At 50.0% G+C, this 108,202-nt stretch overlaps 3 protein-coding genes and 1 long non-coding RNA gene across 5 annotated transcripts; 1 reads left to right on the top strand and 3 right to left on the bottom strand.

The window, feature by feature from the left end:
* The first annotated feature begins 32,164 nt into the window (after positions 1 to 32,164).
* Positions 32,165 to 88,542, top strand: GPSM1 (G protein signaling modulator 1). The gene is made up of 14 exons (XM_086625109.1): positions 32,165 to 32,187; positions 36,013 to 36,234; positions 36,771 to 36,906; positions 37,198 to 37,340; positions 38,861 to 38,984; positions 40,176 to 40,291; positions 40,569 to 40,724; positions 42,477 to 42,585; positions 45,515 to 45,641; positions 59,288 to 59,358; positions 62,934 to 63,113; positions 84,472 to 84,631; positions 87,723 to 87,931; positions 88,354 to 88,542. The coding sequence occupies exons 1-14, from the start codon at positions 32,165 to 32,167 to the stop codon at positions 88,540 to 88,542; spliced, it is 1,965 nt and encodes a 654-aa protein (XP_086481235.1).
* A 361-nt stretch (positions 88,543 to 88,903) lies between these two features.
* On the bottom strand, positions 88,904 to 91,368 carry LOC147527231 (uncharacterized). The gene is made up of 3 exons (XR_015222795.1): positions 91,299 to 91,368; positions 90,944 to 91,051; positions 88,904 to 89,056 (listed from the first exon to the last, which is right to left on the bottom strand). It is a non-coding gene; the product is annotated as an uncharacterized LOC147527231 (long non-coding RNA).
* Positions 91,369 to 95,599: 4,231 nt separating this feature from the next.
* Positions 95,600 to 97,385, bottom strand: DNLZ (DNL-type zinc finger). The gene is made up of 3 exons (XM_009981227.2): positions 97,218 to 97,385; positions 96,532 to 96,671; positions 95,600 to 95,876 (listed from the first exon to the last, which is right to left on the bottom strand). The coding sequence occupies exons 1-3, from the start codon at positions 97,383 to 97,385 to the stop codon at positions 95,705 to 95,707; spliced, it is 480 nt and encodes a 159-aa protein (XP_009979529.2). The 3' UTR covers positions 95,600 to 95,704.
* A 366-nt stretch (positions 97,386 to 97,751) lies between these two features.
* Positions 97,752 to 107,723, bottom strand: CARD9 (caspase recruitment domain family member 9). 2 transcript variants are annotated; one of them, XM_086625052.1, is made up of 13 exons: positions 107,685 to 107,723; positions 105,613 to 105,836; positions 104,365 to 104,502; positions 103,597 to 103,922; positions 102,995 to 103,174; positions 102,606 to 102,797; positions 102,036 to 102,161; positions 101,723 to 101,914; positions 101,130 to 101,171; positions 100,461 to 100,506; positions 98,959 to 99,029; positions 98,382 to 98,464; positions 97,752 to 97,848 (listed from the first exon to the last, which is right to left on the bottom strand). In XM_086625052.1, the coding sequence occupies exons 2-13, from the start codon at positions 105,794 to 105,796 to the stop codon at positions 97,752 to 97,754; spliced, it is 1,677 nt and encodes a 558-aa protein (XP_086481178.1). In that variant the 5' UTR covers positions 105,797 to 105,836; positions 107,685 to 107,723. The 2 variants fall into 2 exon arrangements, with proteins under 2 accessions (XP_086481178.1, XP_086481180.1); XM_086625054.1 differs by lacking the exons at positions 97,752 to 97,848; positions 100,461 to 100,506 and having other exon boundaries at positions 98,959 to 99,026; positions 102,645 to 102,794.
* Positions 107,724 to 108,202: the final 479 nt, after the last annotated feature.

The raw sequence follows: 108,202 nt of genomic DNA, 5'->3' as shown, positions 1-108,202 counted from the left end.
TAAGTGTCACCTAAGATTGTCACACCTTAAAATCCACTTAAGCAAGTTAAATCAATTGACGTGCTAATTTTGCATCACTCCTGTAGCTGATATTTACGTTCTTTGCTACACATTGCTTTGTGATCCCACACTTGTGTTAACTCCCAGTACCCTGACAGCCTTTTCACAGCCCCTTCATTTCAGCCTGTGCATTTTAATCTTGTTCTTGTCACCAGAACTGGAAATGCAGTCATGGTTGGCTGTGCTGGAATGTATGCTCCAAAGTGTCCCACCCTACCAAACAAAGCAATCCCACCTCTCCCATTAACTGTTCCTGTTCTTCTGAATTTAATTTTTTACCCAAACTTTGCCAGTAATGGCAGATCATTGATAAAAATGTTGAATAATATTGTACCAAGAGTAAATCCTTTTGGACACACTAGAAATTCTTCCATCAGATAATTACTTTTAGATGCATGTTACTAAATTTTCCATGCATTTAATATAAGCTACATTGATTTTGCTGAGTACTGTTTTTAACAGAATGTCATGCAAGATTAAGTCAACTGCTTTGCAGAAGTTTAAGTCTATCATGTCAGCAGAATTACCTTTATTAACCGGATTTATAATCTCCTCAAAAGAAAGATTGCTTGTTTGATAAGCAGTTTTCTGGAGCAATGGATTGACATTCCACAGCCTTTTTGATTGTGTCCCATATTAGCACGGCATCAGTATTGGAATAATGAGAATAAAATTACTTGGACCATCCCAGTTACTTTTGTAAGAGTAGTCTATTAGCCTCTTTTCAGGCCTTTGAAACTTTCCTTGTTATTTGCTCAAAAATCAGCATTAATGGTGCAGAGAGTGTGCTGTGTGCCAGTTATCAGTCCCCAAATAAGAATTACTACTTCTAGAAAATACTGCTTAATGTTGCTATAATATTGTCCTGGTATTCTATTAGAATGGTAAGAACAGACTTATCTTCAAGTGGAAGAAATGTAGAAAAAAAAAAAAACACTGAGCAGAGCTGAGCTGTAAATGGTGATATTTTTGCACTGGCCTCCGCTGCTGATTAGGAAATTGGTGGGTTTAGCCCTGAGCCTGTGCGGTTCGACTGCAGCTTTGGTTGTCACCAGAATGTGTTTCCTGTCCCAAAGAGGTGGTTTGGGGACTGCGAGGGGCGACGCAGCTGATGCTGCTGCAGGAGCCTCTCGGACCTCGTGGTGTGGTTGGTGACACAGAGTCACTGGCCAGCTCCTTCTGCTCCTTCTGTCCCCAAGTCTCTGAGTTGTTGGTTAGTTAAATAGAAATAAAGCCTGTCTGTTACTTGGGGAGTGTTTGGAAAGCACTTGCAGAAGCTTGACTAAACAACACAATTAAAATGTAAATATTGGCAATCTGTTTTAAAAACAAATCCAAACAGGCTTGCTTGTAATTAATGTCATTACCAACAGTTACAATATAAAAAGGAAATAAAGCCCCCTTCAAAGGTGAAAATGTGTATTTTCCCCCTGGGCTTTCAAGTATAACGAAAGATTTCTTCTTATTTCAGTTAGTGCTAACAGGAGGTTTTCGCAGACTTCCAGCAGGAGAAATTGTTTTTTTGTCTGTTCACTATTGGAAGCTGAAGTTGGTTAAACAAACTCATTGCCATCAGTGTAAGTATGAGCTGATCATGGCTAGGAGCTCTGGGTTGTTTGTCTGAGCAATAAAGCTTTGATAAAGGGCCTCCAAGAAAAGCTCCCTGTTCCTGCCATTCAAGTCTTCCAAGCCAGCATGTTTCTGAGGAACCACGAGGGAGGCTCCCATCACCCTCTTGGGGTTTTGGTTGAAGTCCTAAGAAGACCTCTGGAAGTAGGCACCTTGCAGGCTGTTAAATTCTCCTGCAGGAACGGCGAGAGCACGTGCCCCCAAGCAGTGAGAGGTGATGGGAATTATACCAAAAGGTATAGACCAAGAGATGGAAAAGAAGCAGACATCCATGTGCTGCTCGAGCATGTCCAGCTTGCTGCAAACATGCCTGAGATGCGTGGGTCACGTGTGAGAGGCAATTAATAATGCCAAGACTGTTCACATCCCCCCCAGGTGGTTATCAGGTATCACCCATCTTGGATATTGCAGTCAGCTCCACCTTTCCCTGCAGGCCCGTTAGTCAGACTGGTTCTCAGGGAACTCGTGGCCATGGCAAAGCCAAGCTGAAACACAGACCACATCAGGAGCCAGTTTTGATTCCAGGCAAGGAGGAAGATGAGTGTGTCTGCAGAGACCCTGAGCACCCTGCGCTAGTGTCAGAGCAGCACTGGGGCTGCGATGCCAGGGCAGGCTGGGCCAGTCTGCCCCCAGCAAGCTGCATCCAGCGCAAGCAATGCCAGGGCAGAGGAGGAGGCTGGCATGAGAGAGAACGCTGTTACAACTTGCATCCATCGCCTGTGCTTGAATCCTGCTGAGTCCAAAAGGCTTCCCAGGCACTCTGTACAAAGAGTCACTCTGCTCTGAGGTAAAGACTTCAGCTGAAGAGAAGGTGCTGGCTCTTCAGATACTAGCCATTCATGGCATTAGCACAAAGAAGCTAAGATAGTCCTCTCTGGTCTTGCCTAAAAAATCCACCACGCAGGCAATGCCAGGCCACAGGGTTTCATTGCATCAAACAAGCTAGAAGGTTGAGGGCAAGGGAATTTCAATTTTTTATTTTTTAATGAAGCATTTTCAGTCCACCTTGAAAGCCAAAGGAAGTGGATGAGTTCTGCCTCTTTGTCTCTTCCCAGGCTGAGAGGAGCGTTACCGAGGAGGAAATTCAGGGCCATCAGAGACACAGGATCTATAAATACACACAAAGCTGGAAAGGTCAAATCCTCAATTGCTGCACGAACCCAAATATAAAGGAATGTAACTTGTGAAAACTATTAAGGTCTTGATGTGTGTTTTCATGCTGTACCAGGAGAAGAGAGGGGTGGACATGAGAGCCTTACCTCATGGTGGGGGAAGAAAATTAAGAGCACACTTGCTGTGTTACTACCCAGGTTCTGGGAAGGGGGCTGCATCTGGCTTTGCTTCCCAACAGGCATCTTAGCCACCACAGCACTGGCTCATCTGGGCAGCGTCACTCTGGATGGGAATGGGAGTCCCAGAGAGGGTCTCTTTGCTCAGCTGTTGTGGCTGTTTCATGCATGGAGGCACACAGCTAAATTATTCAGAGATGCTCGTTTTTCAGATATTTTCCTGGGTCTCTGTGCTTGAAGAGGATTTAAAAGAGACAAACACAGTCAGCAAAGCAGCTCTTCACTCTCATCTGATCCTCCTCATTTCAGGTATGGATAATATTCCTGGCTGTGAGTCTCATTGCAGGTTACCTGCCGATTGTAATAAGCTTTTGTTCTACCTTGGAGAGGAAATAGCGGTTCCTCCCTGAGTCCCACTCTCTCAACAGAGAGAGGAGTTTTGTTGCCTTAGGATCAGATTCAGTGGAAAGAAGGATTGCAAAAGCCCTTGAAAACTGTAATTCCTTTGCAGGTCCTGAAAAAAAGCTGTGCAGCACAACAGTTTTATTTCGACCTGTTAAATCTTCCAGATGCATGCAGAGTTCTGCTCCCCAAAGGAAGGTTTTGAACCTCGTTCTTAATATGGTTTTAAATAACAGGAATGGCTACGTGCTCCTGCTGAAACCCATCCCTGTCCCCTCACCAGTTTCCTGCATGGCTCGGGGCCGTTCTGAGGAGACTGCTGTTGCAACTCAGGTAATTATGTTTAATGAAAATCCCAAAGCCAAAGCAAACGTTCCTGGTTTAGATAGGCTGTGTGTGGCCACGATTTGCACACCAGCCTTCACACCCTCCAGGCGTATTTGTATTATTCTCTTTTTCTTTAACGAGGCTAACTCCTCTCTTGCCCATCTTCACATGGGTTTCAGGCTTATCCAAACTACTTTGCTTGCAGCTCAGTAACACATTTGAGATCTTCAGACATTAATTCTTACTCCTTCCCCAGGAGGAATAGGTAGAAGTTATTTTGTTATCTCCACTTTACAAACTAGCATATGGCAGCACCAGCAGTGATGTTTCAGAAGAAAGCAGTCCTGGCCAAGGCTATGCTGTCCATCATCCCTTCCCTTCCAGTCCTGAGTTCTTCATCTGGTGTCTGCATCTGTGCAGATACTTGCTGAACAAACTGGGGAAAAAACAGATCTAGCTGGAAAGTATGCACTGTGTATGCGTGTGCAGAGCATTTGCTGCGTTACTTTTCACTTGGATTAGTTCTCTGATTCAGCTCAGTGGACCAGTGCTCAGGAACCACGAGGACAGGTTATGAGAAACGGAGGAAGTTTTACTGGCTTAGCTGTTTACTGATCTAAACCAAGCTTGAAAAGTTACTGCCTAGTGGCACAGCCTTGCTCAGTGACCAAGAAGAGCAGAGGTGATGTAGATATAAATCTGCATTTGGAATAAGAAAACTCGCTTGTTTGTTATGTCAAGATCTGTTGACATCTATGGATTTTTTACTCTATAATAAAAGTTAAAATAAACACCACCACAACATATACATATTAGAGTTTGTCTGGAAAGAAAGAGCACATGCACCAGCCTGATTTATCCTGTCTGTACAGGTTTTTGTGTCTTCAGTTTTTGCCTTTACCATAGAACTGCTTTTGACAGCCATTGTTGCTTGCTTGTTTATTTACCTCTACTCACTGTAAACTACTATTGTTGGTTTTAAAGGAATTCTGCTAATTATAAATTTGCATCTCTCACCCCTCTCTCCACTTCCTGCAACTGGAGCTAGCATTTAGAAGCCTGCACGCAAAAGGAAGTTACATCCACCGGGGTACTTGGATGATAAAAAGGTGCAAACTTCCTCAAAGATATGTTTATCTCCATCCAAATTCACAGCTGTAAAACCATCAGATACAAGCCAAGACAAAGTTTCCCCAGTTTCGCTGTGTGGTTCTTTTTAGGCTGGTTTAAACTCATACTATTCTGTCTCCAGACTAAGATCATTGAGCTGCCTAAAACGTGAAGGAAGAAGGTAGGGAAATTATTGCCACCCCCACACTGTTCTGGTTTGTGTTCTTTGTCTGACTGATAGTGGATCATTTATCACCTTTCTATCCTTCTCTAGCCTGACAGTGGCCAACTTTCAGCCTTGTTAATAGTTTCATGATCTTTTTCCGAGTGCTGCTATTGAAAGCTTGTTTTCCTGTGGGTTTGTCTTGTCATGGGACTCTTAGTTGAGTACGAACTCTAAAACAAGCCCTGTTCTGCTACCTGCCTGCTAACATAACACCTTCAGCCACATAACAATATTGGAGTTATCATCACCCTGTTCTCTTGGCAGGGACAATAATAGGCCTCATTATCTTCATATTTTCAAGAACCTCATAGGAATTCTCCACCTTCAAAACCATTCTCTTTCTGCCAAACTTGTTGAAAGAGAGGAGATAAATGACCGTGAGCGGGGAAGAGGCAGAAATTGGATGCACCTGCCCATAGACTAGGGTCACCAGTGCCTTCTTTCCCATCACAGTCACATCAAAAAGTGCACAAGAAAAAATAGTCCTACATCCACAGAAACAGAGACCACAGCCTGCTTTTCCTTGCAGGCTACCTTTAAAGGAATTTAGAAAATGGAAAACATTTTCCAGTATGCTGGACAATAGCAAGGTGCTTTCAGAACCTGCCAGTTCGAAAAGCAAAAACAATGCAAGGTGATGGTGTTTAATTACAGCTGTTGCCAGTAAGAGCTGACAATTACAGCACCAGTTCAGCAGTGATTTCAGCTGGGGTCTGTCAGCTTCAGGAATCTGAAATGCTCTTTTTACACATAAACCCCAGCAGAGGCCACCAGCAACCCATTTCATGCAGGAAAGCTTCTATGCTAATTAAGAGTGAGATCTTTGTGCTTTGGAGGGAGTGCCTGACTCTTTTGTGTGTCTGGATGATGAGGACATTGAGGCAGTGGGGAACGTTCCTATGTCCTAGTGACCCTTAAATGATTGGCAAAAGTTGCTGCTTGACTACTATATCATAGTTTTATGTTACTGTTCTTGCTGACTTCCCTTTGGCTTTCTATGCCTTGTTGCTTTCCTGGTTGTCTCTTCCATGTGGTGGGAAATGTGACAATAGTTAGAGCTCTTTCATACTGTGTTGTGGTGGCTTTGGATATCAAATTTTAAAGGAAATGTTAAAAACTGCTCAAGAAGCGTTAAGGATCCTGCAATCCTTATGCTTAGCATTGTGATTCTGCCTGTGTTTGTAAGTGAAGATGTAGAAGCATTCGGTGACTGGGTGGAACAAGATCATGTGCCTTAAGATTGCAGAAACAAAAAGCTGTTGGGGGTGCAGAGGTGCGTAGTGTCTGACTAAACTGAACCCTGCATCTCCTGTGATGGACTCTGGCTGGTTTGTATCCCCCTGTCTTTTTCATGTTCCATTCCTCCTTTTTGTTGCTCTTTGCAGCAGCCCTCTTCATGCTTAAAGATTACTACTCCACTTCCTCTTGATCTTATCTGAACAAATAAATTTCTTGTACCTTTTTCTCAGAGGTCACACCTGTCACATTCATCTGGAGTCTTTCTAATCACCCTGTGTCCTTCCCAGTACAGGACACAACATGGACGCAATTCTCCAGATGAATTAGTGGCATTTTTAATGTATTGAGGTTTCTTTCTCTCTGTGCTCTTGTAATTTGCCTGCTTTGTTGCAGCTGAGCAATGGATCTGAGTTGTGGCTTAGGTCCAAGTACTCGCAGGGAGCTTCTTGGCATGAATCTGTAGGGTTAACCAAACCCAACCCACAGCAGAGTAATTGAATTGTTTCATCTAATGAATTCAAATCTATTGTGACCTGTTTGCCACTTCTACAAGAAGAAAAAGAAGCTGAGTTTGTCAGATGATAAATTATCCATTGCAAATGCATGAATTTTAAGGCCAAAGGGGACCATTATGCTCATCTTAGTCTGACCTCCTGCACAACCCAGGCTGTGGAATTTGACCCAGCGATTCCTGTGTCATTAACATGTGGGTGACCCGTTTGCCCAGAGCTCTGTGGAATATCATGTATCTGGCTGGAGCCCAGACTGGAAGCTGGCCGCCACCCTCCTTTCTTTTGCTCCCCTTTCCAGCATTGTTTCTCTAAAGGGCAATTACTCTATCTGCCCATGTTCATTAAATGCCAACCCAGTGCTGTGGGCCTAGTGCAGCAAAGGACCCTCTGTCTCCTGTGGTTGAGGAAGGGCTGTAGCCAGCAGCAACAGCAGCTGGTTTTCATCTTTTGCACTAGTATTCTTGACTTGAAGAGGGGTTGAGGGGAAGGGGAAGGCACCAGCAAACACATCCCCTAGAAACACCAAAGTCTCTTAGGGCTGAAAAGTTACTTGTTTCCATGTGCTTGTGAACAGCTGCTTGTGCCAGGACATTTGCTGCTCCCAGGGAAACCACAAACCTGGGTAAAACCTGGCTGGTGTGAGGCACAGTGTTCCAGCCCAGCCACTGGGTTTGCCCACAGCCCCTCCAGCAGGGCTTCTGCAGCTGGTTGCTCAGGGGTACAGAGGGGTTCCTTTTTTGGGGGATGGTATGGCATGGCATGTAGCCAGGACACCAGTGCACCCCCTTGAGTGGAGAGGCAGCTCTTGGCAAGATGGCTTCTCCTTTCTCTGTTGCAGTTTATCTACAGAATTGAGACTGTTCCTAAGCTAAGACATGATATAGGTTTGTTCATGGGTTTTTGTTTCGGATTTAAATGCCAATTAATTAGCTCTGGGGAAAGAGGCTTTTGTGGTTTGCTAGTAGGGTATTATTGATGATGTTTTTTGCTGAGCAGGATCTCTGCTTGCTCTTGAGAGGGGCTTTTCTGCAGGTCCTCAGGGTGAAACAGTGCAGTAAGTAGGTCATGGCTCTGGATTCCCTCTGACCACAGGGCTCTTGCATCTGCAGAGTGAGCTGCTAGAACCCACCAAAAGTCACAATTTATACCGGTGCTTCTTTGGGGTGTCTATGATGATAACAATGTTTAAATTGGTGTTGCTAAGTAAGTGGCACTTATTTAGACAGGCTTCTGCTGATTGACCAGCTCATTTTTAAAGGAGCATCTCAAGCCTTGGAAAACAGAGGAGGCTGGATGCAGGGTTTGAAGATGACCCGGATCCATCTCTAGATGTCTGGTTGACAATAAATAGCAAAGACCTCAAGGTTCAGTGTGACACAGTTAACAGAAAACAAGCTGCTGTGGGCTGGAGGGGAACATCCCTTTTCTTGATGAATTCGTCACTACCAAAGAGAGCAGCCAGGCTGCTTTTTGGCTAAGTCTGCTTGTGCAGACTTACCAGGAGGGCATGGGTACTGTGGCACACCCCTCCTGACTCACAAAAGGTAGATACAGCTGTGCCAGGTCCCGTTTTCTGCTGATCCTTCTAACTGCCTCCAGGTGTAGGCATTTGCTTTCGAGGACAAAAGGGCTTAGGCCAAGCAAAACCAGAGACTTCTTGTTATGGAATTAAGTGGCTACATATGGTGTGGGTCAGAAATCAGCACACCTGTGCCACCCTCCTTTGTGCAACACGCAGCTGTGATGTCTACACCTCGCTGTGTGCGTATGGGACGGGTGCGGCTCTGTCTTCCCCTGCCGTGGTAGGTCTGAAGGTAGACGTGGAGACACCGCAACGTGATGTTAAATATTGGACAAGCGCGATCCACCCTGCTGCGAGGTCTCCTGCGATGCTCTCCTGCACTGTGCCTCGGTTGGGGAGGGGGGGGATGGCGAGGGCAGCCCCGGGCAGCGGAACGCCCTGCCCGGCTGCTCAGCTCCCCTTTCTCCCCCGTCCCACCGCCGGCTGCCCGGGGCGGGCGGCAGCGCCGAGCACGGCGGGCCGGGCGGAGGAGGAAGGGCCGCTGGCCGCCGCGGGGCTGACATCAGCCGGAGGAGGGGCCTCCCCGCGAGTTTCTTTGCTCGGTGCATCACTTCCCGCCGCTGCCATACTCCGCTGCCCGGTGCCGGGCTGCAGCCGCGGCGGGGCCGGCGCTCATGGCGTGCCTGCCCGGCGCGGGCAGCCCGGGCTCCGCCGCCCGCCGGCTCTACTCGAGGTGAGCGGGGCCGGGGCGGGCGCTCGGCCGCGGGGGAGCCCGGCCCGACCGGTCCGGACCCTCCCGGAGCCCCCGCGGTCCCGGGCCGGCCGGGGGGGGAGCTGGCGGGGCGGGTTTGCCGGGGAGGAGAGCGGGAGCGCTCATCCGTGGGAAGCGAGAAGCTGTTGAACGCCTGGGGACCCAGTCGGAGTAGGGAGAGAGAAGGCGGAGGGGAAGGACGTGGTGTTTCCTCTGTGGGGCAGCTCTTGCTTCGTGTGTAGGGTGCTGGGTGCTGAGGTTGCTGACGGGGACACTGTGGTTTTCCATGGCACTAGCCCGGAGTCATCATCTCCCTCTGCTAAGGAGGCTGAAACCCAGTCTGCGCTGGGCGTTTGCATGGGAGGCTCTTGATCGCACTGCAGAGACTTTAAGTCTCAGCTTTAAAATTGGACGCTCCAGAAATTCACACAAGGCTGGAAAAAAATAGCTTCAGGCTGTCTGGCGTTCGTGAAAATACCCTTTGGCCGTTCTTTGCGTTTAGATCTCAAATAAAAGAAGTCTAAACTGGAGTCAATTGGAGGCCTTTCAGCATTGTTTGGAGCGTTGTTGTTTATGCTGTTCATCCTTGTTTGTTTTTTTTTTTCTCCTCTAGCAGCCAGAAGTGGAGGTAATGCAGTGTCTGGACTGGGGGGGGGGGGGGGGGAGGGGGGAAGAGTTCTTGAAGTATGTACAATATAGTAGCTTTTCATCAATTCTCTTTACATGCTTTGCAATAATTAGCACGGCATCTAGTGGGTTGTCTAGTTTAGTGAGTACTGGTTCATTAGGACAGCAGGTGTTTCTTGGTTTTGTTGGATTGTATACCAATTCCTGGGAAAATGAAAAGAGAATGTGGAGTTAAAACCATTGGTCTGTCGGCCCTGATGGAGCTGAAGCTGCAGAGAAATACACTGGTTTTTAATCAGACTGGGTCTTTTTCTTTCTTTCTCTTTTCTTTTTCTTGAAAACTTTTTGAGGAATATTTGGTCACTTTTGTGAAGAAAAACCTGGTGGGGGGCTGTGTATGACAAATATTTGCCTGTCCAGCACAGTGCTGCTACCAGCTGTTTAGTGATGAGAGAATAGAAGAGAAATGGGAAGCACCTCTCCTGTGGCTGTGGCAGGGCATGAGGTGTTAAAATTCCCTTCAGTGTCCTGCTGTACATGTCGATGGGGCCTCCCAGTCTCTCTTGCACTGTTAACTGGAGTTGTAATGTCGAGTTTCTTCCTTAACTTCTCTTGTTTTGCAGTGTAGAAACTTCTGGCTTGAAGCGAATGACTCTCAACTCCATCCAGTAGGCAAATCTAGAGTGATAGGTGATAGTCATCTCAGGTGACTGTTCAGGTGCTAAAGCCGTAATGACGGGTATCAAAGTCTTCCTCAGTGTGTCTTTTATAGCCTGGGAGCAGGAACTCAGGTGTAAGAATGCAGAAGGTGCCTGTGCACGAAGGGAGTGGCCCCTTATCTGGGGTTGCTGGGGGAGGTAAATTCCTTCTAGGAAGAGGGATGGGGTGGAAGGAAGTGTGCCACAAGGAAATGAAAGTGTGTTCATGTTACTACATCCCTTGGTATTTCCCTAAATTCAGCCCATCCTAAACAAAGGCATCTGTTCTGTCCTTGTGCTCGCAGCAGACAATCTGTGTGCTGACTGGGCCAAACCCCTCTGTTCAGAGAGACCAAAGTCGGGAGTATCTGCTACAGCAATAATACCCCGTATGCATTTTAGGAAAGAGGTCCTGTGCAGTGCGTTACGTCAGCTCTTGCCAACCTTTCTGATGCTGTTTATTCCGTGCTCTTGCTGCAGCAGAACTGTTAGTCCCGAGGGAGACTTGTTGGAAGTACAGGGCTTTGGAAGCAGTTGAGCAGTCGTGGCTCTCTGCAGGGCTGGTGCATCCGTGGTGGCCAGCTCCTGGTATTGGACATATGATCTCTGGTGGGGCTTGTTGGAAATGTTGAACTCCATGGTAATGTTCTGCAGACTTGAGTTCAGCAGGTATTACATGAGCCTGAGCTAGTGCTTTACCTTCCACGGGGTTTTGATCTGGTACTAATTTAAGTGCATCCAATTCAGCTGTGTGTAACCTCTGAGGACTTTTGTTGGACAGAATCTGGGCTGTGGGAGCTGTGAAATACCTGCTTGCAGCAGGCTCTCTTCTCTTCTCTGCTGCTGCAGTTGCAGTCTCACTTACCTGGCTGGCCGACCTTGAACATGTAGGAAGCACCAAGCCCACCAAATGATTCCCCTGAACTGTGGTTCCTGAGAGTGTCTGTGTCAAGCTCATGCTGGGGACAAGTTCACCGGTGTCCAGAGACCTCTACTGGATTTGACCCTTTGCTTTTAAAAAGCCACTCTGGAGATTTCCGACCCTGGGAGTGAGGCATGGGCATGATCTGGGGAAACCATCACTGTTCTGCATTGACATCGCAGAGACATTGTTGATCCCCCACAGAAAGAACATTAGATAATGCTGCAATCAGACCAGATATGTGTAAATCTGACATGAAAACTCAGGCAAAGCCATGTCTTGTTCCTCCTCCTGGACCTCCCTTTACCTGCCCTTACTCCGTGTCTCTTGCAGTTCTACATATTTTCAGCAGAGCTGTTGGCTTTTGTGATGTTTACTAACTTCTCTTGATTGTGTCATAAACAGGCTCCATCTCGCTCATTAGTGTCACTACAGTGGGTACCTGACCTGAATGCGTGTTGGGCAATTAGAGCGCTCTCTTGGAGCACCATGGATCTTTCTGGAGAAGGCAACCTTCACCTATTCTGATGGGAAAACTGAGATGGAAGAATTGTTGGCCTTCTGCCATGGAAGGCAGTGAGAGGGGGCATAACTCAGCATGGGGGTTTAAGGCAGAATAAACTGGTGTTTGCAAAGCAGATTGGGAAGAAAGTCCATCATTGGGGTGAACCTCCTTCTGGAATGGTTTCTGTGCGTTTTGCACGTATCCAGGGGATCACGGCACCATGAAACATTCCTATAATTTCCAACTGCTAGTACTTGTAAAGTAAGCTTTCAAAACTTAGTAAGTCTGGACTTTATATAATGCGAAAAGCAGTGTTACCTTTTGTTCATTCAAAAGGAAAGGGAAAAAAGTTCCATATTGCTTTCTCTTAAGATACATTTATCTTCTTTCTGAGAGATGGTATTTAATTGTATCTGCCCGAGAGGTGAAAATTAGCACTGCCAACAGTGCTTGTTTTGGTGTTCCTTAGGAATTTTGCTGAATACTCAAGTGAATAAGCCTTCTGGTGCTAACTACTGCCTCTGTATGAACTTGGGCTGGATTCGAGCAGCAGTGTGGTGACAGAGAGCTTTGTGCCTTGCTGCAAATCCTCTGAGCCTGAGGGTTGGAGAGATGTTGGCTCGCAGGAGAATGGCAGAGGCAGAATGTGATTAGCTTGTTCTGCGAGACTGGGAAGGGGTTCAGGGGAAGGGATCCCTTTGAACTTGCTAAAGACGTCTCTGAACTGTTGCAGTAGGAGCTATTGCAGATCCTGGAAATAGCTGAGTTGGTGGCAGAGTTCAGGAGAGGGAGCACACCTTACCTGAGCAGCTGGCTGAGTGCCTGGCCGTGCTGCGAGTGGCCTGGAGGCTACTCGACCGTTGGGCCAGCTGTGTGTGCATCCGAGCGAGCAGCACTTCTCCATAAGCACAGGCTGAGCAGGTGGCTGTGCGAGCAAGGAGCTTGCAGGACTGCCTTGGGTGCTGGTGCCTAGGGTAGCTCTGGAGGGATGGATGGGAACTAGCTCCTTGTATGTCTTTGCCTTATGAAAATGCTTGGAGTTGGTGCAGGTGAAATCTGTTATGTAAGCAGGACCCACACAGAAAATACAATGTTTATGTGACTTTTACCTGTTGGAGCTTGCAGGCTATTTTACTTGCTGTTTGTGTCTGGCAGATTTCCCCTGTCTTTCTATTCTGATGTTCCAAATGGCCACAGCTGTCCTTTTCTTGTCTCCAGGTAAGGATTTTCCTGCTGAAAACAACAGTGTTCTGAGTGCTGTGCCTGCAGTCTCTGTCCTGGATGGGCAGGTTTGAAAAGTGGGACTAGTTGGCATCACAGTGAAATTGTGGTGCTTTGCACCACTAGAAAGCTGGGAATAACTCTTTTTTTGTCTCTTTACTCCATAGATCAAACTTGAAATTGCTGTTTTAGAGGTTTCTAAAAGATTACAGTTTTTCTTTTGTAGGCCTGCGCAGTCAGTCTCTGTTAGGCAGAAGGATGTGGAAAAAAAGACAAAGGCCTCTAAAATAGCTGTGCTGCATAATAGGTGGCCTGAGCAAAAACTATGATAGCTTAGCATGCAGTAATGGTTTTGTTGACATCTGTTTTGGGGCATTTTGAACAACAGTCTCATAGTTTCAGCATTTGCGAGGAATGTGGTCATCCCAACACAGAGAGAGCGTTGAGTCTCCACCACAGCAGAGAGAAGGACCCTCACTGGCTGGGCCTTGGACTGAGAATCAACTTCTGGCTTTGTTGCAGGTTTCCTCAGGACCTTGGGAATCCTTTTTGATTCTTCTGTGTTTCACCTTGTGGGACGTAGGGAGAGAAGCTCTCTCTTCCTTCTCCCTTTGGTCTCTGATGTTAAATGGGTCGAGGACGTGCCTTGTACCTGTACAGTGCCTGGCACAGTGCAGTCTTCATCTTACTTCTGACCTCTAGGTGCTGCTGCAATACAAACAATTGTTGTCTTCAGGGTGTTAATTTGACTTGTATGTGCAGGTGTAAATCAAGTTGAGGTGATACACTGTTTTTTTCCATGTGCTGACTTGCACTTCACTGACTCAAGTTATGCCAGACCTCCTGCTTGTTGTGCCTCATGCTTCTGGGGTGAGAGCTGTCCCTCTGGATTCTTTATCCAGAAATACTTTGCATTGCATGAGGCACTTGTGCCAAGCAGTCTAGGAAGAGAACTTTGTGCATTGGCCACGTGTTCATGGGCCATACAGTGTTTGCTACTGTGTCAGCTGAAGTCAAATAAGCTTATGTGACTTGTGTGTGGTCTGAGAGCACTCCTTGAAGCCAGTTCCTTGTGAGATGGACAGTAACACTCAGTTAGGCCCTGGGTGACCAAACTGAGTGGAGAGCTGGGTCTGGAAGCGAGGCAGCCTTTGACCCTTCTGACTGGGATGTTGTCTGTGAAGCACAAGTGAGCAGTGCTACCTGGTGCTCCATGACTAGCTACTGAGATGCCTCTTGCCAGCTGTTGCGTTAGCCATCAGATGCATCCCTCCTGGGAAAGTGTCTGGAAAAGCTCATGGCAACAAGGGATGCACTGTCTGGGAAAGGGTTCCTATAACCAGGAGGTTGGTGGGGGCCTGGCTAGGTGGTCTTAAGGACAGAGAAAGTCCTTGGGGTTTGTGGTGGTAATAAGGACCTCTTACTACTGAATTGTGGTTGGATTGTGGTGATCAGGTGTTGCAATTTAGTTCCCTCCATGGGTGGTGGGTCCCATTCTGGCTCTTGCTGGATCCAGATCTTGTCAGAGCTTTGGCTGGTGTCTGCAGCATGGCTTGCTTATGCTCCATGAAAATCTTGTGTGTAATTAATTTCTGTTTTCCTGGGGAATGTAACTAGGGATCTGCTGCCTCTTATTGTCAAAGTTAGGGGAGCAGTACCTATTACACCGAAGGATGAAAACTATGAAGGCTAAGAAATTGATTTGTTATAGAAGAATGGTTTTAAAATTCCTTTGTGGCCATTCCTCTCCTCAGCTGAATGCAGCATAGAGACTTCAGAGGTGATGGGATACTAGAAATACCTGGATGAAGGAGACAGGAGCAGGCTGCATAGCTCAGTTGGCTTTCCCCTACTTCAGTTCAGTGATGAGATCGTCCCAGATGTTGGGTTTATTCCTGATACATTACATAAACCACAGGGGAAAGCCTTTCCTTGGTGTGTGCCTTGAGGATGAGCAAAATCGCAACCAGCAGCAGGAAGGCTTAAAATTGGATATGTTGGTAAAATGCTGGAGAATGAGTTTCTTTGCCCACTAATGGAGATCTGCAGGCTTGGGAGCAAACATCTGTAGTATGCTGTGCAGATAGGAAGGGACTTTTTATGGACTGAGGCTAATAGGGTGGCTTTGTTTTTTAAATGAAGCTCATGAGGATGCAAGATCCTGCCTGGATACAAACCAGTAGAGTGTGTGTACGTGTTCCCATTAGAGCAAGAAGTCTCCAGCCCTGCAGGGTGGACTACCCTGAGGGGTGACGTGTCCACTTCTGGTTCCCTGTGCTTGGGACATTGCTGGTGTGTTTGAAACTTGAGCCAGGAGAGAGGAAAGGCAGTGGGCAGACAGCAGTCCTGGGACAGGGCAGACCTTCCCTTACTGCTCTGCCGGGCCACCCTGCTGCCACCTGCCCAGCCCTCTCATCCTGCCCCGAGGTTAATCTGGGGTGACCCTGGTTTGTGTCCTGGGTCTCCTGCACAACCAGTGACTTCCTGGCTTGTTCTGTGGCTTCCTGCATCAGTGCTGTTTTGATGTGTCTCCAGGGCACAACTTTGTTCCTGCACCATAACCACATGCAGTTTGTGCTTTCCCTAGAGAGAATACTGGTGTGTCTCGAGCCTCATCTCCCCATGTGTTCCAGCCATGCTTCCTACTCTGTGCTGTCTTGCCTCCTCTCCAACAGATCAGACCTTCTGTCACCAGAGAAATATAAACTGTATGTTTTGTGCTAATGTGGTTGCTTTTTTGCTATCTTGTGGTTTTGTACTTTAGGTGGTGTCCAAACTTGCATTCAGCCTTGCTTGAAGAACAGGTTTAAACTCTGTCAGGCCTATGCTGCAAGGAGCCATCAGTAGCAAGTTTCTTGAAGTGGAGGGATGCATCTTATTTAACTCTTGATGCTGTTCCTCTGCTTTAAGAGCAATTATATCTCCAAATTGCTGCTCAAGTATACCTAGTTTCACCCTCACCCATCCCCAGTCCTGCTTTGTGTATCACTTTGATCAGCCAGCCCAGCTTCCAGAATTCAGAGCCACTTCCCTGTTATAAAAAAAACATTCCAACCAAAGCCATGAAACAAAAATTCCTCCTGTGAATGGGCATGCAGGCTGTGTAGCCTGACCACAAAGTGGGGCTCTCAAATTCTCAGCCTGGGCTATTTATGTTGTCAGTGGGAAAGCTTTCCATTGACTGAGCTGCTGCTCCCTCCCTAAAGATACTTTTAATTAAATGTGATTTGACAGATGTGACTTTCTAATTGACTTAGATTTAACTGATACAAATGGGATATTTTTTTCCCCATTGAAAGATGAAGAAAATAGGAGTAATTTTGTTGGAAGGCTACTTGCATTCAGAGTCACAACTGTCTGTTGTTTAATACAGTAAGCCGATAGGGTGTTGTGTTTTTTTTTTTAAAAAAAAAGGCAAACAAAACCCCAACCCACAACCAGAAAGGTAGCAGTCCTGCCAGCACTTGGTTAGGAGAAGGGGAAAGGGGCACTGGCTGCCTCCGGCTTGGAGTGCTGCAGCTCTCTAAACAATGCCCAGCAATGTTATGCAACTGCCTAGGGAAGGAAGTGAAAATTTATCATTACAGTGCAGTTTCAAGGGCAATATCAAATGAGCAATTTGCAGCACAACCCTGCACTTAACTGACTTAACTAATATCTCCCAGGATGAAATGACAGGGCTGGTAAGGGCAGTAGCCCTGGCCTCTGCTCCCACCAGGAGTGGAGCAAATACTGGCTCTTTAGAACTGAATGTGAGGCACTGGACTGAGAGCCCTCAAAGTGGGCAGCCAAGCCCCAAACCAGTATAACAGCCTGATCCTGCAAGTGCCTGGCTGATCCCTGGCCCACAGAAGCCTGGGAAAGGGAAAGCAAGCATGTGTTGAAGTGTCTCACTGATACCCGATTGCTCTTCCTTATTTCAGTGGAAGCAATAAAAAGACTCCTCTGCAAGGCCCTAGACAGTGGAGCAGCAGCACGAACCCTGAAAGAATTACTTGGAAGGCAGTGCTACTACCTGATCACTACCTTCAGGGTAGAAATAAATAGCTTAAAAGTTGTCTCCTATTCCCAGTTTTCTTTTAGCAAGAGGATTTTGCCCAAGGATGTCAGGCATGGGAATCACAGGCCTTTCCTTTCTGGCTCTGAGATTAGAAATGATATATCTTAAGAAGCTTCATCTTCTGCTGTGAGTCAGTAGCTCTGTGCAGCTGCTAAACCTGAAGGAATTTTGAATGAAGAATATTGGATTGTCTTGTTTCCCCTCATGCTTTTCTGTTGCTCTTTGCATTTGTACCCTCTGGAGCAGCCAGAGGGGCTTTTCTCTGGGAGTTAGGGGCTAATGCATTTTTCTTCTGGATGCTGCAGGAGAAAGAGTAAGAAAATGGATTTAAAATAGGGAAAACGCCTATGTTATACTGATAACATAACTCAGTGTAGAAGCTGTTTCGTGTTAAGCCCTGGCTCCACCTGAGAGCAGATGTTTTGTCTTGGAAGCTGCTTTTAAAAATGCACAGATAAAACTTAGTGCTGGCAGTTTGCTCTCTGAGTGCAGAAAATGACGACAGCATGATGCTCCCGGGAAGCAGCTTTGAACACACACCACACGACAGGGCTCCTTTCCTGCCCTGGGGATCCAGCTCCGTTTCCCTCCCACGCTCTGGCTGCCAGGGAGCAGACCGAGATGGCTGGTGCCAAGGCACAGCATCACCCCCCCTGAGCCCCTTGAGCTGGGGCAGGTTATTGGATTTGCAGCCTTGCTTGTGCTTGCCTGCTGCGTGGCAGGGGTGTGGAGGGACGACTTCTGCTGTGGGATTGCAGCAGACTCAGCACAGCGAGTCTGGCTTGGCCATGGGGCTTGCAAGTGTTGCGATTCCTAGTTGTGTTCCGGAGGGGAAGCTCCAGTGTGCTGCTGGGACAAGCAAGTGGTCCATGTGTGTGCAGTGGAATTTCTCTTTTGTCTTGATTTATAAAAGCTGTGCATATTTACAGGTAGAATGGAGGCTTTGCCAAGTTACGTGTTTCCATGACTTTCTTGATGCCCCTGCGATTTTGCAGACCACTGAGCTGTGTTTGCTCTTTGGTGAGGATCCCAGCAGGAGCCTCTTGTGAACTTTCACCCCATACAGCACGCAGGGGCTTGGCTGGTGATACCTCCCTGGGCACTTTTGTGTAAATTGCTACGATTTCCTGTGCTCTGGTTTGGAGCTGCTTGAGAGCAAATTAGCTGCGGGGCAGGTTTCTTCTGTGATCCACATGCAGAGCTGAGGTGGTTCTTTGTGTGCTCCATCTGTGGAATATCCATTCCTGCCTGAGGAGAGCTGGAAAGTGCCAATTAATATTCATCTCTCTGGGGCTATTTGTTAATCACTGTTACTCGTGTCCCATGCTGCTGTGCCAGACTGAGTGGATCCTGGAAGGGTTATATCCATTCCAGAGTTTCAGAGTGCTTGGTAAACATCAGTATTTTATTGCAGCCTTTCTGGGAAATATTGTTCCTGTTTTCAAGGGTGAGAAATTGTATAGTGTTCAGGGTGAAAGAATATAGATGGCAATGCTGGGAGCTGAATGTTCTGACTCCCACTCCTTCCCTTCAGCGCTTCCTTACTCATGTCATAGTGAGGTCAATTGAGGAGGAGACCTTGGCTTCATCTTTTCCTGAACTAGCAGGGCAGCTGCAGCACTTGCATTGCACAATATTACAATGGTTCTGCTTAACATGGGAGGGAGCAAAAGGTTGTTCAGAAGGAAGTTACCAGCTGATGAATTAAATACCAGGCTCTGCTATTTGCAAGGTGTGCACTGCAAATGTGGTGGGAGCACTGCAAACCACAGACCTTGGAGAGGAAAAGGAGCAGCCTGCGTGTCCATGGGGTCTGGGCACCATGAAGGTATTGGCTTGAAGAAAGCAGGAGAACAGCTCTGAGTTGTTAGAGTGCTCAGACACTTGTGATTCCGAATAGTAATCGGTCTCTCAGGCTTTGAGAGAAGAGCAGTTAATTTGAAGACAGACTGAGAAAAATGTTTCTTGTCAGAAAATTGCCTGCAAGTGAAGTCATGTAAGAACTGAGTGGAGTTCCTGAGCGCCCTGCCTTTGAGGGGTGGTTGTCTTTGGGTTATGGTGAAAGATGGAGAGAGAAAAACACGCATCCCAATTCTTACAGTCAGACAGGAAACTTTTGGGATGGACAGTGGATGCCAGTGCTTTGGGGAGGGCCCAGTTGTTACTGTACTCCAGCTGTGCTCCTGTAAAGTTTTCATATCACTGCTGATACTGCATCAGAAAACAACCCCTCTTTAGCAACTGTCTTCAGAGATTCATACTGAGAAAATGGCGTTGGGGATTGTGTCTTGCTGCACAACACAGGCCATCGGATCTGACTTGTTTACTGGTCAAGCTTTCTGCAGCATGAAGGCAGGATATAAACCACCAGTGACTGAACAAACTAAACCATCTAGCAACATAAGCAATACGTGTTTCCTTTCTGACAAATAAGCCCTCTGATTTCAGTGAGTAGTAGCTTGCTTGGGAAACCCATGGGCTGACATCTCATGGTGAGTGAACAGGGACTTATATGCATAAATGCAGATGAAGGGCCTGGAATCAGGAGACTCCACGTGTGCCTCAGCATTTCCTGACCTCTGAGTTCAAGCTGAGTGTCTGAGATCCTGCACTGGTCTAAATAATAAAACATGAGTTTACTGTGACGCACCCAGAATTGTAAGGCTGTGGCCCTTGGCCAGCTCTTGTATCAATTGCTTCCATCAGGGCTGTAATCCAGGGAACTGCAAGCATGAAGTAGTTGGTTGAAGTCTGTGGTTTGGCACTTTCTGGGGTGAAGGCACTGGAGAAAGGGAGGCTGTCATATTATCCGCATTCATCCCTTTCATGTGGACTGCTGGGAGCACAAACAACAGAAGTGTGACAGCGAGCATCACAGGCTCAGTTGTGCTTGAAAGGGAGCTTTGACATCATGTTCAGGTGTCTAAGGAGTTAACGATGAAATGGTTGAAAATACCCACTTTTCCTCTGCTATTATGGAAGAAAATGAAAACTCGCTCTGCAAAACGTATGTTTCCTTCAATAAAGCCATTCTTTGGCATCAGTGATTTTGGCAGAAAGTTGTCATCAGTCATTCCATTGAGTGAGCATTTTGCAGAGAGTTGTGTGAGATCAGCAACAGAAAAAGCCTGTGCAACCTGCATGGGTGTCTGAGACACTGACCTTGGATGGAGGTGTCCTGTCGTGCCGTACGGCCGCAGGAAGGAGCGTCGGGGCCACATGCTGTGACTCTGTCCACAGCGTGGCTGATGAGTGGGTCTGTGACTTTACGGGGTCTGTGATCTCTGTGACTGGATGGATCCAGGATTCTCCCTGTCCCTTTTTTAAAGCCAAACACGCAGTGACACAAGGATGAGTGAGCAGAGAAAACTGTTGTGTGACCTGCCCTTGGCTCCTCCTCACGGCACAAAATGGCATTCTGTGGTGGAAATCTCTGTTTCTGTAGGAGCCTGGGCGAGGGTCTGATCGATGCACTTTCAGGGGCTCCTTCCAGGTTTGCTGAAGCAGGGTCAGACTCCAGCTGTGCTCGGTGAAGCTCCAAGTCCGTGTGCAGAGGGTGGAACTCACCTGCCCAGAGCCAGGGTGGCTGTGCTAACAGCAGCCTTGGGAAGGGAAGGAAGGAGATGCTGCACAGACCTGGCTCCAAATGAGAACTGAGTCATTTGTCAAGGCTGACGACTCTCTTCCAGAGCTGGTTGCCTGAGGCTAACATGGCACACAGACAGCAGACGTAAAAATATGTCTGTCTATATACACACAGAGGAGAGAAAAGTAACAGCTCAAAATGTGTGACTGGAATTAAAATTAAAAAAAAAAAAGAATTCCCAATTAAAGCTGTGTGTGTTGGAGGATGTAAGTGCTCCTGAAAGGCTCGCAGAGGCTGTTTGTACAGCACAAATGCAGCCACTGCATAATGCCCTGGATTAAACCAGGCTGGCTTCTCCAGCACATGAAATCTGCGTGGAAGCAGTGCTGTTCCTGCACGGCAGCAGCTTCCACCGCCCGGACGGGCTAAGGTAAGGAGCTGTCTTGTCACCTGTCTCGTCCTCCCTGTCGGCTCCTGAAGTGCATTTCTCCATGGAGCCCGCTGTTGTGCCATGTCTTGCTTCCACTGCTGGATGACAGTGTCTCTGTGCAGGAACAGAGATTTTTCTCTGAAGACATGCATTATTCAGTAGTCAGGATAAATGAACTGCCTTGATTTGGGCATGTGTGTAACCCTGATGCTGTATCATCTCTTCTTCCACCAGTGTAAGGGAGGAGGGGAGCAGTGAATTCTTTCAGTGCTACAGAGCAGCCTGTGTTCTGTAGGAAGCTGTTGCAATACCTCTGAGCTAACAGAAACCTAAACCAGGTCTGTGGAGAGGTCTCCATTATCCAGTCCAGCTCATTCTGTCTCCTTAACTGTGTTTCTGTCAGGCAGGTAATACGTAATATACCATTAAACTTTTGGTTTCATCCTTTCTACGCGCACAGTCATAAATACTTGTCTTGCCAAAAGGGACTGTGCAGCAGCAGGGAAGGTGACAAAGAAATAGGAAGGATGTGGAGGGGAAAAAAAAAAAAAGAAATTGGAAGTTAAAGCCATGAAGGACTTGGCCTTAGGAAGCTTGATTTCGGAAGGATGTCTCCTTCCCAAAGGATATTGGATTGTGCTTCTCATCCAGCAGGTGTGGCTCTAGGTGCGGTACAGCTGCGTGGTTGGCTGCTGCTGTGTGCAGTGAAGGCAGAACATCCTGGAGAGCTGAGGGTCTGCTCCTGCTCTCAGCTGGACTGGAATCCTCAGCTGGGCTGGAATCCTCAGCTGGTGTCCTAGGGATGGGAGTGTGTCTGCTGTGGCATAACAGTAGCTGTTGTGTTGGATTGGAGAGAGAAGTGCTGAGGTTTGGAGAGAGTCTAGGATGTTTTGCTGGAGTTGGATGTGCTGCAGGCCTTTATCCTGCTTTGTGAGAAAAACGGAGGAGGCTTTTTGGCATAGAAGAGCTTAAAAATCTGAAGCTTCATCCTTTTATTTCCCTTACCAAAGGCTCAATTCCAAAAAACATATGAAAGAACGTAATTTTCTTTTTTTTTCCATAGTAAGTTTTGCAATTTGTTTAAAAAGCAAATTATTATGTGGACTAACTCGTGATTTTGTGATAGCAATGAGAAAATTATTAGGGAGAGCATTAGCGTTCTTGGTGTATCCAGGAAGACTTTCCAAGAAACATGATGTTTATACAGATTCTTCCTGTGGAAGAACAGGACCAGAGTCCATTCTGCAGATGCAAAGATGTACCGTGCTTTGATCCATGTGGCAAACTCCTACAGAGATACGTGCTGGCCTGCTGCTTACACACGTGATTGAACTGCACTAATACCCCGGTGTTGGTGCAAAATCTGATGTGGTGCTGGGCCGGGCAGGAGCGGGGACTTGTCTCTGTGCACTGGATTCGTACAGACGCTCAGTGCAGCGGTGCCAAGCGTTTCCAGGGTAGATGTTTATCCATGGAGCTATACTAGGACAGAAGTGCTAAAAATTTGGGAGAATGCGGTGGAGGACTAAGCCACGTGATCCTCTGGAAGAAGTGAAACCAGCTTGCAGGATGCTGGAGCTCCAGGCTTCCCCGCAGAGGCAGCAGACACCCGCCACAGACTGTGCCATGCAGTGCTAGACGGTGGGTCTGTTCTCGGATTAGCAAAGCAGAGCGTAATTCTCACCTTGCACGCGAGCTGCGTGTCTGTGAGGTGATGGCCTGGCCTTCTGGGAGTCCTGCCACGCTCCGATTTATAGGCTTGCAGGTTAATCTGATGGCACATGCAGATTTTTCCATAATGCAATGAAGAACTGAAAAGCACTTCTGCTGCTGTTCTGAGTCTGGCTTTGCACAGAGGAGCTGCAGAAACTGTGTCTAGAGATGCTGCGAGGGCTGCAGAGGACCCCTGGCTGATATCTGAGCTCTTGGGGAGCCTCTCTTTCCTGTTTTTTCAGACAGATGTGGAATATTATCTTTACAAAATCCAGAGGGATTGCCCTATGGCTGTGCAACAGTCAGGGAGAACAGCAGTGTCCTACACCTGAGCTCTCGCGCTGTTTGCCAAGGCAGCCTTTTAAACACACGAGTGTGTCCGGGCCGATTTCCGATATTTAGCACCCCTGATATTTTCAGGGAGAGCACGACAATGCTTTTAACAGCCCTCGGAGCATAAGACAGCTGCAGAAAAACAATGTAGAGTTGGTGCAATCTGCTGTGCCAGAGCTTTGCCAACGATAATCTGTCCTAGTGTCTGGCATCACTTCCAGCCTGGATGCGAGCTCTGCCCACCTGCTCTTTGCAACCTTGGAGAACCACCATGTCTGTTCTCCTTCGTGGCTTTCTCTGGTTTGAGCACAGAGGATTGTAATCACTGAGGGAGGAACTATAATGGGCACTTGCTGGTGTGCTCTGGCTTGATGTCGCCTTCTTTACTGGCTTCACCAAGTGGAAGTTTGAAAAAGGAGTTGCTGCTCGTTTGGATTTGCTGGATGTGATCACTTGGTTCCTGCTAATTGCTTTTCAATGAGTTCTGCAGAAAGTAACGGAGAGCCGGATTCATGCTGTTTCTGTTACTAAGATCACATCCAAATCTGTTTCCAGTGTGAGTGCTGGTGCAGAGCATCCCCAGCAGACTCTTGGTGAGCTGCAATTGCTCAGCATCTCCCTGGCTCAAAGCCTGGATGGCCCCAGGAACATGAGATCTGGGGTGTGTGTTTTCAGATAGATCCCAAAGGTCTCTCTCTTGGCTTTAAATACTTGGCCTGAGGCTGAAGGGAAGAAGATGAGACAGGAAGGGAACAGAACCAAATTGGCTGTTGGTTGCTGAGGAGTCAGTGGAAAAACTGCGGTGCGAATTTTGTCATCGTTGCCTTTTACCCCTCATCCCGATGACAGTCCGTTTGCCGTGCCCTGAGCGCGGGTCAGGGGTTTGCGTGGGAATGTGGGTAGGAAAGAGGGCAGGGTGCAGGGGCTGCGTGCAGCCTTTGTGACTGCTGGCTGTGGCCAGATGCAGGGGAGGTTTGGGATGAGGCTGTGCAGGTGGAGGGGGCACGGGCAAGGGGCTGGGGGGCTGTGGCAGGCAGAGGTGGCTTCCTTTGTCCGACCGAACCTAACTGTAACACAGTCCCTGGCACTACTGGGACTTGGCAGCATCTTTTCAATAAGCAGTTGTTTTCCTGCTGCAAGTCCATGCTCCAAGGCAGGAGCAATTGGCAGATTAAGAGAGGAAGGAGAAGGGGGGCTGCAGCTGGAGGGGTTTCCAGGCAGCTTGAACTGAGAAAAGACTCAGGCCTGTGGCCTCTGTCTTTCTGGGAAGACAAGACTTGCTTTCACTTGGCTTCAGTGAAGTAGTCTGGGTGTGCAGGGAAGGAAATCTCATAAGGCCCATCAGCCCCTGCAGTTACTGGAACAGTTGTGCTGGGTGGCATTTGTGGAGCTGAGCTTGACCCTGCCAGCAGCTGGGAGGTGGCAGGATCCTGGGGCAGGAGCCTAGGGACTGGCTGTGATGCCTTGCAGTCAAACCTGGCTCACAGCTTGAGCCCTAGGCTGCACGCTCGCTTCAGCTAACCCGAGCTGGCACTGCCGTATCGTGGCTCTGCTGTGGTCCGTGGGGACACGTCCCCAGCTCTGCTGAAGAGGACAGGAGGGGCCAGGCAGGCCCCTCTTGTTCTGGGAGAGCAGGTGGGCTGGGGTCCAGGCTGGCCCCGTGGGAGCTGGCTGCTGAGCCCCCGCTGCGTGTCTGTGGGAGGCAGGAGTGGGGCAGTGGTAGAGAAGAGGTGTCTGAGTCTGGACATCTCTCGTCTCATGTACGGTACTTCTGAACTTGGAAAGATAATCCCCTAAACCAGAATCCAGCCATTTTCCAGAACAAGTTTGGTATGAATGAATCCCTGTATTTTGGTGGGTAATAAAAGTTGAATGGCATAAATAAAATGGGTAATAAACGAATCGGCTGTTTTCGTTGTATAGCTGTTGACAAGCTGACTATTTGTTCTTCTAATGTATATCCTAATTGTAACCCAGTGTCTTTTGTAGTGGGAGCAGTATGTTGATTTATATCACAGCATACGTTTTGGTGAGAGGATGTGTTGACCTAATTGCCAAAGTAATGTTGTAATGAAAAGCCATTCAGACTGCACGTCCTCTCTTGCCCTCTGGTTTCTGGAAGTGACTGAGGGAAATAGCACTTCACTGCTGGTGAAATCATCCCAAGAGTGTTGTTTCATTGCAGTCTGATGGATTAGTTTCACTGAAGGCACTAGCATTGTATGAGAAAGGAAAATGTTCTTGGAAAACTCAGGAAGTTACCCTCATTGTGCTGAAATCACCCAGTTCATTTCAAGTATCCTCAGTGACAAAATCTGAGCGCCTAAAAATTCATCCTGCCGCAGGGCCTTGCTTGCTGCTCTGCGTGGCAGGTTTCGGATGCCAGGGCTGTTACCTTTGACTGTGGACCGCAGTTCCAGCGGTGAGACAGTCTCCTGACAGCACAGATTGAGCGTCCTCCTTTGTGCCTCCTGGAAAATAAAGAGCATCATTAGTCCACTAGCGGTTGGCAAGCTGATGCTGCTGGCCTCTATGCTTGTTTTTCCTTTAGCTCAGTTGGCAGGTGGTGGTTGGGTTTATAGCCTGCTGATGAGCCATGCAAGCAGATTATGATCCAGGCTTTTCAGAAAGTTTCACTCTCCTTCTTCTTGCAAGTGAGTTCTGAACAGTCCCTCTTCTGAGCTATCTTGATCAGCTCCTATGATTGGTGGATGTTTTTTTTTCATTCAGGAGTCAGAACATGGTTTTATGAATTAATTTGCAAATTGATATCTCCTTAATCATAATTTCCTTAGACCTGGAAACTGTTTGTGTCTTATAGTTTAAGTGCTTTGAAACTGGACTTCAAGTGAAACTGTTAACCAGGATGAGATAAAATTCATATTTGCACCTTAATCCCATCTGAGCTTTCTCAAATGCTGCAAGTTAATTACATCCCATCATGATCCTTTGATATTTGAGTAATTTTGGAGCACAAAGGCTTAAATTTGTGCTCATTGCCTTTTAGAGGTTTCAGTCCTCAGATGACACAGAAAAATTTCATTGTGTTCTCTGTTCTTGCTATGGATTAAGCTGTGTTTGTAGGAAGGATTTGGTAAATAGATTCAAGATAATTATTACCAGTGTACAATTTATTGAGAGCCAAATCGTTCCAGGTGTCGGGTGACTTTCTAGAGGTCATGAGTATCTTAAGCTCCTGGAGTTGAGGGCTTCTCTTTGGGCAGGGTTAGATCTTCAGTGGTTGTTTGGCATTGTGTTGAGCTGGTGGCACGAGCATCCTTGCCTGGGTGGAAAATGCTGCACCTCATCTCCCACAGAGGAGCTCCAGTTTGAGTAGTTCACTTGGGGCTTGCAAGGGAGGACCTGGCAGAGGTGCTGAGAGCCAGGGCTCCTTAGTTCCATTCTCTACAGCTGACTCGCTGTGGGCGAGTTATGTCTTGCTGTATCTTAGCTTCCTTTTTGCAAAATGGGATAATAGCTACCCTTGCACCTTTGCAAAATGTTTTGCGGTCCTTAGGTTGAAAAGTTTCCACACATACCAGTTCAGCGTCGTAAGTTGCTTCACAAAATGCTACTAAAGCAGCAAAGAACTCCTGCCTGCCCTCCGTTCTCACTGTCCCCGTGGCTCAAAGCCGCAGAGGTAGTTGTTCTGCGTGGCCCTTGGTCAAACGGAGACTTGAATGCAGCCACAGGGGAGTTGTGTAAGCAAGGGACTGCTGGGTGACTTTTGCTTTCAAGCAGGCGATGGGGAGTTTGGATCTGAATTTCTGACAATGATGCAGCTTGTTGGAGCCGTTATGAATTGAAATGGGGTCTTATTCAGCTCTGTTAATAAGAGGGTAAATGCAACTAAATACAGCTGTCTTCCTCGCTGTCATTTGGTATTTATTAGCAAATATGCAGTGGAATTGAATCCCTCGTAAGTGCTTTGCAGCTAATGGTAGATAGCAATTAACTGAAATGACTACTGTTGAGCGCTGATGCTACCATCAGTGAGTGGAAGAGGAAATCTGGAGCCAGCACACAGACCCAGTGGCTTCCAGAACTCCCTGTAGTTTTCCCCTCTTGATTCTCTGTTTCATGCCCTTATCAAAAGACTGCATTGAAAACTGCTTCATCTTGGTACCCCCTGGAGCTGCAGCTTGAACAAGCACTTCTTAGGCAGCAGTAAGTGTGTGTGTGTATATGTATAAAAAATATTATTATTTTCAGTTTGGGGGTCACTGAAAGGACTCATGGCAACACTACTACCAGTGAAAGTGTGTGGAGTGGAAACCTCCTCTCCTCCAGATTTACTGGTGGCACAGAGCTGCCTCTGCAACACCTCACATGCCTCAGGAGATGTGAAGGAAACTGGCTCAGACCCTTGGAACTGATTCAGGAGCTGGGAAGAATTGGGTGCAGCATTAATTGTTTCATCTTTGACCTTTCCTCTCCAAACAAAACAGGAAGTTTTGTTTTCTTCCCCTCACTAGTAAGGTGACATAGGTGAAACTACTATGGTGACTACTATGGTCACTACTACTAGGTGACTAGTAGGTCAAAGTGCTGCAGAGGTTCTGCTCTCCATGGACTGGAGGGAAAGCAACTCCTGCGTGCTGGTTTCAAACTACCAGGAGTAGTCTGAGTCAGGCTAATTTCACATATATCTTGATTTGTTTGTCGCTCTTCCTTGTCAGCCTGTGGTTGATATGGTGCCTTGTGGGGAAACTGCTTGTCAGGAGGGGATCAGTGCTTGGGTTGTGACGTGGGTGGGAAGCGAGGAGCCGTGCTGCAAGGAGAGCTGTTGGGAGGGTGGAGAGGCATCGCTGGCCGTGTTGCACAGGAACTGGCCTTGGGAGCGAGCTAATTGAGTATTTTCATTAGTGCCCTTCCTGCAAAACAGAGCAGGTCGCTAATAGGTGTGTTGATAATATGGGGGTACGAGCAGTGCAGGGGAGGATGAGTATTGAATAGGAGGAACTGAATGATTGATAGGTCTGGTGTCATGGCAATGTGGTGATATTTAATGGTATGAAGTTGCAAGCACGTGTACTTAGGAGCTCGTAATAAGATTTTCTTCTTGGAGATGGGAGATTATCATTTGGGAGCAAGCGAGAGAGAGAGGCAGCTGTGTATGTGCTGGTGATACAATGGTGAGCGTTACTTGATGAGGAGCGAGGACCCTGCCTGGGGCAGAGGAGGCAGAGAAAAACTGCCTGAAACACCTTTTAAGAGAGCCCCAGACAGAGGAGAGCTGTCTAGTCCAGCTTGCAGGGCTGGTCCAAGGCTAAACGGGTATAAACTCACCAAGAACAAATTCGAGCTGTGCATCAGGAGCATCTGGGATAGCTTTCCTCGTGCAGGGAAGCCATGAAAATGGTCAGACCCTTTGTCAAGCACAGCGTGGGCTGTGGCACAGGAGAAGCATGAGCTGGTTCAAGTGGGGTGTGAGCTCCCTCAAACCATCCCTGGGGAGCTGGAGCAGCTCCCGCTTGCCTGTGTTATCTGGTGGTTCAGAGTCATCGGCTGCTTTTCATGCACAGGAGCTGTGCAAAGGCTGGGGAAGGAAAACACTAAAAAGGAGTAATTCTCAGCTTACTTTCTTTAACAGTGTGCTGCCAGTTCGTTACTTAAATGCACGTTTAGATAAGCCAGTGAATATATGTTTATGCTAAGCACCTGATAAACTTGATCCCTTTTTGATTAGAAAAAAATGTTTAATTGCACCTATCTTCAGTGCTTTGAAATCTTATTTTTTTTTGCATAAAATTCAGATTGCAAAGAGGGTGCTAAATTCTGTTGCGTCATTAATTCATATCATACTAAGGGGTTTTTTCACTACTGTTGGTTGCTTTGGTGTTTTTTTTTTTCCTTGCCTCCTGTCTAAAAGCTTGGGTTTTATTTCTGATTTTTGAACTACAGCAGCTCTGATTTGAGAATGAGTTTTGCAGTCGGCCCCACTAATATGAATCAAACACCTATAAATATATTTTTTATTTTTGTTTTAGAGGCAGTTTCACCTTGCAGGCAAGAAGTGGTTCTCTTGCCCTGTGAGATTTACAATATTTAAGGCAGCAGATAACTGTCTCCTAGCTCTGTCTTGTAACATGATTATTTTCTGCATAGCTTGATGGATTCGTTGTCGGCAGGGTAAGTGCTGTGCGCAAGACAGTCCGGACACGGCAGCCCTGAGTGTGTGAAAGGAAGGGTAGGAGTAAGACGAGTTTAATGGCTGTGTGGCTCCTCTTTTCCTGCCTGCCTGGAGCTGGTGCAAGGCTGAGGTGCAGATCTGAGAGGTGGGATATCTCTGTGTCCTCTCTGGCTTCTGTGGCTGCGTGTCCTGGGCTGCAGGAGCGGCAGCAGCCCTGAGCACCGGGTCAGTGCATGGCCCCTGGTCCCGTGCCATAGCTCTCGGCTAAGGCAGTCTGCACTGCTGTTTTCCAGCCTAGCAGGCGGAGGACAAGTGTGATGTTGTCTGTGCAGTGTTTTCTTGGAGTGCTTGGCAAGGGAGGCACAAAGGTTTGGGGGAAAGTGGGCTGTTGGGAGGTCTGACTGTGGCTCCAAGCTTCTGAACGCAGGTTATAGAGTAGTGGTCCCTTTTTGGGGACCTGTATCAGTATCATCACCCAAGTCCTGATTACAGTGCAGTTTTGACAGCAGTCATGGCGATCGTTGTTAATGGCACTGAAAACACCTGGTGCTGTTTGATTCGTTTCTCACTTGGCAGTGGTCTTGGCATCCCACTGTTCCTGGGACCCTCACTGCCTTCTCCGTGTCGCTGTGTGGTTTGCAGATATTTGATGCGTTTGAGTCCCTGCGTTTTGCCTGTACACCTTTTGTAGAGGAACGTTTTGGCTCTTGAGGCAAGGCAGGCAAAAGGCAGTCTGTGACATGCATCACATGAGCTGCTCTGTGATAGCGATGGGTGACCCTGGGAAATCTTGTTGTTAAAGGCAGTATCTGCTCTTCCTCTTCTTGGCTCTTTCTGCCTTCAGATCAGTTAAAGGAGAAGTTAAGGAGGAGGGAGGGTAGCCCTGCCTTGTGTTGGATTAGGAAGAGAATTCCTCATCCCTGTAACTGCATGGTAGAAGGTCATCCTTTTCTGCCTCATACAAGTGTCAGAAGCAACATCCGTTTCTGGGTTTGAAATTCACAGCTGTCACCTTGATGGGGGCTGAGTGATCTGCCAGCATTATGCCACTCACTCGTTCCTCTGGCAGAATGCTGTGCAGATTGCCGAACTCATTTGTGGCCCAACACTGGGTTTATACTCATACTGCTTTTAAAAAATTTGTTCCTTTTGTTGTTGTTTCTGAAACACATATTTTGCCCTTTTTGAAATACCTTTTGCAAAAGGATCTCCAAGTGCTCTGGGAGACGCCTTCATGGCTGTTTTACAGATGTACACATAACCCAAGGTGCAGAGGAGCTGTGGGACTTGCTTAGCGCTCCAGTTGGGAACTGGTGCTGGGTCTCTTTGCTGTTTACATCAGCACTGTTCTGATTTCTAGAGTACAACTGGTGTCTTCAAAACTTTATTCTTACCTGGCCAGACTTGACACGGTCTGTCATCTCCATGCATTCAGAAGAAAACATTTTGCTATATGTAGTGTAGTCTCGGTTTGGTCTGGGACTTGATCATCTGGGAAGGTTGTCAAACCTTCCTGGTTGTTTGTGGTGGGCCTGGAATCTGGGATGCGACTTCTGCCAACACTTGGAAATTCTGCCTATGTGGAGGAACACACAAATCTGTATGAGTGGTTTGCACTGATTTAGGGCAAGGCTTATGAACAGGGGCTGCTCCAAGTGAGCTTCTCCCCCTCCCCGTGTCTTTGTTCAAACCCACAGGCAGGGACACACCATGCTGGTAGCTAAACAGTGGAGTGGTGGGGGAATTGCATTAACAAGCTTCAGCATCTTAGCTGCAGAAGTGAGAAAAGCAGCTCGTGTTCTGCAGCGTCTCTCTTCTGAACCACACCATATGGCCAAGCCCAGCACCTTCAGCTTGTCAGCAGTAATTCGCTGGCTCAGGAGGGCCTGAATCTTCTTTGCTGGTATTAAGACATGAATAGCAGGTGCTTGCTGAGGTGGTACAGACCCAGGCGTGTTGCCTGTGTGTCAGCAGAGGAGAAGCTTAATACCTGGGGGGTGGGGGCTAGAAGGCTGTGCCTTCTCAGATGGGGATGCTTTGGAGCCTATTTAGATGGGCAGGGATGTGCTCCATGGGATCCGACTTCTCCTGCTCTTCCCTGGTCTGAGAACTGCTCAGATCATTTCTGGAACTTGCAAAGCTTCCTGGGTGGTGGGTGGATGAGGCCTCTTTGGAGCCTGTCAAAGTGATGTGTGCTTCTGCCCAATGATGACCCTGTTTTGGAGGAACCCTGAGCTCCTCACCTGACAAGGAGAGGTTTGTAGCTGCAGAAGTCCTTCTGCTCTTGGAGCAAAGAGGCACCAATAGGAATAGCTGATGTGACCACAGAGGGAAAGTGCTTTGGGAAGAGACCAATTCAGAAAGGAGGGAGCTGCTTGCCTTTGACCATCTCATGGACTTTTCTAGAGCCCCTTTGGACAGCACTGAAAATATGTGAGTGAACCAAGATGCTCTCTTGTTCTGAGATTTAACCTGTGAACTCACCTATCGGCTACCTGAAACCAACAGCAGACAAAAGATGTTGTATTTCTTAGAGGAAAGAAGACATTACTTTCTCTAGATCTCTGGAAGCAAAAGCAATGCTCCTTTTCCCTTCCCTTTCATGGTCAGCATACGAAGAGAAAAAGAAGTGTCCCAGATTAACACAATTCAATGTTCTGGCAACTTAATGGTAACGTTGCCCATGCAGATGAAGTGAAAACTGGAGAGCAGTGCATGTTGTACAGACATGAAGATGCCATCACCATCTTCAAAACCCTGGATCCTGCCTATGAACTTGAGAGCTGTCTGCAAAATTGTTCCAAGTAGACCTCAGCCCTGCTGCTTCCTTCTGCCAGCGGGCTTGGAGCTCTGGCTTTATGTTCAGAAAATGCATAACCTGCAGAAGAAGAGGTAGGTGAGGGATCAGGCACATCCTGTGGGAGGAACTGGGGCTGCAACTTGAGTCTGTTTTTATTTGCTGTTTTCCCTTTCCTTTACCAGAGGCTGTCAAGGTGGTTCAGGTTGACTCACTTGAACAATAGATTCCTCCTTCTGCCTAAACCACCCTCCTAGTCTTTCCTTATGGACAGTTGAGCTATGGCCTTTGGAAGCTGTTGTATGCAGAGTGTTTTAGTGTGCTTGGATTCGTTCATTGATCTTCAGTTGGTTCTGCTGCCCTTGGCATTGTGTTTCTGAGTGGCTTTAGGCCTGCAGTGACTGAACTGCATGCAGAATTGCTTCCCAGAACTAGCTCTGGGACCCTGAGCATGTGGGAAGGGCAAGTGGGTTTTACAAGTGGATTGTGTTTCTGTTAATAATTGCCATCCTTGACTCTTTTCCCTCCGCATGGCAGCAAATGTTTGGCAGAGTGCTGCGATACAGAGAAAAAGCCTCTTCTCCCTTCCCCCTGTTTGCTTTGGCCCCAAACTGAGCAGTGATGTTAATTAGATAAGTCAGATACTCTGCAAAGCAGCCTGTTCAAGGACAAACAGATTTTAATTAAAGGCTGTGTGCATTGGAGGGTCATGTCACTGCATTGTGCCTGAGCAGTTACTATGGGAACACTGGGAAGGCACCCAGACAGTGTGAGTGTGTGCAAGTGTGTGAGTGTATCGGAATGCGGGCCCCGAGGCACAAATTTCACTTCTGGTTGTGTTTCCACCGGCAAATGTGTCCTGAGTGAGATGCCACAATTTGGAGCATGTAGTTGAGTGTTGTTGTTGTAGGGTTTTCTGAGTTGTGGGGATGGGAGCCCTTGCTTCAAGCTATTCAAATCACACAAGTTTGGTCTGAGCTAGACTGCAATGCCATGAATTAGGGAAATTGGTCTCCAGCTCAGTTTTTAGGCCGTTTACAGTTGGTGAACTCTGTTTCTTAAAGAGAAGCTGGATGTTCGGAAGAGTTTTGTTTGTGTTGAAACTTGAACTGAAAGTCTTCTAAAATTTGCTTTTCTCTCTACTGTCTTCTGACCGAAACCCAACACAAATTCATGTGATAGTGGCTCATTCCTGCATTTCAAGGCCTCTCAAGATTCATCTCTGCTAAGATGCCTGAAGTTAATCTTGCTGATTTGAGTGTAAGGTGTTCCTTGCCTGTCTTCAGTCCCAAGCCTTCTTTCAGCTGTTCAGGATGTATTGGCAGAGATCTGTCAACACCTTATGATGACACCAGATAACCACTCTAGTGATCCACAAACGATGAATGTGCCTTGGGACTGATGGAAGTTTGGTATGATGAAGAATAGCCTAGAGTATTTCAGTTGGAAGGGACCTACAACCATCAGCTAGTCCAAGTGCCTGACCAATCCAGGGCTGACCAAGTTAAAGCATGTTATTAAGGGCGTTGTCCAAATGCCTCTTAACACTGACAGGCTTGGGGCATCGACCACCTCACTAGGAAGCACTAGGGTGCCAGCCAGCACCCCTAAATCCCTTTCTGCAGGGCTGGTCTCCAGTCACTGCTCTCCCAATTTATACTTGTGCCTGGCATTACTCTGTCCTAGATGCAGAATCCCAAAGGGTCCCTCTAAGTCAACATGCTGTAGCAGAAGCTCGTTCTTACTAATTTTCTTCTGGTCTAGCAGGGGGATCAGTAGAGAGAAGTTAAAAATATTAAAACTATTAATACTAAAAATGTTTGTTTCGTCCATCAAACAGAAGTTGAGGCAGGGACTGATGCTGCACTGGCACCACAAGCAGCCTTCTTGCGCAAGGAAAATAACCACTCAAATACGGGCTTTGCAGTGAGCTTGAATTCAAATATTTGTGTAGGAGTTTGAGGTGGGAGCTCAAATAAGCTGCTCCACAATCCCTTTCTCCTTGTTACTCAGTGGTTTTGGGGACAAATGAACAGTGAGACAGGAGACGTCACAAGTGTGTTTGGAGGGAGAATCTGAAACTAGCTCTTTTGCCTGTTTTTGTGTTTGGACAGTCCTTGTGGGTCGTCCTGCTTTGAAAGATGCTGTTGGGCTGCCAAGCGTTGGGTGCTTGGAGCCATACAGGGCCGACTCAGCAGAGAGCTTGCCAGGCTCTAGAGTTGGATTTTAGACAGTTTATGCACTGCTCATAGAGGAACTGGCTTTGTTTCCTGGCAGCTGAGAAAACGCCGTTCTGCCTGTTTGTAGGAAAAACCATACCAGGATTGGTATTTTGTACGTGCATCTCCCTGCACCCCTTCCCGGGAGAAGGAGACAAGCACTGGGTGCAGACTGGAGCAGAACATACTGGAGCGCAGACCCTGGCGAAGGAGGAACTCTGCCCTGAAGTCAGTGTGCATGGGGGGTGTGGGTGCAAGGTGGCAGGTGATGTCCTTAGGGAGTGAAGCCAGAGCAGCGCAGAGCACCCTGGCTTGGCCAGCAGACCTCAGCCTGGGTCGGCAGAGACACCCCGGTTGCAGGGGCTGGGTCTTGGCTCATCACAAGGGTGGCTTTGGGGAAGCATCTTCTAGGGCTCAGCAAGAAACTGCTGCAGGAGACGTCAGCTGGGCTGCTGCTCTTGCAGTGATGATGAGCAAGTTGTTCTCTTGGTCAGGGTACCACAGTCGAACTTCCTGCAAGTGCTCTTTGAGAACAGAATAGAAACCCCCTTTGGGCATTTATTATCTTTTGTCTGACCCTTGCTTTTCTGACTCTGGACAAATGGGCTATGTTTTTTTTCTGAGCAGATGTCCACCTTTGACCTAGATAGTTTTGACTTTTAAAAATACATTGACTAGAAATGAAAAAGCTGAAAAGAGCCAAGAGAAGCGTCTGAATAGAGGAGCAGGAACATGCTGTGTCCACTCACCTCGCGAAGGGGCTGGCTGCAGCAGGCACCACTCTTCCAAATGTAACTTCAAACACGTGCTCCGTCCCTCCTGAGAACTGGAGGATGCACATGGTCTAACAGGGACAGCTGTAACTCAGGACTTGATGGAGCACTCGAAGGAGCACATTTCCTTTCTCTTGAAGCAGTATCACTGGTCTTGCTCCTCTCCACTGACTTGCAGAGCGCTCGCTGGCAGCACAGCATGCACCGCTGCCAAAGGCGTCGAGAAATGCAAGGGAGGAAAGGCAGCCTGGAGGCTGATGTGCAGAGTGCCTGTGGAAAAAGTGACAGCAGGGGAGTTAATGAAAAACAGACACTGAGCACTGGAAGCTGCTCAGCCAAGAAATTCTGCACAGTCCAGGGTTTTCTCTGGTATCCAATAAAAATTTGTTACAATTTGGCTACCCTCTCTGTTACCCTGAGGAAAGTGGCGCAGGCATGAATAGCCTGGGTGCGTGGCTTCTGCGCTGAGCACCACCTGGAAGAAAAACAGATGCCATGTTACTCTTGTGGTGCAAACGCACGTCTTGAGAGCTAGAAGCCCTGAGTTTCTTGTCTGGATTTCTACCAGGAGCCTTCAGCCACTTTCAGATGCAGTCTGTAAATCTGGATGCTCCTGTGTCCCCTGCCTGGGAGGCTGGTTTCTCAGAGGGGCTGACTGCCCACCGTGTCCACTGGAAGCTGATGCCCACACTGCTGAGGTGTGCCAGCTGCAGGCTCTGAGTTGTTATCACCCAAACAGTGCTTGACCTGGGGCTGAATGCAGAGAGGCAGCTGCTGCCTAGGGAGTGGCTCCCTCCAGATGTTTTTTTCCTGTAGGTTTTTTTTTGGTGCAGTAAGTAATTAAAGGTGTATGCTGAAGTAATGTGCATAGTGGCATGGTGGCACTGCAGTCTAACTCTTCTAGAAATGACGGTCTTGCTTTTGGCAGAATGGAGGCATCCTGCCTGGAACTGGCCCTGGAAGGAGAACGCTTATGCAAGGCTGGGGACTTCAAAGCTGGGGCAGCCTTCTTCGAAGCAGCGGTGCAGGTCGGGACAGAGGACCTGAAGACTCTCAGTGCCATCTACAGTCAGCTGGGCAATGCCTATTTCTACCTAAAGGAGTACTCCAAGGCCCTGGAGTACCATAAACATGACCTTACCCTGGCCAGGTAAGCATGCCAGTCAGCACTTTGTCCTAATTAGACACAACCTGTCAGGGCTTGAGTGAGGGCAAGTTCTGTGAGGTCTGAACCCAGCAGTCTTGAGGGAATCTGTCCCAGAAATAAGCATCCAAAACTAGCCCTGAGGCATGGGATGGCTATTCTCTGAACTCAGGAGGCAACAAGAATGGGCCAGCCATCTTCAGAGCAAGGAGGTGGAGAAAGGGATATGAATGTGAGGAGGGAGCTTGGAGCAAGAGCAGGGCAGTGTCCAGTTCTCCTATCTCCAGGTACTTGTAAGTACACCTGAAGTCATTAGAACAGCTCACCAGAGACAGCAAAGAACAAGAATCTGTCTTCAAAATAGAGCTTGTGTGAAGTGTTCCAGTCAGGCCTGTGTGCTGGGAACTGCTGGATGTGGTGTACGTACCATGCAGTCCTTGCTGCAGCTTGGCTCACTGCAGCTTGAATTCTCCCTTCAACAGTTGGTGAATAAAAGTCTGAGCTCTTTAGCATCTCTCTTCTTTCCTCTGGTCATCTTGTAGAACCATCGGGGACCGCATTGGAGAAGCCAAGGCAAGTGGCAACCTTGGGAATACATTGAAAATACTTGGGCAGTTTGAGGAAGCTGTCGTTTGTTGCCAGAGACACTTGGACATTTCTCAGGAGCAGGGAGACAAGGTAATTGGTTTGTGGCATCCAACAGGAAATATTTCCTAGCTTTAAAAATAATCTGTTTACAAGTGAGTGATATGGTGAAGGTGGGCTTTGGAAGGAGGTGGAGTGTAAAGCTCTCCCTTCTGACTCCATCCCAGGTCTCATACTGCTGACAGCAACAGCTGCTATGACAGTGAAGATGAGAAAGGAAAAAGCGGGCCTCCTGGCTTTGACCATCTCTGCCCAGCAATGGAAAAGGCCATGCTGGGATGTGAAGTGTAATACCTTGCTGCTCTCTGTTCTGCCTCCCTTTAGGTAGGTGAAGCCAGAGCACTCTATAATATAGGAAATGTTTACCATGCAAAGGGAAAGCACTTATCTTGGAATATGGCCCAAGACCCAGGCTACCTGCCTCAAGAAGTCAAGGAAACGCTACAGAAAGCTTCGGAATATTATGAGTAAGTATTCAAGCTTGACCAGCCTTTCCTCCTGCAGGTAACAGGGCTGGTCAGGCATCAGTGATGGCTAAAACACACAGGTATGTCTTCGCTGAGCTCATCCTGCTCAGATCCTAATCTCTGTTTGTGGTGTTTGTGTTCTGCCGACAGCTTTCAGGGTCTGCAGGTTGGCTGAGCTCTGATAACCATGAGGCTGATCATAGCTGCATGGGGTGCAAGACGACAATTTTTACTGAGTCCTGTTGGAAGCGTTTCTTATAGGGGGAGGATTTGTTTCCTGGGCTGTTGAGGATGTGGGAGCTCTGGAAGATGTTTGTTGCAAAGAATGAGACTGTAGGCTCAGCACTGTTGAAAATCAGGCCACTGAATGAGATTTTGCATATTTAATGAATTAGGAATATTCCCCTGAGATGCCAAGTTATGACGGCAAATTAATCTCCAGGAAGGTGAGAAGCTTTTATAAAATTGGAGCTAAAACTCATCCTGATATTGCCTTGGTAAAACTCAGTGTAGTTTGACGCGTGATCATGCAATTAGGCTCAGTAGTCTGCTCCTTCTCCGAGCTGTATTTGGAAGCTGAACTATGAGCTCTTGTAGCCCCTGCTGCTCTCTGCTGGCCTCCATGAGAATGGATCCCTGTGTGTCCATTGCTGAGACACAAACTCTCCTTCACCCAAGGGAAGAGGCTTTCACTTGAAGTCCTGGTTGTCCTTCTCATGGATCTGTAGTTTAACTTGGCTTGTAACACCCTTCCCTTTCCCAAATAACTTCAGAGATCACTCTGATGTCCCACACAGGAAGGTTGTCACCAGACTTTTGGGCTAATGTTTTTCTCCTTGTGCTTCAGAGTTTTGCTTCAATAACGCGAGGGGTTTTAAGTAGCCTTTTTAATGGGAAAGTGAAAAGATCTTATATCTGACTTCTCGTATCTGAGGATGTGATAGTGCCTATATCTAGTTCACCATCCTTTTTCCAAAGAATGGTGCATGTTGCATAGCCAGTGGGTAAATTTGTGCCAGCTGAGAGCTCTACAATTCCTTATCTATGCTGCATGTGTAAAGGGGGGAAAAAAACAAGGTAAAGAAATGCTGGGAAGCTCCATGAGCAGAAGAGCCCTGGCATGGGACTGTGGATCTTGCCCCTCTCCCCAGGTTTGTCCCTGTCCTGGTCTAGGTAATCTCCTTTCTCCCATGCTGCTGGTTGTCCCCTGTACAGTGAGGTGGCCATTTCTTACCTAACATGGGATCCTACCAGACTATCGGTGTGTGAGCTGCAGATTGCCTGAGGTTGAGAGCAGCAGGGACTTACACCACTGGGTCTGCACGAGCTCCCAGAGCTGCAGGTAGCATGGATCACCAGACTTTCACCTGCCAAGAGATGCACAGGACAGGCAGCTGGGGAGGGGAAGTGCCTTCTCCAGGGTTAGCTCTCCTTTCTTTACGGTGCAAGCTTCTTCACTGTGTTTCCTGCAGAGAGTGTTGGCTCTGTCTCACCAGACATATTGCTCTGGCTTCTTTCAGGAGAAACCTGTCCCTGGTGAAGGAGCTGGGGGACAGAGCTGCACAGGGCCGTGCTTATGGCAACCTTGGCAACACCCAGTACTTACTTGGCAACTTCAGTGAAGCTATAGCCTTCCACAAAGAGGTAAGAAACTTGCACCTTCTTCCTGGGGTCAGGGGCTGAGACTGACTGCTGGGGAGAAGCTTTTCTTCTCACCACAGCCCAGAAAGTACAGGGAGATGTTTGCTCTCAGCTATTTTTCTCCCTTCTGTGTGTACCTCAGGGTCTGGCCCTGCCGTACTAACTCATACTGAGCAATATCTTACTCCAATCCCCATCAGCACCTGATGAGCAGCTTGAGGGAAGGGTGCTGCCAGCTTGGAAAACAAAGGAGATGTCTAGAGGGCGAATTGCAGCCGAGCCTAGCAAGGCTTTTCTGCTCGTAATTGGTGTCAGTCTAGATTTTAATAAATGCAAGCCACGAATTTAATTAAGCTACTGAGAGAGCTGTTGATCAGGAATAAATGTTGTTTGTAGAATACGATGTCTTTTTGTAAAAGTTTACAGAGGGGTGAGGTGACACAGTCCCTGCCCCAATTCAAATGCAATTCAGCTTCTAGTTCAGAGTATTACCCACTGGTTTCCTTGCGGTGGAAGGTGCTCAGCACTGTGGAAAGTCAGCCCTCTCACAGCTCTTCTGATTTTTGAATGCTGGAGGACAGCAACCAGTAGTGCTTTGGGAGAAAGGGGCTTGAAAGGGGCAGGAAAAACTCTGTGCAGTGTTTGGGACCAGGAGCAGGGTGGTGCAAAGCAGAGGGTGAGAGGTGGGGAAGCGTGAGGGGCTGGGGGGCGAGAGAGGGGAGGCAGGACTGAGGTGCAGGCAGAGGTCTGGGCAGCAGCTGCAGTGCAGACAGTGAGATGGAGTGTGCACACACGTGCATGTTTGTTCTGTGCCACAGCACCACGCAAGGTGACAGCCTTGTTCCTGTGTGTTACTCTGCTGATCAGCCCTTCACAGCCTCACCTACCACTCGCCCTTCACCTCTTTATACGGCTGTCACAGTATGTGCAAAGCTCCTTTTGTGCTTTAGCTGCAGAGATGTGTACTGACCAGGCTGGAGTAGGAGTCAGAGGAGGATGCAACATTACTCCCACTTTTCCAAAGGCCCTTCCTGATCCTGAATTGCAAAATAGGGAGAGATTTCCTGCCCTGATAGGCACTGCACCACTACCTTACTGGGTGGGAGCTTTGCAAACCAAGAAGTTAATGTCCCAGAAAAGTTGCTATGAAACCTGGCAATGGCCAGGCTGTGCTCACTGCTCTGTCTGCTGCAGCGCCTCGCTATTGCGAAGGAGTTCGGGGACAAGGCAGCCGAGCGGAGAGCCTACAGCAACCTGGGCAACGCACACATCTTCCTTGGGAGGTTTGACATCTCTGCTGAGTACTACAAGTAAGTGCCAGGGGCTAAGGCAGCCTCAGGGCAGATTTTCCCTGGAAACCTTGACCTATTGCAGTGATTTCATAGGCTCGGGGTGGGGGGGGGGGGATGTGACAAGGGACCTGGAGGCCAGTTGCCTCTGTGGTGCTGAGCAGTGGCAAGTAACAGCCACCCGACAGTCAGCCTGCAGTGTGTAACAGGCATCCACTTCAAAGCAGTGACTTTCCTGTTGCTTTGCAGAGGTGCCCTGCGGTAAACAGGTCTCTTCATTTCCACCTGTTCCATGCAGGAAAACACTCCAGCTCTCCAGACAACTCAAAGACCAAGCAGTAGAAGCCCAGGCTTGCTACAGTCTTGGAAACACATACACACTGCTTCAAGACTATGAAAGGGCAATTGAGTACCATCTAAAACACCTGGTGATAGCACAGGAGCTGGGAGACAGGTAAGAGATTGCCTCAGGAGATGGTGCTTCTGCTTTGGTGGGCTGAGAGCACTGACCCTTCCCTCTGGATTTATTGTTCTCTACTGCTGGGGCTAAACAGCAGTGACATGTATTCTTGAAAGCCTTGAGAAATGTCTCAGAACCCCCAGGCCTTAGTCCAGTCATCTGTCAAAAATGTAACATGATTGACACCTTTATCACGGCATTCAAACCTGGAGATTGTGCCCTCAAAGCTATGTCTGCGTGGGCTGAGATTTCTAATAAGAGGTACTTAAGGAAAATGCTTTGCATTCAGCACTTTGCAATGTGGCTACTGCTGGTTTATCCCAGAGGGCCTCTCTAAAGCTTCCTCAAGTTCACAAAAATTGTATCTTCCTTAGAAACTGTGTGGATAGGACAGACAGACATACTATGTGCCACTTTGTTCTGTTGCTCTGAGATGATGCTGCAGACTTCCATGTAGAAACAAATGATGTTCCATAGAGCATGTGGAGATGATATATTTTGCTTCTTGGCCTCATTCCTTCTTTAAGAGGCTTGGCCTAATTGTTTTTATTGTTGTTATTATTTTGAGAGGTTGGTTCCTCTCTCCTGGGTACACTCTGTGATCCTCGAGCCTTCTTGCAGCTGAAGTGACTTTGCAGTCACCTTGTTCGATGTTACTGCTGATGGCTCTTGGGAAGCTGGGCGTCCTCCACTAGATGGAGCAGAGGCATTAAAATGGGAGTTCTGTGGCACTCTCCAGGCAGTATCTGCTCAGAGAAGGTATAATCCCACCCAAGGGTGAATCATGCTGTGGGGGTGCAGGCCTGTGGGCTCCTGCGTTTCTGGGAAACACACCCTATAAGCAGAAGGTATTGAACAGGGTGACAAGAAAAACGTTTAAATGCTGATCAACCCGCCCAAACCTCTGAAAAGGGAGTTGCAGTCACGCTGAACCTCCCCCTGCGCCCCCAGGAGCTTTTTTTATCCCATCACCCCCCACATCTGCTCGTTTGCAGAGCTGAGCAGGCTCTGATGAGCGGTAGGTCTCTGCCTGCTTGTGCAAACAGATGCTGCAACTGCTCCAGAGACACCTGGGTGTCTGGTGGGCACTGGCTGCACTTGGGGGGCTGGGGGCGAGGGCTTCCGGGGGCAGGTTTCATGTTCACCTGCTTTCTCTGGCTTCTGAAAGCAAGCAGCAGTGCCCTGGAGGCCTTGTGGAAATAGGTCAATACTTGCTGGGCTGTTGCAGGCAGTTTCAGTTTGTGCATGTGTCCTGGATGACACAGGGCTGGTATTTAGCAGGAGAACGTTGCATGCCTGCAATGTTGTCTCCTGCCGTGTTCTTGCTCATTTAGCTCTGGGCTGTTGTTGAACTAAAGGGCTGGATGTTATGTATCCTCTTGATGCATTGTGCATCTCTGGAGAGGGGTCCATGCTGTGCGAGGTGGAAGCTGGACAGGAGCTCTGGCTTCTGCTCTCAGGCTGGTGCTCACAAATGAAGCTGAACCATTCTGGGCCCTTGCTGTACTGCTGAGCTTTTTGCCACTGTGGGTGCAGGCCCACTTCTGAGGCTGTTGCTCATGCCCTCATCTAACTGACCTTAACAGAAGAAGAGTTTAACATGTACAGTGCATTTAATTTTCCTTAGGTGAACACACAGCTAGGAGGCCTGGCTGTCAGTGCTCTAGAGAAGGAGGCTCTGAAAGGGCTGCTGTGCTGCTGGGTTTTGCCCAGCATTTCTGTGGTTGACAGTTTCCTGTTTTGCAGGGTGGGAGAAGGAAGAGCCTGCTGGAGTCTCGGAAATGCCTACGTCTCCCTGGGGAGCCATGAACAAGCCTTGCACTTTGCAAGGAAACATCTTGAAATCTCCCAAGAGGTAAGAGAAGCTGATTTAGATCAGAGGGAATCAGCTGTCCCTGTTGAGAGGAAGACTTTATTTAATGCCAATAAGTTATATTAATTTAGTTCTTCTCTTGCTATGACTGCTCTGGAAAGCCCTTGTCTGGGTGCTGTGTCAATGGGCTCTTTAGGAACTGCAGGGCTTGACTCGAAAATATACTTTTTAGGGGAGGCTCCCAGTCTCCCCCTTAATTACAGCTGATACATTTGCTGTGTGTTGCTCTTAACCAATATTCCTGAGTATTCAAGGACCTGGGGACTATTTATCTGGTCTGCTGGCCCAGATGTTGTGCATCCAGCTGTTGCGAAGTAAGTCTGTTAGTATGACCCCCTCCTTTCCTGAGCACGAGGCTGTGAGATCCTGCCTGAGATGGACCTTGTGATTCTAACTGTAGTCTGACACAATTTGCTGGCAAGTTAAGTACCTAGAGAAAACAAGGCCAGTTTCTACCCAGTGACTGGGTGCTCCAAACCTGCTGTGTCTTGCACTGCAGCAGGGTGTACGTGTGACAAGTTATTTCCTCTCCGTGGAGCTGGCGGGGGGGTCCCAGCTGTGGGGTGGCAAACACTAGCACTGCCCTAACGCCATCGATCGCTGACGCCGGACGAGCACAGCCTGCAGCTAGCCCTGTACTGCTGCCACCCCGTTTGGGTTTCAGGCATGCAGCGACTCTGGTTTTCACAGATGTGCTCACCCAGCTGGCTGCAGCTCTCCTGGCGCAAGAACATGCGGCGTTGTTAGGTGGCTCATAAGTACAGAGAGCAAGAACGCTGTGGTTTGCTCCTTCCAGTGTGTTATGAAGAAATGGGCTGTGGCCTCTTTAGTCTTCCCCAGATGAAGAAATTGCCCTAGTGAAGTGTTAATTGAGTAGGGCTGACACACCAGCCTAATTATGTATTTAATTATGCTTATCAGACACGCAGAAGAAATACTGTTCTTTTGGCCCTGTACATTTTAGGACAATTTAAATTTCCAGCTTTAGTCTGCGAGGACTGTTGCAGCGCAGGGCTGATTACTTGGAGCCAGATGGCAGCTTGGCAATGTGCAGTGAGGATGAGGGGTGATGGGAGGACAGGAGCAGCAGTGGTCCTGGTGACTTCTAGGGGTGGAGGAGAAACCCGACAGGGTGGGGGTTCACAGTGATGTTTTCATTCTGGGGTGATGGCTGTGATTACAGGGCATGTCAGGAGTAGGTTACTCATGGCAGGTGGCTAATAAACTCCCCCACATTGTTAATTATGGAGCAGAGACTGTCCACTAGTGAGGAGGGCCTGCGTTAGCTTCTAGCAGCTAGTGATTCTGTCCTAAAGCTGGTGTTTTGGTTTAGCCTTGGGAACCAGGTGAGCTGTTTATGCTGTTATGACAAGAACCAGCATTTTGCCCAAGAAAAAACTAGTGAAGTTAAACCTCTGCACACTCATGTGTTTATCTCACTTTTCATCACCCCTGTCCCTAAATCTGATGGTGATGTTTGAATCCAAATGAAATCTGCTCAGAGTGAGCTCATTGGAAGCTGCTGCACGGTGATCAGAGGTTACTGAAAAATTTCTTCTGAAACAGCTGGAGTGAAGGATGTGTACCTAAAAAACCTTGGAAGCTGTCCCAGCTCTCAGACACTGCTCTGGAGTACCTTTCCCATCTCTGTGCGTGGCAGGGTGCTGCTGGAAAACTGAGACATCTGAGCTGGGGACAGAAAACAGAGCTCTGCGATGGTGTGTGTGTGTTAGGTCCTGCCTAGCATCCTCGTCCTGCCAGTGTGCTCCTCTGATGTTAATAGGGCTTTGGAGAGGATCTGGAGTGAGTGGAAGTCAGGAAAGCATTGAAGTGAGCATCAAGGACTGCAAGACCTGACCAGGACATAGTAATTTCTCTGGAGATTATGTCAACAGCAAATCTCTTGTAATTGGCAGAGGATTTATGCCTGATGATAAGCTGTTTGATCTGCCTCCCTTTACTAGTGCTTGGGGCTTTGTCATAAATAATGTGGGGATTTATGATTTTGTTCTAGGACGGCTCACACTGCAGTCTATCTCGAAGGACCACAAAAGAGCTGTTGCAAGGCATTTAATAGGGAGTCAGACCTCTCCAAGGTCTTCCTCTGTAACAGAGGCTGCTGTTCCTCTGAAGATGAGGGACTGTTTCTCAGTGACCTCTCTGTGTTCGCTGGTGATACGCAGCACAGTAATTTTCTTGTTTTGTTAAACTTTGAGGAGGACCCAGCAGCATGTCCTACAACTCCCCATTTTAAGTAGCAGGAGACATTGGAAAAAATCTCTCCCTGAACAGTATAACATTAGCTTCCTCAGGCCAGTGAGAGATGGGAATTTGGAAAAATTTGGACTCGGAGTCTTGTGTGGGTAGATCACTAGAAACTACTCAAAGCTGTATGGACCTGAGCCAAGAGAGAAGGGCTTTCAGAGCATCCAAGCCCTGAGTGTGGCACTGCCCACGTGGCTGATAGTAGTGTGGCTGTCTGGTGCTCAGTAACTATGGAAATACTTAAGGAAGGGGACTGAGAGTTTCAGGGCTCTCTGCCAAGCCATATGCAGCTACAGGATGGACCAGACGTGCCTATTACCTCTGTCTCCGTTCTCTAGCAGCAGGTGAGCTCTGCCCCCTCGGTTCATTGCACTGAACTCCGCAGAAATGCGTTTTGAGGTGCAACCAGTGCACAGCACGGCATGTGCAAATTACTGCTCTCCCAGATTACTACCGAGGAATAGTTTTGGAGAGTTGTTTTGGTGTTGAAAACTGGGGCCCTGTGGTCTCTCAGGGTGTCTCCAAGCTTTCTTCTGGCTGGCTGTGTGTTTGCTTTGATATGGGACTGGCAAACCCTTTGCTAGGGTCTGTTTGCTTAGAGCGTGTTGCCTTTTAACCAGCTGCCCTGTTGGTTTTCACCCTGTAGATCGGGGACCGGAATGGTGAGCTGACAGCACAGGTGAACATAGCCCAGCTCAAGTCAGCCCTTGGCTTGGGCCCCGGGGATGAGGACATGGGCATCGCTCACCACTACTCTGGCTATGAAGCACAAGGTGAGTTTCTGGGCCTTTTGCTGGCACCAAAGGGCCTCATGAAAGATATGGTGTGGTGTGTGGGGAGGGGGAGGTGTTTGCAAGTGGGCAATGTGGGAGGAAATGTGAATGCTGGAGCAAGATGAGGCTATCGAGTGCCTTTACCAGAAGGGAGACTGCAGGATGTTTGTTCTGTGCTTTCCATAAGCTGTGAGGGCATGAAAGGATCTGCCCCAAAAAGGGCACCGAATGAGTTAATGGAATTAATCTGCATTGGGAATGAAATTCCTAGTGCCAAGCTGCAAACCAGCTTTTGTCTCTTAAAGCTCTTTGGGGCACTTTTGACTGATTCGACTGATAAAGCAAGCTTTCAAAAGGTGACTGTCAGGGATTTTTGGCTGCTCTCACTCTGATTAGCACCTGAGGAATGAGTTTACAGCATGGACTGAAGGCAGGTTGTGAGCATCAGCATGCTGGGTGCTGTCTCACCCCTGGAACACCTGTAGTGATGCCCAACTTGGAAACAAAGATGTGGCAAGACTTGGTCACAGCAGACAAATGGCTTTATTCACCACACTTGACCCAGGGTCCTTCTGCCACCGCTCCCCAGGGCACAGGAGAGCACAGCTGAGTCCTCGCCACAGTGTGCTGCCAGCCTGATGTGTTGCCAGCTCCAGGACCGTCTGCCTGTCCTGGAACTGCCCACTGCAGACACTCGTGGGTGCCTGGCATGGGGCACTTCCAGCTGGCTGATCTGTCACTGTAGACAGACTTATTAATTCACACAGATGAAACTGCATCCCAGGAGGTGCTGGCTGATTAAATATGACCTTGTTAGCACAGACACTTTTCTCAGGTGGTGTGTTCTCTTTCCTGTTGGTAGAACTGGCATAGGGAAGATGACGCTTGGGTTGAGGCACGATGTTCTGGGAGGGAGAAAGGCTGGCTGCACGTGTTTGCTCTCTGTATTGATCTTGAAGGTGTAGCCTGCTACATCAGTGCTCAAACTTTTCCTGAGAAGTCGAGCTGTGGGCGAGGGAGCCAGCGTGCCCGGCCATGCCTCATCAGGAGCTGAGCTGTTTTCTCAAAGGCCATGTGGGCCCCGATGACTGCCCCAGCCTGCTTTTGCACATCAGCTCCAGCTTTATAACTGCTGGGAAACTTATTAGCTGGGGCCTTCTGTTCGTTCCTGGCACCTCGTTTGGGTCTTCCTTCTGGCAAATTATCTTCCTCTGAAAGGGGGACAGGGAATTAATCCTGATGTAGCTGCCGCTCCTGGGACAGAGTGAAGTGGGGAGGAGATGAGATGATGGGGTAGCAGGTCCTTCGAGCTGGGGAGTGGAGGGGTGCAGGAGGGCAGCACCAAGGACCGCATGGGCATGAGACCATTGCATGCCGAGATGCATGTTTGACTGGATGCATGAGCATATTGTGTGGAAGAGCTGTGGCAGGAAGGACATGTGCCAGATTTATGTGGGAGAGGGGCTTTGCAGCTCTGACTCTATCGTATAACCAGGAGTGCACAGAATATTTTAACTGGAAATAAGAGAAAAAAATAGAGCAAGGGGGTCTTTGCTCTCATAATATGCTCCCCATTGAAGCTGGGCTTGAATGCAACTTGCTGTGGTGTCAGGCAGCAGATCCAGTGTTCTGCAGCCAGTGTGCTGTGGGGGTCAGGGAGGGGCTGGGTCTAAGCAGAGCCCCTCTTGAGGAGAGCTGAGCCTGGTGTGTGGTCGTGTCCCCTATGTGGGTGGTGACACAGCCCCACTGTCCCCCTGACACCACCCTACCAACCACATCTTGCAGCATGAGACACGGAGAGCATGCGGCACTGAGGGCTGCTCACTGCCTGCCAGTGATCCAGATGTGCCCATGCCGTATTAACATCTGGTGCCAGTAGTGATTTTCCTCTCATCTGACAGAGCCAGAGCCGTGCTGGTCTGTGCGTGATTGCCGGAGGGTGGGAGAGAGGCTGAGCTGCTGTAGTCAGGGACAGTGTTTGCTGGAGGTTGCAGTGACCTCGTTAGTCTGTGCTGCTGTTGCTCACATTCCCAAGGCTGAGGCTGTTGTCTACAGAAGGACAAAATGTTCTCTGAAGGAAAAACAGCAAATGACTGGGGCTTACAGTGTGGGGAGGGAGGGACCGCAGTGCCCGGGGCAGGTTCCCTTGCAGAGTAGGACTTCACCAGTCGATGGGATGTGGTGGGTGCTGCCCCTCGCTGGGTCCTGGGAACCTGCTGGGGAGGTAAACCAGCTGCCGCTCTGTCTTATGGGCTGCGGCTGCGCAGCAGCATCTTGCTGGAGGAAAGGAGTGGGAGTGTTGCAGTGCTCAGCCACGTGCATGCTTTTGCACAGGCATCTCAGGTGAGAAAGGTGCTGTCCCTGTTGCATAGACATTTGGAGGGAGGATGGGCCTGCAGGACAGCCCGTGGAGAGGAGCTTGGCTCTCTTGATTTCTCCTTAGCTTTTATTCTGGCTTCAGCCCTCTTATTCCAAACTTCAGTGGAGGATAAGTGAGGCCACCGATGTGTCGCTGAGCCCTTGAGAAGATGGGAGATGTATTTAATGGCTGCTGGGAACTTTGGTACCCTCCTGTGCACCTATTAAATGATTAGAAAAGCATAATTATTTATATTATTAATAGCAGCAATTTACAGCAAGAGGAACATCTGTTTCTGTAATAGGAAGCAGGTGAGAGAGTTGAGATTCAAGTTGACTTCTGAATCAGCCCTGCCTTTTGATGTCAACAAATCTCACAGTGAGGAGAGCTTTCACATTTTTTTCCTTTCAGATTATTTTCCCCGCTTAAGGTTATAAAACATCTGCATATTCATAAGGATGCTAAAATCATCTGATAGGGCAGGCATGTTATAAAACACATTAATTTCATCAAGCAGGTAGAATAAATTTTCATAGCAAACTTGAGTTCTAGGAAAATCTGTGCTGTTGACTGAGAAACCCTGAGCCAGACCAGCAGACTGTGGTGTCCTTCACAGGTCACTTTTGCTTCGAAGCCTTGGGCATTGCCCTCCACTGGGGGCCTGAGGGAGGAAGGAGTGTCTGATGTTTTCCTCTGCTGTTTTGGCTCCTCTTCCTGAATTTTTTGTGATTTGAATTAATATTCTGAGAGGAATTGGACGTCAGAAGACAAAGCTGGAGGCCAGGGAAGTGGGGCAGTGCTGCAAAAGTCTTGTGAAAGCAACGACCTTGTCAAGAAACGCAAACACAGAGATCTTAAAGCAACAAACTGAAGGAAGCTAGAGAGTAACTAAAACATGAAGCAAATAAACAGAGGTTGAGTCTGTTTCTTCAAACACCCAAAAATGTGGCTCTGAAAACTGGTCTTTCCCTCTTTCACACACTGGAAGCTAAACTTGGAGCACTGGTAGGCTTTTGCCGTTGGAGAGAAGTAAGGGAACTTGCTGTGCCTGTCAGGGAGTTGTTTGGTAGGGGTGAAGGCAATCATGAGCATCGAGAAGTGCTGCCTGGTGCTGGGAGATGTCCCACGGCACAAACAGCCAGCTCTGCCCTCAGCATTACTGCGGGACGTGGGGTGGGAGCGCTGCCTGCCCCTGCCACCCTCGCTGGCTGCCTTTTTCTAGATTAGTTGATTTGGGCTGAGGTTTCAACATCTGCTCAGCGAGGAGTTGGCTGTGCCTGGTGGGTCCCAGTGAATCTGGAACACAGAGCTGAGCCCTTCCCAGACAGAGCCTGGGGGCAATGCCTGCCCGGGCTGTCCCTGGGTGGGTAACTTGGGTCTCTGGTGTACTCTAAACAGAGCGCTGCCCTTGCAGCATTCCCCTCTTCAAGTCCTCCTTGTCAGCTCTCCCCTCTGGAGGCTGGCACTGGCTGGGGCAACCTGCCAACTGGGAGGAGAGCACAGAGAAGGGGCTCACCTACCACCAAAGGGGCGGAGGTGCTGGACAGAAGGTAGAGAGCAGCCCTGGCCAGCCTCAGTGCCACTTCAAAGTGAAAACTGACTCTGGACTGCTTTTCTTCTGCTGTCAGCCTCAGTTGTCATCTCTGATGGCAGTGGTAGTGTTAGACACTGAGCAACACCTCTCCTGGCAGCTGGGTGTAGGTGGGAAGGGATGCAGGTGTTCCAGAAGGCGTTGGCATGTAGATGCTTTCCAAGCATTGCAAGCTGGTTTCTGACGTGGTTTCTGTGCTGTTTGCAGTATGTGGATGCTGCTGCCCAGCTGTGCTCAACGGGCACTGAGGGCAGGAAAGGACTTGGCCATGACTCTGGCTTCCCCTGCTCTCTGCACATCTGCTGAAAAAGGGTAGGCACAAGGCAAGTCTGCTGCTTTGGTGTTCGGGAGCTGGAGCACTGCTCATCCCTGGGTGAGAGGCAGCCATGCTTCAGGTTGTTATTCTCAAGTGGTGAAGTGGGCAGCTGAGTTGGGTGGGCATAAAACCCCTCTCCTTCCTGAGCAGTAATCAGCTCCATGTGGCTTTGAATGTGGGTCTTTGCATCCTCAACGCAGTTCTGAGCTTGCCTTCTTCAGAGGAATCTTTGAACCCTTGGATCAATTAGACAGGGATAGAAGAAATCTGCTTTTATGTTTCCCAGCCTGTTTGTTTTTGCTTGTTTGCTTACTTTAAATATCTTTGAAGTATCTAAGAAGTGTTTAGGGCTGCTGAAATATGTTGGGTTGACCAGCCCTCTATTCACACAAAGCAGGAAGGAGGCAGTGCTGCTAACCCATGCCAGCCTGCACCTTGGGCAGGGATGCTGCCCAGTGACAGGGACGTTCCTTCTCTGTGACTTGCTCAACCTTTCTGCGAAGGACCGTCCTCTGTGACAGCCAAGAGATGTGGCCCTCAGAGACCAGCCCCTGTTCACTGAGGCTGTGATTTCGGTGTCTGGGTGGTGTTTGCCTTGGGCTCAGCAGAGGAGTACAGGGGTCACGTTGCTCATGGCTTCAGCACAGAACCTGCCCTGTTCCTACTGGTCAGACCTGAGTAAACATAGCAATGGAAATTGCTTAATATTAAGTATCCTAAACTATATTTGATTTTTCCCAAGAGCTAATGGGCTGCAGCTCAGCCTTTTTTCATTCTGAAAATTAAAGCCTGAGGCCATGCTGGTTAATTGTACCTGCTTGTGCAGGGTTTTGATGGATGAGGTCGTTGACTGAAGCAGAGTAGCTTTTGGCCAAGTGGAAGGCAGAAGGCAAGGTGGTCTGGTTGCTTGATTGTGCTCTAACAGACGCTCAGTGAAGTCTTAGCTTCTGAGCTCAGAGGAGTGCTAGCACAACGGTTCCCATGAGCCTCCCAGTGAGGCATCTGCAGGAAAGAGTCCAGAAAGACCTGAGTCTGTGGTGGTCTTTGCTGTGATGCTTAAGGGAGGAGGACAGGAAGGACAGGAGTGCTGCTTGCATGGGAGGCTTCTTGGGTGAAGATTTAGGGCTTCTAAAGGATGCTTCTTCATTATCTTTTTAATGAGTCTTTTCCGAATCTGAGTAACCTCTCCTGTTATAGCTATTAAATCATTCCAGCAGCACTGACATGGGGATGAACCTCTGAGTCATTTGGATTTAAACTGAGTAATTTAGCACTCAGTTCAGATTGCCCCAGTATTGGCTTTATGAAGGTTTAAAACGTTCTTCTCAAAGCGTTAAGAAGTATTTAGTGTTCTTCTCTCACCTTGCTCCATATGTGAGCCTCCTTCCCAGCACCAATGGGAAGGATTCCCATACATCAAGGATTCCCGGCTCACAGCAGAGAAAATGCTCCAGGACTGACTAGAGGAGAGGATATTGTGCTAATGAAGCTCAGGTGCTTGTTTTGTCTTGATGCCAGGGGAGACTGCAAGTGCTGGGGAAAGGAGGATGAGGAAGAGGCCAGTTCTTGAAGTCTGTGGCAGAGAAAGTACAACGTGGCTTTTGGCAAAGCCATCCATTAAATCAAGGGACCTCTTGTTGTGGGGAGAGCTAACTTTTTGGAAATTGTTAGTTTCTTACACAAACTCCTGCTCCAAGCTGGGAAGCCTGAAGTTCCCTTTGGCTGCTGTTCCAGGCTCCTGCAGCCATCCTAGCTCTGGTGTCAGTTCCCAAATACACTTTCCTCAGAGAGTTTCCTTTGGTAGCCAACGTGTAGGAAATGCCTGCGATTACGGTGATCTTCTGTCTAACAGTACAGTTCCTTTCTCATCCAGCTGGAATTACTTTTTATCTCAAAGGTTTTTGTATGGAGAACCATGATCTGCTTTGGCACTTCACTGAGCAAGGCAAGGTCAGACCTATCACTGCTGTCTCTTGACTGACCTCAGGAGCCATATCCCCTCACTCAGCAGCAAGGCTGGCCCCTGGCCTGGCAGGGACAAGCACTCAAACAACAGACCTTTGCTTGGCAAACAGACCTGGCAGCTTGTAGAGGCAGAGCTCAGGAATTGGAAGTCCAGCATGGCCAGCCATATTCCAGTAGCTGGAAAGTGCCTGGCTGCTGCAACCGGTGACTGATTCACAGCAGCATCCAGGAAGAGGGATCGAGTACATTGCCCCTCTTCTTAGAGGATTTTACTGTGAGTGTTTGATCACTGCAAAGCCCTGACGTGTATTGCTCATCTCTTTTGCCCTCCCTGAGTCAGTCTGTAGGACACAGCTGCCATAGTTGGGCTTGTCTCGCTGCTGGAGACCTTGCCTGTGTTAATTACTGTGTGTCACTTTCCAGCTGAAACTCAGTTTCTTTCTGATCTCTGCGTGTTCAACACAAGCTGGTAATGGAAGATTGGAGGTCACAAGGCTCTGCTATACAGTGGCAGAGAAAATCCTGCTCTTAGAAGAAAGCCTGCCAAAAGTGCCTGCCAAGCCTTTCATGGTGGTTCTTGAATTAGCCCCGAGGTTATGTGTCTCCTCCCAGCCTGCTCCACCCGCTTCAGTTTATCTCCTAGAAAATCCTCCTGTCCCCAGAACTGTTAATCTATTAAGCAGACCGTTGCCTGGGGGAGCTTATGATTACAGGAGACTGCCTGTAACATGGCTCCAACCTTCCCACAAGCTCCAAGGCTTGTATTTGGTTATCAGATAGGTGTTGCATGATTTGGGTGCTCTGCATTTTGTAGATCCTGCAAATACACGCCAAAATACTTCGTTTTTTACAAGGGCATGTAGTGATAAGACAAGGAGCAAAGGCTTTAAACTGAAAGAGGGGAGATTTCGATTAGTTATAAGGAAGAAATTCTTCACTCTGAGGGTGGTGAGGCACTGGAACAGGTTGCCCAGAGAAGCTGTGGCTGCCCCATCCCTGGAAGTGTTCAAGGCCAGGTTGGATGAGGCTTTGAGCAACCTGGTGTAGTGGAGGGTGTCCCTGCCCATGGCAGGGGGGTTGGAACTAGGCGGTCTTTGAGGTCCCTTCCAACCCAAACCATTCTATGATTCTTTGGCCCCAATTGCCAACACTTCATTTGCAAATAAGCCTTATTCCAGCCTCGCTCAGTTGCAGAAAAGCTAATGCCCATCGCACATGTGGGGGAAATCTGGAACCAAAGATGTGCCCAACATCACGGCAATTAGTAACGGTTTGCAAGGCTGCAAGATATAAGACCGCCTTGTACTCAAAGATTGCAGCTTTCCAGAGCTGTGCTGGTTTTGCTCCCACTGGGGGAAAGTAGCTCCCTCGTGCCCTCTCTATCTCAAGGAGGACTTTTACTCCAAGTTTTACCTCTTCCGTGTGAATGTGAAGGCTCTCTGGCATGTGGTCCAGAGAGTCTCCTTGTTCCCTCACCGCATCCGAGAAGCCTCTGTGCTAGCTGCTCACCCTGAACGCAGCCAGCCAAATGTCAAGGGGCTCCCGAGCACCGTGTGGATGTGCAATGTTGCTGTTATTTTCAGCCAGTTGTTCAGCTGTCAGACTGGATTCTGGAGGATGCGAAACTCGGGTGACACATACGCAAAGCGTCTTCTGCCAAATCAGGCAGACGAGCAGCTTGATTCAAAAGTCACGTCTCTCTATTACTGCATATTGTATCTACTTTTTTTAAAGGAACAGTTTTGCCATGGAGAAAAAAACCTGCAAAATTGTTATTCTGGAGAAGGTTTTTGTAGTGCTGAGGATCTGTCTGGAAGGTTGATATTTGCTCAGCTGTGTGCTCTCTGTGTGCCAATGAATACAGCATGTCAGAGCAAACACGCTGGAGCCTGAATCTTCCCAGCAGAAGAGCTTTCATTCCTTTTGGCTCCCAGTTCTGACAATGGAGAGCTGAGGATGGAGAGCCTGGTGTGGAACCAAAGCGTTCCTGAGGAGGTCTGATATGACAACACAGTGGAAACAACATCCCTTCAGCTTCACCTGACCCTTAGCTATGGGTTGACTTTATTATTTTCATATGTACTGCCCTTTCTGTTGTAAGCAATACCTGCTTGTGCCTTTTGTCTGGACCGTGCAGCCAGAAAAGTCCTCAAATAACTGCTAGGGAAAAGAACTCTCATTCGCTCATCTAGCTGTATTCTCAGGCACAGAAGGGGCCAGAGCTGTCAGGATTCCCCTGGTCCTTTCCTGTCTTAAGGTTTGGGAGGTAAGCAGATGGTCCTTCCCAGGGATCAACACACAACAGCTTGGTGCCAGCGTTTTATGGCACAGTCATCATAAATAACTGATATTATTTGCTTTCTCTATTTAGAGAAAAGTATTGTTCTATCCCAGTAACAACTGGGAAAACACATGCCAGCATTTATCATGCAAGTGCTGGCAGTAATAGAGGTCAAGTGGATTTATAGTGCCAGAATCCATTATGCATTTGAAGACTAATTAAAGCCTTAAATGAGATGCTTGTCCTACTGGAGGCTGCTTTTTTTTTTCCTTTCCTCTCTTGCTGCTGTGCTTTTCCTTTCTCCTTTTGTCTTTGAAGAGCTTGCTGTAATAATGGAGCATGAGCTTGACAGAGCTTTCCTGATTAGATGTCAGCAGTGTATGATTTGAGATGCTCAGAGTGCATTCGAATTGCTGGACCGTATCTCTACTGTCACTTCTGAGCTTGGTAGGGTTTACAGACCAGTCTTCCACCCCAAACAACTGGTTGACTGATCTAATTTAATCATATTGAACAATATTGAGAGTTGTCTGCCAAAATCAATGTTCTGAAATGCTGGGGGTCTGTACAAACATGGGGAGCCACTGTCCTGGGCTGGAAGAACTCGCCCAAAAGACAAGTCAGTATCTTGGTTAATACAGGTACAAACAGAAATGACCTTTTCATGAAAATACAGCGAGTCCTTACACCAAGACTTGTTGTTTTCTCTTTGTCTGTGGTGCAAAGCTTGTGCTCCGTGGGGTAACTGCTGCCACTGAGCTGTGCGTGCTGCTCAGCCAGGAGGGCTGGGGACAGAGGGGTATGATATTGGCCATACAACCTTTCCTTGTTGGCCTTCTGTGAGGTCCACTGTCAGGTTTAATTCTGCTTCCTCTGGTACAGCCACCCCAGAGGGATACAGCGTGTTCCCGGCCTGCAAATAGAACTGTCGCTTGATCTGCGTTGGGGTGGTTTGCTTCGTCTCAAACAGCGATGGAACGGGCAGCTCTCCAAGCTCCTGGAGATGAGGGGAGAGCCTAGTAGTTATCAAAGCACATGTCAACTTGATGAGAGCTCCTGGCAGGGCTCCCTGAGTCACTGCTACACATGTTCTGCTCGATCTTGTCAACTCTGATATCTCAGGAGCACCAGCTGGATATGGAGACTGTCCATAGAGGAACAAAACTCTGCCCACACTGTCTACCCAGCTCTGCCCTACTGCAAATTTACATGGGATGATCCCATTGCTGTCCTACAATAAAACACTTCCTTGTGTTTTCTGTGGCTGTAGCTCACTTTGTAGCAAGGTACTGCTAGAGAATTCTTGCTATGTGAGCATTTCTCCTCTAATTGCACGCTGAAAAACAAGGACTTGCCTGTTGGAGGGCCTGCTTGTGGCACAGGAACAGAGAGCCCTTCCCTCTGGAGACCATACTGATCCTGCCCTTCCAGGCATTATGGAGCTGGTGGCAGATACCAAGGGGACAGGAGAAGAATGGGTGGGAAGATGCTGTGCTTGCTGCATGTGCCATGTCAGCACTCTGCTTTGGCTTCTCCATCAGAGATGCAGGGTCCAGTGTAGGTTTATGCTGATCAGCTTAAAAGCCCAAGGAAAGGGGGGGGAGCATGCACTACCAAGCTGCTGACTGTGAAAAAGAGATTGTAGATAAAGGTTCCTGTCTCCATGTCATCACAGGTAGTACAAGGACATACAGAGGGGCTGTCGTTTTCTCTGCAGGGTGGGGAGGTGAGACAGAGGAAAAAAGATGGGTCTAGATAGGTGTCTGACGTGGATATATTGAGTTAGTGTCCCAAAGACAGTAGAATAGGGAGTATTTGTGAGATGAGAGGATGTAAGGGAGCTGAGAGAAGCAGGATGTCTTGTATGTATGCAAGCAAGCACATGAGCATCTCCCACTATACTGTTGCAATAAACTTCCTCCTCCCTGGAATTCATTGCTCCCTTCCAGGTAGGGACAAGAATGCTTCATCAAGTTTTAAAATACAGGAATGTGAAAACGGTTAAACTCACCTCAGGAACCAACCTGCAAAAGGCAAAAAAAAAGAGCAACAACCAAAACCAAACCAAAGCACAATGTTGGTTCATGGTGGTGTTGAGATCATGGGTGGGGGAGGGGAAGAGATTTTGAAAAAAAATATTTTAAAAAGAAGCAACAAGCCTGAGCACTGAAAAGAACAACATCTGAGTGAGTTGCTCCGGGAAAACAAGGCATGAATACAGCCAGTCAGTAGCGTTGCTCAGCTGATGTTCACAAGAAGGTTTCAACTTGCTCTGTTAGAGACCTCAGTAAACCTTAAAGACAGAGCAAGCATTTAGAAATGCCCCTGAGGTTTTCCGTTACTCTGCAGCAGGCTTGGTAAACATGCCAATAAATACTGGAGAGAGAGGAAAAAACCTTCCAGAGGAACAGACCCTGGTTTTCAGCTGCTCACTCTATTGCATCCACGGCTGCTGCTGCCGTTGATCGGCACGGGGGAGAAAGAGGCAGAGTTGAACTTCGGACTGAGTTATTAGATGGTGCTGCAGGTATTTCTGGGAAAAATAACTTGGAGGAGGCTGGAAGTTACGTCTGGAGCAATCTGAGAGAACGTCCTGGTCGGAGACAATTAATGGGACTCATTCTGTCGTGGGATGCCTGTGAGTATGGAAATCTTTCTACTCTCCTGGAAGGCGAGTGTGCCCAGGCTACTGAGCCGGTCTGCTGCGGAGTGGACGGGAGAAGCTCCTGCAAGGGTGGTGGGAATTGCTGCCTGCGTGGATCCGGTTTCCAATAGCCCTGACTGATCCCTTTCCGATAGCCACTTAAGGTGGCTGCTTGTTTCACTGGCGCTGCCTCGCTGTGGGGCTGGCAACGCCATGGGCTTTTGCAAGACCAACGTTTGGCCCTGGTGCTGGTTGTGTTTTCTTCTAAAAGAAGCTAGCTGAGCCTAAAGGCTCTGAAGTTGAGTTTGTAACTCCTAACTTCTTCCTCTCTTAGCTCAACTGAACGTGAGATCCGCAGGGTACCAGACTAACACTAGCATCAAAACAACTGGAAAAGACAAATTGTTCTGCGTGCCCTGATCACTGGGGTGGCCTCAGCTGACCGATATTAAATTAACACAGGGGAAGGCAGGTTTTCTCAGATCAGAGATTAATGGTTTCTGGCCAGCAGTTTAATGCTATTGCGAATGTACAAAAGCACCTGAGGACGGAGGTGTATAATTAACGACTCTTTAGGCTGTTGGAAATGATGTGTGTTTATCTAATCAGACACACTTCGCTTCTTTCTTGCTTTCCTGGAAGTGGCTGTTAAAAGCCGCTGTGACGCACGCTCACTTCCAGATGCTGGCCTTGCCTCTTGGGCATCGCTTTGAAACCCAAACGTACCATCTGATTGAGTGTTTGTAGACGGCTTTTCTTCCAGACCCACCTTGCTGCTCCACGTGTAAAACTACAGGTTATTCTGAGGGAAGGTGGGAGCCATGAGCAGCTATAGCGATGTCCTGAATGTCACCGCTGCCGTCCCCTCGCTGAGCTCCTGCCTGACCGACGTGGCAGCAGCCAAAAGCCCTTTGCTCATTTGGCAGCGTGGGAGGAGACCGGGGGCCACCCTGCCATGGCACGGCCCCCTCCTCCATGCTGATGCCCACAGGTTGCTGGTGGGAGCTGGGTATGGGGTGTCTTGTGTCTCCCACTGAGTTGGTACAGGACATCAGCTTCGTTTAAGAGCTCTGGGTCCTCCCAGCTAAAAACTGGTATCGCTGATGCCCTGTGTAAGCTTGGGTGGTGTTTAGCACGTGGAAGGAGAATCCTGTATGGAGTGAATGGGTCTCTGGCAGGGCTGTGTAGTGCAGGAATCCCTACTGCCTGGTGGCTTTTTCCACTTAATCACCACGTTCTGCTTACAGCCAGTCTTGAATGGTTTTAGGAATTTTGTGCCTCCTCTCTTGTTAAGTTTGTCCAGTGAGCAGCTCAGTGGCACCCTGGGTTTGAACAGAGTCCACGGGTGCTGCCTTAAAATACGCAGTGGTGCTGTTAGGTGATGGTGGGAAACTGGGGAATCTTTAGGGCTGGTGAGTTTGCTGTTGCAGGAACCACACAAAGCTCAGTGGTTTCCGTTCTCAGGGCTCAGCATGGAGATGGGTTTCAATTCACATGCATGCATTCAGACACCTTCTCCCAGGATTTCCCCTGAAGCTTGGAAGTTGTCATGAGACCTGAGTCCAAAGCTTTCATTTCTGCGCTGTTTGGTGTTGCTGGTGTGGGATGTCATGTGGTGCTCAGCTAAACTGAACCTTCAGGAAAGATCAGGGAAGGGGAGCAGGAGGGTGAAGGTGCAGAATTTTTCCCAGATGTGGTGAAGGTATCCCAGGGCCGTTTGGTAAGTCCTGGCTGTGTTAGTGAGCAGGGCAATAGAAGCTGGAAGCAGGCTGGAGGGAAGCATGGAGGTAAAGAGAGTTTGGAAAGGAGCCAGAGTTGAACTTTGTTTCGCCCACTCTGTTGTTGCTAGAATACTACCTTAAAATGAATTTTCTAAAATCGCAAATAAATATAATGAATGCTGCTAAATTTTTCAATTTCTCTGTCAGCCTCAGGGCAAGTTTTTTTTCCCCTTAAGGCTGGGCCTGTGATAGTTAGAAAATATGTGCTCCTTCCCTTAGTTTTCCAGCCCTTGTGACTGTAGATAAAAGCTCAAAGCTTCATCCCAGATACATTCTTTAAATTAAAAACATGAAGATAAAGCAACAAATCCCCGCATTTATTATACTATGGTTTTGTTATGATTTTTCTCAATGTCAGTCCCCTGACTTTGGTTGTTTAGAGTGGGGTTTGTAACTTCTGAATTCCAGAGGCCTCAGTGAAGATCATGGTCATAGTGTGACCCGGCTGGGCTGCTGGTTTGATAGCAAAAGCTTCAGGCAGCCCTAGCTGTTGCTGACTGTACTGTGATAGTATTTGGAAAAAGACCCAAAACAATAGAAGAAAAAAGCCAAATTTGAATCTCAAGGACAGCACAGCTGCAGCATCTCCTCCTTTTGACTTTGTACTTAAGAGGAGCGGAAGGTCTGCCCTGGTTTGAATTTTATCTGTGTGACATTAGTGCTGTGGGTGAGTGACACCCTCCTGATTTGAGAGTGCGTTGTTTTGCAGGAGCCAGGCCAAAGAGATTCCAAAGGAACAGCATGGACAGCTTAGACCTCCTGAAGTTCCCTTCTGAAAAGGTAAGCAAAGATGTCTGGCCTCAAAGATTAAATATCAGTAGGAATCTGTAATGGCTTGTTGACTGGCTTCATTTGCAGGGAAGTATGTAATTAGCAGATATCACTGGAGTCAATGGGATTAACCGAAGAGGGTTTCTAGAGAGCTTGGAGGAGAGGAACAGCTGGTCCAACTAAAAAGGCACTTAACAACTGAAAGCTGAAAAAGCCACTTCGATGCTTTTTTGAAAAAACAGCCCTTTATTGAGAGGCTAATCGTTAGCATTTTAGCCCCTTTGGTGGCTGGTGGCAGATCTCAGCACCTTCTTAGCCCAGCGGAGCGTGGCATTCAGCACGAGGAGGGAAGGAGAAGTCAGCAGCGGGAGACGGTGCGTTGCAGGAGGCAGAGGGGTTTGTTCCAAGGGGCTCTGAGGATTTCACTGCTGGAAACGTCGGATCCAAGTGGGTCAGCCTTTTCCCAGTCTCCCCAGGGTGAAGGCTGTTTCGACAGTCAGCTGGGAGGCACTGAGCCATTCCACCTACAGGGATCATTTAAGTTTCTCAGAAAATCCTGCGCACGATCGCTGGGTCTGCCGTGCGGCAGGTACTGGTGCTGCCATGGGGCTGTCATGCCCGTTCCCGGAGGAGATGGCCAGGCGGGCAGCCGTGCTCTGCCTTTTTGGAATGTCACTGGCATGAATAATTTACATCCCTCCAGTGCTTTCCAGGCACAGCTCTCCCGAGTGTCCCAGGGAGCATTTCCCCTTTTACAGAAGTGTCACAAGAGAAAAAACTCACTCAAGTTGCAGGTAGGTCCAGATGGTCAATGGGAAATAACCTCAGGCTTGCAAAACCATCCGGGTGCCTAAACATCCCAGTAAGCACTGGGAGGGCCTGACAAAAGCTCCTCCCTGAATTAACTCTCTTTTGGAGTTAAACACCAAGCACTCTTAGTATTTTTATTAATTTTCCCAACTGCCCACTGGCTGTTTTGGCTCCTACCTGTTTTGACCAGTGTGACTCCAGGTCTCGGGTGTCGATAGCGGTGACAGCGATGCCCGATGCCAGGGAGATGTTCCATTGTGTATCCTCATCGGAGCAGCATGGCCCAGGGGTCTGGCAGGGAGAGTTTTGCTGATGTGTGATTTGCTGCTAATGCTGTTAATGCTGTTGGTTTCCTACTCTTTGCTGTAAAAGCTGAGCTTCGTTCAATAGTTCAGGCAGGGTTATAGGATTTCAGGGTTTTTATGGGGAGGGTGGAGTAGACAGGAGCTCTGGGTAGTCCATAACTGTGGAGTCAGACATGAGCTGTCCCAGTCCCCCTGCAGTGGTTCTGTGGGGTGTGTGCGAGTTCAGCTCTCCTTGTGAGAGTGTTTTGGGTGCAGTTCCCCTTCCTCTCTCCTGCTGCAGCTCCTAGGGAGAGGTGATTACTGTCACGGGAGGCAGGTATTTGCTTCAAGCTCGCAATGATGAGAGTGATAAGATTGTAAAGAATAAGTCAGTGGAGTGAACTGAATTCTCCAGCACCCTCTTGTTATCATCTCACCCTCTCTGCCCTTCATTTCTGCCAGAGGTAGCCTTCAAAGTCAGCAGGGACTCCTTTTACTGCACAGGCCAGGAGCTCTTGTCTAACGCCTCTGCATGGAGTTGTGTGTCTGGGCAGAGCTTATCTGCTGGGATGCACACTCATCGGCTCTGAACGCCCCAGCAGATAGCGGGAATGCCACTTCTCTGTCATCCTGATCTCTCCAGCCTGTGTCTTATTCCTTGTTTTGAACATCTCTGGTTTTAGCTCCCAGCCATTGGTTCTCGTTTATTTCTCTCTCCACCAGACTAAAAATCTCTTTATCACATGCTGGTTTTTACCCTGAAGGTGCTACGTGCCGTAATTGAGTCATCTATTCTTTTTATCATGAACTAAACAGTTTGAGGCCTCTTACTAAGGCAGTAAAGCATTGTATGGCAGTTTCTTTCCAGTTCTGAAATCCACTTTTGTGTCTGCTCTTCAAAATTTGGACACCAGCCTAGCTGCAGTTGGTCCCATCGATAGCGTTTAGGGAGACGAATCTCTCCTCACTTGTTCTCACTATTCCTGTTTGTACTGCAAGGAATGGAAAAGTCATTTTGGCTGCAGCATCCTGCTGTTCTGTTGGTGTGCTGTGACTTCAGGTCCTGTTCGCTGACCTTGGCTTTTTGGTGTGTGTGCCCTAAAATCCCAACTTTGTGGGTCCTTGGGTCATCTCCTGAGCTGTGCCTGAGCTTCTTTCACCTGATTGCTGCAATGAGGACACCCTGGGGAGTCCTCTCAGTGCCTTATATATGATACAGAGCTGGTTTGCAGCCTGGAAACCCCAATGCCCAAAGCATGGAGCAGGTTTAGGCACTCAGTTCCCACCGGTCACATGTAAAGTGCCTGATGCCTTTATTAAGTGTCTTTGGAGCTGAATGCTGAATACTCCTGCTGGTGCTTCTGCACAGGGCCTCATCTGTGTGCCAGCAGTGATGGGGCTGTTGTGATAACACAGGCAGGCTGCTAAGCCGAGTCTTTGGACAGACAAGGGATCAAGTTGTGTGGATCTTATGGGAAGGGGGTGAGAATGGAGGAGCTAGGCATGGGGCAGGGCCTGGAAAAGCAGAGTGAGCAGCTGCAGTGAGAAGGGGCAGAAACTGGAATTCAGGAGATGTGTAATCTCTGTCGCCTCAGTTTCCCCATGTGTTACACAGGGGTGATAATCCTGTATTTTATATGGCCATGGGAGCACTGAGCACAGGCAGTAAAGAGAACAAAGGAGGGCAGCAGTGCGAGAACAGGCATCTGCTGCAGTTAGTTGTGTTACCCTGTGGTCCCCACGTGCTTCTGGCAGCATGAAGGCTGGCAAAGAGCTGAATGGGACTCCAGCCACTCGCGTTAATCTGCCTTTTAGGAAACTGTTGGGTGAGGGCTGCTCTTCTTGATGAAGCCAGTGGGAGACACTGAGGCAGACAATGCTCCGTGTGTGCTGGTAGCCAAATCCTAGAGGTGGGAAATGCTGGGAAGCATCTAGCATAGCTGTGTTCCCTGGAGCATCGTTGGGTTTTCCATGGTTCAGCGTGGGCTGCGGCATGATTGTGTGCTGGGAGGAAGCGAAGATACAGCAAGTGGAGAGACTTGTGCTGAGAGTTTGATATCCTGGGTGAGATGAGCTTGCCACTCTGGAAAAGGTTTTTATGAGTGTAGTTGCCAGAAATCACAAGCAGCTGTGCCTGCTTCTGAACCTTCATCATTCCCTGTGCCTGTAAATAAACTAGTCATGCCTCTACCTCCATACCTGGATTTTTTTTAAGAGGATGCTGCTACTTTCTGACTTCTCCATATGGAGAGGTTGACTACTGTGTGTTGTTTGAAGGATGTTTTCTCTCTGCTCGCTAAAATCACCTGCTGTGGAGATAGGCAAAATGTCCTCATTCAACCCACATCATGAGTGGTAACTCACACCATCTAAACCCCATGTTCACTTCTTGCTTCTGTGTGTCTCCTGTCCTATGGATACTTGCCAACAGATCTCCACGTAAACCTGAGACAAGCAATTTGTGCAATGACTGTTTCTTGCTTTCCCAAGGACCAGAATGGGGACAGCCATCACGTGGGAGACCTGAAGATTTCTGGAAAAGAGTTCTTGTCGTTACCTGCAAGGTCAAAGAAATACCGGGAGCACCAATCCAGTTCAGAGAGAAGGTCCCAGGCATCAAGTACATCGCCATTAGATACCAGCGAAGTCCGAGTCCAGGTGTCACAGTCGGTAGGAAGATGTTTTTTTCCTCCAGTGCTGATCTGGGAGTTTCTTATAGCACGTTCATTCTTGCCTCATTTCTAACCTAGTATGAGAGTGGCATTGTGGCGTGTTGGCTGGAAAACAGAGCCTTCAAACAGCTCTGCTGTTGACTCTTTGGGCAACTGTAGGCAAATAATTTGGCCTAGTTGAGCTTTAGCTTCTCTGTCCATTAAGCAGAACAATGATACCAACCTCCATCATGAGCTGTTTTACGAGAGCTTGGTATTTAGTGGTGGTATTGGTAACCTTCTCTTGAGGGATGAGAGTTTAGACTTGAACTTTTCTGTGTTTGGCACTGTCAGGATGTGATGCCTTGAATTCCAGAAGAACACAGCAATTTGGAGCCCTTGCTGTGTGTAGCTTGACTTCATCAGCCTCCTGGGGTTCATGAGGAGTGGGCTTGTTGCCTTCAAGAGACAGAGCCCTTTTCAGGTTTCTGATGAGCAACCAAAAATGCTGGTTGCCTTTGCCAAATCTCGGACCTTAGGTATTTTGTTCTTTCTCTCATCTCCTGATCACATCGATGGTCTCCAGAGTGGCAGTGTGCAGAGTGGTCTCTTTGAATCTATCAGTCATTAGGCAGAGATGATAAAAAAACATTGTCTAGCAGCTTCTTTTTGGAAGCCAGTTAGAAGGAGCATGCTTCCTAAAGAGCAGAAGCTGGCAAGAGGAGCTGGCCCTGATGCCAGTGATTTATGGGTTATGGGTATGCAGCAAGTCCTGTGTTGGGTGTTGAAGAGCTCTGACTCAGTCTGTGCTTACCTTCCCAGAAGCTGGTGGGGATCCGTGTCCTGGAAAGCTCTCCACGTGCCTTTTTGATGTCTTTAGCCTGAACAATTGAGCTGTTTGTTAGGCCATTATCTGCTGGTTGTGTTATGTTTGTGTTGTGATACACGGCAAATACAATGTACAGGGGAGGTTTCCTGCAGCTGTGTTGGTTTTATTCTCAGTCCTAGAGACAGGGATCACACCCACAAACGATGGCGTGTTTCTGGATCGTGGGAGGGGGCTTGGAGATATTTGAACTCAGTGATCTCAAGTGAGAAGCCCCAAGTCCTCAGCTTCTCGTTGCCAGGAGATACAGAGCATTACAGCAAAGATTTAATGATCATATGGGTGCTTGAAAATATTTGGGCTCTTGCTTTATACTGAGACTGCAACACGCTATCACAGTCCTGTGATCGTGCAGTGATTCCAAATGGAATAAATCCAAGCTAGGAAAGATAGGCCTGTTTTTTCTTGGTGTTTAAGAAAAGCAAAATAAAATATTTTCATGCTGGATAAGAGAGGGTCTGAGCTGCAGAGCTTGGGATGAAGCCTGTCTTTAGAGTGGGGATGCTTGGAAGTGTTTCTAGTACTGAGTCCTTTGTTCCTGGTCTGTGGATCACGGGGAGAACATATCCTGCTGTACCTGTGTGCATATGTGTATGTACACATCACTTTTTGACCACAGACATTCCTGATTTTCAGTTCTCTGACCACTGGAGACAGGATCTTTACACCAACTGGGTTTTTTTTTTAGAATTCTCTGAGCTCATTCTTTGTTCCCAACGGTGCTCGTGGAAATGGTCTAATAGAAAAAGCATTTCCTACTGCTCACCGGTGCAAACATGATCATTGAGAAGGAAAACAAAGCTCATCTGAGCCAGAAAGGAGACAGCAGCACGGGGGCATCCAAGGCAATACAAAGGCAGAAAAAAACCCGCTTCTGCCAGAAATAGCCTTGTATTTTTAACTCAGACGTTCAGCCAGAAACCAGACAAAAGTCATGCTCCATCAAGAGCAAGGCAAAAGGCATTCCTCGGGAGTGTAGCTGTGAATACATAGGCTGTGTCCAAGAAAAAGTCTCGTGGGACATTGGCAATCACTAGTGACCGCTTGACAGTACCCGTGAGGTTCTGGTGAATGTCCGTGAAGGAGCAAGTGAAGACACGGATGTGCCCGTCCAGTGGCAGGTGGTGCCTTTCAGGCACCCAGAGTTCGTGCTGTTCCTGACGCTGATGGAAGTGTGTGGGCAGGCAAGGGATACGCTGCTCCTCCCAGCCTTCCAGGGAAGGGCAACCACACAGCAGGGACACAAAGGCCAGGGTTTGTGCTTGCAGAGGGGTGGCTCGGGCTCTACCTGACTGCTGCAGTCGTCTCCTTTCACCAGCTGTTCTCCAAAGCCTCTTCCCTGTGTGCCCTGACTTTGCAATGTGTGTGTCTGTGTGTTAGCTCCCCACTTCCTCTGGATTTGTGAGCTGAGCCCCGGGTGTCCGTTTTTAGTTCAGTTCCCAGGCATGCCTGGTACACATGGTAGTGAAACAGCGTAGAGTGAATTCAACAGGATATGCAGAGCGGCAGTGTGTGGAAAAAAAATAACATTTTCCTCCTTGCAGAACTAAATGTCCAGTTTTATCCCAAGAAAGAATAGACTGATGCATTCAGTGCTGCTCATGGCTGGACAAGATGGGTGACTGCCTGTCTTATGTTTTAAAGAATGACCCTTATTTGGTACCTAATGGACCATAGTCTATATCCCATAAAAATGACAGCGACAAGTGTTTTATTGGGTTTTCCTTCAGGCCGGTAGTTACACAGAGTTACATAGCGTGATTGGGCTTGCAGCCTTTGCAGGCAGATGCTCTGAATGGCAGAGGGGAGTGTGCTTGTAAGTCCCATCCATGTGAGCCTTTTAAAATTAAATGTAGCAAATCCTACCCAAGATGGGAGAGAATCTTTGCCTGTTGGGCTGTTCAGACAAGAATCCCCTCAGATTCCTCATTTTGTGAATACTCAAAGCAAAAATCCTCTTTTATCCTTCAATAAACAGCAAGTCTTTAATTAGAGGTGAGCTCTAATGGTTGATTTAAGGTGCTTTTATGGGATGCTGCAATACCCGCTGTCCCATCAGAAGGCGTGAACTCAGACTGCACACGCAGTCCCGGGTGCTGCTCTCCCGTGGTCGTTTTGCGGAGGGGAACCGAGGCTCTGCACAAGGATGCCCAGGAAAAGAACTCCTCCCAGGCCCCAAGCCAAGTGATGTAATCTCTGGATAAGTCCTGCTGTCAGCACAACCACTGACCTCCTTCCAAAGGGGCCTTGCTGCAGCGGGCAGCTCCCTGGGACCGGGAGATCCCGCGGGTGCGGTGCCTGAGTCACAGCTCCCGGGTTCGCTGCCCGTCTCTGCCACCGGCTGCCTCTTGTTTACCTCCCTCTTCCCCATCTGCGTGATGGGGTAAGGCTGCTTCCCTGCCTACTCTGGGGAGGTTACAGAGGCGTGATGATGGCTGTAAAGTTGTTTGAGCTTTGGATGGCAGGAGCTGTGGTGGTGTTATTAGCATCGGTGATGATGATGCTAATTACTGAGCTGCTGGGAAACTCCCCATGGGAGGAGGCGGGAGAGAGGAGGGGAGGCAGGGAAAAGTGAAGGGAGGCGAAGGGAGCTCGGGGATGGAGAGGAGTCTGTCCCTGCTGGCAGTTCTGCCAGGCCCTGGGAGAAGGGCTCAGCCTGTTGGCAAAGCCGTGGGGATGCTGGGATGGATAGGAGAAGCCATGGCCCAGGTGCTGCGTAAGGTAGGAGAGCGTGACAGGGCTCGTGGTAGGTACCTCCATGTGGCTTACACCTTCCTGCCACTGCTGTGCAAGGTGCTGGTGTTGCACACGATGGAGAGCTCGGGCAGGAGGGTCACGTCGCTAGCGGGGCAGAGAGACGGGCTTCCTTACCCCTCCTGTAGCCCTGGTGAAGTGGGGAATTTCCCAGCCATGGCTGGTGGTTACTGGGAGGAGAAAGACCTGTCGGAGTCTGGGGGACGGGTGAGGGCAGGGTCCTCTTCATCTCTGAGGTCAGGTCTGGAGCTCCGGTGGGAATGCTCAGGGCTGTGAGTGCCTGGTTCTCCACAGCCAGAGCAAAGGTGGGTTTGGTCTGGGAGAAGCTGGTAAGGGTGAGATGCGTTTGGTCACGTTTTCTCTCTGTTGAGCAGAGCCCTGAGCAAAAGTAGCTGTGTTAGAGCTCGGTCCCTGTGCCTGCAGTTGCGGGTGGCCAGATCCGGGAGCTCCCTGGGACTCGTGCAGCGCACACCTGAGTTTCCTCTCGTTTAAAGGTAACATCAAAGCAGAAGGTTTTGTACCACATGAAGCTTGCAGACATCAAAGGCTTGCTCGTAAATTTATCCCCTCTGCTCTGCTGTGGAGAAGGTCATGATGCTCCAGCTCTTGATTGGCTTAGTAACAGCTGTATTTCAGAGGGTTACTAGGAAGATGGGGTTTTTCCAACACTTCAGAAATATCAGAGGTTGCGTGTCCCACACCTCCGTCTCTGAGATGGCAACCACTGTGGAAAAAGAAGAGGGTCCATGGAAGAAAGGAGCTGTGTGTTCCTGCAAAGATTGCCTGGGGAGGGGTTGGGGACCTGCCCTAATTCCGGGCCTTGTGCTTAAGGTCAGCACAGAGCTACAGTTTCTGAGGTCAAGAGGACTGTGCATATGCCAGAGTTCAAGGGCTAAAGAACTTTATCGGGTCAAGGTCCAACAGTTGGAGCAAAAACCATGGAGAGAGGTAAGGCTCAAAGCCAGTCCTCTCCCCTCCTTGGGGATCTGTGCTCTAGAAATGGTCCTGTTCATCTGGACTTTCCTCTTCCCAGGAGAGTGCACCAGCTTGAGGGAGCACTTCCTCACTCTTTGAACCTGTCCTCCACCTTGTCCTCAGCAAAGACCATTTATAGTCAAGAGAAAGGAGCGTGTTTGGTTGCAGTGACAACTTTCAGAGATGGGTTACTAATGTACTTAGACACTGAACAATTTGCAAGCACGCTGCGTCGCCAAACATTCCCTAAGATGAATGCTTTTGTAAGACTTTTTTAATGATTACAGTGAGAAGCAACCATAAAAGAAGGGAAAATTTTGGAGATCAAAGACCCCCACCCCAAAGGCAGGTTGCCCAGAGCCCTTTTGATGGTTTTCTCTCTCATTTTTTACTAGGGGATTGTCAGGTCACAGGAGCGATGCACAGAGCAGATGCTCGTGGTTGACCCTCTGCCTGGCCTGCAAGTACGTGACTTCAGCTCCTGGTGTCACTGGGCAGGGAGCAGAGCTGGAGGGCAGCGTGGCAGAGCTGGGCAGGGAGGTCCTGCCTGTCCCAGCTCAATCATGTGTTGTCCAGGCAGCACTAGGATGTCAGGTGCCCCCATCCATCCCTTGTGACTTCACTGTGGACTACAGAATTGGCAGATGGATGCTGGGGTGCAAGGACAAGGACAAATACAGCCTCAGGGGGTGGGCTTCCTCCCAGACACTTGCACTCTGGCCCCAAAACATCTTTTTCCTGGTTGTTTTGTATTGTTGGAGAGAAGATTAAACTGATACTTCCTGGCAGTCCCTCAGGAGCTTGAAGATGGGGGATTGCACCAGGCAGCCTTTGCTGCTCTGTGGTGGCTGCCTGTGCACCTTCCCTCACTTTTAAGATGAGATAACCTCTTTGTCTCCTTGACGTGTAAACTGCTGCAATGCCAGGGCCGTGCACACCCTCCTTTACCCCACAGCCTTGATGTTTTGTTTAACTGCAGGGGTATAATTATGCCATTATCGTTGGTCAGACTTTCTGGTGTAAACGTGCTCCGAGAATTCCAGAGCAAGGAAGGGGGATGGAGAGGAAGAGAGAAGCCAGAGTCAGGGAGAGGGAAGGCGGCTGCTGCTAAATTTAAGACTGTTCCTATGACACCTGGAGGCTGCTGTGCTGGTGTCAGTCCTGTTGGAACTGAGCAGGTAAACACTGAGCTGTGGCTCGTTCTTGTAATGCTTTATCTTCCTGTTCAGTTTATGGGACCTTCTGCAGGGCTTCGGGCAGACACGGACTCGGGACAGAGGCTGCGCCGAGATGTTTCCTAGCTGGAGGCGGGATGTGCCAGAAAACTTTCTGGAGGGCTCGAGTCTGGCAGGTATCGAGAGGCTCTTCCAGGGATTTGGGCTGTTTGGAGGAGCAGCCAGTGATCTAGTTGCCTCCTCAGAGGCACCTTAAATTTTCTGGCCTTTCTTTCTGTTTGTCTGTATGAGTCTTTTTGTTAAGGTCTAGGACTCTTCTTTTTCTTTAGCTCCTCTTCTCTGGCTCAGGTGGGCTGGTTGCATGGATGCTGCATGAACCAGGAGAGATTTAAAAAACACTCTTCCAAATCTAAAGGTGCAGGAGAGACAGCAGAGCCAAGACTCTCGTGAGTTTTGCAATGCAGAGCCCTGACACACGCTATTCCTCACTGGGACTTTGATGCTGGCATGGGAGGCAGGGAAATAAACAGGTAGATAGAAAATCTCTGCAAAGTAACTGCAGATGGTGGGGGGAAGCAATAGTGTTTGCTGGCTTGCACTGCCTCAGAGGTAAATTATCGGTTTCTTCCTTAAATATTAGCAGCTGCCAGGTAATGAATTCCCCCTCTCTGTTTTATAATGGCACTAAAATTGGGATTTGCCTTGGTTTTCTCTGTAATTATCCAATGAGAGTGTGTGAGTGAGCGGGAGGCACGGCAGGCTCAGCTGCAGGCGAGTGTCGTGCCTGGGGGACTGAACTGGTGCGTGGGGCTGGGGCCGCACAGCGGCTACACGGGGCTTATGGCTTTATGGTCCTTCATTAATGTTCTCATGTGGAAGGGTGGGTTTGGGATATAGGCTAGCATCTGCAGTGGGACTAAAAGCCAGAATTACCTGCCAGGCTCCTTGGCATCCCACAGAGGGGAAGCTGGTCCTGGAGAGGTGTGGTTGGGAGAGCGTGTGGGGAGGGAGCAGCATCCCTGGCAGGGAGAGGTGAGGCAGGAGCCGTCCTCATCCTCCAGAGCGCTGGGGCTAAGTGCTGCACTTGCCTCTCTCAGGGTGACCCCCTCCTCGCTGGGGATGGCACCTGCATTTCGGTTAACTCTGTGACTTGAGGTTTGGTTTTGTGGGAGACCAGCTGTCTTCAAGGAGCTGTGCAGGGTTCTCTGCGCAACAGTCCATGTTGTGCCAGTCCAAGGCTTTTCCTTTGCATCCTCTGCCTTGCTTATCTGGGTGGCCAGAGGAGGCTTCCTTAAAATCAGCCCTGCAGAGTCCAGAGAATCTTCCTTAGGTGCCTTGGGTGCCACGTAGACAGCTGTCTGGCTTGATTTGGGAAGCAGCCATCATCTTGTTTACTCACAGCTTTTGCTTCTGAGAGGGATACGGGCACTGGCTGCTCTAAGGACCCTTCGCAGCCGGATCCCAGGGCTGTCCCTGCTCCCAGCAATGGACTTTTCAGCACTGAGGAGACTCAGTTGATGCTGTTTTCATTTTGGAAAAATGACTGCTCTGCTATGGAGCCCCTGAAGGTGCAGTGAGTGGTTTTGACAGTTCTTAATTTAAGCCAGAAAGTGCCCAGACTGTAATTTCTGGGTCAGCTGTGAATATTTGACCCTTTTGGGTGCTGAAGCAGGAGAAGTGAACCCTACAAGGTGCAGCACAGGACAAGTGTTAACTGTGCTCTCCCCTTTGTCCTGCAGATGATATGGAGGACAAAAGGTAAGTAGAAAAGAGAACCTGTCACCACTTAAGAGGCAGATTAACTCCCACGCTCTGTGAGCCAAGCTCCATCAGTATCCTTTATCTGGGTGGTGATGGGTTGAGGACTGCTGGCTTAGGGCTGGTCTCAGAGCTGCACTTGCAGCATCCTGCCCACGTTTTGCTCGGAACAGAAGCAAGGCAGAGGTATCGCTGCCTCCGTGCCTTGCTGTCAGCCCCTAGGCCTTGTCCTTGGTGAGATGCTTCAGTGCTTAAGGTCCCAGAGATAAAGCTGAATTCCTAATCAACCTGTCTTCAGGATATCCTTGTTACTGGTACATCCCCTTTCTGCTTCTTCCCACTACGCCTGTCCCTTGTTTCTCCTCCTCCCAGACTGAGGTCAGGTTGTGAATCAAAGCTGTGCTGTGGAAAGGAGATAGGAGGCAGGATTTAACACAAGCCTGTGCTTGTGCATCAATGGCATGTGGAAACAAGGAACATACTGGCTGCCCCGTGTGCAGGATGGCTGTCCAAGCCCTCAGGTGTGCAGAAGTTACACCAAGGACCCCCAAGGTCTGGATGCTTCTCAGATCACATGGGCTGAGGTTCAGGGGAATATATGAAAGCACATACGAGACCCCATAGTCCATCCACTACTGGCTAAGCGTGGAGGCCAATATTGGAGCTAGAAAACTGTAAGAAAGCCTCTTACCAGAAGAACCTGCTCTGGGAAGGAGGTAAAAACTGAACTGGTTGCCCAAGGTGCCCCAGCAGACCTTTCTTTTTGGAGGTTACAACAGAAGGTCTGCAGACCAGCTAGTCCAGTGGTCCAGGCTGGAGCTGACTAACCAAGCTACTGAAATACATTCTTCCCTTGACTCACTGTAACTGAGTTTTCAGTTACTGGCACTTTGAAGCCATAATTGAGGACTGCTTTCCTCCTCACACAGCCTTTTCTCCCAGCAAATTGTCAGCCGTCAAGTGGTGTGAGACAGTAAAAGAGATGTTACACTCACCATTTCCTAGAAACTGTCACTTTAAAGAGAACAATACTAGAAAGAGGGATGAATCAAAGCCAGACCCAGAGCAATAAAACTCCAAATGTTTGACTTCTCTCAAAATCTGGAAGTCTTCATTCATTTCTGGGGTCTCTGCTGTGCCTGGGGCACTGTGTACATTCACAGTTCCGACCTCTCGCATTTAATAAACTGCACATGCCAGAAGAGCTTAAAAAGAAAAAATCATACTCCAGGTTCTCTTTGGATGTAAATCAGCATAACTCTGCTTAAATCACTGGAGCTATGATGACACTAGATGACCCAGGGGCCTCCAGTGACTGAGGATTTTGTTTAGTTTTCTTGCATGAATATCTCTTGCGCAGGCAAATGCGAGCGGGTGCCAGCAGTGACCTGTATCCGTGCCAGTGCCAGGGGCTGAGCTCCCAGCTGTGGCTGGTGGGATCTGGCATGTGAGGGAGCACCGGATGGACCCAGCCAGTCTCTATGCACAGACTGAGCTGGGAAGGGAGCGTGGTCTGGCTGTGGTTACTGGAGCTGTGCTTTTCCATTGAGTGGTGGGTCTACGCAGGTAATCTTTTCTGTAGCGGTGATTTGTGTTTCTCTTTATATGAGCTATATTTAAAACCAAGGAAATGCACCTCAATAACATGGGGTTTGGGTTTCATTTAAGGACAGACCTGTAGCAGTGCAGGAGCCTGTACAATCAGACCGATTTTGTCTGTGCCTTATCTTTGACAGCAGCTGTTACCAGCTGCTGGACAAGGCCACGGTGCTGGAGGCTCTCCCAGAAGACACAAACACAGCACAACCTCGGGCAAGTTTGGCTTTTGTTGCCCAGCTTTGGGGAGGTCAGAGCACAGCCTGCGAGCAGCTTGTCCTGTGTGGCCATTTGGGCATCCTGCCCAGAGGCCACCGCGCTGCCTTTGTTCATCGTCAGCTCAGCTCCATCCCCAGCGTTCGTTTGAGTCGGGCAGGAGAGTTCAGCCACCCAGGTGATGGGCAGGAAGTAGGGTAGGAGGTTGTGCTCTAACCCACTGCTTATGGATAGACATGGTCTCATCCAATGCCAATCCTCTCTTCTGGATTTAGGATAGCCTTGGGGTGAGCGGAGGTTTTGGGGTCTCTCTGGGCTGCCCTTGCGTCTGTGCTTGGACTAGGTGCATGGCAGGAAACCGAGGCTCTCTGGGAGCTGGCTGAGGGTCCTCCATGGTTGCAAAAGTAAAGCAAAGGATGAGATTGCATAAATCAAGGGAGCCTGAAACAAGGAAGGTTCAAGTGCTGTTTCTTGGAGCTCTTAAGATAAAAAACGGTGGTGGCAGCAGGAAGGCTCCCTCTGCCCCTGTATGAGTGTGAATGCAGCTGTCGGTGGGGGATGTCAGGGTTCGAGGGGCAGGCAGGCAGATCCCAGCTGGACAGGAGAAGGTCCCTCTGCTTCTGGCAGTCACTGCTGGCTGCCCGCTGGGCAGGGCACAACCTGCGTCCAGGGTTAATGTGGCAGTCATGAGCCTCTGCTCACACCTCACCTTTAGCCTGCATCCACGTTTCCCATTAGCAGTGCTATTTTCAAGCCTCCCAAAGCAATTAACACCAATTAATCTAAAAAAGCCTAAATAATGGTTTTTCAGAGCCCCCCGGCTCCTTCCTATTCCCCGTGCGGCCCCAGAAGACTGCAGCCCTAACCTGGCAGAGGGCTGAGCCCAGTTAAGTGCTTCATGTGCAGGGACTGCTGGGGAAGCTTCTTGGTGAGATGTGCAGTTAGAGAAGGGCCCTGAACGCTCCCATGGGTGCAACTTTTCCATCTTGGATTGTGGTGTCTGTGTCCTGGAGGAGAAGGGGAACCAGCTTCTGCAGATCGGTGCAGCCCTCTCTTGAGAGCCAGCAAAGAACGAGACCACTGAATATGCTTGGGTGCAGGAGGTGCAACTCCCCTGGGATGTGCAGAAAAGTCCCTGGAGGATTTTTTGGCTGTATCTAAAGCTATTTGCATCCCAGTGTTCTCTGGGCACTGTCATGTGGAGCGAATCAACCTCCTTGTCTTTGCCTTCCCCAAACAGGGTGTAGTTTCATCTTGCCCTTTTAAACAGCATCTGCTGGAGCAAGAACTGGTTTTTGCTGATAGGAGAAGCTGGTCCTGTATTTGCATGTGATTTTTTTTGTCTTGCCTGTTTAAGCTCTTCTGAGAAGGGCTGTGCCTGACTGTCGCTGAAATGGTAAACCCCTGGGTACCGGCCCCAGCACCCTCCCTGCCCACAGCACGGCCAGGATTTCGTGTTTTGCGGGGTGCCTTGCATAACAAAGCCTTGATCTTGAGTGCGGCCTTCAGGCATTCCTGGAATATGAGTAAATAATAATTAAGATTTGGGCGTTTGCTACAGTGAAGGGTGTTGATGTGAAGGTTAGATGTGCGTTATGGGTGCTAATGCAGATGGGTGTGTGCGGAGCCACCAGCTAACTTCACTCGATTGTTGCCACCCCTGGTGAAGGTGCCGCATCAGTTCGGCTGCTTTTTAAAACAGCGCTGTGCTAAGAGCAAGTAGGTGTCGAAATAAAAGTATGTTTCAAGAAAGCGGCACAATTTTGGCAATCCAGAGACAAGTAAGCTTTTTTGCAAAGCGTTTTCAAAGAAAATCGTCAGCAGGTTCCAATTTCAGATGCACCGAGCGCAGTATATTGTGGGGAGGGGGCATATCTGCTGCTGGGGGAGTGCTGGATCATTTCCATCACGGGAGAGGAGCGCGTCCTTCACTGGCAGCGGGCTGATAGGCACCTGTCTCCTCCATCACCTCCTACTCCTCAGTAGGGCTGAAGGTGGAGAGGTGGTGGTGCGGTCTGGTGGATAGAGTAGGTGACTGGGAGTTGAGCACTGTATATTAACCTTGGCTTCTGTGCTAATTAATCAAGAATATGGGTTATATCGTTTAAAGCAACGGAGTTATTTTGGTTTAGCAAATTACTGCTGCTCAGCTGAGACCCACCGGCTGAGCGTGGTCCTAGTTCCACCTCCCTCCAACTGCAAAGTACATCACTGCAACTCGTTGCAGCTAAAACGTTGTGCTTTGCTGCTTGGGGGTGTTAGGATGTGCTTGGCCAGGTGCTGCAGCTCTGTGTGAGGGTGAGCATCGGTTACGTTCCAAGAACTTGCTGCTTGCTGGTGTCTGCCTATAACCTGAATTGTTTCGAGCAAGTATTTCAGGTTCACTCCCAGTTTTGGTATTTAAGGGACCCTTCAGGTTTTTGATGGGCCAAATTGGCCTCTATAGCTGCCCATCTTCTTCCATAGACTGGAAAGGCTGACCCGGAATAATAATGCTTCTAACCTGTCTCCTTGGTTAGTAATTTAAGCTTCAAGTGCTAAATCTAGGCTTGCGTGTTTCTATTAAATGGTGACAGGGAAACCCAGCCTGGCATGGTAAATGCTGTCAAAACTCTGTGGAAAAGTTGCTACATTAACTACAGAGTATTGCTGTAGCTCTTTGAGGACTGTTTGAATGAGCTGACTAATCTATTGCCTCCCAAAGAGAAACCAGAAGTAACTTCCATGCCACAGATGCACTGGTCTCAGCAGTGAGGGCTGGCTACGTGACCTGTGATTTCAAGGTAGGTTGCCACGTAGCTGGGGAAAAAGTTTAAATCCGGAATTAATGAGGTTGTTGCACAAAGTGGCCAAATCTGAGCACGGTGGCACCAGCTTTCAGGCAGTCGGTTCAGCACTGCAATTAGCAGAGGTGTCAGTAACACTTCAGCCAGGCACCCACGCAGGCACGCCACGCTCCGTCTCGAAATAAAATCAAAACCGATATTGTCACCTGCTATTGATCCAAAGGCGTGGATTTAAGCCACCTGTGGCAGTAGGGCATGTTCCCAGCAGGTCAGCAGCTACTGTACTGGGGAAGGAGGGAGCGTGGGTGAGTTATTTTGATTTTGTTTGAAACAATAAAACCCCAGTTATTTGAAATCTTAACAACAGAACCAGCTTTTAGCACCGGTGTTTATAGGGATGAGTGGGCGAGTTGTTTAAAGGAAAAAAAATAATCTTTGAAAACAGTCCAAGGCAGGGTGATAATTTCATCCAAGGGAAGCGCGGTGCGCACAGCCTGTGTTTGAGCGCTGTGTGCACGGGCTGCACCAGGGGCACGCCGGAGGGCACACGCGTGCCGAGGGCACACTTGGGCTCACGGCTCCCTGGCATAGGAGCCGCAGTCTGAACTTGCAGGTGGTGTCTCTACAGATCATGGATGTCTCACTTGCTCTCCTTTGCTGCATCCTAAACCCAGACACAAAAAGTCCTTTCCTCTTGTGTGTGGGCTCTGCTCCTGTATTATCCCTGTCTTCTGCGTTTCACCCGCAATACCACCTTCAGATGCCCCCTTTTCACAGCTGTCCCATCAACTCAGCTCTTCAGATAAGGGGCAGAGTCTCACTTCTGGTTCGCTCCCCTCTTACCCCTCTCCACTGAAGTGTCCCCTTGGCTCAGCCCCAGCCCCCCAGCAGCAGGACAATGGTGGCTGCAGCACAGACGTTCATCTCCCGCGAGCTGCAGCAGCGCCTGTGCCCCTGCACCGAGTGTGACAGCAGGCTGGTGCTGTGTCCTGCCCCTTGCCCTTCCTTGCCCTTTCTTTCCCTCCTCAGTAGCATTTAAAAAAAATTAAATCACAGACTAAATTGAAGCTTAGTGTGTGAGCCCCCCAGGCAGCAGCTTAGTTTAAGGCTGATTCCCAATTGTCTCTTGCCATAGCCTGTGGCACCAGAACAAAATAGGTGTAGAGTAATTGCCTTTTGCCTGCACTGTCCTGGTCCTAGGGTTGTGCAAGGTCCTGCAGGATGGAGAGTTGGCCTTTTCTCCTGGCACACGGCAGATGGGGCTGCCCCACAGGGCAGATCGTGGCCAGCATCACTGGTGCTCTGGAGGGGCCCATCTTGCATGTCTGCAGCATCCCCACCGTGGCAGTTCTGCCCGTGTTTTGTCAGAACAGGGCGTCTTATCACTTGTTGCTTCAGAGCTTGTGTTTGCCCCGAGCACAGCCTGACCCCCTCCTCGTCAGCCAGATCCGTCTTGTGGCACCGGTGGGTTCACAGTCGCCGATCGCGGCTGCCCCAGCCCTGCTGCTCTCCTTCTGGAGGTGCTTTGTGCGTCTGCGATGCCTTGCCCTGGGTCCAGGGTTGTTGTGAAGCCCAGGGAGGCTTCACAGCCCCTCTTGGGGATAAAGAGGGGTCTGGGGGCTGAGACCCGCCGTGCCCTGTGTGCAGCCTGGCAGGGGCCAGGGCCACGTACCGAGCCAGAAGTCCTGACCTCAGACCCCCCACAGTTTCCACGTTTCTAATTACTGTGTGACTCCTGGAAGTAAATTTACTGTTATGGAAGGGCACAGGCAGTCCCCCAAATCTGCAGTTGTTCAGGATAAAGGAATTCCCTATTTTTGCAACAAAAAGTGAGAATGAAGTGTAAGACAGTGTGGACAGAGAGCCAAGAGTGCCCATTTTGCCACTGTCCTGCCAGGTGGCCCTTGGCAAGCTGCTACTCTTTCCAGTGACCCGTTTCACTGTTGGAAATTCACATTTCACATGGGAGGTAAGAACAGCCCTGACTGTTGAGTAGCATTTCCATCTTTAGATGTTTAAAACCTTGTTGCCGTTAGAAATTTCCCTCTGATAAACAGTGGTACGTTTAAATTAAGAGATGCTTATGGCTGAGCATCTTTGGCTCTTGCAATAGGGAAAAAAAAAAATCACGTATCTAATAATATGAGGAGCAGTAGGACTATCAGGAGCTAAAAATGGTCCTTCAATATTTTAGTGCTTTAAATCTGCGCGATCATATTGTGTCTGTGTGTGCACGGTGCCTTCACCGTCGTGGTGCGTGTGCCCGTGGAGCTGAGTGTGTTTGCAGATGTAGTTTAGGAAAATTGATTCTAATCTATTTTTAAGGTAAAGTGTGTGTGGTGGGTAGGAGGTGAGGAGGTGGAAGGAAAGCTAAATATTCACATAGCTCCACTGTGTGTTTAAAGAGCATCATCTAATAACACTGGGATCGTGGCAGCGAGGTGAGGGAGAGACGGGCGCTTCGCTGAGTCCCCTCCCCGTGCCCGGGCACCGGAGCGTCGCCGGGAGGAGCGTGGCGAGCAGGGCTGTCGCTTTAAGCTGCATCTCGCACCCAGCGGGTCATCGGTGCTGGCAACGTTCTTCACATGGCTGCGCGCTCCGCATAAATCTCTGCTCCGGCAGCCGGAGCGGAGCTGGGAGAAGCTCTCCCTGCCTGCGAGCGGGAGCTGCGGAGCGTCGAAGCGGCAGCCCCGCGTCGCCAGCCTCTGCCCTGCGAGGTGAGGTCGTTCTGCCCCGTGGACATGTAAAAGCTGGAGCCTGGGGAAGAGCTGAGTGCTGAGGTCGGTAAGTAAAACTCTGGTTTTTGTTTGTATTTCCCTTCTGTCCTCTTCAATGAGAGGCTGGATCTGGGATAAGAGGAGAGGAGGGAGATACAGAAGGAAGATTTACTCGGGCCGGGGCTTGGATGTTGCCTGCGTGTCCTTGGTTTTTTTAAAGTTTGCTGGTAGCTTCAGTTTCGGCTTTTTATTATTAATATTTTTGCAACTTTCTGGGAAATAGATTGAAGCAATGCACAGACTGCTCAGGTGTCTGCCAATGTCTTACAGCAGCGCGTGGCGAGTGCGGATGGTGGTTCTCCATGCCCGGCCGTGGTTACTGGGGGAGGACAGGGTGTCTGCTGGCCAGCCCTGCCTTTCAGAGGGAGCATGGCAGCAGTGCTTAAGGACTGGCATTGAAAGGGAAGTGCTTTCCTCGGCAAAGACTGGACAAGTTCAACAGCTTTTCTGACTCTGAAGATGATGGTCTGATTGAGGAGTGGAGACTCCAGCCAGCACCGAGCTGTTGGTGGCCGGGGACTGGGAGAGTCCCACTCCTGCGCTCAGAAATCATACTCCAGACTTTTCACCTCCCAGTTAAACAGGCAGCAGCTTTTGGCCAGGCATTTCGTTCCACTCCTCTCCTCCAGCCTCTCCTCACCTTCTGGGAGAATCTTCCCAAACGTCCCCTCTAATGTCTTTCCCCGGTGAAGCGATGAGGTGCTGATGCATCTGCGAGGTGATGGGGTTTGGGGTTGCGTGCTGGTCCCCGCAGCAGCTTCCTCTGGGGCGAGATGTTGGGGTGGTGCAGGGAGAAAGCAAAGCTGCGTGCAGGGGACTGACAGGCAGCGGGGCAGCCCGGGATCAAGTGCTCCCAGCACTGGCCGTCACCAGCGCCACCCCAGCCCCTTCTGCCTGGTGATTTTGGAGTCGACTGCCTTGAAAAGAGAGGAGGTAAGCAGTTGTGATGCATCTAGTTTATAGAGGAAGAGACAGATAAGGCATGGCATGCGGGCATAGATGTGTTGGGATGAATGTCTGCCAGGCCCTGAGCAGATAACTGCCTGCTAGAACAAGGGGCACAATTTTTCCAAGAACTGTCCACAGTCGAGAGCTTGGCCCCGGCGAAAGATCGCTGGGTCCTGTCCCAGCTCTGCCGCTGCGTCACTGTGGGACTTGGTCAAGTCACTTCACTTCCAGGTTGTCTTCTCACTGAAATAAGGTGAGGAGGAGGATTTGTTGGTGGACGCGTTTAAATGCCAAGCCAGTGCTCTCTGAGGGGCTGCTGTGTGAGTAGTGGAGAAAACTTCTGCGTTATCCCTCAACCTGCATCTGTCCTCACTGTGTGTCTGACTTGGCCCACGTACCAGAGCCAGACTGCCTTTGAGCAGCAGCTCCTGAGCTGGACCTGCTGTGCCAGACCTGCCAATGTCCATCCGCCGCTGGGCAGCGGGTCCTGCCTGCAGGTAGGGCAGCGCCGTCCCCCTCGGAGGGCTGCGTGAAGCAAGCAGTCCTTGAGCTTGACGAGTCCTTGCTGCATCGAGGCAGGTCTGCAAGTTGAGCCTGGAGGAGAGGAGGGGGACCAAAGGCAGGCCAGCACCCCGTGGGCACACCGGCTGTGAAAAGAGAAGCTGATCTGATGGAGGAACAAGGTTTGACCCTTTGGGTAGCTCATGTGAGCATCTGCAGTTTGGTCTGCTGGGCAGCGCTCCCGTCGAAGGGGACGTTTCACCCATGCGTGGTACAGCAGGTGCTTTTGGCACACGTGGCAGCAGCAGGAATTGCTGGGGAATGTGCCGTGGCTCTGCCAGTGCAGAAATCATCTGCTGTGGTCCTTGGGGGCCTCGAGCCATGTCCCAGAGCAACTCCAGGAGTGCGTTGTTGTGTGGCTGCGATCAGAGCAGCTTTTGGTGGGGCTCACCAGTGAATACAGGGAGAGCTGCACCAGCCCTGGCTGCCGCTGCTTCCCGGGGAGCCCTCCAGCTCTGCTGGAGCTGGCTGTAACCCCGTGGGGGCAGCAGGAAGCTGTGGGAGAAGCCACCATCACCAGAGCCGTTTGGCTGAGGGTATTTCTTACAGCAGGTGCTGGTGCTCGGTGCGGGAGTGCAGCTGGGACCAGAGGTGGGTATGGGCTGCTTGGGTGCGGAAGCGAGATCGGGGACAAGTTGCTGCCCAGGAGCAGCATCATTGAGCAGAAAGCCCAAGCCCTGGTGCCGGTGGCATTGTCCTGCTCTGACCAAGGATTTACTGCTCCTGGCCTGGGATGTGTGTGCAGGGCCAGGTGCGAGGACCCTCATTATCTGCCTGCCAGGGAACACCGCGTCCTGCTTTGCAGGACCCTTGGGAACCTCAGGCATGGGAACACCGTGTGAAACTGGCACGAAAATAATTAACACGTCTTCTGCCAACCCCAGGCTGGGGCTCAGGAACGTGTCAGAGAAAGGCTCTTCTCTGCAGAGACCCCAATGTGCAGCGGTGTCCAAGGGTGGAAACGCTGCAGGGCATTTGTGGGCTGTGGCTTCCAGTGTTGAGAGGTGGAAAGTGTTTCAGCTCTTGCAATTAGGCCACCTTCATCTGTTTAATGGCTTCCCTGGACCCGAGTGAAAACGGCCAAGGGGGTTTAGGAGTTTGTTCTGACTTTGTTTTGCTTTATCTGGGATCGCTTCAGCCTTGGCTTCACCTGTGCATCCAGAGCAGCCGGGCAGAGTGGTTTCCCTATGAGATGCTGGTGTGTGCCCGGGGGGCAGAGCTGGGCAGCCCAGGACCTTCTCGGGCAGAGACTGTGAAAGGTTTTATTTAGCACGAGTGAGAGCTTACGGGAGAGGCAGTAGGGTGCACTCGTGCTCCGAAGTGGTTGTCAGCCACTGGAATAGGCTGCCCAGGGAGGTGGTTGAGTCCCCATCCCTGGATGTGTTTAAGAATAGGGTGGATGATCTACTTAGCGATATGGTTTAATGGAGATTAGGGACGGTTGGACTCGATGATCTCTAAGGTCTTCTCCAACCTAGAAATCTATGAATCTATGAAAGGCAGTGACCTGCAGCCGGGGGGAGGCATGGGCTGGGGGCAGCCCCAGCACCAGGCTCCCCTCACCCCTCCTGAAGAGCAGAGGGGCTCCCTGGGGTGGCATTGCTACGGGGAGAGGAGCGGCAGCCCCACAGCTGCTGTTTGCTGCCTTTCCAACACCTCAGCTGTGTTTTACACATCCTGGATCCAACCTGGCACGTTAAACTGTGTGATCATCCACCAGCAAACGTATGCAAAAGCCTGGATGCCTTCCAGCGGAGGAGGCCTGTTTCAGGTGAGCGCGTCCTGCTCCCACGCTGTCCTTAGGCAGGTCGTTCAATGAGCCGGTGGTGTCCAGGTGGAAATACCACTCAGAAAGCTCTGACCCCCAGGTACGGGATCTCTACCTGCCTGGAACAGTCCCTGCCCTGCCTGGGGTCAGGGAGCAGGAGCAGAGGCTCCACCCTTGTCCTCGTCCCCACATGGGGAGAGGTGTGTGTCTCTGTGCCCATGCTGAGGGTGAGCGCGTTCGCAGCCAAAGCTGCCCCGGGGGGCATCTCTGCAGTGCCAGCAGCCCCCAGTATGCAGGAGCCAGCAAAAGCCCTGAGTCTCTCTGCCCAGCACAAAAGGGGTCGGATTGCTGCTTTGCCCGTGATGGAGGACAATAACAGTTGGCAGAATTTGGGCAGTTGCAGCGCTAGAGGTGGAGGTTGGGTGACAAGACCAGGCAGGGCCACCAGCCGTGGGGTCGAGAAGTGATCTCGGGGCTGGAAACCAAAGCTGCTGCCCAGGATCCAGTTAGAGCTCTGGGTGACCAGTTGTTGTGTGTCTGTGCCATCGCAGGACTGTTGCTCAGCCCTGCTAGGGGATGCCCTGGCTCTTGGGAAGCCTCCTGACCATCCCGCATGTGCCAAGCCCTGGGCAAGCACAGCTCGGTAGCAGACGGCGGGCCCCAGGATGTGATGGCACGTCCATCTGCCCTTGCAGCTCAGCTCCTTCCTCGGGGCCAGGAGCAGACCGGGAGTGGAGGGAGCCAAGAGCTCCGCTCCTTGTCATATTCGGGCATTTTAATTAGAGGTGTGGGCCCGGGGCACACTTTGGCTGGGGCAGCACTGGAGGAAGCCTGGCATCAGCAGTGCTGCTGCCGGCCCTGCGGCACCCCACGCCCGGGCTGGTGCAGCACGTGCAAGCCCTAACGCTGGCCTGCGGGCACCAGCCTCCTGCCCCTCCAGTGCCACCGTACCGGGAGGTGCCCGGGCACACAGCCAGCCCTGTCCCACACTTTGCATGCACCGGCTGCTCTTCCTACCGATTCAGAGCGTCCTTTCCTCTTCCAGGCATGTCTTGAGCAGAGATCCTGACATGGGAAATTGCAGGGCCCCTGGCAGGATGTGCCCTGGGGGAATCTGGTCTGTGCTGGAGGGAAGCCCTGACCTGGGGGCTCTGACCAACGTGCTGCCCGGCTGCTCCCCGCAAGGCAGAACTTCTGTGGAGCTGGGACTGCTCGGATTTACTCTGCTTTAGAGGGAGGTTTGGTGTGAATGAGCCGACTTCCTCCTCTAGCCTGAAATTTGGGTCACGCAAGCCAACATAGCGGAGCGGAGAGAGATGGAGCTCATCCTTGGCTCAAGCCCAAGCAAGCTTTGATTTCCACGGTGCAGCTGCTGATGGTTCAGAGGGTCCGTCTGAGCCGCGTTTCATTAGCGGATCGGCACGTGGAAAGAGGCGAGAGGGGTTTTTCCTCTCCCCGATCAGCTCCCACATTGCTAATGTTCCTCTCTGGCCCGCTGCTAATTTTGACGCTGCCCTAAATAGAAGCTGAGTGCATCTCATCTGCTTCACTTAGCATACAGGAAAATTGTTTCCCTTCGTTTACTGAATCCAACTTGCGGCTTTAACCCTGTCAGCTCAAGGCTCTCCCCAGCCCAGACCTCCCTTGAAGGGCTTCACGTGCCTCTGTCCCAGTAAAGGGCTCTGCTGGGGACGGCACCGTGCATGGGAGGAGCAGGGGAGGACTCCCGGTCCGCCCAGCATGGCCACCGGCAGAGCTGGGAGAGGGGCTTTGCTTCACCAGCAGCCAAGGAGATCCCTTTCTCTGCTGAAGGGCCTGCTGCTCCAGGCCAGCTCTCCCTGTGCTCTCTCCAGGGGGGTGTGCTGCTCCCAGGGGGGACCCAGTGTCCCTTCCTGCACTGGCCTTCCCCAGCCCCGTGCTGGAAGATAGCTCAGGATGGGCAGATCCAGTTGTAGGAGTTTTTGGTTGGTTTCTGTTGTATTTTTTCCCAGCATCTGATGGGACCAGCTTAGCACGCAGGGAGCATTCCTGAGCCTGGCAGATGCCTCTCTTATCACCATCTAATTTGATGTCCCGTTCCGAGTGGCTCCTTGGAAGGATCTGCTGTTCTTGCTTCACTGGCCGCTCCAGAGCAGGATCTGGGGTCGCTTTCCCAGCACGGGGCACGCAGCCCCTCTCTGCACTTTGGAAAGGCGGCCTCGAACGCCAGCTTGTCTGCAGCCCAGCTTAAATATATCACTGGCTCGTGCGAGGTGCTTATTTGGGGCTCTCATGCAAGAACTCTTTCCCTGAAAAACTATAATTTTGGGTCATTTGCAGCCCAGTGACTGTTGCGAGTGGTGTGCTGAGGGCACAGAGCACCGAAAGAAGCGTTGGGAGTGGGGGGTGCAGTGGCCTGCAAAGGCTGAGCGCGGGCACGGCTGAGCTGGCGCTGAGCCCCAGCTGGGCACACGACGCCACTTCAGCCGCGGCGTCCGCACCGGGTCCCCTCTGTCCCCCACGCTCCTGACCACAGTCCTTCTCTGAGCCCTCCCCTTTGCCAGCCCAGAAACTCTTCTTCCCTGCGGAGCTGTGCCAGGGTGAATGCTGTCCCCTTTCCTCCCCTCTTTCCCTCTCAGCCTCCAGTTTGTTCTGAGCCCTCAAGGTGCTGCGCAGCAACGGAGGCTGCTCTGCGCGAGGCTCGTCTGCTCGCTGGTGGGAGCCTGGCTCTGGTTTGGGCTGCAGAAGTGCCCAGAGCCTCTGGGATCAGTCACAGCACAAGTGACCTGTTGGAGGGGCTGTAGGTCTCCATGGATGCCCCATCTTGCGGAGCACAAGTCGCAGAGCAGCTCTTCACCTCGCTCCCACTCGGGGGTCCCTGCGGGAGAGGGGTCCTTTGTGATGCTCTGCCTGTGGCCTCCTCTAGGAGAATGGTGTTAGATTGTCTGCACTGAAGGGTGGCAAGAGAAAAAGGGAGAGGTTATTTCAGAGCCAGGAGGGCAGAGGGACCATGTAGCAGTGACCCCTGGCAGGCTTCAGGCTGCGGGACTTGGCAAGCCGTGGGCACAGCCAGGAGCTGGGCTCTGAACAGACCAGGGGACAGCATGACACACTGCTGAGACCGTGCCAGATGGAGCCATCGGACACGGGGAGTTGTTTGGGGTGTTCTGACTCTTCTGGATTTTACTATCTTTCCAGAAAATCAACCGGACCCCTTCGGATGAGGAATGCTTCTTTGACCTGCTGAGCAAGTTCCAGAGCAACCGGATGGATGATCAGCGCTGCCCGTTGGAAGAATGCCCATCGGAGGCTGCAGAGGCAGCTGCCACACCGGTCCCTGCCCTGGAAGAACGGATATGTAAGCACCGATGCGTTTCTAAGTCCTTAGGACTACGGGAGGGATGCTGCTCCTGCGGTGTGGCCAGCTGTTGTGGTTTTACTGTCTGTCTTGTGATGTTTTCCCGAAGCTTCAGCTCTCTGAACTTAGCGGTTCTTGGGCGATCTCCGTCATTATTTAAGGAAGAAACATTCTTATGTTAATGGTTGCTGAGAGAAAGGCTGCAGAATATGAACTTAGGCTTAGAGAGTAAACTAGCAAGAGGAACGCAAAATATACTTGGATTTTTTCACTACAGATCTTTTGAAGGTCTGGCCTTCTGAACAGTGAGGTTGGCACAAGGTCTTCTGCCTCTGCCAGCATCTCCAGGAGGAAGACTCTGATGGACATTACTGAGGGAGCCTTGTAAGAGCCTGGAGAGCTGGCCACACAGAGCCCTGGGGGAGGCTTTCACAGCAAGTTAAAGTATTGCCAGTTTTTCTCATAGCGTTGCCATGGAGGAAGAACTTCTGGATTTTGTACAGTTCTTGGATGGTGTGGTGAGAAGCCAGGAGGATGGATAAACAATAGAAAAGCGCCAGCAGGCAGACAGCTAGCTGACCCGTAGGAAGAACAGGGATAAATTGAGGAAGCCGTCTGACAGATGGGACAGGAAAGGCCGGTCAGGTCTGTGTTTGCACTTCAGTTTCGTGTCTTTTTTTACGATACGGTGCTGAGGTCCTTTGTTTAAACCAAGCTGGAGAGAAGCACTAAAGTGTTCAGGTCGCACTCGTGCACTTAAGTACCTTCATAAAAGGGCTCAAAACGTTTCGTTTGAACTGATGGGTTTGTTCATCGGTTTTCAAATGAACGTGAAGTACAAACAGGAAAGGAGGAGACCCCGACATCCCTCCGAGTGCGGCAAGCGCCGCAGCACAAGACTGCTCAGAGTAGTGGGTGCCAGGAGCAGGGGCTGGAGTGGCAGCGAGAGCGGAGCAGCGCAGAGAAGGTCAGGCTGTGGCAGGAAAGCAGGTTGGCTGTGAGGTGAGCAGGTTTTTGTCTTCTAAAAATAGGGTGGAAATGAGCATGGCTTTTTCAGGACACACATCTGACACAGACGTGTGTTTGGCTGTGTAATTTAGGAGACCGAGTTTAAAACACGGAGCTTTATAAAGAACGTACAAGTAGGCACACGTTCTGTTCAGCTCTCCTTTGGTCTCTGAGCCTGTTGGACATGTTATTTTCAAGGTTTCTTTGTGAGATGAAGAGGAAAAAAATCATCTTTGTGCCAGCACTGAGGTTTTTATGCGTTTGTGCAACTCCATGAGCTGGGGCTCTGAAAAGAGAACATCATGAGAGGGTGCCCTGAGCCTCCTGACAAGTGCTTTGTGCTCACTGGCCCAGTTACACCAATTGGGCCAGGTTTCTTACCCTTTCCTTTTGCTTGTCTCTGTCCCGAGCGCAGTGTCTGTTGTCTGGGAGCCTTTCACTGCCCAGCAGCTGCCAGGAGCCAACAGACTCTTTCCATCAAGTGCTGCCTGAGAAGCGTTTCCAGGGCCAGGGCTGACTCACTCACTTTGCAGAGGTCCCAGCATTGCTCGTGTGTTGGTTTGAAAATCCTCCCTTTGTCCCGCTGTTCTCTGCCCCACACGAGCCCCTCGGTGCTCCACCCACCCCCATGGCTAGAAAGCATCAGGCATGTTGGGTGTCTGGATGGGATACTCCCTCCAAGGGTTTACGGAGTATGGATTATATGTGTAGGACCTGGACTGGGACCCCTCACCACCAGGTCAGGTGGGCTCCACGGTCTGTGATGAGAAGAACCAGACCCCACAAGTGTTTTCCTCATGCGTGCTGTGACGCAGGTGGTGACAGCCAGAGTGTTGCAGGGCTCACCGTGGCAGCACCTCTACTCCAGCTGGGCAAAAGGCCGGGATGCTGGGGGGCCTGGGAGGGAGGTGCTGCCAGGTGAGCTGTCAAGCCAGGCCTGGGCTTTGCTCATCACCTGCCTGTAGTTACACCCAGCCCTCGGGACCCTGCGGCGTGCCCGTTACGGAGCCACACAAGCACTCAGGAATTCTGCGGTGCCGGTGTCTGCCCAGCCCTGTGCCCGGAGCGAGGTGCGGGCTGGCCGCTGTGCCTCTTGGCTCCAGTTGGAAGAAGCCAGAGTGGAAGCAGCAGCGGAAGCAGCAGCAGAAGCTGCCCGCAGTTGTGCTGTGAACAACAGTGATGCTCACAGGAAGCGGTTGATGTTGGGGCACTGACCTTCGGGGCTGAGGTGGCATCTCCAGGAGCTGGACAAAGCACAGGGGAGAGCAGGGAGCCCCTCGTGGGAGGTCTAACAGCAGGAAATGTTGATGGGAGGTTCTGCCTGTTACCCTGTAAGGCACCTCCTTCCCCCCTTTGCTGCCCGATGGATCCGTGTGTGCGCGGGAGGTGTGCCCCAAAGCGTACCGTACCGTACCCACAACCCAGCCCCACAAACTGGGTACGTTCGATTAAGAAGCGTGTTGGCCAGGGAGCGTGCTGGAGGCAGCGTGCACGGCCCTCGGGGGGCGGCTCCAGCTGGACATGGCAACTGCGGCTCTGCTGAGCCAGAGCTTTTCTGCTTCCCAGAGGGAAGGCAGGGCGGAGGGTCCCGCTAAAGGCGTTGGGTGCTGGGCTGGGAGCTGTGCGCTGGCAGGATGCTCACGGCCGGTCCTGCCTGCCATTCATGCAGGGCAGCTGCAGGGATGCAGTTTGGGAGGTGGGTAGGAAGGGCTGTGCTTTGGCACCCGCCTTGAGAGGAGGGAGGGACTGGTTGTGTGATGGGGCAGTGGGTTTGGTCCCAGTAACACTCGTTGCTTTGATGGTGGGTCTTTGCTTGTGTTCCCAGCGCTGGGGTTGTTCCTGCTCCCCCATGCAGGGTGCAGGGAGATGCTGCCAGTCGCATGAGAAGCCACCATCCTCCCTGGCTCACCAGGAGGCCGGACAGCCAGACCCCGGCCTGCGGGGCAGTGCGTCAGGCTCAGCTGCAGCCCGGCTGGTCGAACAGCAGTTCGGCCATGAGAAGGATTTGGGCTTTCTGCAGGCAGCTCAGGCACAGGCAGGCAGAGCCGTGACCCCGCTGTGTGCTCCTCTTCCTCCCGCACAGCCCAGTCCTCCTTAATGGCGTCTCCGCAGACAGAGGAGTTTTTCGACCTCATCGCCAGCTCCCAGAGCAGACGACTGGATGACCAGCGTGCCAACGTGGGCAACCTGCCAGGCCTCCGGATAACACACAACAACCTGGGGCACCTGCGCGTGGAGGGGGATGCCCAGGAGCCCGGGGACGAGTTCTTCAACATGCTGATGAAGTGCCAGGTACCGGAAGGGCCGAGCAGACTGCCGAGCTGGAGGGGGGACACTAGTTTCTTGCACACAGGCAAATGCCATCCCCTGATCCCACCTGCCCTGCTGGGAGGGGCTGTGGCCAGCAGCTGCCCACCCACAGCTCTGGGCACCCAGGCAGGACTTGTCTTTGCCTCCAGGTCCTTCTTTTCGCCCCATACTGAGGGTGGCACTTTGACACTGCACTACAAGCAAGGGGGTGGTTGGAGAACCCACCTCCCAGGCAGTGCCTACAGCCCTGGGCTGCGCCACTGCTCTTCCCTTCACCCTGGAGTTGGTCCCACTGCCCTGTGCCCCCCGCTGGGAACGCGTGTTCTAGACACCTCTTGGGCACTGCTCCCAGCCCTTTACTTCCACAGCAGGACCCAGTCCTAACGCCTGTTCTCCCCGTGCAGTCCTCCAGGATAGATGACCAGCGCTGTGCGCCTCCAGACTCCATTCCCCGTGGCCCCACGATGCCAGATGAAGACTTCTTCAGCCTCATCCAGCGCGTCCAGGCAAAACGCATGGACGAGCAGCGGGTGGATTTGGCCTCAGCCCAGGAGGAGGCAGGAGAGGAGCAGCAGAGGCCTAGTTCCAGCTAAGAACTGGGGTTTGGCTTGGGGGGGTTGGTTTGGTTTCATTTTGGTTTTTAAAAAGAAAAAAGAAAAGCGTAGGTGGTTGCAAACCCAAGTGCTCCTGCACCACCACAGACTTCTCCCAGGAGCCGCCCCAGGGACTCGGGGAGCTGCACCTGGCTCTCTGCAGAGGCAGCATTACAGGATGGCCCACCCGATGGGGGACAATTTTTAAACAAGGGGTTTTTTTAGGACACACAGCCACTGTAACACTGGGCACAGCACGAGGGAAGATGACTTTGGCAGCCCCTTTGTCTGTCACCTAAAAATCCAGGAACTTGTGCTGTCAGCCAAAGGAAGAGCCCAGAGTGGGTAGTTTATTCCAGCCTTGATGTCTTTTATTTCCATAACACTTTTAATTTAGTGGGCGAAGGAAAGAGCACCTTTTCCATTTTTAAGTCCTCCTGTCTTGCCTGCATCATGAGGTGACACCAATTGCTCTGGATCCTTCCCTGGAACATCTTGCTCAGCTTTGTTCTTTCTACAGGAGGAAATGAGCCCAAGTCAGAGGCTACACCAGTCCTTTTAAACCTCACCCCTGCCCCAGCTGCAGTCACGATCCCACAGACCTGAAAGTTTATTTTAGGTTTGCTGAGGACTCTGCAGTGAGCCCTGTGACACCCTCTCTGCTTTCCTGGCCGCAGGCCTGTACAGGGACCTCCTGAGCAGGAGCAAAGCCTTGCCCACCCTGAGCTTTAGCGGGATGTGGTTACCTCTGAGAACAGCCATGCAGCAAAGTCCAGCTTCGGCCTGGGACAAAGCCTGAAAGGCAACTGCCAGCTGTACAGCCTGAGCTGCCGGGCCAGGCCAGGCCAGGGGCCTGTGCCTGGGAAGGGAGGAAGGAAGGAGGTCTCTGCCCATCTGTTCAGCACAAGTCAGACCTGGGCAACTCATCGCTCCTGGTGCCACTGAGCCACAAGCCTCCTGCAGGATTGTCCTGTGTGCAGGTGAGTGTGCCCGAGGCACAAGCCTGCGTTCGGCAATCACCCGCTTCGAGAGCCAGCAAAGTTTTCTGGCCACAGCTTGTCAGGAGAGCAAGCAGAACCATCTCCTCCTCCCTTTGGTGTCCAACAGCAGGTGGGGATGATAGCCCAGCCCCTCCCCTAGTTTCTCCAAAACCAGTACTGAGCTACTCCCTGTCCCTGCAGCCCAGCAGAGCTGCTCCAGTTGTGCCCAATCCGTCTCTCATAAATGGAGCCTCAGGAGAGCTCCAGACTGGCGTGTTGGCTGCAAAGTCAGTTCCACCCCACGCACAAGCGCAAGGGTCTACATTTACTTTAATTCCTTCCCCTTTTGGAACAGCTGGAAAAGCCCCAGAGAGGAGGGGAGCACAGCTCTACTAACTTCAGGAGGTGGAGTGTTTTTTCTTTGCTTGACTAGCTAGACTATCTTGGATTTCAGAAACTCCAGTAACGAGTTCTGCCAAAGCAGATGTGTTCCTATAGAGAACAAGTCAGCACTTTCTATTTGAAACGGATTTGCTGGAAACATTTCTGACCAGCAGTGAGATTCTTAAACCAGTGATGCTGCTCATCAGGCATTTACCCTGCCTGCACTGACCATGTGGAGGGGCAGCTGCATCTTACCCGCTACCAGGGAGCACTCAACTGCTACACTGCTGCAGGGACTGCCCAGCCGAGGCTCGGCCGCCCTCCCGGGGCTGGTCGGAGCTCCGAGACGGGCCAGGAGAACCCGCCCAGCCACCTACGTACTGACCCAGCTCGCGTTTGTGAGGAGGAGGAAACCATCGAAGATGACTTGACCAGCAGCAGGCTTGGGCCTGTGCAGCTCTCAGCCAGGTGGTGAACTGGAATTTGACCGTTAAGCTTTCCGAGGTGTTAATTATTTGCCATATACTTGAATGTATGAGCTTATTTATTTTTACATGTGCATTTGCTAATGTCATTTTAATGGGGAATTTCCAACCCACAGGTACTTTTTTTTCTAAAAAATAATCTGCCAAATGAATTAATATATTAGAAGTGAACACAGCTCAAGGGGAAGGGGGGGGTTGTGCTTAATAAATATTTGTGTCTAAGCTTCAGTGACAAAAATTCATCTCCATTATTTCTGGGCCAGCCTGCCTGCTCTGCTGACAGCAGAGCCAGTACTGGCCCTTTGAAATGGGGCTGGGGGTGGGTGGTGGTGTCTTGGGGCAGACATCACCATGTGTAAGCATTGAGAAAAGGGTATGTGCACCCACCTACACCTCCCTTTTGCCTGGGGGCTCCAGCTCAGCCCTGTCTCGGTGCCTTCTCAGCACCTGGCCCAAAAGCTGTGTCCTGCGTCCCCAGTGGCAGCTACCAGAGGAAAAGGGCAGCAAGTGCTGCGCAAAGCCCTGGCATCAGCCCGTAGTGAAGATACTCACAAAGCAGCGGGCAGCAGTGCCAGCTCATTCCAACACAGCAGGCGTGAGCAGGCCATTAGACTTTGCTGGAAAGTGAGCCTGAGAGCAGCAGCTTTTGGATCCTGAACCCTGTGAGGATAAAGCCAAGTCACAGCTGGTCTTCCCATGCCTGGCTAATTCATGCTGGCCACTGCCAGTCCTGATCAAAGATTAATGAAGAGCCACCAGCTCATTCTCATCAGGCATTCTCACACCTCCCAGTGTCTGGACATGAGACGCGCTGTGGTAGAAGCCTCTGTGTGCCCCCAGGTACACAAAGCACAGAGGCTTGGATTCCCTGGAACAGGTGAAATCCCTGTGAGTGATGGGGTCTCACCTGTGGTCTCTCTGTCCTTAGCAGCTGGGGAAGGGAGCACATGCTCTGCAGGACATGTTCTCTCTCTCAGAGCACCTACCAAACACAAAGAGAGCCCCTGTGAGCAGGAGGTAACGGCTACAAGTGCATCGCCAGAGCTGCTCACGGTCTGCACTGGCTGCTGCTCTGCCATGCCCTGCAGTAGCAGAGACAGCAGCACACCAGTGTCCAGCACCAGCCCTCCCCTCTCCCACGCAGCCCCCAGAGCCTGGTCCCACCTAGTGAAGAGCTCTGCGATGCGTACACGCGCTGGACAGACACGAGATCGCCCAGGCTGACTGGCCGTTCGGCTTTGGGTTGTGGAGCGCTGCTCCTGCAGCTCCAAAGTGCAGGTTCCTACGGAGCAGGGTGCTGTCCCCACTGCAGGGCTGCAGGCGAAGAGGAATTCTAAGAAACCAGCAGAAGTGCATGATACTGATCTCTCCTCCTCAGCTGTGCACATGCCCTGAGAGGCACTTGCCAGACAGGGCTGATGTCAGGCCTGTGGGGGTTTTTGCATGGCTCATCTGCCACGTCACGGCAGGGCTGAGTCCCAGCACTTACCTCACCGCTCCCCAGAGCCTCGTGCTGTTACTGCTCCAGCCATCACTGATCTTCACTGGGCTGGAAAGGTGCTCAGCCTGCAGGAAGGGATACGCTGGCCCAGAGCCCCCAAGCACTGTAGATGTCAGTCTGGAGCTGGACAGCTTTCAGCAGCTCTTCATAGCAATCGCCTGGGACCCCATGAGGCCAGGACACAGCCACGGTGAACTGCACAGCTTTGCAGTAAGGCAGGGCCATCTCTGGGACACAGCATAGACACAGGCACGCAGGGTTTTGAGCAGAGTGCTCACTTAGCCTCACGGTGCCTCTCTGCCTACACTACAGTAGGACCTGGAGGCCCAGAACCCACCTACGTTAGACCCTATACAAGCAGCAGAAACAAGCAGTGATTCACTTCACAGCCCCCAGCCCCATTCCTCACTGCCTGCACCAATGCTACAAGAAAAGAACCATTCCTGCCCAATCACCTCTTCAGTGCGGCAAGCGACTCCCGGCGAGGCTCCCAAGAGGCTCCCCAGCACGGCTGAGCCCTCCACCACACTCCCAAGTATGGCAGAGTTTAGAACCACCATCTCTGCCTAAGGCAGCCAAAGGCACGGTCCCATCCAGAGCACCCACCACATTCATGCTCACCAGTAGCACAAAGCAGCAGGGGGCTGTGTCAGGGGGCTTGTTTTGCCCCAGCAAACGAGCTTCTGCACCCCCAGCCTCCCTCATCTGGGCCTGTGCCAGGTTCTGCCCTCGGCAAGTCCCACCACCAGCTTCCCAGCCCCACAGGGCCCCCCTCTCAACGACCTTCACCAAACGCCGCTGCTGTCCTGCTGAACACCAGAAATCCCTGCAGCTAACAGACATGATCCATCAGAGTCCCATGCCATCCTGATTACCTCTGGAATTTGGCTGCCCTACAAAAGGAGGATTTGTTCAAAGAGGCAGAAAGCAAGAGGCAAAGTATCTGCCGTTTTGCAGAAAAGCTCACGGGACAGGAGTCAGGAACAGGCTTCAGCCCCAAAGAGCCACAGTGAAATGCTCCAAGGAACGTGCAAACGGCGTTACGTTTGTCCTGTGAACGCTGCTTTGCCCCCCTTGGAACTGCCACAACGACTCACCCTGGTCAGCTGCACCTTCAGCTCCGCTGCACCGCGCCTTGGTGGCGGTTTTTTCCCACCTTGATGCACCTCCAGCTCAGGAGAAAGGCTGCTTCTCTTCTCCCTGGTCTTCGGCTAAAGCCAGGTCTGCTGGGCTCCTCCTAGGCCAAGCGTGCTCACCTGTGGCCTCTTTCAAGAACAGACACACTTCCCTGGGACACAACACTTTTCAGAAAAAAAAACACGCCTTGAAAAAGGAGCACAAAATTCCTTTTTAATCTATTAGCAGCAAAACCTCTGCTATGATGTGCAAACTCCCTCACCTAACTGCAACCCTCTCCCCTTCCCGCTGAAAGCCCCAGAATGTTTGGTCAGGAGAAGTGCCCCATTTCCTGCAGCCTCAGTGCTGCTGGGTGCTGACGAGTCCCTGGGGGCTGCACACCCCTCCCTGCCTGCTGCAGACCTTGCACAGGCCGTGGTGAGCAGCCAGCTCTCTGCGTCCCACACCAGCACCTCACCCCGAACATCTGCCCACTCCCTGGAATCTGCTGCCTCCTTCTGTCCATGAAGTTGGCCTGAACCTTCAAGAGCAGCAGCAGAAATCCAGTACCACCACCCTCCGTCCTCAGATCTGGGTGCTGCAGCACCAGGAACACTGTCCTGCCCCCACAGCACGTCGTGCCCGAGGACACTGGGCTGAAGAAACACTAAAATCCAGCAAGGACCAACACGGACAGACTTTCTACAGTTTTTACTGCAACGCAGCAAAAACCAGCAGCACCATTCTGTAGCTGGGGCACAGCAACAGGTAAGAAAGGTACGGAAAACAGTATAAAAAAGTCAGGTTGTAAATTAACTGTTTCCACGGCAACGCAGATCCTGCAACAGCTGCTCTGTTCCACCCCATCAAAGGCATCAGCACAACAGAAGCAGAACGCTGGTTTTCAGGTAAAAGATAAGAAAATAACCACTCTTCCAGCAGAACGCCAATACGTGCCTGCAACTCACAACAGGGTGAGCGCACAGCAGTGTTCCCAGGTGCACGACTCCTTAATTACTACGTGGATCACTCCAGCAGCTCCTTGTCTCGCAGAGCTGTGCTGCACTGGGGTCTGAACACGCACAAGCCGGCTGATGGAGGAATCTCCTGCCCCTCAACACTATTTCATCACTCTGAAGTTACACACCAACAGGAAAACCTGACATTTTCCTGCACCCTGATCCATCCTTATAATGCAACACGTATAAAATTAGGATGAACACTTCAGATGAATGAAGTAAACTCATTAATTCATGCAATGCCTTCACTGAATCCGTGACTGATGAAGGACCACGAGCGCCTGGACACGCTTGGCTGAAGGAACTGGGTTTGTTCAACCTGGACACACCAAGGCTAAGGGGATTTTACTGCTTTCTGTACTCACTAATGGGAGGGTGCAGAGAACAGAGGCTCTCCTCAGAAGTTTGGGAAGAAGGTAATGGGTGCAAGCTGAAACACAGGAAATTTCAGTTGGCTGTTGTTTTTTTTTCACAACAGAATAGATCCAAAGAAGTTGTTGGATCTCCATCCTCAGAGATACCCAAGATACCCAGAACATCTTCCTCTGAACAAGAGGGTTGGACTAGAAACCTCCAGAGGTCTCTTCCAACCTGAATTATTCTTTGATTGCACATTTAAAACCATAAGAAAGCAGATACTTCACTGTACTTCAAGCTAATAGACATGGAGAGAAGTTACACTTTCACGCAGGCAGCAGAAGGGAGCTCTAACAAAGCGCAATGTGATCACTTCTCTGCCTGACTCATCGCTACCTGAGTGTTATATGCTGGTAAGCACCTACATTTTTCACTTATCAAATTACTATTTTTTCTTCTAACTGATTTTAACATGCAGCAGTAGCACTAATAAACACCTCGATACCTGTCAAGTAACTGTAGGACAGCCCTCTAGGAGCTCTACTTATCTCCAACACGCTTCACGAACATTAATTTTGCCTTCATGCCCACCCTCCTCCTCACCAACCAGTAAGTTGCATAACCCCAGTGCTGGGGAGCCACTCACCAACTCCACACCTCAAGTGGGATTCCCAAGTGCGGGGGCTGATGCTGACGTGGTAACGCACAAACACAGAAGACTTTCAGCCCTGATGCCAGGGGCACAGGAGCAAAACTCTGGAAGATGGTAAGGGAAAGAAAAAAGCAGCACGTGACTGCAGTAAGAGCTGGTGGTCTGACCCTCCTGCAGGGTCATTTTGGCTTTGCAAACTGACACAGGGTCAGGGCACATCTCCTCAAGTGGTATCACCTGTCTCAGCTGCTCAGCCACGGGATGCACCTGATCCATCAGTTCTGCAATCAGCTGCTGCCCAGCAACATCTGGGCCAGGCCAGGAGACACCACTAAAACCTCCAGCCACAGCTGCACCTCCCTCCCCTAAAGCACACAGACAAAGAATTCCTGGCTCACATCTCAGCAAAGAACAAAATGGGGCTCCTGACACTGCTGGAGCACTGAGGCTTGCCTAAAAGTCAGCAAAACAAGTACTAGGAAAAGTATCCACGTTCCATCTCTAAAAACATTAGCTTGATCGAAGGCAAAACTACACAAGACAAAAACACACAACAAAGACAGACCGGTTCCCGAGTTTATTTTAAACACAGAAATTCCCCTTTGAAATCAGGGAATAAAGATTAAGAGTCTCTCTTGCCATCAGCAGAACACCACAAATCCCAGTTGTCAGGTCTGTCCCTTGCTGCCAGTCTCCGGAGGGGCTTCCCCGCTTTCTCCCTCTGCGGGCTGACCTTGAGACCCGGTATCTGCCGAGTTTTCCAGAAGCAGCTCCAAAGCTTCCTCACCAGCCACACGTCTCACCTTCTCCCCTCTGGCTGCCAGGATTTCCTCGATGTTCCTTAACACCAATTTGAAAACCAACACCAGTGACACCAGAGCCAAGGCTGGACGCGAGTCACGCGCGGCTCGCGCTCTGCCGCTTTGCTCTCGGGATTAGCACCATGCAGCAGACCACACATGAGCATTACCATGGCATTCCTCCCTCAAGAGTTTGGGAAGCAGATAAAACCACTCAAATCTTCTGGCGCTATTTTCACCCATTAGGATCAATAATTTAGCAAGTACAGCCCAACAGAAATTTTTTAATCATCTCAGGGAGTCAGAAATCATTGCAACTCAGCAGCAGATAGGTCTACATGTTAGAAACGCCGAGCCAGGGAAACCTAGCAGGGATCTGATGGAGCTTGAGGGAGAACAGAGGAACTCCACAGGCAGGAATTCACCTGCTGGCACCAACAAGGACACCTGTGTGTCACACGGCTTCTGTTGCAGCTTTACACCGTTTATGTGGATCCCAGGTAACGACGGTCAAATTACAGACTACAAAGCTCAGTCTGTGTGCTTTAAGAAACTGGATGAAACGGAATTACACCCAGCAAAAACTCTGTTTTTCTCTGAACCACATATCAAAAAGCATCAAAGAAATGAAGTATCAGCTCAAGATGGTCCAGTTACAACTCAGCAGTCCCTTCCCCTCCTGCTGGCACACCCACCTCTTTCCTTCCAGGTCTGAAAACCACCCCAGGTTATCCGCTATGACGTGGTGATTCCCGCAGCCGGGACACTTCACTATCACCACCCCGTTATGGTAGGCTAACTTGGAGATTGTTTTTGCTGATCGGGTCTGGCAGACCTACAAAGCAAACAAAATGGATTTTATAGAATCAGGGAAGGGTTTGGGTTGGAAGGGACCTCAAAGACCCTCCAGTTCCAGCCCCCCTGCCATGGGCAGGGACACCTTCCACTACACCAGGTTGCCCAAAGCCCCACCCAGCCTGGCCTGGCACACTGCCAGGGATGGGGCAGCCACAGCTTCTCTGGGCAACCTGCGCCAGTGCCTCAGCACCCTCAGAGGGAAGAATTTCTTCCTTAGATCCCATCGAAATCTCCCCTCTTTCAGTTTAAAGCCGTTGCCCCATGCCCTGTCACCACACACCGCTGCAAAAAAGTTTACGACCGCGGTAACTGCGGCTTCTGCATCTTTTAAGAGAAAATATTTTATTTACCTGATTAAAGAGTCTCCTTCCCCCTCCCCCATCTCCAACCACCGCGCGGCTCCATCGCGTTACGACGCCGCGTCGCTTGGCGCTCGCACGCTCCGGGGCCCGGCCCGGGGCCTTTCCCGCGGGAAGGGCCGTTCACCCCCGCCCGGCGCGGCCCGCCCGCGGCCCCGGCCCACCTGGCAGGTGTACACCAGCGCGTAGCGCGCGGCCCGCGGCGGCCCCGGGGCGGCGGCGCTGCAGGCGGCGCGGAGCGGCGGCCGGCGGAGCGGCGGGGGGCGGCGGGGCCCGGGCCGGGGCGCTGCGCGGAGGAGGGCGGCGGCCGCGGCCCGCGCCGCGCGCTGCATGGCGATGGCGCATGCGCACGCAAGGGGCGGGCGCGGAGGCGGAGGCGGCCATGTCGGATGTGGGCAGCCGCCCGCCCCGCCCGCGGGGACCCTCCCATTCCCGGCTCCGGCTGCCGGCGAGCGGCGCCGCACTCTTTAATTAACATCAACTATTTAATTCCTTTTATTTCATTTTGCGCGCCCCGCGGCTCTCGCATCACTGCGTTTCCGAGAGGGGCGAGGGCACGTCGGAGCTAAACCCCACTGTCCCGCTACAAGCATTAACTTTCGATAATTGTTTCTTTCCATGGTTTTAAACCCAAATCGCCCCTTGAGAGACAAACACCGGGGGTGCAGCAGCCCCCGCCCCGGCCGGTGCTGCCGCCCTCAGCAGCCCTCCGTGTCGGTGTTGTCGCTGCCAGTGGTGTGCTCCCAGTCGGCCTCGTGGTGCCGGTCCCTCGGGACCCTCCGCAGTGCCCTTTTTCTGAAAGCAAGACCAGGCGTTTCACTTTTAGAAGGGGTTTTCTGCAAGCCAGCGGCACGGGAATGCTTTGGGGAGTGCGGTGGGTGGGTGGATGCACGCCGAACCGCCCCACTTAGTGTTTAACTGAACGGGGAGAGGGCAGAGGGTGGAAATCTGCTCCCGTTCATCGTCGCGGGAGCTTGGTCTGGAACATCAGCAGGTTTCACTCACATGGGAGAAATCTATCGGATCTATTAAACTAGCAATTCGTTGGAGTGCCCTCCGCTCCCTGCTGTGGAACCATCTGCATCGGTCCAGAGCAAACAATCATTTCTATCTTGGCTGCCTCTGGTACTGAAACAGGAGTCTCAACCAGTTCAGCCAGAAGCACAGGCCTCTGAAGATGGGATCTGTAATGAATTTACGCTTCCCTGAATCAAGCCTGGGGACAGAGGATGGGCAGAAAAGAGGAAATATGTACAACAAGCTGATCAGTTAAGTCACCGAAAGTAAGTGACTTAACATCAGTTAAGTACATCTAAATTAGTCCAGACCTTCGATAACGCTCAAAGCAGTCCTTCATCCTCCTTCGCTCCTTTTCTGCCGGTTCCTCATTGGCTAAACCACACTCCTTGAACTGGAAAAAGACCCAAACAAACATGAACTGGATTCCTCTGAAGATTGGGTCAATGTTAGCACCAGGTAGCGCGAACCTGCCCTGCAAAGGTGGCTGGTTTTGAGCTGATATCCTGCATCTGGCCTCTGCAGGGTAAAAGGCTGCAGACCACCCAAGTAAGCTTGGTCATTTCTCCTCTCCAACTTGTTTGTGCAACAAATCATTTTACATTTCAATGAAGGAGAAAAAAAATGGGAGCATCCATACCCAGAGATGAAGACCAGAAAGTAATGAAAAGAAGTTTCCAGGCACAGATGGAGAAATAACCACCATAAGTGTTCTGCTGTTCAGAGCTCACCCTTTTTGGATGGTGAATTTTGCACAAAGTGCTCAGATTTTGGAAAAGCAGTAGCTGCTTACACGCTTCTCAAACCTGGTAAATCCATCATTAACAGGAACATTAAAGATTACAAACCCCAGTCATAGTAAAGAAGAGCCCACAAAGATTCTCTTACACTGGGTGACTTCGGAGGCAGACTGCTCTCTCGAGTGCTAAATTGCTGGTTTTGTCCTTCAGGGCAATCTTCCAAGCGAAGGGGAAAAAAAAAAATAAATAAAAAAAATCACAGTTTAGTCATAGTTGCCATTGCGAAGTAACTTCTCCCTCCACCAGTTCATCAAACAGCAGCTGCCCAACACTACCCTGAGTCAACAGCAGAACTGAAACCAAGGCTCAAAACGCTGAGGATCCAGTCCTGCCATCAACGTACAAGTCACTTCTCATTTTACTCGAACCCTCAGTCTTGCTTAGGATGATGGAGTTCCCCATCGGGCTCAGAAAGAGCCAGCAGCTTTCTAGTTTCTACTCGTGCAGGAGCAAAATGAACCTTTGCAAAGCAGCAGCTCTGCTTAGCATCATTAAAAAAAAAAATAATCATGTTAGAGGTCACCACGAGAAATCGTGTTGATCATTATTTTAACCATAAATTGTCCCTGTTCCCCAACAACTAAGCTGGGGCACTTCACATCAGACCATATTTTAGTGAAACTCCTTATGCAGTACCAGGTATAGTGACACATGTTTTTGAACTGAGCGAGGTACAATGATAAAATGTTTTTTGGATCAGTGTTGTTTAGCTTTTGTGAAAAATCTCCCATCTCCATGAATGAAAAGATCGTTTAGCTCTTCCAGCAGATGAAAACAGAAGATTTCTTCTACTGTGCTAGTTTCCTTCCTTTCTCAGCATGTTTTGAAAGAGAATTTCATGTTCTTAGAGGAGCTTATTGATTCCTTTCCACGCTGCTGAATCACTTCCACTTGGGGATGCCACAGAAACAGAACCAGTGATGGCGTTAACTACATGTTTCTGCTTTTGTGAGAACGGACTGCAACATAAAAGGGAAGAGGGGAGGGAAAAATCCCTGGAGAAAGCCACATGGTCCAGCTGAAGTGGAAGGATGTTTGTTCTGTCCTCAGCCCTGCCACAAATGCAAGAGGAGTGAGGGGAAAAAAGGCACCCAGAAGCTATTTCTCAAAGGCAGCAGGTACCAGGTCATTTTTCCTGGATAAATTTAGCAGCTAGATTACCTCAAAAAAGACTCGAGGTCCTTCAACAGTCTAATGATACCACTTTTCCGAGGTCATTCAGCTATATGAAAGACCTTTTCAGAGACCATGTAGTAAAAAGACAGCCTGTGGAGCTTTTTCTCTCAAAAAAGCTTTACAAGCATCCACTGTTCCCAGTATCTGGGGACATGTTCTCCTTTTTATAGGTAATAAAGATGGTGGTATGGCAGAATGTCTTGATTTACAGGTACCTATTTGGAGTCGTCTCAAGGAGGTCTGACTCAGAGTGCCCAGCACACCCCGCTGAGAAGCATCTCTCACAGAGTCCCCAGTCAGACTAACCTGTTCTTAGCTAAAAATAAAACCCAGAAATGTATTTTCCTGTCCCTATGAAACACTGGACCATCCTCTCAAGAATTCTACTCTGCCCTTTCCCAAGAAAAGTCTTACTTTTAGTCGGGTGTGTATCTTCATCTAGATGACCGTGAAGAGTAAGCTATAGGACAGAAACAAAGCAAGAACATGAGAACTGCCCCTTGTTCTGTCTCACACAGTAGCTAGGAACAGACGGAGGAATATAAGAAACAGGACACGTGTAGAACCGACCTTTCCTTAGTGCATCTTGCTGTCAACAAAACAAAAGACTGAGCCAGAAGTTATGGATCTACTCATGGATTTATCCTCCATGAACAGATCCAGTTCCTTTGGCCTCATTGATACTTTTAGCTTCCAGACAATGTGACAATCACTTCCATGCTGAAGTTATGAACTAAGTGAAAACTTTTTACTACAGATGTCCCCAGGGTAAGATTTATTTTTGCCTCTTCTCCCACAAGGGAGACAATTAGAAGCAACTCAAAATTATAATTCCCCTGATTTGCTTAGACTCAAGAAATCTTGCTGACTAACGCCATAACTGTGTCCTACGCTTAGAATTCTGTCTCAGGACACAGGGAGATTCTGTTACTGGTCTGTTTTGCTGCCTCTGTAGTTTTTGATACCACTGAAATGAGCCTGAGCCATGGATTAAAAACATCAATCACTTAGGGAACTGAGCACAAGCGAGGAATTTGAAACCATCCCAGAAGAAAGTAAAAGGTAAAAAGGCACCCTACTCACTTCCTGGGAGTCTCTGGAGGAGGTATCGTCCAGGTCAGAGGTCTGAAATAAATCAGTACAAATTAATCATTCTTCGTAAGCAAGGAAGTGGTAGTCAGGAGATTGAAAGCTCCAGAAAACAGAGAAGTGTAGACTTCCTCCCTCTTATACTCCTGTCTGGCCACTTGGAGAGAGTACACAAGATGCCACATTAATTAAAGCCCTTGTATATCTTGGTTTCATTCCAGAAAATTAGCACCCATACACTCTGTTCTCATTTCATCCAAATGGCTCATACACGGTCTCTAAATAGAGTTCACTTTTCGGTGGTTGAGGATCCCCTCGTCATCTTTGGACATGCTCCAAACACGAACAGAGAAGGTCTCAGCTTGCATCAGTCCAGCTTTTCCATGCCTGGAACCAGGGTGAGGTAACAGGAACCATCACGTCTTATGTTTTTTAAACTCAGCATTGACATGGAAATGGTCACCCACACAGCTGGCCACTGCCTGCTGAATTTGAACTGGTTAGGTGCAAAGGCCTCGGGATGGCCACACTCTGGCCCTGCGCTCAGCTTCCCAACCCATCACACGGCGACAGCCCTGCAGACATACCGGTGTGGGGAGCTCCAGTTGCAACCTTTTCAGCTTGGCTTCAGTAGCCAGTAACTGACTCTCCTTTTGGAAGAGCTGCAGTTGCATTTCGTCACATCGCTCCCCCAGCTCCCGAATCTGCTTGCGGTAAGCATCCCTCTCAACCAGGTTCTTGGAGTACTGCGTATAGAACTGTTCTCGGGTCAGCAGTGCCTGGTGTGAGGGAAAACACGGCATGGCATGTCACACGACAGTGCTCACAGCTACAGTACCTGCCCACGTCAAGCAGAGAAGCAGAGATTAGCAGAAGCTCCAAGAGGGATGGTTTTATCACCTGATCTCTTTCTGAAGCCACCTCCTCCATCTGCTGCAAGACAGCTTCAATCCGTTTTTTATACATCTGGGAGTCCTTCCTCAGAGATGTGCACTGTAGTTCAAGCATCTCTTTTTCTTCTGCATACTGTTGAGACAAGGTCAAAAGCATGCTTCTTGTGGGCAAAACCTGAGCTAGACTCTCACCACTTCTGCTCTGTGCCACAGATTACTACGGCCAGACCTCCATGCAACGTCCAAGTTCAGCCAGGCTGCCCAGTTGGAGCAAGGCCAACCAGAAGGTTGGTCAACATGACCAGGAGGACTGCTAAAATGATGGATTTACATGCACCTGAGCTGTCAATCATAATAAAAGCTCCCATTACCCTCCAGGCTGAGGCAGGGACTGCTAATTAGCACAGGCATTAACAGGTAACAGTTAATGCCACAGACACAGAATGCTAAAATATTAGCGTGCCTTTTTCCAACAAACTGTAACACAGGCACTAGAGTTGGAGCAGCAAGGATTGCTGCTGAGCAGCTCCTCTGTTCCATAGGCAAGACATTGCAGGTGCTCATCTGCCCATCTTACCCACTGACCCTCGGAAGGAATTTGCAATGCATCCCGTACTTTGTCTTGGAGCACCTCAGCTTGCCGCAGCTCCTTGCGAAGGCTGTAAATGGTGTTCATCAGCTCCCGGCGTTCTTCTAGGATCTGGCTACAGTCATTCTCCAGAGTCGCGTTGGAGATGCTCTTCTCCAAATTCTGCTCCCTAGCAACCTGCTGGACAAAAAACCAAGTGAGATACAGCAACCATCTAACTCCATAACAACTCTCTTCCCACAGCCTTAAGTGCTCTATTTAGCTTGGGAGAACAAGGCCACAGCTGACCCACACAATCTTCAGTCCAGCCCCGTTGCTGCCCTGGCTACTACAAATAATCACTGCTCAGGAGTCCATATCCAACCACCCCCACCAACCTGGAGAGTGTTCTCCAGCTCCTGGTTCTTGGCCAAGAGCAACTCCTTCTCCTGCTGGATCTCCCACATCACCTCATGGCTTGGACGCTGCTCTATGGCGTGCTTCAGTTTCATCGTGTGCTTACGCTCCAGTTTGCAGTCATCCTCAGCCTTCATGAGGCTGTGCTTCAAGTGATCGATCTACCAGAAGGTTCAGAGCTTGTCAGTAACAAAGAGAAAACTCTGGCCTGCAAAAGCAGTTCTTACTCCATTCCCCAGACAAACATGGGGCAAGTTTCTTCCCAGCTTTATTTTCCTCAGGATGCTCAGTGCTCTGGGGACCAGAGTCCTGCCTGTGTGCTAAACAGATACACCATGTTGCTCTTGTGAGAGGGCCCAGTCTTGAATGAGGGGAAGACTTAATTCTTCACAGCATAACTGGTAATAAATGGGCCTACTGGGCTGAGCTAGGGACCACCAAGACACACCACCTGCTAGAGAAGATGCACAGAATCTCACGCTGGACTGGTCCAGACCATCCCAGGCAAAGACAAGCCTGGTGAACAGCACAACCTGCCAGGGATCAGGTAAGAAGGGAGAAGCTTTGGAAAAGGGTGACTGACCTCTAGGATCAGGTCCCGGTTCTTCATGAGGGCAGCGCTCTTCTCCTCACTTTGTTTGGCATAGCTCAGTGCCAGGTTGTAGTTCTCGTCCTTGCACTTCCGCAGCTCCTTGCTCAGGCTGTCCCTCTCCTCCTTCATCTTCTGCGCCCGCTCCTGGTGCTTGCGGAGCAGGCTGTCCCTCACCCACATCTCTCTGATGGTGTCTTCCTTGGTGTGCAGCCACACGGTGAGCTCCTGGGCCTTCCGCCGCTCCTCCTGCACAGTGCTCTGCAGCTTCATGATCTCGTTCATCAGCAGCTGGCTCAGGCCGGACTCCCCAGCCGTGTCTGTTTGGTGGGCAGGCATCAGCCACCGCTGTCCTGCCTGCTCCCCAGACACACGTACAGCACAGGTACCCACGCACTCGTCGTGACAGCTCGGGATCACCACACGCCACGCACAAGCATGCCAACCCTGAAGACATGTCAAATTATCCCTACTGTTTCCCCTTGCTCTGTGCCTTTATACACCACAGTGCCACTGACAGAAAAGGCAGAAGGAATAATTGATCCTTCTGCTTCCTCCTCCACCTTCCCAGGTCCAGCCTGTGACACCAGACAGCAGGGCCACTCTTGCCAGAACCCTTCCGAAGCACACCGGGAGGAAGCCAGGGAAGGCTCCCGACTCTGCTCACGGAGGCTGGGGAGATGCGAACACGGAGGTGAGCCCTTCCTTAATGTGCACAGCAACACCAAACGAAGAGCTGTTTTTCCAGAACACAAACATTACCTATAATCATAGAGAAAACTCTGCTGGGCTCCTTGCCAGTTATTTTCTTGTACAGTTGTGGATAATAAAGCTCAAGACTCTCCAGAAATGCCTCAAAGCCCTTGCGTCCTGTTCGCTGAAGAATGTCCAGAAGAACTCCTGAAATAATAGCAACAGGATATTTTATTCATTTATTTACCTCTCTACCTATTCCTAACATAACAAAAAATTGCTCCACTTTCTCCACATGCAGATTAAAGTCCATAGGATCAAATCCCCCAGCCAATCACCCAGTAACTATATAAAAATATTTCAATTGTGAAGGAACAGTTAAAACTTAACCCTTGCACCTAGCTCCTACTACAGTGGGTGCAAAAAGCAGATCTCAGAAGAGCACTTTATGTTATCCTGCTGACAATGACAGAAAAGGTAAATTAAAACAAAGCACCACAACAGTTTCTGCAGTTCAAGGCTCCACTTCCAAACAGCAGAGGCAAATGTGGGGAAAAAAGGACCAGTCATGTAAGAACACTGCACATAACTAGAGAGGGAGCAAGGAAGAGCCTAAGATAGCCTGAACTAAAACAAGTTTTTGCTCAGTTCCCTACTTTGTCTAGAAATACTCTGTACCAAATCAAGCTCAGGTGGCTTCTTTTTTGTGTCCTGAAGTTTCCCAATCTGGAAAACAGGGAAAAAATAAGTAATTTATCAATAAGAGTTAATCCAAACCAAAAGATGTACTAATAGCATAAGAAGTTCCGTCATTCTCTCTGGTTGGAAAAAGATCAGGACTGTATAGACCAGTCACAAAGAACTTGCTTAATGTGCTGCCAGCGTTCCCTCAAACACCAGAAGATAGGAACGAGGGACGATACATGCTGAATTCATCTTGGAAATCTCACCCTGCAAAATTATTACACAGGAATAGCCTTCTGGGTCAAACCCAAGCAACGCCCTCCCGTATGCTAATCCAGAACACCGAAAGGCTGCACACCCTCTGTGCTCCCACTACTCTCACACAGCTTGGGAATGCATCCATAGAGCCATTTCCATTCCTCCTCTCCCCACAAGGATGTGCTGGGGAAAGGAAGGGGAAAGGGGCTGCTCAGCAGTGCCTCCACCAACATTTGTGTCTAAACACAGTCTGAGGGTAACCTAGAAGTGACGTGTTCCTTCAGGCCCAGTCTGTTAGCACTCTGTCCCACCCTGCTCCCAAAAGCCAACAGAGCCCAGGAGCATCTATGGAACCAAAGGCTGCACCTCACCCACCTGCCTTCCGTTTGCGCATGACCAGGCTGGGGTCATTAAGAACTTGTTCCTCATCATCATGGCTGATGACTTTGCACTGGCGAAGATAGGGTGTTATACGGGAAGGGTCTATCACAGAGATCAGCTTCACCCGGAAGTTCTCCAGGTTATTCCAACATGCCTCATCATCATCTTCTTCCAACATGCTGGTGAGTGAGAAGTATTAATGAGCAGTGCTGTCCTGCCTTGGAAAAACCAAAACAAAGAACAAACAAGCAGACTCTAAGCCTCCTAGAGCAGTAGGGGGGTGGTGGTGACACCAAGTATGTTAACAGATTGAGAATGGAAAAATGTCTTTTAGATAGAGGAACACATCTCCCATGCAGTCTCAACTCAGCGCTTGCCAATCACCTGCAGAACACGGTGATACACCACAGTCATACCTGAAAGAACAGCACGGTGCCAGGCTGGAGATACCAGCGACTGCGAGGCTGGTGCCAATGCTGCTGATGCATATGTGAAGGGAGAGCTGGCATGAAATTCTAAGAAAACAGAAGTTGCCAAAGCTTGATGATCTCCCTCCAACCAGCTGAATATCTCCCAGATTGCACTGCACGAGGAAAGGGAAACTATCTAGCAACAGGTCCACTGGCGATAGGCAAGTCATTGCGAGCCCCATGGATAAAGAAAAATTCAACCAACTCTAGCTCCCCAACAGCACACCCCAAAGAAGTGCTGTCAGATCTCACTGACTTCACCATGGGTTCCCCAGATGCTCCGAATTAAATCTGTAATCCCCATAAAGAATACAAAAAGGGTGGAACACAACACAGGATAAGCTGATGGCAAACTGCAACTTCCAATTTGAAACCAGACATCCTCTGAAGAAGTAAAAACATCTTTAAAGCTCTCCTAATTAGCTGCTGCCTCTGCTTTACAGACAGTTTACGCACTTCCTTCCCCATCTCCCAGCATTAGCGAGATCCCTGTACTCTGACTGCACAGTCTCTAAATCTGCTGCCCACAAAAGGCTCTGTGAAAGCCCCTAATGGTTGTAGCTGAACCCAGTTAAGGCTGTAACCACACAAAAGCTGGTTTTCTGCATCCTGTACCTCATCCGTGTGCAATGAAGGAGAAACACACAGCTGTACACGATTTTCACCATAAGCACAGAGATGCAAATCACACACCAGGAAACCATGACGTCAGCAGCCTCACATGCACCTCACAGATTCCACCTGTGCAGCTTCAGCAATTTATGCTCACAGCCACCACCTGCTTGGCTAGCACAGACGCGCCCAGAGGCCACGGAGGCATTCCCGTTGATGAGGAGTGCTTCTGCGTGTGTGTTTGGTGGGAGCTTGCTGTGGCACTCCCCTGCAGCAGCTGTACTCTGAGGTTACGAGTTACCTGCTTCCTGACAAGAGCCTGCTATTAACCACAGGGTCAGAAAAACGACTTCTTCTCAGCCTGGAAGCTTGCAGGTAAATAGATGCAGAAAACTCAACACTTCTATATCCGTGCTTCTTTGCCTTTCAAATAAGAAACTGGCATTTTTTGTATTTCTTTGGCCCTTTGTGGTCAGATTGCTCCAGAATTAGTACCTTCTGAAATCCCAGTCATTAATAACTCTCCTCATATCCCAGGTATAAGCTGACTGCAGTAGCCATTGTAATTTCCAGTGGCTCAGCAAGGCTGCCAGAAACCTTTTCAGTCATCTTGTTTGGGGACAGGGAGGGTGGGAACAGAGTTCTGACCATCAGCAGCTATACAGGGGCTGGGATTTCACACGTCTTACTGCATCTCTCTCCAAGGTCATCTCAAACCTTCATCATTTTACTGCTCCAGCACAGAGAAAGACTCCAAACATCCTCAGCACGTACTTCTTACACATCACATTGCCAGTTAATTTTAATGAGCTGGACTGAACTAGTCATTTCCTATCACAGAGAAAGCACTCTGCTCTGCCTGACAACAAACCAGCCCCAGCAGACGACAAGAAATGCATTCCCCTGTTGATAAACTTCACATCCTTACCTCAGAGCTGTAAAACTAAAAAAAATTCCCTATTAATATAAACCATTCTGTATTACCTGGATCAACCTGAGCGTGTGCAGCCAAAAGCCTCCTTGTTTCCTTTCCTGGTCTAGCAACACTCGCCTGTGTCCTGTCTCCGAGCAAACCTGGCTTGCATGCAGCCTCCCTTTATACTCTGGCTAGAGCAAAGATCATTCCTGGAGCAAAACTGGTTTGAGAAGAGAGAAAAGGGGAAACTACTCAGCTACACTCTGAGACAGGAAAGGGAAGGAAAAAGAAAGAAAAAGAGAAGCCAGAATGGGTTATGGGGGAGGAGAAAAACGCTTGTCGCGTTGCGAGTCGGCAGCATTACATATGCAGTGATTTTAGACCCATTCTGGCTTTATTTTCCAATCTGTACTGCTGAAGTACCAGCTAGGGTCCAGAAAGTTTCTTTGTGAAGTGGTCAGAAAGACTGAAAAGAGCGAAGGTCACAGGCATAGGTCTGCCCAGCTGATTTGGGGGGGACAAAACAAGCTACAGAGTTAGAAGAAAGAGGCTCTTCAACTGGCCTTTCAGCTGTCAACATCTTTAC

This window comes from Tauraco erythrolophus, chromosome 22 (assembly GCF_009769465.1).
Source record: "Tauraco erythrolophus isolate bTauEry1 chromosome 22, bTauEry1.pri, whole genome shotgun sequence".
Lineage (NCBI taxonomy): Eukaryota > Metazoa > Chordata > Aves > Musophagiformes > Musophagidae > Tauraco > Tauraco erythrolophus.
This window is presented reverse-complemented; position numbering and strand designations above follow the sequence as displayed.

Coding starts and splice junctions, on each gene's coding strand:
- CARD9 (XM_086625052.1), bottom strand. CDS start 105,796: ATGTTGGAAGAAGATGATGATGAGGCATGTTGGAATAACCTGGAGAAC. Junction 104,503..105,612: donor CATGCGCAAACGGAAGGCAG/GTGGGTGAGGTG, acceptor CTATTATTTCAG/GAGTTCTTCTGGACATTCTT. Junction 98,465..98,958: donor TGCCTCCGAAGTCACCCAGT/GTAAGAGAATCT, acceptor GTCTTTTTCCAG/TTCAAGGAGTGTGGTTTAGC.
- DNLZ (XM_009981227.2), bottom strand. CDS start 97,385: ATGCAGCGCGCGGCGCGGGCCGCGGCCGCCGCCCTCCTCCGCGCAGCG. Junction 96,672..97,217: donor CGCTGGTGTACACCTGCCAG/GTGGGCCGGGGC, acceptor TTTGCTTTGTAG/GTCTGCCAGACCCGATCAGC. Junction 95,877..96,531: donor TCAGACCTGGAAGGAAAGAG/GTGGGTGTGCCA, acceptor ATTGGTGTTAAG/GAACATCGAGGAAATCCTGG.
- GPSM1 (XM_086625109.1), top strand. CDS start 32,165: ATGCATAACCTGCAGAAGAAGAG. Junction 63,114..84,471: donor GAGTCCAGGTGTCACAGTCG/GTAGGAAGATGT, acceptor CTATCTTTCCAG/AAAATCAACCGGACCCCTTC. Junction 87,932..88,353: donor ACATGCTGATGAAGTGCCAG/GTACCGGAAGGG, acceptor CTCCCCGTGCAG/TCCTCCAGGATAGATGACCA.